The following is a 120,556-nucleotide window of genomic DNA, read 5'->3' as shown; positions in this document are numbered from 1 at the left end:
AGTTCACCACATATAAGAGAGCTTTGATTTTATTTTATTGAGGTGTGGTGATCGGGCGTGAACGGGAAGTACCATATAAAAGAATTAAATATTCACAGAAAGACCCTTTTAAAGTTAAGTTTTTTCGAGCTATACATATACAGTAATTTAATACTCAATTCTAGTGGCGCCTTTTTTGTATATTTTTGCAACTTTATACAAGGGTCAATGTATATACATTTTTGTACCTACGAAGCGTATTGCATACTCCATACAGTGAGGTCATACAGTATATTTTAATGTACTATTTCCCATCAGCTTCAACAAATTAGTTTCAGAGGGCTGTATACCAATTTGATGTACAAGTGGATCATGGGACCCACGACCATCCGATTGGTACTTTACAGCACATTGCTTGCTAGGAACTGCATCGATCATAGCCATCCGTTTTATAAGCATTCAATTCGGTGGACCGTAGCTGATATCGAGAATCAAGATCAGTGAATCAATTAGCTTGCAATAGTATTACGGAGGAATCCTCCCTACATGGTATAGTGTAGGTAAACTGAAGACCCTTGTACATTTTATTTATTTGAAGTTTGAAGGTCAGTTAATGGTGAGGCAAATAAACGGACAGAGACGGAGACGGCAGTAGTTTATAAGCTAAAGACAGAGGTAAGTGGGGTGTGAAATGTAAATAGTGTTATAGTGGGGAGAGAAGATGAAGGCGTGAGAGAGAAAGAGAGGATGACAGTGTGTCGACACGACAAATTCAGTTTAGGGGGTCTCACGGTCACGGGCGAGACCACGCGGGAGACAAAACATCTATTTCAGATGATCCATGTCCAATTATATATATATATATACACCAAGGTCTTTCCAACCATTATTAAAGTTGGCCCAATTCTAGCACGTGGTGATTACACTTGCTAGCGAGTTCAATCTCTACGGCCTAGCTAGTCACACTTGGTTTTAACCGGTTCAACCACTGGATTATAATTCTCTTGTATGGTGGTAAAGTTTTGGCCCGCCCACTACATATGGACCCAAATGCCACTAAACCACAGAGTAAACATGTGGAACGTGAGAAACAAAAATGAGTCCAAAAGCAATTCAAGAGTTTGGTAAGTGTTGCTATTTTAAGACCCAAAATTGAGGCTTCGCTCTTTCGGTCTTTGAAACACAAATCCTATCCAATACCGTTTATGCTTTTAAAACCCAAAAAGTACAAAGCTTACAGATCCCGATTTTAGTTTAGTGTTTGGGTCTTAAAAGAGCTTTGCCTTCAGATTTTTATGTTCAAAAGTAGCTTTTATCAAACATTTTATAGTTTATCAAAGCAGGGCCCCATTCTAGAGGCTTGCTCATTACATTCAATATCTTCATCAGCCTTCTCAGTCCTCGAGCTATTTATTTGTTTCGGTAAGCAAATACTTATACCAAAACATGATCCTTGAGATTACTATAGGTTAAACACCCCTTTCTAATGTGGATCTATGTAAGACAATCATATTCATTGTAAATTGCATGGTAAAAGTGCTTTGTGTAAATTAAAACAATACCGTTTATAAAATATTATTCAGAACAGCAAAAAAGCGATTTCCAAATTGAGGGCCCCAGCCGTGAGCCGGCCAGACCTTTGACCCCCAAATGTGCTCCGTGCTCGTCAACTCAGATTCTCTGACTTCCCAGACACCTCGAACAGTGTTTGTTGCACTAGCGCTGCGCTTAATGACTCTAATAATTACATTTTAAGTGCCCCGCTCTATGCTTATGTCGCTTTTATAATTAATAAATATAAGAGTGCGATTTTGTCTTTTATTTTTTTTTTCTGGTAATTAATAGTGATTTTTGTTTGTCTTAAGGAGTAAATACATGTGATCCCACCTGAAGATAAAACAATAATAAAACGGACAATGATAGCGTTATGGTTTATATGTCCCCTTCAAGATAATAATTCCAATTATAGCAATAATATATGAATAATAAATAAGAACAAATGAAGGTAAGAGAGTGTAACATTGAATAATTAGGACCATATTCCCTAGGTGTCATTAATTACAAATTAACATACATATCACCCAGCGTGTCCTAACTTGAATTATGACACCTGGAAAGATAATTAATAATGAAAAAAGAAATCCCAAGGTGTAGGTTGTATGTAGTGAATGATCGATACCACATGCATGATCCCATATTGTGAGTCTGTGACACATACACAAGCAAAACTTCCTAGTATATATATATATATATATAGGTGATGAATTGAAGTATGTAATACTATCTTTGTTTATTTGAAAAAAAAAATTAAAAAGATAGTCCACTTAATATTAAACTAATGACGATATCTTAATTAATTCTTAATACCGTGTCAAATTTAAGGCGTTCAGCTGGTAAGAGTAAGATGGTTTTATTAAGAGCAAGAGGAAGAAAGAAATTCAATTTATTTGCCCAAAAATGCTCTTAATTTGTAACAAAATACAGAAGGAAAACTTCCTGCTTTACAATACAAAAGGCATCTTTCTATGCGGCCGGGCTTATTCAGTTAATGGCGAGTAACTTGGCCTAAAACTCGGTCAGAAACAGTGATGATGAAGGCAACTGGGAGTCTGCTGCAACCAAAGATCGCTCTACACACCCACCCGACGGTCAGATGCTTTATGCTTAGACAAAACCCAAAAGCCAACCTTCAACGAATAAAATTTAAGTAAAACTGCTCCAATCCCAGCTCGAGCTATATATCAGGAATTTAGGTTATATTTGGTTTGGAGAAAAATAGTAGGGAAAGGAAGGGAAAAATAGGAAACCTATAAATTTTCTTATTTTCTCTTCCTTTCCCTACTTTTCCTTCAAGTCAAACACAACCTTATGTGAATCAATTTTTGGGAAAAGTTTCAATTTTATTGTCTTTTTCAATACCTAAGCATTTATTTATTGTCCACTTTATATGATGTTTAATGATATTTCATAACACCTACCTGTGAGACAACCACAAAATGTTTATCAATTATTTTTCTTATTTTTCAAAATAAATCTCATGTAAAACATTTCTTCAATAAACATCCATAATAACAAATATCGCCTAGATAAACAAGCAGCCTATGCCTTAGATAACAAAAAATGATCGACAGGCCTCTCCATATTCGGCCTTCAGTAGTGGAGATGCTAAGATGTGCGTGGCATGGTTTGAAAATCGGATCAGATCGGATGGTTGGACTGGTTGATCTGGGAATCGATCAGGTAATTGGTTCTTTGTTTTACCCTAAAGTCGTTTTTTGGCTAAAAAACGTTGATTTGGTCAGTGACCTGTTGACCCAGGCAATCAAATTATCAACCCATCGACCTGAATAATAATTTTTGGTCATTTTTATTTTATTTATTTATATTTTTTATTTCTTAAGTCAAAACAGGCTGTCCATTTGAATCGGACGATCAGATTGTTCGACCCGAGAATTGATCCCTAGAACAATTCTATGTCCAATTTTTAAAACCTTGATACATGGGATAATAAGGGTGGGGCAGGTAGCAATGCCTTCCATGGCATTGCAAATGATTTGAGTGTAAATCACTACTTATTTTTGTTTCAAATTTTAGCTTATTTTGTTTAATTGCAATGCAAATAAAGTGAATTAAGACATACAGCGGAATAAAGTAAAACCCTAGACAAAATTAAATGAGAATTTGCATTTTTTTCATTTGCACTCTCATGCATCTGTATTAATGCAAATAAAATTATATTACAACCAAACGCAGCCTAAAGATATCATGCATGTCTCATTTGGGATTTCTTATGGAGAAAGATTGGATATGATTTTAAAGTTTTGAAAGTAATGTCGACAACATACGGGTATAGTGGGCGTTCATCTCTATGCTGCTCTATTGAAATATTGGCTCTTATATACTATCTACAACCACCCAAACTATTCTCAACAAAAAAGTGGAATTAATAAGATGCAACCGACAATTATCCAACATTGGATATGCAGCAGAACACACGTCTGAATCCAACCTGGTTTCTCAATAACAAACCCTCTCATTTTTTTGTCACAAATATTTCTGAATCTATCTCAAAAATGAAGAGTTGAAGCCGGCACCGGTGACCAATCTAGCAACTGACGATCGACATCCGACACTAACACAGATGTCTGAATCCAACCCGGTTTATCAACACCAAACCCTCTCATTTTTTGGTCAAAAATCTTTATGAAGTTAAGTTATTTACAGTGATTATAGGACGGGGTTCTTGTAGACAATTTTTGTTGAAATTTAGGCCTACAATGGTAAATCTAATTGTTCTCTTAGGTTTGAACGAAAAAGTAGAAAAAGAAAGGAAAATGTAAGAAAATCTTTACAAACCTTGTAAACGGAAATCATTACAACAGAGAATAAAATTTGTATAGAGAAACCTAAAAGTGATTAAAAAATAAAATACGTTTCAGAAAGTAAACCATTAATCCTAAAAATTAAATCTGATTCAGCGAGCCAAGCCTTTAGAAAATAAAATTGGATGTTGATTGTCGGTTGTCGAAAATCAATCGTTGATCACCGGCACCAGCTTCAACTCTTTGTTTTTCTATTTACCAGGGGAAAGAAGTGGGATTATTTGTTTTTTTAATTAATTTAAAATAAAAAGTAAAAGTAACGGAGAGGGAAACTTCTCCTCCGTTAATTTCAAACATCAAATGGGTGCATGCGTATTACAACGCAATTGGGTGATCAGCCCTCGTTGTAAAATGTTGTCTTCAGCTTATCCAGACCCATCTTTTACAGTATTGAGAGAGCTAATAATTACCATTTTGTATTTGTTTTTCAAAGACTTCTGCCTGACGCTGACGGTCAACGTCCTTTTGCTTTTGAACATGGGCTATGGAAAATAGAATTGGGACAAAAATGTATTTTAGGCAGACCTGACATGATTCAATCCAAAAAAAATGGAGTTAGGGCCTCATATCTAACTATCGTTATTTGAGAATGACCCGACCCAATCCAATCCCCAAAAAAATGGGTTGGGTTGAATTGGGTCATGCGTCAACCCACCAACCTGATTATCAGATCTAATTGGGACTATTTATGTATTGTTAAAAGTTACATTCTTTAATCTTTATTATTTGTTGTTTACCCTTTGAATTTTTGAGTTTTCAAGTTTTTTTTATTTTATGTTCAGAATTTTAAGGTTAATTCCTTTAATTTTGATATTTTTTATGTATTTTTTTCTTATTTAAAAAACCTAATTATTTTTAGGATTAACCCAAATTGACCCATGAATCAATCCTAACCTTAATTTTTAATGTTAGAGTCTAGCATTTGCTGTCCCAACTCAAAATTCAACCCAAAGTGTTTTGATCCAACCTTGACCTGACCCACCCAACCCAATTGCCAGATCTAATTTTTGGCATTTGCAGTTGCTTTTAAAAACATTACAATATAAAGCCAAAACAGTTATAACTTCCAAGATACAAAACCTGAAATTTTAGTAATATCAATTCTAGTTGATTTAGCATTTTAGGGGGTGTTCAACAAAACATGATTGATTTTGTTTTTGAAACCAAAATCAACTACCACATCAACAAAATAGTTATATTGTTTTGCTTATGTGGCAGTTGTTTTTGTTTTCAAAAATAAAATCACATTGTGAACCCTTTAGAGTTTAGAGTTCTTAGAAATTTCAACTTGCTAGTAGTAGGAAGCTTATTCTTGCTCTAAATTTAAGGGTAAATATATATATATATATATATATATATATATTTTTTGGACATCTTCTTGTCTCTTTTTAGAAGATGTTATCAGAAGGGGTCTACTTGCAACTATGTCAGAAAGTTCCATGGAAATGATTGCAATTACCAAATTTCAGAAAAGGTTTACAAAGCTTCAGGGAGATTTTAGCAATTTACCCTAAATTTGATGTAATTGTAATTTCCTTTGAAGGTTAGAGAGATTAAGGCTATGTTTGGTTTGAAGGAAAAGGTAAGGAAAGGAAGAAAAAGATAAGAAGATCAATACAAGGGTTGTAAAGGTTTCCTTATGTTTCCCTTCCTTTCATTACATTTTCCTTCAAACCAAACATAACCTAAGAGAAGAATTATTTTTCAAGTGTTTCTGAAAAGCGTTTGATACTAATAGGATCAAACTCTTATTGCGCAATCTTATCTCTCCAAGGTAGCTTTTTCTTGATAAAATCATTACTGATAATAACCTCATAATAAATGAGTAAGTTCGCTCTTTCTCAAAAGGTTTGAGCTGAATACTTTGTGCTCAAGATTGATTTAAAAAAAAAAAAAAAAAAGCTTAAGACAAATTAGAGTGGCATTTTAGTTATGCTATTCTTAAGCATATCTCGGAATTATAAACAAGTGGATTGACCTAATCATGTCTTGTGTTAATGAATCATGCATCATTATCAACTATGCTTAATGGTTTTGTCCTTTTCCACATTAAACAATCTAAAGAGTAGAGATTATTAAAATAGGATAAATAACAATATTTGGTAAAAGGAAGAAGATCCATCGGGCCAACTGAACCCAACCCGAAGTAATGGTTGGGTATTAAACAGGTTAGATTGGGTTAGGGTTGATCTTAAACCGAGCTATTCAAACTCGACTTGCACCCCTAATGATCTAGCAATTTAAATTCTAAGTTTGATTATAATTTCTTAATAATAATTCAATTGGATTTTTAATTGAAAAGAGAGAGAGATGGGGGGGAAAGAAAAAAGAAGATATTGCTTTAATTTTTTAAGCAGAACTCTCATATGAGCCCGTTTGACAGGGCTTTCAACATTGATTGAGTTATATTAGCTGACCTGATTCCCAGAAGCTACCATAAATAGCTTCATCTAAAAAGTTGATTTCACAATTCATGTAAGCCTATTTTTGGGGTTTTTCTTAGGTTTTGTATCAAATACAGCTTCATAGCTTTCCATACAAAACCTATTTACAATGCCAGAAGTGGCTCTTAAGCTTGGATGTCTTGCAAGCAAAAACTCTGCACACATTACCTTTCCATTGCACACTTGCACTTGCACATTAGAAGTATCTCCCATATACGTATGTTAAATCCTTAGGAAGATGTTCTAAATGTGTATTCTTATGCTTTCAGAGTGTCCAAACTTTTTTTTAGTAGGGAATCCTATCACCTCCCAAATCGACCCTAAGTCATAACCGCCATATCTGTTGATGAAGGAAAAGAAATTCGATTGTGCCAAGAAGTCATCGATTCTGGGCAGAGTACTCTATACTAGCCAATCTATAAGGCCCAGCCAGGTCAACTATCCGGGTCAAACACAAATTCAACCTGTTATTTTTGGCCTCCCAAAACTGTTATTGTTCTTCCTCCACCCTCTGTTTCATCCTCTAGAATTGCTCTTTGCTCCAGAAATATTTATGGTTCATTGAGATTCATTGATAGGTAAAATCCAAACTTTTACCTTTTGGTTTAGTTTGGAAAGAATACAAATACAAATTTGTTGAGTGTAAAATTTTATATTTTATATTATTTTGCATGTATTTGTACTGTACATATTTGTATTTGTATTCCTTCTACAAGTACTCAGTTTGGAAAGAATACAAATGCAAATATGTATAATATATATATATATATAATATAATATAAAATATAAGATTTTACACTCTTTCCAAACTAAGCCTTACTTATTCTCCTCCATTTTAATGTATTTTTAGAGCGTTATGTAAAAGTAAAACAGTCTCCATTTACGTTAACATTTCGTCAGCATGTCTCTCCTTTTCCCCCTTTCCCAACTGAGAGTGTTCTCCTTCGTTGCCTCTCTCCTCTTTATACCATTCTAAGCTCTCGCAAGTTACCACCTCCGAATGCCTTGCAGCAAGCAGGATGAAATTGGACCGGAGCATGGCAATCAAAACCGAGGAGCACTGCAAACTGTACAATGATGCTAACAAACCCAGAATAAAGGTATCAGTTGAATCGAATTTGGTCCAATCCGACTTGGTCCATTATAAATCCATTACAGATGAACTGGGTTCAATCCAATCCAATAAATACTTTACTTTGGACTAATCCAATTCAATATGTCCTTCTGATTTATTCAATCTATCCAAATTGATTTTGTCCATGCATGGACAAAGTAATATGGAGAGGAGCTAGTAGATATATTATCGTTACTGTTATATATGGATGGCTATAAACGATGACAATTATCTATTTTCTTCTGAAATTTTCCTTCAACATTTACTTTTGAGCTTACGTGTGGTTTCGATATATCCATGGTGTGTTAAAAAAATGCAAGATATCTTCCAATCAAATTTTTATTTCTATATAAGAAGAGTGCCTTTTATTATTATTCTTTTTTTGGATATCTTTACCTTTTTTTTTGCTAACTTCTTTTGTCAATTTTTTTTTTTTTTTCATTTTGTGCTTCCTGCCTCATGTGCTCCTTGGCAATAGTTTCAACACTATTTGCGGAATAAAAAAAGGTACTTCAAAATTGGCTTCAGGTTTCTAGGTTTCTTGGAGGGCAAATGATAATTGATTTCCAATGTTATTTTTCCATCTGATTTTTTTCCAATTTCTTGCACAGTCCTGATTTGTCCCTTGGTTTTGTTTTTTGTTTTTTTTTTTTCTTTCATAATTGGTAGGCTGTAATGCAAGTTGTGGTGATACCTCAGCTAATTGAGGTCCCCCTTGCATGATTGCATGATGGGAACCTAATTTTTAAAGAGATTTTAGCTAAGGGTTTGTGGCTGCATTCCATGGACTTAATTATGGGGCTCTGTTTATATTTTATCTCAGGAGCTCAAGTGTTAAATATTTTAGGGGTAGTCATAAGGTTGTATAATTAACAGAAATTTAATTTTCAGTTTAATCATTTTACTAATTTAGTATTAACCGACTGATAAATTATTTGTGAGGTTTCCTAGTGAATTTGGTGTTAATTTATTTCCATTTTTTCCTAAATTTTGTGTTAACTTATTATAATTTTTCCTATTTTGTGTTAATTTTTACAAAAAGAAATTAAATATTTTACTTTTAATAACACAAAATGAACTTTACAGAAATTATTAGCAAAAAAGTGAACAAAATATAATAATAGAACGTTAACAGAAAAGTATCCTAACCTTTTTGTTAGTTAACCTAATTAGTTTTTTATATTTTTACTTTACTATTGTTTCCTCCTATCATCATATTTGATATGGGGTTCTCCCATTATGTTGTATTTGATTGCGATGTAAACGCAAATTTGTACCTTACATAAATACTCTCTTTCTAATTCAAGAATGCAAACTGGGTTTACAGTGTAATCCGGTTTTTAAATTATTCCTTTTTGTCTGAAATTGGTGCAAAGCATGAGCCCCATTATTAAATGCTTTAAACTTTTGGTTAAATGCACTATTATCAGAGTATAAATATGTATTAAAAAAATGGGTACAATAATACACTCTTTTCATACGGCACAAAGCAATTATAGAACATATTTTTGACCTCTTAATCATTACATTTTTATATGTCAAACAAATACTTATAAATCTAAACTTATATAAATACCTCGGTGGGGGTTCAGCATTTGTATCGCAAACAAAAAGAAAACGGAATGATATCCAAAATAAGGGTTTTTGTCTTGAATGAGGCTACATTTTGTGTGGTTTTTACCTTGATAAACAGTTAGCTACCTTCTACCGCTGCTGGCGCTTATGCTTATATTCGCCACATGCATGAACTTACATAATAATAAGTGTTTCAAATCAGAAAATAAATAAAAGAATAGAAAAAGTTTCTGAATTTGGTATTATGACACCCAGGAAATATTGGTGGTTCATGTTGAAATTTTAATGCTGTAATTAAAGAAATTGGAGAGGTTAGCTGTGTGAAGTAGAGTGTGTTATTTCAGTAGGTAATATGGGACGGAATGGAACAGAGAAGTCATAGTATATATGGTGATGATGCATCTCCTCTCCAGTCTCTAGTCTCCACCATCTCATCACCAACCATCACCACACCACATGCTCTATTTAAATGCAATTAAATAGATCATACCCCCACCCCCAAATCGCCTCTGAAACGTCTACCGATCGATCTCTCCTCTGAATCTCTGATTACTTTTGGTTGGTCAGTGTTGGGGTCATGGTTGAGCTAGTCCAAAGAGACATGTGGCCGCTCAATCATAGTTCAACAACATCGGCATATCTTGGCCATTGTTGGTTCCACTCAACTACGTCGGTGGAGTCCGATCGGGCTATATTACTACCATGGTCCCCAGCCACATCAACTACATGCCACACAGATAAGCCTGACTACAGATAAGGGTGGGAAGACAACTTCACTAAGGAGTAGGACTCTACCCCAGAAACCTCGGTGATGAGCTCTATCCCGATTATCCCGGAACCCTAATCCAACCAGGAGACAGACCCCCGGATATAAAAAGGTACTCCATGCTTGAGGTAAGGGCCCCCCAACTTCTAGCTCCTATATGGTTACTTTGCTCGGACCAACACCCTCATTGTTTGGCCTGACCATTCATCACCCTCTCACTAACTTGAGCATTGAAGTGTCTACTCAGGGACAACTCCTCGGGCCTCTAACTTCTCTTGATCGCAAGATACATAGCATGGAACCATTCTTGTAAGCTTGGCACCAACCAGTCAGCAAGGATTATCTGTTTGCTCTTCTCAGTTCATGCACCACCTTGGATTGAGCAGCATCAAATTGGCGCCGTCTGTGGGAATGCACAAAAAGCCTCCTCGAAAAATCTTTTGTCGTGCAGCCCCAAAACCAATCAAGATGCCTAAAAACTAGTCCGAACGATCAGCAAGTTGTTCCCCATCTCAAGATAACCGACATCACGTCTCCTCGCATCAGGAAGCCCCATAGCCCCCAGCCGCCATGGACCCAGTGTAGTTCTGAGCTATGCAAGAGAAGGTCGACAAGATCTTCGAGTTCATGCAAGCGCTGGGGTCTGCCACGCCGCCCAACCGGGTCGTCCCCCCTCACGCCTCGACGCGCATGAAGGATGATCCTCGAACCGATGACCCAAAGTATATCGGTCGTATGTGAGGGGAGCGCGGTCCAAGCGAGAGAGGCAAGACACGACCCAAAGGCCCGCTTCCACTTCCTATTCCCGTGAGCAGGATCACCACAGCCAGACACGCCAATCAGCCCGGATCCCTGCCAAAGAAAGGCTCAGCAAGAGGACATCGCCCTTCGTGGTCTCTATTGTCGAGTCAAGCTCAGTAAAGGATCACCCTACGTGACCTAAGAAGGAGAAGACCACACACACTATGGCCTCGGACAATAGAGATGTCGAGATCAAGGAGATTCGGCAATGTTTGGAAGAACTGGAACACACTCAAACTCACAAGAGCATGACGCCCGCCGTGGACCAGCCCGCGTGGACTACCGTGCATATCACCAAGGATCATGGACGAGATACCCCCTATTGGATGGCGAGCCCCCTAGTTCGACAAGTACGATGGGAACTCCGATCCTTTTGACCATGTCGCGGCACTCAAAGCTCAAATGATGTTGCACGGCGTGTCGAAAGGACTGATGTGCAAAGCCCTTGTAGCCACCCTACAAGGCCCAGCTCTGGCGTGGTACTCCCCCCTACAACCACGGTCCATAACATCATGGGACCAACTGAAGACTCAATTTCTAGCACAGTTCACCGCTAGCCAGAAGCACTAGAAAACTTCGGCCAGCCTCATGCAAATCCAACAGAAGAAAGCGGAGTCCCTCAGAGATTACCTAGCGAGGTTCAATAAGGAAGCACTCCAGGTCAGAGGCTTGAACCAATCGGTCGCAGTTATGACCATATAGCACAGGCTCCACCCTTTGCCGTTCAACTTATCCATCTCCAAAAATCCTTCTCAAACGCTAGCCACGCTAATGAGCCATGCGCAGAAGTATATCAATGCCGAGGAGGCTTAGGCGTAACTCAGAGACAAAGATGAGAAACTCGATAAGAAGAGGAGAGATACTGACAAGCAAAAATCTGAGAGGTCAGACAAAGATCACAAGAGATAGGATCACCGACCAGACCATAGACCTCAGACCCCTCCACCGAGCTATCGGAATTTCACGCCACTCAGTATTCCGCGGTCTGAAATTTTGATGCAAATCCGTGACCACAACTACGTCAGGTGGCCCAAGAAGATGAAGATGCAAAGTAACAAGAGGAATCGAGACAAATACTGCAAGTTCCACAAAGACCATAGCCATGATACAGAGAACTGTTTCGACCTGTGCAACCATATTGAAGATCTGATCAGGCGTGGGTACCTCAACGGCTTCATCGACAGAAGTGAAAAGCCAGCCAAAGAAGAGCGGAGAACGGATGAAGATCAACAACTGCCACCCCGAGGTCCCCCAACCGGCTTTATCCATGTCATATCAGGGGGACCTACCACTGGAGGAGAGAGCAACTTGAGTCGGAAGAGATATGCTCAGTTGTGCAAGATCGACGATCGAGGTCACAAGAAGAAACATAGCACATCTATCACCTTCACCGATGATGACCTCTAGGGGGTCCGGACACTGCATGACAACACCTTGGTCATCACGGCCGAGGTGGCAAACTTCAAGTTGTGGTGAATCCTAGTCGACATAGGGAGCTCTACCGATGTACTGTTCGAAGATGCATTCGAAAAAATCAGCATCAACAGAGAGCGGCTCATGCCGATTGGCACGCCCTTGATGAGATTTTTGGGAGAGTACATCCTGCCCACTTGGAAAATAATTCTTCCCCTCTTTATCGAGGATGGCGATATCACTGCCACAGCCATGGTAGACTTCATCGTGGTGCGTTGCCCCTCCTCTTACAACGTAATCCTCGGCAGGCCGACCCTCAATACCCTGTAGACCGTAGTCTTGACATACCACCTCGCCATGAAATTTCCAACTAAGTACGGCATAGGGGTAGCACGCAGAGACCAGAGAGTAGTGCAGCATTGCTATCAGCTCTCTTTCCGAGGGCCACGTCCAACCGCTGAGACACTGATGGCAGAGGCCTATGACCTATGCGACGAGGTAAAGGCACAGCATGACCAACCCGTGGAACACCTCATCCAAGTCCCCCTCTCTGAAGAAGATCCTAAGAAGACAGTCAAAGTCAGCTCCCTACTAGACAACCACCTCCGAGAAGAACTTGTGCAACTACTGAGGAAAAACGTCGATGTATTCGCTTGGTCGGCAGCGGATATGCCCAGGATCGATCCTGAAGTTATCACACATCGACTGAACGTCGACCCCCGTTACCAACCTATGCAGCAGAAAAAGAGGAACTTCGCCACAAAGTAGTGGCAAGTGATCGTTGATGAAGTATAGAAACTGCTCGACGCCAGCTTCATTCGGGAAGTCAAGTACCCCGATTGGCTGGCCAACGTAGTAATGGTGAAGAAGGCCAATAGAAAGTGAAGAATTTGTGTTGACTTCACCAACTTAAATAAGGCTTGCCCCAAAGACAACTTCCCCCTGCCGAAGATCGACCAACTCGTCGACGCAACGGCGATACATGAGCTGTTGAGCTTCATGGATGCCTTCGTAGGTTACAACCAAATCCGAATGCACCCAGATGACCAGGAGCGGACACCTTTTATCACCGACTACAGCATGTACTGCTACAAGGTAATGCCCTTCGGCCTCAAAAACGTTGGCGCCACTTATTAGCAGCTAGTGAATAAGGTGTTCAAAGAACAACTCGTACAAAATGTAGAGGCGTATGTCGACGATATGCTCATGAAGAGCAAGAAGACCGAGCATCACCTGGTCGACCTTCGCGAAGTCTTCGACACCCTCAGAAAATACAAGATGAAGATAAACCCAACCAAATGAGCCTTTGGGGTCAGCTCCGGCAAGTTCCTGGGGTTCATGGTAACATAGAGAGGGATCGAAGCAAATTTGGAGAAGACAAAGGCCATCCTTGACATGTCATCACCCCAGACCCATAAAAAGGTGCAGCGACTCACCGGGAGAATAGTTGCCCTTAGCAGATTCATGTCCAAATCTGCGGACCGGTGCCCCCCTTTCTTCAAAGCCCTTAAGCAGCCAAAAGATTTCCGCTAAACCGAAGAATGTGAGTAGTCTTTCCAGGAGCTGAAGCAGTACTTGAGCTCGCCACTCCTCCTGACTAAGCCGAACCCAGGGGACGAGCTATTACTCTACCTCTTGACTGGAGATGAGGTCGTCAGCTTGGTGCTGATTAAGGAGGAAGACCGGGTACAAAGGCCGATCTACTACACCAGCAAAGTCCTCAACGACGCAGAGACCCAGTACTCCAACCTAGAGAAGTTAGCCTTAGCTCTCGTTACAGCCGCCAGAAAACTCAAACCCTACTTCTAGGCCCACAGCATCTGAGTACTTACTAACCAGCCCCTTAAGCACATACTACAAAGGCTAGAAGTATCTGGCTTCCTAGTCAAGTGGAGCGTGGAACTAAGTGAAATCAACATCGAGTATGCACCCCGACCGGCAACCAAAGCCCAGTCCTTAGCAGATTTCATCGTAGAATGTACATTCACCACTAAGGAACTAGCCCCACTACCACTAGTATGGACTTTGTACGTAGATGACTCATCAAACCAGCAGGGCAGTGGCATCGGCCTCGTCCTCCTCAGCCCAGACGATGCGGTATTGTAACATGCCCTCAGGTTCGAGTTCAAGGCATCCAACAATGAGGTCGAGTATGAGGCCCTTATTGTTGGGCTCCACCTTGCCTTGGACCTCGAGGCCCGAAGAATCGTGGACTTCAGTGACTCGCAGCTAGTGGTCAACCAAATTCACGGCCAGTTCAAGGCTCGAACCCCCTCCATGGAGAGTTATCTACAAAAGGTGCAAGAGCTCATTCAGCAACTCGATCACTTCAATGTTCAACAGACCCCGCAAGCAGAGAACACTCGAGCCAATGCCCTTTCGAAGTTAGCCAGCTCGTCGTAGACCGACCTTGATTCAATTGTCTGACTAGACACACTAGCCCAATCGAGCATCACACCAACGGCCCTTCTCGTCCTCCCAGTATAGCACAACCCATCTTGGATGGACCCCATAACCGAGTATCTTCGAGAAGGTACTCTCCTAGAAGAACAAGCAGAAGCGAAGAAGCTCCAACACAAAGCAGCCCAGTACTGCCTAATGCAGGGCCAACTCTACCGCTGCTCTCACACTCAGCAGAAGCAGACTATGTCTTTAAGGAGATACATGAGGGCATTTGCGGAGGTCACCCCGGCGCGCGCACATTAGCCCATAAGGCACTCCGACAAGGCTACTTCTGGCCGACGATGAAGTAGGATGCCGCCCAATTAGTTCGAAAGTGTGACAGATTGCCAGTGGCACATCAATCTCTATCACCATCCCGTGGCCCCTTTGAAGTCGATCACTAGCCCGTGGTCATTCGCCCAATGGGGAATGGACATCCTTGGCCCTTTGAAGTCGATCACTAGCAGTGGACTACTTCACGAAGTGGGTGGAAGCCGAAGCTTTGGCACGCATTACCGCCCATAATGCCCAGAACTTCTTCTAGCAAGGTATTATCTACCGCTTCGGCATCCCTCACGTTCTTATCATGGATAATGGGACACAGTTTATCGATAAGAAGTTCGAAGCCCTCTGTGTCAACGTAAGAATCGATCATCAAACTACCGCAGTGCATCGACCCCAGAGTGACGGGCAGATCGGGGTAACCAGCCGCACCCTACTACATGGCCTTAAAATGTGCTTAGATCATGCCAAGGGAAGGTGGGTTAAGGAGCTGCCTAGCATTCTCTGGGCATACAAGACGACCTTGTGGACCGCCATTGGAGAAATCCCTTTTAGTCTAACCTACGGGACCGAAGTCGTAGTCCCCGTAGAGATAGGTTCCCCAACTATCCGAACTGAGCTATTCAACGAGGAACAAAATGACGAAGATCTACGCATGGAGTTGGACTTGGTAGAAGAAGCCAGGAGCCGAGCACATGTAAGAATGGCTGCATAATAGAAAAGGATGGCAAAGCACTACGATTTTGAAGTCAGAAGACGCGAATTCTAGATAGGCGACTTTGTCCTACGCAGAGTCATAGTCCCCGCACCTGGAGAAGGAAAGCTCAGACCAAACTGGGAAGGGTTGTACAGAATCACCAGGGTCCTAGAACCGAGTACTTATAAACTCGAAGACGTTGAAGGCCGACCGATATCGAGGAGTTGGAACTCGGAAAATCTCAGGATGTACTACCAGTAGATCTATAAGCAATGAAGGTTTCCTTTCTTTTAAGCTACATCTCCGACTCCTAGGCACACACACACTCACCGCACACACTACATATGCACAGGCCAAGCTGCACTACTGACCAAGTTGACTCCACCGATCCCAGAATGGTTGAGCCCATAACGCCCAGCTTGGCAGCGTATCACCAACTAAGCTACCCGACTCAGCTGACCATGGCTAAGCCTAAACGTAGAGAAAGAATGCCCCCGCCCACCGAGGCCTAAGGGCGGTTGTGGAACTCTGCACAACCGTTGCCTTAACGACTGAGCTAGCTAGGAAGCGACTAGCCGTAGAAGGGCCCCAAAGGCTCCCGAGACCAGAAACTGAGCATCCCATGGCTGAGAGCTCGGGAACCAAAAGATCTCGAACAACAATACCTTGGTCAAAAGAAGATTGGAGATGTCGAGGCATAGCCCGGCCGGCCATGCCTCAGTCAGCAAAAGAAATCGAAAGATCCCAGAACTACACTGAGGGCACCGAGGCATAGCCTGGTCGGCCATGCCTCGAACAACGAACTAAAATTGCACAAGTATGAAGAGGACGCCAAGGCATAGCCCGGCTCGGCACATGTAATAGCCCAACCAGAAAAAGGCACAAGTAAGAACAGCAACGGCAAGAGGCATACATATAGTTAATACAAAGAAGCACTAATATTCAACTCAAGATGGTCCATTACATCGTTTAAGGCTCGACATACTAAGCCAAGAAAAAAAAAAGAAGAAGAGCACAGCAAAAAACAGAAAAAGAATGGAAGAAATAGCCGCTCAATCCTCGGTGGCAGGGTCAACAGCTTCAACCTCGTCTCCAGCCTCCTTATCGGCTTCCTCGGCGGAACCCTGCGAAGTATCTGGATCGCAAGCACCCCAGCCCTGCGACTCCTCGGCCAGTTCTGAATGGCGGCAAAGGATCCTTCGCTGAAAGACGTTGAATCCAGCCACGAAGGAAGCTTTAGCGTACTCAGCCACGAAGGAAGCCTCAGCCTCCTCAGCAGCCTCCTGCCCCAACCTCTCCCGCTTTGCCTTAAGCTCGGCGATCTCTTGCTTCAGCCCCCGAACAATGCAGGCCTACTCGGCCACCTCCCTCACTAGCGCGGCCAACTGCTCCACGACAGTCTGAAGCTCGATCAGTTGGGCCTTCTGCTGCAGATACTCAGAGTGTTCCCACTCGTACGTTGATCGAAGGTCTTGGAGATTATCAACCAACGCGACCACCGCACAAGCATTTTGTAGAAAAAGATGATAAGTGTACGCGCAAAAAAAAACAAAAACAAAAACACAAGGGATAAGAAAGAAAGGAACTCACCTAGGTAGTAAACCGTAGAAGCGTGCACACTAAGGCTCCGTTGCCAACCTCGACTGACTCTCGAGACATCGACATGGTCATGATCCCCGCAGCAAGTTATCGTCGACACGAATCGACCACCGCGGAATGTGCAAACCTGAGTAGCTACCTTCAGCTTCAGTCGTCAACGCACTCATAGGACAACAACCCCTTCAGAGTCAACCATGAAAACATCATCCTCCTCGGCCTCCTGTTGCCAAACTCTCCTTTGTCAACGAGCCGCCCTATCCGCGGATCACGGCTGCTCCTCTGTCTTAGGCCAAGCCTCCAACTGCATACCAGCTCGCCCCTACCTCTACCGAAATGCCCTCATCCGACGAACAATCTCTTCTTCACTGGCCATCCTTATACCTACAACACAGAATACCCAAGATAAGTAGAAAGCAAACAAGGGAACAATGACTCGACAATCAAACAGTAAAAGAAATAGACCAGCCACCCTCTCCATCAACCTAATGAGCATTAGCATCTTCGAGCATGTATACGCGATCACATTTATTTCGTGGATCATGCTCAAGGCTGACTTCTCCTCCCAAGTGAGCACCATCCACTAGGGCTACGGAGCATTCGCCCTCGGCTTCTGTAGCTCAGCTCGAAAGGGGAGACCCCTTGGAAAGCACACAAAGAAGAATGACTCCTTCCAGTGCTTCATTGAAGGAGCCCCAACCAACAATCGAACATTCCACCTACTGGAGAAATAATAGTACCCTTGCGAGTGGTGCTTCAGCTGGAGCATAAACCTCACCATCCCCAAGGTTAATTCGATATCATGGACCGTGTAATAGGACATGAGGTCGAGCAAGAACCTAAAGGAGTTCGTCATCAACTACACTGGCAACACCCTATACCAGCCCAGCACATCGGTGACCCCTCACTCAACGGGAACCTCAGCCCAGCCTCCAAGCTATGCTCATAAATGCAAAGCTCACTGGGCTAAGCATTAGTGGCCATCTCGCCGAGCAGCGAACACCTCATTTGTATTCCGCAGGGATGACGTACGTAGCTTGCATCTGAGCCATATCCCCGGGCATCAAGACACAAGGTGTGGTGCCAAACCGGCAACCTACTCATAGAGGAAGCTCCTCCTCCGTCCCAGAGGGACCAGCCTCAACCTCCTCAACTTCGGCAACCACAAAATCTCTCAGCTCAAGCTCATAGTTAAAGACATGAGAAGAGCTAGAACCGGAACTACTAGAGGACCCGAAAGAGGAAGAGGACCGACGAGATGAAAGAGGGGATAGGAAATCCATCACAAGGACAACCAAAGATTGTAGAATAAGGGGGCGAATTTCAAAAAAAAATTCTCTCCCTTCAATTGGGAATCGAATTCCCCATTTAGAAAATCATATTTTCAATGATCATTCTTGAACCATAAATTGAACCAGATCTGAACCAAAAGGAGTAGGGAGAGATAATACCTGATACAGAGAAATAATATCTCTCAATGGAGGTGTTCACACCCAAGGAATGATCCAAAATCTGCTCCCACTGAAGATGGCGCAGTGCAGGGTGGAGCAGAATTAGCAGTGTTCTTCCAAAAGAACTTGATACTTCTCAAGAATCACCTGGACGGCTTGTGAATACAACTCCCACCAATCTTTTCTCCAAAAGATTGGAATCAAGATCCAATCTTGATTTCTCCCAAGAACTGGAGATCGAACTGCTATAGGCGGCGGCTGCAAGAAGGAAGCGGCAAGAGAGTATTTGCAGGGTGCAGAATTCTCTCTTCTATGATTTCAGCTCTGAAGACAAGACTATCTGTTGCTTGCTTGTGATGGGATGTCTAAAAGCTGCCACCCCCTCTTCCTTTTATAGACTTAAAGGGATCAGCTCCTAATCCCATTAGGAGTTGCTAACCCAAATCATATCTGGATTATAAGTCCCTTTAAGATAAGGGATAACCCTTATCTTATCTACAGATTAGATCAGCCATCTCCTAATCTAATTAGGAAGTTTCCCTATCTAAATCTTATTTAGATCTTGGACTCTCTAAGTGGATAGGGTGTGGGCCCAATTCTATCAGCTGATCCATCTCAGAATTCGCCCCTTAAGTGACTAATCAAATTAGCCCAGTTCGAAATGGGCTTAAGGCCCATTTAAGGTTATGTATTCATTTAGCCTTCCAAACTGCTACCCAGCTGGGCTTCCTTGTAGGACGTGGGACCCAAACATTGATCTACACACCAGCCACATGTGTTCAGCCCAGCCTTTGTTATAAGGCCTAGCCGAATACACTGTTATGGACAGTGCACCCCCTGAAACCCATCAGATGGGCTCTATGGGCCCAACAATTTACCCTAAGTGGTCCATGGGCCAAGCCACCTTGTAACACCTAGGGACTGTGGCCAGATGCAAAATTAGCCCATCAGGTATTATCCTCAATGGAATGATCATACACTGCCCGACAAGAGAGGACCTCTCCCTCGGCTACAAGGAACAGTGCTGCTCTCTCTCAAGTATGGATCCCGGGAATTAAAACCTTTTGCAAATCATTTCGAAACCATAATTTATATACTTTTATATCTCATATAAAATATATTTTGCAAAACAAATCTCAATGACTGAAATCGGTTGCCGGTAGTCTTGGTTTCCATTAGTGAGAATGCATCCCCGATCATTACCTTTGTCCGACAAAAGGGCTGATCATGTCACTATGATCACCCACTCAGATTAATTCTCAGACTATCCCAACATACCCTGGTTTTGACCCCCGCTAAGAATCTCACTAATTGGTACATCAAAGACAGCCCAATCCGACACCTAGTGCAGTATCATAATCGAGTCTAGGGGTCGGGTGTAACTTTTCAGTTTTGCCCATCAATCTCCAAGGTCCAGGGCAATACTGGAAATATGGTCCAGTTCAAAGATTCAATTAATCCTACACTGTATGTGCCTAGGGTCTCACCCCGGTAGCTGAGACAAGCCACCCCAACCGACTTTGTGGCACCACAGTGTCAGACTTGTCAGGATAGGTCTCCCCAGACCGACCCACTGGCTGTGAACATTCTAAACTAACACGAGTCTCATTAAGTGTCCAGTTTAAGGGTATTACACAGAAACATACCACGGGAACATGAATCAAATATGCACTTTTATTCATTTACAATAAACTCATAAAATACATCATTTTGATTGAAACTAAGGGCATACAAAACTGTTTAACAGCTCCCACTTGCACTTAGGTCCAATCAGGTACTAGCCGGAGTCCCATGCTTTCCACGTGTTTCTCAAACACTTTCTGTGTTAGTGGCTTAGTCAATGGGTCTATCACATTCTCCGCTGATGCTACCTCTTAAGATCATCATTCCGTAGGTCTAGAGTTTTCATACAATAGTGGAATGGGTGATGTACTGAATTCCAAATTTAGGAATGAACACCTTCATTCATAAGGCAGCCTCACTTACGGCAATGCGCTCGGCTTGGGTTGTGGACTATTAATTTGCTACTCAGGACCCTATTTGCTGACACTCAAGAAACAACACACGATCCTATCATGAAAACATATCCAGATGTAGACTTTCTATCATCTGGATCCAACTGGAAATCGGCATTTGTATACCCTTGGATCTGTAGTGAGCTACCATCGAATACTAGACAAAACTCTTTTGTCATTCGAAGGTACTTAAGTATGTTTTTTACAGTAGTCCAGTGCTCCTGCCCTGGGTTGGCCTAAAATCTGCTTACTACACTCACTGCCTGAGCAATGTCAGGATGAGTGCACAGCATGGCATACATGATGCTCCCTGTAGTAGAGCATAGGGAACGTCTTTCATGCCATCAATCTCCTCAAAAGTCTTGGGGACATCTTCTTGGAGAGAGTGACTTCGTGCCTGAAATGAACATTTCCTTTCTTGGAGTTTTCCATGCTGTATCTTTTGACTATTTTGCCAATGTAGGCAGATTAGGATAATCCTATTATCTACTTCGATCTATCTCTATAGAGTCAAAGACCCAGTATATAGGAGGTTTCTCCAAGATCTTTCATGGAGAATTGTTATGAAAGCCATACTTTCACCGTAGTCAACATTCCTACATCATTCCCAATGAGTAGAATGTCATCTACATACAGAACCAAGAAGGAAACCTTATCTCCATTGTACCTCCTGTAAACACAGGGTTCATCCGGATTCTGCTCGAAGTCAAACGATTTGACAGTAGAGTCAAAACGGATGTTCCAACTTCTAGAAGTTTGCTTAAGTCCATAAATGGATTTAAGCATGGCCACAGGCGAAAAGGTTTCCTCATAATCGATGCCCTCTTTCTGAGTGTACCCTTTCGCCACCAGACGAGCTTTGAAGGTCTCAATCCTACCATCGGGGCCCTTCTTCCTCTTGTAAATCCATTTGCAACCGATTGCTTTTACCCCGGAGGGTGGATCTACTAGAGTCCAGACTCCATTGGTCTCCATTGAGTCCATCTCTATCAAGGTTTCCACCAGGTAACTATCCTGATCATAACCATAACGGACTGGTGGCCTGGATACCCGAGTGGATCTTCTAGGTTGGTCACTACCTGGAACTTGTGGGACATCTCCCACTGCTCCTGAGCTCTCCTCATCAAGAACAATTTCCTAACGATGGGTGTCCAAGATGTAATCGGTCTCCAAGGATTGGGCATTTCAACTGCAGAACACTTTCTGCTCACTTGGATCATAGAATAGTAACCTATAGAGCCTTTTGGGTAGCCTGCAAATAGGCAATGGCTGGTCTTGGGTTCCAACTTGTCTGCACTCGTTCTTTTAACGTGTGCTGGACAACCCCAAATCTTCAAGTGTTTGACACTTGGTTTCTTTTCGGTCCAAAGTTCATATGGATTGTTCGGAACCGATTTGGTTGGAACCCGATTCAGCACGTAAATCGTAGTCTCTAATGCGTAACCCCAAAAGGATGTGGGTAAATCTGAGTGTATGAGAAGTGACCGGACCATATCCAATAAGGTCCTATTCCTCATCTCTGAAACACCGTTAAGTTGAGGTGTAGCAGGAGGATCTAACTGTAATACTATCCCATTGTCCTTTAAGTAGTCCCTGAATTCGTCAGAGAGATACTCGCCACCTCGATCAGATCAAAGGGCTTTAATTTCTCTCCCCAACTATTTCTCGACCTCTTGTCTAAACTCTTTGAACTTTTCAAAGGATTCAGACTTGTGTCTCATTAGGTACACATAACCATATCGTGAGAAATCATCTATAAATGTGATGAAATACACGCGTTGATTCCGTGTCCTTACACTCAAGGGACCACATACATCAGTATGTATTAGGTCAAGTGTGCATGTACATCTTTCAGGCTTACCGTCAAATGGTCATTTTGTCATCTTGCCTTGTAGGCAAGGCTCACAGGTGAGAAGATCTTCTATAGTTAGAAAATCCAAAGGACCATCCTTTACCAACCTTGTGATTCGGTCAACACTGATGTGGCCAAGTTGGTAATGCCACAGACATGTGGGATTAACTGTATCACGGGCTCTCTTCTTGGGGATTTCAGCCGACGTAGTTTCGATTATGTTAGTTTCTAGAGAATGATGTAGAACATAGAGACCGTTCTCCAGTTCCCCATATGCGATGAATCTGTTATTTCTTTTAATAGTAATTGTATTACTAAAGAAGACAGAATAACCATCTGCACACAGTTTTGAAACAGAAATCAAATTTCTTCTTAAATTTTTGTACATAAAGACAATCTTTTAGTACAATTTTTCCTTCTCTAAAAATTAACTCCATGGTTCCTATTACCGCGGCTGCAACAGTTGCAGTAGTCCTCAAGTAGAGAGTGACTTCTCCTTCACTCAGCCTTCTGCTTATCTTGAACCCCTACAGTGAGTTACACGCATGAGTTGAAGCCCCGGAGTCAATACACCAGAACACAGAAGCTACCAATAAATTGGTTTCTATAACACAAGTTTCAAAATTACCTTTCTTGGATTCCAGGTAGGCAGGACAATTCCTTTTCCAGTGGCCGGTCTTCTTGCAGAAGTGACAGGCATCCGATGCTTTGTCTTTCTTCTGCTTCTTGCCCTTAGTGGCTTTCTTCTTAGGCTTCTTTGCCTTCCTCTTTCTCTTGCCCGTCTTGCTAGCTTCAACAAGCATGGCTACAGGCTCATCCTTTCTAATCAGTTCTTCAGCTCTTTGCAACATATTCCTGAGCTCTTGCAAGCTAACATTCAGCTTGTTCACGTTATAATTTATGATGAGCGGATCAAAGGAAGGAGGCAAAGAATTAAGGATAGCATCTATCTGGGTCACAAGGTCTAGCCCAGATCCAAGAGCCTCCAATTCGTTGATGTAACCCCTCATCCGAAGACAATGGTTGTGAACTTGTTGGCCCTTGGACATTTGTGTGGTCATGAACTGTTTCAAGACCTTTTGTTGAGTAGAACGATTCTGCTCTTCATACATTGTCCTCAGACTGTCCAATATGTCTTTGGCAAGTTCGATCTGATCGAACTACCTCTGTATTGGGTTGTCCAAGGAGGCAATGATGTAACACCGGGCTAGGGAGTTTTTCTCCTCCCATTCCTAATAGTCTCTCCTTCGGGCCTCAGAAGCCCTGTCACCCGGGCGCTCCGGGGTAGGATTCTTTGCCACTTTGTCCAGCTTTTTAAAAGATAGGACCAGCATAAGGTTCCTGTATCAGTCGGCATAGTTTAGACCCTTAAGCTTGTTGTCATCAAGAAACTTTGCAAAAGATCCGTTTGCCATTTTCTGATAAAAGAGCAAACATCAGTCCACAACCTAATTTGATTCATGTTCATTTCATAGATATGGATTTTAATCTATGATCCATTTCCATTTATTCATCTCTGAGATTTTCCTCCTTTCTTAGTGACGGAGACTACGGGTTGTCTCTGGAAATGTGGGAAATCATATAGGGTGCATGGAGCCAACTGTTTTAGTTGCATAACCCCACCACCTTTCTGTGAAGGATCATATCCACTCATCATATGAGTTTTTCCTTTGGCCTCTGTCAGACAAGGTTCAGAGCCGTTTTCAAGTAAACTTTTCTGTCCAGTGAGTGCTTACCCATCATATTCGTGAACGCCAAGGTACCATGAGAGAGTTATCATTTTCTAGTGAAGCCCCTCCCACATCGGTCTATGACACCCCTATCATCTTATGAAACACTTAGACAAGCCCAACAGCAAATGGATAACCCATTTTCCGGTGCGTTTTCTCATTACTGAAAGACCCATCCTCATGCTAATGATGGAAGGCCTTTAGAGAGTTCATCATATGAATCTCCCTATCACTTGCACTCATATGAGCTAGAGGGAACAAATAATTACGCCCTGGTTTGATTTAGGTCAAACCAAAGTGGCTCCCACTGACTTTCATAAAGCCAAATTTCAGTGGGCCTCGAATCAACTGGGGTTCCGCATGTAACCTCTTGATGAGGTGTGGGCCCACCACTGAGGGAGGTCATGCAATGACCAGAAGGGACACCATGGCAATGATATGCATTCAGCCATGGTGTGCGCAAGAGCCACTGTGGAATGAGCATGGGCCAAGCACTTATGGACCATGTACGCAACACATCACACATCCAAACATCTCATATAGGGATAAATTGATCCAATCAATTAATTATCTATAAGGCCCATTGGAAGCCCGTTAAAAATCCATAATATTAACTCTTAATATTATCTAGGTATATGGGCTGAATTAGGGTTACCCAGTTCGGCCCATATAGTTTTATCCTTTAAAATGGGCTTTTAGCAGTTTTAACTATTTAAAACTGGGCCTTTACAGGTTGGGCCGAATTAACCATTTAATTAAACCCTAGATTTGCTCCAAACAGTTTGAACCAATCTTGGTTCGAATGGGTCTAGGCTTTGATCTTTAATTAAATCCTTAATTCAAGAAAATAATCTGAAATTAAATAACTGATAAAAGAAAAACAAGAATCAATTAATCAAGGTTGTTCGCACACTCCATCCTGCAAAATAGAGGTTAGATCACTGATTGCAGTTTCACAAACCACAAATAGCAGATAGCGAATGTCCCATCTGTGAAATCTCCTTCTCTGCGTCGCCATCTTCGATCCAAAAATAAAAACAAATAGAAATCATATTTCTATTAATAATTACATCAGATCAAATGCCTATACATTGAGTCTAAAAAATAAAAAAAAATTATTTACAAACCAAATGTAATAAATAAATTCAAGAAACTGCAAATCTTGCAGTTCTCCCTACGCAAATCAAGAATTCGATCTCCTCTTGTACGAACAGCCCATAAATCAAGAAAATCATATAGAACTATTCTAAACAATAATCAGATTTATATAAAATTAATTTCAGATTATTTGCCCATCAGTTTTGGGAAAAAATTTTCCAAAACCCATATCTGCACAAATTGGGTAGAACGCCTTCTCCCTATTTGCGCAGGTTCAAATCTGAAACAGAAGGGTTCAAGATTTGAACCATGGCTCTGATACCACTGAGGGGATAGGAAATCCATCACATGGACACCAAAGATTGCGGAATAAGGGGGTGAATTTCAAAAAAAAAATTCTCTCCCTTCAAATGGGAATCAAATTCCCCATTTAGAAAATCATATTTTCAATGATCATTTTTCAACCATAAATTGAATCAGATCTGAACCAAAAGGAGTAGGGAGAGATAATACCTGATACAGAGAAATAATATCTCTCAATGGAGGTGTTCACACCCAAAGAATGATCCAAAATCTGCTCCCACTGAAAATGGCGTAGTGCACAGTAGTGTTCTTCCAAAATAACTTGATCATTCTCAAGAATCACCTGGACGGCTTGTGAATACAACTCCCACCAATCTTTTCTCCAAAAGATTGGAATCAAGATCCAATCTTGATTTCTCCCAAGAACTGAAGATCGAACTGCAATAGGCGGTGGCTGCAGGAAGGAGGTGGCAAGAGAGTATTTGTAGGGTGTAGAATTCTCTCTTATGTGATTTCAGCTCTGAAGACAAGACTATCTGTTGCTTGCTTGTGATGGGATATCTAAAGGCTCCCGCCCCCTCTTCCTTTTATAGACTTAAAGGGATCAGCTCCTAATCCCATTAGGAGTTGCTAACCCAAATCATATCTGGATTATAAGTCCCTTTAAGATAAGGGATAACCCTTATCTTATCTGCAGATTAGATCAGCCATCTCCTAATCTAATTAGGAAGTTTCCATATATAAATCTTATTTAGATCTTGGACTCTCTAAGTGGATAGGGTGTGGGCCCAATCCTATTAGCTGATCCATCTCTAAGTGGATAGGGTGTGGGCCCAATTTAAGGTTATATATTCATTTAGCCTTCCAAACTGCTGCCCAATTGGGCTTCCTTGTATGGCGCGGGACCCAAACATTGATCTACACATCAGCCACATGGGTTCAGCCCAGCCTTTGTTATAAGGCCTGGCCGAATACATTGTTATGGACAGTGCACCCCCTAAAACCTATCAAATGGGCTCTATGGGCCCAACACTTACCCAAAGTGGTCTCTGGGCCAATCCACCTTGTAACACCCAGGGACTGTGGGCAGATGCAAAATTAGCCCATCAGGTATTATCCTCAATGGTCTTACACTTAACCTCTCAGCCCATAATGATCATACATTGCCCTCTCCCTCGGTTGCAAGGAACAGTGTTGCTCTCTCTCAAGTATGGATCCCGGGAATTAAAACCTTTTGCAAATCATTTCGAAACCATAATTTATATACTTTTATATCTCATATAAAATATATTTTGCAAAACAAATCTCAACGATTGAAATCAGTTGCCGGCAGTCTTGGTTTCCATCAGTGAGAGTGCATCCCCAATCATTACCTTTGTCCGACAAAGGGGTTAATCCTGTCACTATGATCCCCCACTCAGATGAATTCTCAGACTGTCCCAACATACCCAGGTTTTGACCCCCGCTAAGGATCTCATTGATTAGTACATCAAAGACAGCCCAATCCGACACCTAGTGCAGTATCATAATCGAGTCTAGGAGTCGGGTGTAAATTTCTAGTTTTGCCCATCAATCTCCAAGGTCCAGGACAATACTGGAAATCTGGTCCAGTTCAAAGATTCAATTAATCCTACACTGTATGTGCCTAGGGTCTCACCCCGATAGCTGAGACAAGCCACCCCAACTGACTTAGTGGCACCACAATGTCAGCCTTGTCAGGATAGGTCTCCCCAGACCGACCCACTAGCTGTGAACATTCTAAACTAACACGAGTCTCATTAAGTGTCCAGTTTAAGGGTATTACACAGAAACATACCACGGGAACATGAATCAAGTATGCACTTTTGTTCATTTACAATAAACTCATGAAGTACATCATTTTGATTGAAGCTAAGGGCATACAAAACTGTCTAACACAAAAACCACCGAGCAAGTTGCTAAGCTATCTGTCGAGCAACTTGCCGAATTACCTGCCGAACAACTTGTCGAGCTATAAGTCGAGCAACCCACCGATCAGTCTCCCGAGCAACCTGCCGAGCAATGATAGCTGAACAACACCAACCACCTTTTTGCAAATAATACAGAGGAGAGGGTCCCCCCCCCCTTTCTTTTATAGCCACCACGATCACGGACCGAGAAGAGATCAACGGTACAGATGAAGCACCACTGACAACACCTTGGAAGACCAATTGATGCGACCAATAATGCACTCGCAAAGTATCGGGAACTGAAGCGGTGCCCTCAACAGGCAGCGGTTACGACCATTAACTGTGTCGGTTCAACCCTTAGTGTCGGTCCAACCACCAACGTAGATCCTCGGCTAGGCTGCTCAAGGACTCCGGCCCATCGGAGTGCCCAGTATCGACCTCAACCGAACCCCGACATCAGATAAGGCTACACAGCCGCGCAACAGTCTATCCGAGCATTCATCCTCCTCGACAATAGAACTGGGGGGAGTGGTTCGAGAACCAAAACTTTGGTTCTTATTTAAGTTCTGCAGCCAACGATCGGAGGACTCCTCGGCAACGACCAACATGACACAGACAAAGCAACAACTCGAAACTCCCTCGACAATGACCGACATTGTGCAAACAATACACATGCCCGGAAGTTCCTCAACTGAGCAACAAACCAAGAGAACCTTGTCCCTCGACTTCGGAACTAGGGGAGTCGTGTTGGGGTCATGGCTGAGCTAGCCTAGAGAGACACGTGGCCGCCAAGTCATAGCTTGGCCTCGTCAACTCAGCTCGGCCACGTCGGCTCCGCTCGACCATGTCAGCGGAGCCCGACCAGGCTATATTACTACCATGGCCCCCCACCTTATCCCTCTAGCCACGTCAGCTACACGCCACACGGATAAGCCTAACTACAAATAAGGGTGGAAAGACAACTCCATCGAGGAGTAGGACTCTACCTCGGAAACCTCGACAGAGAGCTCTATCTAGATTAACCTAGAACCCTAATCCGACCCGGAGATGGACCCTCGACTATAAAAAGGTACTCCATGCTCGAGGTAAGGGCCCCCAACTTCTAACTCTCATACGATTACTTTGCTTGGACCAATACCCTCATTGCTCGCCCCGACCATTTGTCGCCCTCTCACTAACTTGAGCGTCAGAGTGTCTACCCAAGGACTATTCCTTGGGCCTCTGACTTCTCTTGATCGTAGGATACATAGCACAGTACTGTCCTTGTAAGCTCGGCACAGACCAGTCAATAAGGATTATCTATTTGCTATTCTCAGTTAGTACAACATCTCGGATTGAGCAGCATCAGTCAATACTACTGATTACTCAGTAACTAGCAGTTTGAATTAATCATGTATCCATTACAATTAATTTAGTGTATTCCGTTGACCTGAACTAACAAACACAAACTCGTGCATCAAACAAAGCAAAGCATAAGCACCCATACGTAGAGAAGAAGGCAGCTTAGGTTAGCATCAGAGAAGAAAACGGAGAAAGGTGATACCTGATGAGATGGTCCAACCGATCAGCATTAATCAAGTCTCCATACAGGCCCAGATGGCCGGTCCAACCAATCAGCATTAATCAAGTCTCTATACAGGCCCATGCCACTGAGAAGCCAGGTTGCAATTCCGTCTGTTGATTAGAGATGATGGATGTTGCACTTTGCTAGGGAGTAGTGCCTAGTTTCAAGTGTCAAGTGTCAAGTGTGAACTGAAATCTCTTTCCCGAAAATCTTTCACTTAATAACAATAATAATATCTTGTTCTTGCCCCCACAACCGCTTTGCACTTGATCAAGTATCCTTTGGCGATAGTGATGGTGGGCCTCGAACAAGATATAATAGAACATGGGGGGGTAATGGAATTTATCATTATTAGAGCAATGAACCAATCCCAGTACTTCACACCCATGCTTTTCATCTTCAAGGCCCATCTCGTTGCCTCAACTCTCTCAATTTTATTGTTCTTTGTACTCTCTCGTTGTTGTTTATTCGTCTGGTCGCCCGTCGCCCCACCAATAAAAAAAAAACAATAATTTTTTTATAATAAAATATCTTCGTTAAAAAAATCATAACCACTAACTAATAAATAAATTTCAAGTCCAATTCTTCAATTTGTGGTAGGATATTTGCAAAACAGCACCCTCATCCATCGGTAATCGGTTGCCCTAATTCCTCCTTGAAAGAGAAAGACCAACCAGTCTTTTGGCCCTTATAGGAATCTTGGCCTTGTGGTTGGTTCTATTTTGGATCAACATTCATGCAAGGGGTGGCCCATCATCATCAGTTGAATTTGATGGGCTAGCTCTAACAGACCATTTGTAACAGCTGAAGATACTGGACCGAAAAGCTTATTGTTTTTCTTTTAGTGCATCTCTGGGAGTGGGAGGGCTTTCTCCGATTAAGTTAATTTTAGTAGCTTCTTCAAAGCTACTCAGTGAAAGCAGCTCAATCAAAGTTGAAGCCCCCTCTCATACAGGCTCTTGGTGAATATAAATTTATGGAGGTTATGGGCTCCTTAATGGCTAAAACTGAAATTGGGTAAACCACTGTATCCTTGAAAATTTTATTATTGTGGATTTATATCTTTTACATATGTATATTTCATATTTTATGACAAATAATATGCATATGAAATTTATTTTATAGATATATAATATAAAATATGTATATAATTATATATAATAAGTGTCATAATATTATTATTATTATTATTATTATTATTATTATTATATAAATATGGATAGGCTGGACCAGGCTTAAAGTATTAGGACCATGTCCGGACCCTGAAGTTTTTGGGCCTCATAGGAATCTGGGCCTGAAAACAAAACCTAGGCCTACGTCTGGAATTTCCAAGCCAGAGTGAATCAAATGGACCCTAAGTTGATATATTCTAGCTCCTCTTCATCGTCAACATATAATGGCCACGGCACTAAGGAGATGAGTGGGGTCCACCGTCCACCATAGTGAGCGAAATTTCAGATCATCATATCACATCAAGGCAAAAAGTGACTCTTAAAATGGGTAATTATCAAAAAGAGGAGTAAAGTTCAGTTGGGGGAGAGGGTGAGTTACAGCAACAGTACTGCCTTTGTGCCAATTTCAGGTCCAATCAGTATCTCTCAATGAGTATATATAGGCTATAGAGAGAACTTTTTTTCCAACATTTCAGAAAACGAAATATTGTTAATAATTTGCCAAAGAAAAAGACTACTGAGTGAGTATAATTTGGTGACTAACTGTCTTTTGACAAATCAATAGAAAAAGACTATTGATTTGTTTAGATGCATGATAGTTGTATAGCTCCCGTTATATACTATCATGTTATTTTTAAGTTAATACTTAATGCTAATTGGAAAGACTAAAACCTTAATAATATATTTTATGGTTTTTGAATAGTTTATTCTTCATCTCCTCTCTATTGTTTGTCACCCAAAACTTGTTACCCACAAAAGATCTATTATAAGTCATAACTCATAATAAACTATAGTCATTACCACTAACCTTGTTAATTGGGTCTAGGTCTGTGGCACCCCACATTTATCAGGGCCAAAGCTGCATCAAATACAACTAGACCTGGCAAAAAGTTGACCCAACCTACGAACCTAACCCGAAAAAATAGGGTGAGGTCTCATATTTAGCAACCCGAATGTGAAAATGACCTGACCTGGGTTGGGTCATGGGTCAACCCGTTGACCCAATTGTCAAGCCTAATCGGGATTATTTATGCATTGTTAGAAGTTTCCACTCTTTAATTTTTATTATTTAGTCTTTACTTTTTATGGTTTACTCTTTAAATTGTTAAATGTTCAAGTTTTTATTTTATCTTTGGAATTTTAAGGTTAATTTTTTTTATTTTGACATTTTTCATGTAATTTTTCTTCATTTTTTAAATTTTGATTATTTTTTTAGATGACCCAAATTGACCCATGGGTCAACCCTAACCCGAACATTTAGGGTTAGGGTCTAGCATTTGACAACCCAACCCAAAATCAACCCGAAATACCTTGACCCAACCCATTGCCAGGTCTAAATACAACCAAAAAAAAGAAAAAAAATAGTAAGGGCCTGTTTGGTTTATGGGAATAAGGGTTTGGAATTGGAATCGGAATGGATCATTCCAATTCTAACTGTTTGGTTGGGCGGAATTAGAATCGCATTCCCCTTTCTAGTGGAATGGCATTCCCCCATTTGAGAGAATTGCCATTCCCTTCCCCTCATTGGGAATGAAATCCTAGTCTACCTGATTGCTATTTGAACCACAGACTATGGGAATAGACCATTTCAAATCCAATTCCAACAAATTCCTATTCCAACTCTAATTTTAATTCTAATTATGGACCAAATAAGGCTGCGACTTGGACTGGGTTGGCCCTAATCCAACACGAAAAAGATGGATTAGGTTGGGTCGGCTTGATGCTTGGGTGAGAAATATGATTGAAATTCATGAACCTGACTTTCTTTGGGTTGGGTTAGAGTTGATCCGTCGGGGAGCCCAGCCCAACTCTATAATACATATCATATCATACACTGATTTGTTTAGATGCATGATAATTGTATAGCCCCCACCACATACTATCATGTCTTTTTAAGATAATCACTTCACTTAATGCTAATTAGAAAGACCAAAATCTTAATACTATATTTATGTTTTTTGAATATTTTATTCTTCATCTCCTCTTAGATATTTTTCACCCATAACTTGCTACCTATAAAAGATAAACTATAGTCATTTCAAACACTTATTTTTCTGAATTTTGTACTAAAAGAACTAATAATAACATCAACAAATACTAGTAAAACACATGATTAATAAATGTAGTGAGTTGAGTTAAGATATGAGATTAAGAGGGTGTTTGGTTCTGTTTACATTTATTGAGTAAACGCTGCCACATAGGTGCCCCATCAGCAAAGGCCTCATTATACGCATCCGTATGCACCTCTCCTGTTTCAGGAAGCTTCATTTTAGAGTTTCCCCCAATAGGTAGGCGTTTATTGGCACCTTTGCTGATGTGGTGCCTAATGGCGCCTATGTGTCATAAACACCCTCATCAATTGCTTTTCTCAGTTTTACAACCACACAAGTACAAAACATTTACTCAATAAACGTAAACGGAACCAAACATGTACTAAGAAGTTCTATGAGACTTTAAGAGTTGGGAAGAAGGTTGGGTTGCAACCCAACCCGAAGTTGACTTTGGGTTGGGTTATGGTTGAAGAAACCTAGTTAGGGTTAGGGTTAGGGTTAGGTAGGTCGAGGTTGAAGATCAAGTTGGGTTAGGGTTAGGGTTAGGGTTAGAGGTTTAGAACTTAGGGTTAGGCTAGAATTGGCCTCAACCTGACCTAACCCGACCCAATTTGCAGGCCTAGAACCAAATGGGCCCTAATAGATTTGTTAATTAAAATTAGAAAATATTAGTTATACACAACAAAATTAAGTTGGATTTCAAAATATATTAATTATATAAAGGAGGGGAAGACATTGTGCATAGATATTAACAAAATGCTTATTGGCTTACTTTGCATGAATTTTGTGTTTAGAATATAATTAAATTGCATCAGAATTGAGACCTATGTTAAGGCACTTAATTTGATTTCAGTTGGCAAACTTCCAAATTCAGTCCATGTCTTATCTATTTTAACTTAGATCCAAGATCTTTGGATATATCCAGTTCCAAATTTGTACCAAAAACAAAAGATCTTAGAGGGTGTTTATCAATGTATATAGTTAATTTTCTAAAACAAAAACACCTGCCACATCAACAAAAATGCATTGTTTTTTTAGCATGGCAATTGTTTTTATTTTTGAGAATAAAATCATTCACATGGAAAACACCCTCTTAATCTAATGTGATACACCATATCTAGGTTGATCTATACTCCTTTGTTTATCAACTAAAAAGGGAAAAAAAAAGGTTCTATGGATAGGAGTGTTCACAGTCCGGTTTGGTGTGGTTTAGAGAATTTCTCAAACCAAACCAGTAAATTATGGTTTGGAAAATTCTCAGGCCAAACCAAACCGTTTTATTACAGTTTGGTGTGGATTCTAATACGATTGGGGACTTTACCATTCTATGCTTTACTTGGACTACAAAACTAGTATAGAAAAACAAATAATTAACAAAACAAGAATAAAATAGATATCAATATCAATAGGAGAATAACTGAATAACAACATAAACGATAGAGTTTGACAAATTCAAAGTTATACAACTTGAAAGTGTTTTCTTGAGTTCACAACTCTCAAGCATAGAGAATACATATCAAAAAGATAGTGTTTTGGTACTTCAAATCCAAAAGCATGAAGAATACTTACCTCAATCGTTGAACATCAATCACAATAGGGGCCAATGTGATAGTGTTAATATCTACGTAGCAAGAAAATTAAAGTAAATCAAGATACAAATAAAAGTATAAAATCATGAACATGAAATAATGAAGAAAACAAACTATTACCTTTATTTTTTCAAAATCATCCAATTTTTTTTCAACATTAAGTGGTTGTGGAGATAACCGAAGTCAATCTTGAGTGCAAATGAGTGCCTCCACTATCCTAGGACTCAATGAGCTCCTAAAAGAATCAAGAACACGACCTCCTATGCTGAAGTAGGAATTGCCAATAATCAATTAAATAAATCTAAACATTAATAAAAACATCTGCATTCTAAATTTGCAATGCTAAAAAACATGCATATATAAACATATAATTAAAAAATAAATAAATCATAAATTTCTTTTGTCCAAAATTCTAAAATTGGTTGATATTTTTACCTATCTCCCGAGCCCAAATTAGAATTTTGTTCTTGTTTCTAGAGTTCCAATTCCAATTATGCTCCTGGGTGTTCACAATTGAACATGTATCACTGCATCAGAGAAGAGATAAAGGGGTTAGGCCAATAGAGATTTTATTTTTCAAATAATAGAAGAGACTAGAGAGGAGATGGGAAGATGATAAAGAGATGCAGCAACCAGCAGGACTAAGGCGGATAGGGTTCGGTTGAACAGAGGAAGAGGGTTTCCTGGCCTCCTTGGTTAGGGCGTTTTGTTAGGGTTGGAAGAGAGATGACAAGATGAGAGGGAGATGGGAGTAGTGACAATGGTGGAGTGGCCAGTGATGAGTCGGTGAAAATGGTGGGGCGGCAACAATGGATAGGGTTTTGTTGTATCAGATAATGAGAATGAGAGAGAGAAAGAGAGAGAGAGTGTGTGTATGTGAGTGTTTACTTCGGAGCTGGACGATAAAGGTATGATTGGCAGTGATGACAACACTAAATCAACGGCAACGACAACACTAAATCGTCGGCATTCTTTGAGGAAGGGAGGATTGAAGTTGTCTCTTGAGTCTCAAGTCCCGTTCAGTGTTCTTTGAGAAGAAAACCAAAATGCTATCAGGTAGGGTATTGTGTATCAATTATCGAAGAGAAGAGAGAGAAAGTCAAAATTAAAATTTATAATTTAATTTATAAATTTACATATTATTCACAATTTAGCATAACTTAACTTATACTATTCGATTTATATTTATATATACATATATATATATATATATATTTATATTTATTTATATTAATATAGTTTACGATTTGGTTTGGTTTATGAATTTAATAAATCAAACCGTAAAGCATAAACCGTATTTTTCAAATTTGTGAAACCAAACCAAATCGTTATAATTATAGACCTAACAAATCAAAAGTTCGGTTTGGTTCGATTCGATTTTACAGTTTTAACCGTATAATGAACACCCCTATTTGTTGAGAGAAACAGTTGTAAATTTAATTGCCACTTATGCTAATGTACAGAGGAGTACAATTGTAAAAGGTGTTCCAATAATTTCTTACCTTTCTTTTTCTCTTCCATAAAAAATGCATAATAGCATCATTATCATTTTAATTAACCCATATAAAGGATTTTGGCATGCTGAAGCTATTATCCTCAAGATTGCTATTGTTTTTAGGGTAAATTTCTTAAACTACCCTTATGATTTAGTTAATTGACCAAGTGTATTCTTATTGTTTTAAAATTGACTAATGTTATCTTTATTGTTTCTGACTATTGACTAATACTTCCCTAGTCTACCTTTACTGTTTTAAAATTGACTAATGCTACCCCTATTATATCTGACAATTGACTAATACTTCCCTGATAGCACGCGCCGATTAACATGAGGATGAAAAAGACTATTTTGCCCATCATTCTTCTTTAAATTTTCAAAATGAAACTTTAGTTTTTGTTCTAAGGTTGAGAAGAAATTATTAAAATTTGTAAAAAAAAACTGAAATAGAGAGAGAGAGAGAGAGAGAGAGTTCAACCTCACCTTATTCACGTAATCGATGGCCTCGGCTTCTGCTTTATATACCGAATTAACCATATCTTTGAATGTAGGTTTTAGATTAACAGATTTTTCAGCCCAAATGCCGTTGATAAAAGAGAGATGGGGGCCTCCATTGGTGAGAGGTCCTTTGACGGAATCGACGAGTTGACGGCCAACCTGTTGGAGATGATCGATGTTCTGGGACTTGAGGAATGATAATATTTGTGCCAGTGTTCGACCGCTGGATCCGCAACCTACAAGGCTAGCTAAAACCAAGGTAGATAGAAAAGGGAGAGAAAACAAAATTGGAGTTGCTAGCCTCGTTTAAGGTGGAGCACTTGGCGAGTTGCAGACATAAATCGGTTTGTGCACTCAGCGGTAGCCTGAACTCCATTTGGAACCTCGGCTGATAAGAGTTCCTGAAGTTAGGAAGGATGAACACTAAAGACATGGAAGAACAATGAAGGCCCTTTCGATTTCCCAAGAGAAAGCGCGTAGGTGGTACTGTTTGTCGTACGAGCCTTACCCGTTGACCTCTGAAACTGCTCGCCGCCGAGCAAGATGCCTGGACCCCCTTTTTTTCCTCCCTTATGCTGGGTTCATTCTTTCATTTTTAATCACCTTTTTTTTAATCGTTTCTTCTTTTTCTGTTTTTTTCATGCTTCACCTGGAAATAAGAGAGAAAGATGAGCAGCATTGGGGTGAACCGGTGTAGACAGAGGTTAAAGGGTTTTATAGGAATGGAGGTGGGAAGGGTATTTTGGGAATTTTTTATAAATATATCAGTCATGTGATATCATATGTAACAGAAAGTTAATGATAAGGTCAGACTTAGTCAATTGTTGAAACAGTAGGGATAGCATTAGTCAATTTTAAAACAGTAAAAGTATATTTAGTCAATTAACTAAACTATAAGGGTAATTTAAAAAATTTACCCTTATTTTTATAGCTAGATTTAAATACAAATCACCTAAAAAGAAACTAAGGCTTAATTTGAAAAGAGTACAAATGCAAATATATACAACATAAATAATACAAAATATAAGGCTTAATCACCTCTACATATTTGTATTTGTACTCCTTCTAAACTCAGCCTAAGTTACACACTTAATCAAACAACCAATCTTTTTGTTGGTAAATGACAATTTTATATATGCAACTATTTTTTTCCCTACAGCCAAAGTGGGATTCACATGTCATACAGGACAAAGTCTCCTAGAGTTACATAATCATAAAGTTGTTTACTAGAATTCCTCCAACCTAAATTTTAAACGTTCGTTTATAAATAACAAAATGATGCTAACAATGATCATATAAGTATATCAAACAGTATTTTTGAGCCAATTTTAGCTTGATTTTGTTGTCATCAAAAGAAAGAATTTCAGAAATTTCACCCGTATTTGTTCTAAACATTTTTAAATTTAGGCCTTGTTTGGTATCGTTGCCGTTTTATCAAGACATCACATATGCAAGAAGGAGAAAACGTTTTTTTCATTGTAATAAACGTTAGCATGACGTTTTTTCCAGAAATTGCTTTTACAAACCCCAATGTATTAAAGTTGCTTGAAACAATTTCAAAATTCTTAAAAAACACTAAACCAAACAAAAAATTAAAAAAAAAAAGTAAAAAAAAAAGTGGAGGAGTTAGAGGACAAAACCCCTACATGGTGCTGATAAGGAGGAAATGCCTTGTAGAAACGATTATGATACTAAACAGTAATAAATTTAGATGATTTTGTTTATCTTATTAGTTTTATATCATTATATAATAAATGTTGATAAATCATAAATGAAATATTTATATGAAGTCCAAAAATTCAAGGAAAATAAGTGATAGAAATCTCAACATTTTGATACAGATTTGAAATTTTCAATCAGAACAAGTACACCAAAAATAAGTAGGCTTTCAAGAGAGTCATCCCTATTAACTATGGTTGCAAATAGATGAAATTGTATTGGTATAGAGGTATATTTCAATTAAATCCAAGACATTTTATCTAATTTAACTTTTGTCAAATCTCTGAAAACTGCATTCAAACTCAATTTGTTTAAATATTGGTAGGGATGCAACTTGGGTAGGTTGGAGTTGGGATTTTGTTAAAATTGCAACCGATCGGGCCTGGTGCAGTGTAAATTCTTCAAGTTGTTGGGTATTCTACATGTACCCCCGAATATTTGGATATCGATAATCAACTAACTTGCAAAATAAAGAAACTAATAAAACAATAAGATTATGCATAGAGCAGTAAAGTACCATCTCTACTATTACTTTTGATTAAAATTGTTCATGGGCCGGGCTTTGAATTGCTTATGCCAAAAAAATTAGACCAAGCCTGCTCTAAATTTTGTGGGCCTAATGCAGGCTCGGGCCGGGCCTTAACAAAAAACCTAGACCCAAGTCCAGATTTTTCTGGCCATGCTGAAATGATCACCCCTAGAGGGAAGTATTTACTGTTATTCATTGGAGTTCTACACAGGAATGTTCTAATCACTAACTGGCTCTGTACGCCGGTTGCTTGCCAGTAAGCTATGCACCAGTAGAAGGGCAAGGTAGGGCAAGGTGAAGGAGAGAAAATGAGAGTGATGAATTTTTGGCAAATTCACTAGTTTTTTTGAAAATATAAAATAAAATAAAAAATTGGTTTTATACAGTAATGAAGTTATTTTATTAATAAATTAAAAGAACATGTGTAATGTGGAGAGCGACTTTGGGCAAGAATTCCCTACAATACTTTAAGGCCTCAATTTTCATCAAGTGCCACAATCAAGTATTTTGAACTTTTAAAAATCAACACTCAAGTCCATCCATTAGAATTGCAGCATGTGATGTTATGTGTGCCTTAAAATATTTCAAAATCTCAAAAATAACCTTCACATATTTTATAAAACAATTCCACAAGGGGTTTTTTTTTAGTTTTACCAGACTGGCCTTGCATCAGAATTTGACAATTTGTTCAAAGAAGCTCAATAAATCCATTAATTAGGACTGCATAAAAGGAATTTAAAATGACTTGAATGTTGATTTTTAAAAGTTGAGAGTGTTATTGTAATTGAAAGTTGAGGCCTTTAAATGTCACTATCCCCAAGGCTGTATTTGGTTGCAATACAAATAAATTTGCACCGGTGTAAAACTATGGTAGTGCACATGATTTGAGTGTAAATTCTGACCTATTGTTGTTTTAAAGTTTAGCTTATTTTATTTAATTGCAGTATAAATATGGTAAATTAATACATGAAGAAGAATAATGTAAAACTCAAAATAAAACTAAACAAGAATTTGCATTTTTTTTCATTTGCACTCCCATGCATTTGTACTAATGCAAATAAAATTTTACTGCAACCAAACATAACCCAAAGTACAAAATACCTATCTGTAATTTTCCCTTTATAGTTTATATAATATTAAGTCAAGTTAGTTGGATCCAATTACTAAGGGGGAGTCAACAACATGGTTGGTTTTGTTTTTTGAAAACATAAACAACTACCACATCAGCAAAATTATAAACCAACTATGTCCTTGAACTCCCCAAATTAATTACAACTTTAATTCAATTAAATTCATTTAAGAATATTGGATATCCAAATCCAGCTTAGACATAGAGGATTTTTCTTGGTAAAACTTAAAACATGTTCGGTTTTGAAATGGAACAATAGTTCAATGGCTAATTCATTTGCACACTACCATCCATGAACTTAAGGATGGCAATTTCGTGGGAATTTTCTAGTATCCAACCCATCCTGGCCCTAATAGGACCCGCTTATCAAAACCCTATAGGGTTTGGGATTTTAGATAAAACCCTATAGGGTTTGGGACGGGTTTGGGTTTTGACTTTAGGGTATCTGATACTCGATACCCGGGATGCATAAATATGAACCTATTATATTATATATCATGCGCAAATTTATACATTTTTAAGTACTAAGATAAGTATTCTATTATTAATATTGTATTTGTATAAATTTCTTGTGATTAAAATCATCATTTGATGTAAATTTGGATTTGATAGATTGTTTATTTTCTTTAGTTATAAAGTGCTAATTTTAAATATTATTTATTTTATTTTTTAGTTGGAATTGTTAATCATATAAATGTATTGATTGTTCTCATGAATAAAGAAGTTAATCAAATCTATTTTATTTCATTAAATAACACAAAAGGCGAGATGGCTTAGTGGCTTAATGGGTAGGATGGGTCGGGACTGGTTTAATGGGTTTGGGAAATTGAGAGAAAAATTTAGATGGGTTTGGAATCAGGGATACATAGGCGGGTTCAAAAACAGGTAGGACAATTTTTCAGTGGGGTGCTTGCCAATGTGTATGTTTTTTCGTTTCAAAACAAAAACAACTCACATACTAGTAAAAATATTTGATTTTGCTATTGTGACATTTTTAGTCTTGAAAAAACAAAATAAGTCCAGTGAATGACCCACCCCATACTAAGTACGGGGAATCCGTAATGTTAAATTTACATTATGGAATCAATACTGTTAAATTTATATTTATTAATATTTTAAATAATTATTAAAATTTCAAAAAATAGCTTTTCAATAATTATTAGAATATAAATATTTTTTTTGTTATGATCCATAGAGGGTTAATGATTAAGTGAAATTGATAGAATGTAGGTAGAAGTGGTTTTGGATAATCACTTTTGCATTTTCTGCATTTTTTTAGGAATTGATTGAAAATGGTGGTAGTGGGTTGTGGGCTTAAGCAGCAATTTCTCAGAAAATGCCACGTGTCTAGCTTTTCAGAAAAATGAAAAAGGCCATGTGTCTAAATGGTGGGGAGTTGTGCGACTCTAGATCTCCTACCTACATCTACCTACAACACACTACCCCCTGTGAATTGGGAACATATCCCCCTATATAATACTATGTAGGAGGATGAGATGTTCTTTGTGTGTGGCTGAGATCTTATGTGGGTAGACATGAGCAGGAGATTTGGACTCAGCTGTAGCCTGGTAGTGGATTGTGACTTTTAGCAAGAATTTCTCAGAAATTGCCACATGTCTGAATGATGATAGTGCGCCCTGAGCTTTAACAACAATTTCTCAAAAATGCCATGTGTCTAAATTTGAAAAAAATCATGTGTATGAATGGTGAGGGTTGTAGCCTAAAAGCCTTCCTTGAATATATATATATATATATATATATATATATATATATATATAATATTAGATAATATTAAGGCTAAATTTATGAATGCTTATTCTAATAAGCACTTGAGAGCGTTTGATAAAAAAATAATTTATTTTAAACAAGGGTAGTATATATATATATATATAGAATAATGTGGCAGGTCAAGATAGGCCAAAAAATAAGCCAATAAATTGGTCTTCTCAAATAGGTGTTTATTCAAATAAGCACTTATTTTTAAGCACTCCCAAACTTAACCTAAGAAAAAATAAGGGTAAATTATAAAGCTATACTATGAGGTTAGTGACAATTACAACCTAAATTCTTGTTTCATTTCACTAATATAAATGTTTCTCTTCGTATTAAAATATAAAATTATCCACTCCTTTCTCCAACAAATTAAAAATGAACCAAATGAAACCTTAAATTTATATTAATCAAAAAGAAACCTCTACCATTTTAGTTGAATATTGAGTTCAACAGAAATTTTGTAAGGTTCTATTAGGGAAACTTAGAGGACTTCAATATTATGTTTAGAAAGCTAATCAAAATCAAATCATAAATTGTTTAAATAAATAAATAATGGTAGTTTAGAGATTTTAAAAAATTTTAAATAACCAATGATAATCTTTTTCGAAATTAACTGACATGACTCTAACAAAGAAGGGTACTTGTCACAAAGTGAAAGTTGAGGAGGTCTGTAAATAAAAGTTTGGGGTTAATTGTTGGGTGGGGGGTCTTTGTAATTTACCTTCTCCCATTGGCCCATAAAACTTGTAGTGGTTGATATGAGAACCAAGCTATATAAATCATATCACGACTTATGGTTTTGATCATCAATTCAGGTGGGATCTAGCCACCCAAGCCTTTAACTAGGCCTAACTTGAACTATGGTTACTTTCAAACATGGGCTTAGCCTTGGTCCAAGAACTCATGCTTAAGATGGATCCAAGCTTTGTTGAACTCAGAATAGACTTATTCATGGGATGGTGGCCCGGTGGCTTGGCTCGGCTTGATCTGTTATAAGTCAAGCTTGGTCATAATTTTAGGCCCATGGGCTTGAGCTCAGGCCTAAAGCACTGGGCCTGACTTTTTTTGGAATGGGCCCAGGCTTTTTCAAAAAAGCTTGGCTTGAGCGTGAACTCAATGTGATATTATATATTAAATAATGAAAAATATATTTTATTTAATAAAAAATATATACAATATTTTTTCTTTGTTCTTCTCTTTTTTTTTTTTTCAAGTAATAGTGAGATGTTTATTATTTTTGAGTTTGAAGGTATTTATTATAAATAAAACACTTTTTATTGAATAAAAAAATAAAAATTTTTGTTTTCAATTTTTTGGTCGAACTCAGACTCGGGCTCAGGATCAAGCTCATGACCTAGGCCCGACTGTTGGGCCGGGCTTGGGCTCAGGCCTGGCCCATGATGAACATGTCTAGCTTAGAATAATTCACCTCTACACCGAGTCATGGGTTGGTTGCTTAGCACCAAATAGTCTTCAAAAAAAAAAAAACATGAACCCATCTAGAATGCCATTTCTTTGTTTAGGTTTAGACATTAGTAGAAAATCAGAAAGTAGGCAAGACTCAAGAGGGAAGGCTTAAAATTCCTGGTATGGATTTAAAAGCGATGGAGGCCCATGCTGAGATCCACCATTTTTTGTGGAGTTCTAACATTCAAATCATCTTACTATGACAGAAATAACACTGGAAGAGAGTCAGAAACAAGTCTGGATTGGACTTTATATACTAGCAATCACATTGAAGTGAGTCCTAGTGATGGCAATTTATACCTTATTCAATGGGTACTTGCCCCTACCCTTCCCAATGGGGTGGGTTTTTTTGCTTGAATGAGAGGTTTTGAGGTAGGGATGGATTTTAAGATTCTATAATTCATACAGGGTATAGGTAGGGTACAATATTAGGCTAAACCCGACCCTTCCTAACTCGCATATTGTTGGAAGACATATAAACTTTATGTACCAAGTGTTAAATTTCATAATATTTTGAATTTCATGTAAAAGATAATTGATAGCTTATGTGTTTTTTACATGTTTTAATCAAATAATTGGAATTTTTGTTGTTTATTTGTGTTATTTTACTTATTTATTGCTTATATATGACAAGAAATAATAGAAAGTTATATACGGGTTCTAAATCCAGCCCGCTATCCTTGAATGTGGAGAGGGTAGGGTTAGGAAGGGCTTTTCATTTTCTTGTACAAGGAAAATTTGGATTCTCAAAATCCAACCTGCTACAGATTTTGGAGCGAGTACAGGTTGGGAGGCTTAAGGAGGTAGATAGGGTCTAGAATTTACAAAACCCTCCCTGAATCCACCCCATTGCCATCCCTAGTGAGGCCGCTTGCAATTGCAAGTTGTAAAGATAAAGATAAATAGTAAGAATGAACAACTTTTCCAATTTGACCGCCCCGGCTGGATTGGTAGCAAATATGGACTCCCAAGTTCCAATTTCCACACAACACACATGACAATAGGGCTGTAAAGGCATTCATTATATGGTTAAGACCATCAAACTAGACTGAACTAAATTAAAATCGATGATTTGGTCTAGGAAATTTTGAAGCTTTGGTTTATGACTTTGGTCTAGTTTCTTCAATTAAAAAATCAGACGAGATTGTGAACCAAATTACTATATAATATATAATTTGATATTTAAATTATATTTATTATTTAAGTAGCATCTTTGTGTGTTTATATACTAAGACGGTCCATGTTAGCATGTCTCTCCCCTTTCCACCATTCCCATTAAGCCACATCACCAATCCCAGTCCAACTACCTAAAAATATTCCTAAAACCTCTCTCCTAAGATATTTCCTCTAAGTGATTAGGAAGGTTTCATGTTACCCTACTCCCCAATCAATTTCTAAAATCTCTCCCCTCAATCTATAGAATTTGGATTAGATAAACGCTTTAGCTGTACAATGGGCTGTGGAACCAATGATGAGGTTCCACGCTAGTAATAAATTCATGGGCCCCACTGTAAAGATGCAATGGGGCCCCATGTATTTAAATACTGGCGTGGAACCTTATCATTGGTTCCACAACCCCCTCAACAACTAAAGCGTTCAGCTAAACCTTGCTCAAATCTATATCCATTCAGTCTCATTTAAAATATTCATATTAATTAATAAATAGTTAACTATAGTTAATATTTAACCCAACCCATATTCAATGAGTATAAATAGTGTCATTACCAAAAGTTAATAAATACGGTTAGTAAATTACACAAAATTAAATACTTATTAGTACGGTTAGTAAATTACCAAAAATTAATAAATACTATTATTAATTAACTCATCATGACTTTTTAAAGTATTTTGGGTAAATACTATTATATTCATGTTAATTAGCAACATTTAATAGAAATTGAAAACCCTTTAACTAAATTCTATAAATTTGAGAATTATATTTAATAATTATCAAAAAGTATAAAATTTTAGTTATTGTTGTTATTATAGTTAATTACCAAATGCAAATGGGGGAATAAAATATTATAATGTTGGTAAATGAAATTATTAATTAATTTATATTAGAAAATAAAAGATAAAATAGTGTAATATTATTAGTAAACTATTTAATAAAAATAGATATTTAAAATGATTTTCAAAAAATCTCCATAATTACATAGATGTAATAAAATTTTTCAAAATTTTTCATAAAACTACATTTTTCGTAAAATAACATTTTGGAAATTAAAAGATATATTATTTCACTTCTGAAAAAATTTTGAAAGTTTATTTTAAATGTATTAAATAATTATTGAAAATTATTGGAATATTTTGGAAATTTTAGGAAAATTTATTACATTTGATAGACTAAATTTATTACATTTGATAGACTATGGAAAACTATTGAAAAATTATGTATTTTTTGTTGTAAATTATTGAAAGTTATTAAAGATAAATGAGTATGGGTAAGGGAAAACTATAATTACACAAATTATTAATATAAATTAGTAAATATTGAAAAAAGGAATGTATTGAATAATTTATATTAGAAAATATAAGATAAATTGGTGTAATTTTGTAAGTAAACCATTTAGAAAATTAAATTATTTAATAACAATTTAAAATTAAATTTTAAAATTTTAAAAATTACACAAATGTAATAAATTTTACAAAAAAATCTATAAAATTATATTTTTGAAAATTAAAAACAATTTACCATGTGGCTGATACTCAATATATCCTTTTGGCCATTTTTGTCATCAAATTGAATATTGGGTTAATAGGAGTGGATGCATTGCCTTGAACTCGCCCAACACTAGGGATGGGGTAGGGAAGTTCAAGGATTCTCCATCCTTCATGAGGACTGGGTGCCTTGCCTTGAACTCACCCAATACTGAGGACAAGGCAAGGAAATTTGAGGATTCTCCATCCTTGATGAGGAGTGGGTGCCTTGCCTTGAACTCGCCTGACATTGAGGACGATGTTGGGAAATTTGAGAATTCCCCATCCCTAACAGGGAGTGGGTACCTTGCCTCGAACCTGCCTGACACTAGAGATAGGGCACGGATATTGATGGGATGCCCCGCCCTAAACCCGCCTCATTGCCATTTCCTTTATAATTGCTAATTATTAGTGAAATTAATAAAATGGTAGCTTTTGTAATTATTTGTATTTATTTAAAGTTAATCAGAATTTTATTTACAAATAATGAAAATAATTGTCAACATTAAATGAAAATTACAATTATTAAAATTTTAAATATTAACAATAAATTTGAATCTTTTTAGTCAATTAACAATAAATTTTGATTATTAATTTATCAATTAATTAATAGTAAATAAAATTATTCAATCTTTCAAATTTTCCCTTACATCGCATGAGTCCCTACTAGTATGTTATATGGGCTTTCTAATTAGGTTAAGCCCAATGGAATAACGTCAATCGCATTAAAAATTGGAAATGGTTTGGTTTGGTCTTTTATGTACCAAAATGATTTGATATGGTCTTATTTTGAATCAAAACGATTTGATCTAGTTCGTATAATTTTGGTCATAGATTTTCTCCAATCCACACCGGAGCTATGAAACACACACTGTTATTTTTTTGGAAAATTTGTTAAACTACCCTTATGGTTTAACTAATTGACTAAGTATACCCCTTACTATTTGACTATTGTCTAACATTACCCCTACTGTTTTTGACAATTCACTAGCTCTATCCTTACCTTTTTCATCCATAAATATTTGGTCAAAACCTGTGCACACACATGACACCACGTGACCTTTGATTTTTTTAAAACCCAAAGTTACCCTTGTCCCCTTCCTCTTGATCGGCCACCCCCCCTCTCTCTCTCTCTCTTCCCTCTATCTTCCTCCGTCCGTCTCCGTCAGCACTAGATAAGCAAGAATTCTTAGGCAGCCAAATCAGTGGCTCTTCAGCAACAGTTACTTCTTTCAAGGGGTCTTTGACATCCATTACTTCTCAACGATCCTCCAACATGGTTAGAAGCCTCTCAACGATTCCACTACTACCACCAACTACTTAGACTTTTTTTTTCATTCACCCATTACCTATTTCTTTATTTTTTTCTTTGAATTTCATAATAGAGAGGCTTCCAAAGATAAGTGGTTCTCTGAAAGCAATAATCTTTGGTCCAGAGATTAAGTGGACTAACCATGACAAGGGAGAAGGAGAGAGAGAGAGAGAGAGAGAGAGAGAGAGAGAGAGAGAGCACCGCTATGAGGTATTCCCCTGTTCTACCCAACTACCATCACCGTTAAGAGGAGAGCTCCACCACTACAACTCCCCTATTCTCATTGACAGAGAGGGGAGTTGCAGCTTTTGAACCTTACCCGAGTCCTCAACCTTGTAGAACTACAATATATCAAGCTTTTTTGCTCCTCCTCTATTAAGATGTTAGAAAGAATTGTACAACTGGTAATAGCTGGTGACAGCTAGCAATAATTGAGTTTATTAATTGTTTGTTATAGTAGGTAGTTGTCTTCGCTATAAATATTTAACCGAATGAAATAAACAAAACACTTTTGAGCTTCTCTACAACTTTAGATGGTATCAGAGCATGAAACCAGGTGAAGCAAAGAGATCTTTTTCTAGTTCTGTTCTCCCCGCTTGAATTCGCTTTCTGCGAAGAGATATTTTTCTAGTTTTGTTCTCCTTGCTTGAATTCGTTTTCCCAACAAAGAGATTTGTTCTGGTTTTGTTCTCCCTTATTGGATTTGTTTTCTCTTCTCCATGGCTAGATTAAGCAACGACAGCACGAGCTTTGTGAACGTAACATCATTGATCCTGCATCACCTTACTACTTGCATCCATTAGATAACCCCGGCGTTGTGCTTGTTTCTTGTCCACTTAATGGGGACAACTACGCAACATGGAAAAGAGCAATGAGAAATGCTCTCTGTGCGAAAAACAAGTTTGGTTTCGTGGATGGCTCAATCCAGAAACCCAGGAGATCTACCAATGAAGAACAAACGTGGATCAAGTGTAATTCAACGGTAGTATCATGGATTTTAACTCTCTTGCAAGAAATCTACATGAAAGTGTAGCATATGTGGATTTTGTCCGTGATATATGGCTAGATCTTGTAGAAAGATTTTTCATTGGGACATGCTCCATGAATCTTTCAACTTAAACCAGAATTAGCTCTTCTTCAGCAAGAAAACTTGTCCATGGCTATCTATTACACCAAGCTTAAAGGAATCTGGGATGAACTAGCGTTCTACTCTGTAATTCCGAGTTGCACCTGTGGAGCATGCACCTATGGGGTGGCAAGAAAGCTTGCTGGTGAAAGGGAGTGTGAATGCGTTTACCAGTTTCTGTTGGGGTTGAATGAAGTCTTCAATGCAGTCCGCTCTAGGATCCTAGCAATGGAACCTTTGCCATCGGTCAACAAAGTGTATTCCCTTGTGAGCCAAGAAGAGCGTCATCAAAATCTTGTTGCTCATCCTACCTAGAATCTTGATGCCGCCGCAATGCATGTTGTTGGACAAAATTCATCCTTAGTCTCCAAGAACTCTCGACCAAAGCTACGATGTGACCATTGCAAGCGCAACGGTCACACCAAATATCGGTGTTATGAACTCCTAGGTTACCCACCTAATTAGGAAGTGAGGGGGCGATCTGCTCCAAAACAGGGCAATTCTAGTTGTTAAAAAAACTATCAAAAACCATGAGCCAACTCCAACACCTCCCAAGATGACGATGCACCAACCTATGCACCAGTTTTAGCTCTTAATATGGATCAGTACAATCAATTGATTGAATTGCTCAATCTTGATAAGAAATCGGTCTTGTCTTCAGCTAACTTTTCTAGTAAGCTATCTTCTCTGTTTAATCCTCACATTGATACTTGGATTATAGACAATGGTGCATCTAACCATATGATGCCCACTAGCTATTCATTGGATGGGCTCTCCACAGATGCCACTACAATAAAAACTGTCCAACTCCCTAATGGTGCTTCATTGCCAGTGCAACAAGGCATAGTGATCTTGGGGCATGATCTCTCCTTACATGGTGTCTTACAATTGCTAGACTTTAAATGCAACTTACTATCAGTTAGTAAACTGACTACAGACTTGAATTATGCCATTATGTTTTTCCCTACCTTCTATGTAATGCAAGATCTACACTCGAAGAAACTGATTGGAGTGGGAAAAACGCGAAATGGACTGTATCACTTCATCAACCCCTCCTTCTCTTCTATTGCCTTACATACTACTGTCAACAAAGATCCAGAAGTCCAGCATTAGAGACTTGGACACGTAGTTCTAATAAGCTGGAGCTGATACATAGTTTGGATGTTCATTTAGATCATTCTTTCTGTTGTGATTCATGTAATCGAGCTAAACTCACTAGACTGCCTTTCCCTTTTAGCACTACCGAGACAACTGCCCCTTTTCATTAATTCATTGTGACATATGGGGTCCATATTGAACACGAACATGTTCAAGTGCAAGGTATTTTTTTAACAATAGAGGATGATTTTACACGGGCAACATGGGTAGTTTTGATGGAATTCAAATCAGAAGCATCACAATTTCTTATCATGTTCAGCAATATGGTGTGCACTCAATTTAGTGCACAGGTTAAGATCACTCGATCTGACAACGGAAAAGAGTTCTCCTCTCAGCCCATGCAGCAATATTATCATCTACACGGGATTGAACACCAAACTTCCTATGTTGGCATGCCACAACAAAATGGTGTGGTTGAGTGCAAACATAGGCATCTGCTCGAGATGGCACGAGCACTTCGTTTTCAAGCTGGTTTACCTAAGACTCCTTATGAGTTACTCTTTGGCAAAACTCCAAACTATGAACACCTTTGAGTATTGGGATGTTTGTGCTATGCCCGTTGCCATTCTGGTGACAAATTTACTTCCAGAGCAATTAAATGTATTTTTATGGGATGTCCACATGGGCAAAAAGGATACAAACTATTCAGTCCTGATTTCGGAGAGTACCTCATTTCTAGGGATGTGGTCTATGAATCTCAATTTCCTTTTCTTCATGATTCAAAATCTAAGGAAAGCATTTATGGGCCCGTGATTCCTTTGCCTGCTTTTGATGATTTGGGTTCAGAATTGATTCCTTTGCCAGCGCCCATTGAGCAAATGGACGACTCAACTTCTCTCATGGACACCAATCCAGAGCCTATTGCCTCTCATGATAGCATCAAGTTGCATGCTTATGTGCCCATTGAACCCACTTATTTGACTAAACCTACCACTACATGTCCAATAGAACCTCTCACACGTCCCCATAATTTTGTTAAGCCTCCATCACACTTACTTGACTACATTTGTCCTACTTTAAAACCCACTAAGTCCAGCACCAATCATCCCATATCACACTTCATTTCATCCAAACCTTTTCAATCATCCTATACTGCCTCCATTACTGCACAACAAGAACCCACATCCTATGTTGAGGCCATCTCCAGTCCTTATTGGTGTCATGCCATGAAATCTGAACTAAAAGCTCTTGACCGAAACTAGACTTGCAAACTCACAGACTTGCCAACTAGAAAAATCCCCAATAGGGTCTAAGTGGGTTTACAAATTGAAGTACAAACCTGATGGGACGATTGATAGGTACAAGGATCGTTTAGTCGCCAAAGGTTACACACAGACTAAGGGCATAGATTACAATGAAACTTTTTCCCCCGTTGCTAAATTGACTACAGTGCAGTGTTTACTTGCTCTAGCCTCAGTGCGCAAATGGCATCTTCATCAAATGGATGTTGACAACGCCTTTCTCCATGGTACGCTGCATGAAGAAGTGTACATGATTCCTTCTCAAGGTTTACTTCAGCCTAGTGACACTCGGGTTTGTCGCCTGAAAAAGTTCATTTATGGACTCAAACAAGCATTCCACAACTAGTTTGAGCACCTTGCCACAACACTTAAACACTATGGTCTTACTCGGTCCTTGGCTGATCATACCTTATTCACATCTTCCTCGTTAGGTAGCCTTTTAGCAGTCTTAGTCTATGTTGAGATCTCTCATTTGGAATCTGGCATATTCTTATGTCAAAGGAAGTACACCCTGTATATCCTTCGTGAAGTTAGTATGCTTGGATGCAGGCCTAGTAATTTTCCAATGGCCCAACAACACCAACAAGCCCTTTCTTTGGCTGATGGACCCATCATTGAAAACCCAAATCAGTATAGACAGTTAATGGGCCGCCTCATTTATTTGACTATTACAAGACCCGACATATCTTATTTGGTGCATATTCTCGGCCAATACATGGTTAAACCACAACAAGTCCACATGGATGCAGCCCTTCATGTGCTATGATACTTGAAATCCTCCCCTAGACAGGACATACTTCTTCCTTCCAACAGTGATCTAGGGATCCGTGCCTTTTGTGATTCAGATTGGGCCGGATGCCCACTAAGACGACACTCCACTATTGGATTTCTTACCATGCTTGGTGAAGCTCCCTTATCATGGAAAACGAAAAAGCAACCAACAATAGCTCGGGCATCAACAGAGACTGAATACCGTGCAATGGCCGCAACTACCACTGAATTATTATGGATTTGACAATTATTTCATGATCTTGGACTATCACATACACAGCCTATGCGGTTATAATGTGTTAACAGTGCCACACTCCATATAACCAATAACCTAGTTTTCCACGAACGCACAAAGCATGTGAAAATTGACTACCATTTTGTTCAAGAACATTTATAGGCGAGACGAATTGCTGCACACCATCTCGCATCCCATCTTTAACCAGCAGACTTGCTCACTAAAGCATTAGGAGCTCATCACTTTGCTTTCTTATTACCCAAGTTGGGCATGATCAATTCCCATGCTCTAACTTGAGGGGGCATATTAAGATGTTAGAAAGAATTGTACAACTGGTGACAGCTGGCATCAATTGAGTTTGTTAATTGTTTGTTATAGTAGGCAGATGTCTTCACTATAAATATTTAACCGAATGAAATAAACAAAACACTTTTGAGCTTTTCTACAATTTTAGATCCATTGAGTTGGAGAACCAAGTGGAGTGTAGGTAGATATTGTAATCGCCCAAAGTGCAGTTGTCCTCGAGTTGCTTGCTTGCGAAGATAAGGCGTTGATGATCAAGAGGTATGCCCTCTTTGTCTTGGATCTTCACCTTCACATTGTTGATGGTGTTTGAGGATTCAACCTCTAGGGTTATGCCCTCTTTGGGTAAGCATGAACAGCTTGAAGAAAGCCGAAACTTGATTTCCAAAGGCTTTCTTTCTTTGTTTGCTTTGCTCTGTTGTCGCCATAGTCGGATTTCCCTTGGTTTGCTATGCTCTTCGATTGGTAGCCACCACATTTACTCTCCGATTGGAGACCTCCTTGCCATCGTCGGCTGTCCCTGATGTCCCTTGGCCCTCATCACCGATCTGATCAGAAGGTTGCACCCATTTTTGTTGCAACAATGACGGGCTGATGGTGACAAGGGAGGAGAGAGAGAGATAGAGAGAGAGAGAGGAAAAATAATGAGATAAGAGAATTGTAGAGGAACCACCATTTCATCAACCCAATTTCAAAATCTTGGTCCGGTCAAAACACGTAGGAAACAAATCATATCCAAGCCTTTAGAGATCCTGCGTGCCAGTGGGGTTTAATGGAAGAGAGAATAAGAGAATTACTTTGAAAGGGATTTAAGGAAAGGGTAAAACTGACATTTTAATCCTTCCGTTAATATTTAACGATTATGATAATTTTTGAAATAATAGGATACCATAAGACAATTGTAAAAGAGTAAAGGTATTATTTAGTAAATTAAATAAGAATAAGGATAGTTTAAGAAATTTGTCCTATTTATTTTGGATTGTAGAGACGCGGTCAGTCTGTTATTAGATCGAATCCAGAGAGCCGGTCCAGCCAAGGCCCAAGGGCTGAAGCCTGAAGGCACCGCGAGGAGAGGACCGCGAGTCCGCGACCATGTTTGGCATCTCTCCCACGAGGCCCCGCCACAACCCACAACTGAAATCAATATCAGTCTAGGGCTTTTTCTCCGCCACCGTAGTACCGAACTCCACTTTGAGTTCAGAAGCGCTCTAAATACTGGCATATGTATATAGACACAAAGAGCAAGCGTGCGCTCCTTTGTTTTCATAATCTCATCATTTCTTTGCCTTCTTTATATTCGTCTAATTAGCTTCTTGAGCTATTCGGCCATTTTAGATTCTGGGTTTATGAAACATTTTGAATCCATTACCTGGGGCAGTTGCAGGAATGGTGGTTCCTGCCTTTGAGCCTCTGCGGCCTCTTCTGGGCATTACTAACCCAAGATGATTACGAAGTGGCCTCGTCCATGCCGCCTCTTCTCCTGCAGCAGCAACAACAACGAAAACTTAGCTTCACTTGTCACCAGACACCGAAGGACATTATCTACATGTCCTCTCCCAGTGGACGTCCCTATCTCGACCTTAACGACACTTTCCGACGAGCATAATGCACTCTGTCTGTCCTTAGTGGAGCAGCTCATAAGGCGAGGCCTGATATCTGCCGCACAGGGCGTCGTTGAGCGCATACTCAAGCAGTCGTCATCGATACCAGTCGTAGTTTCTACCATCGCTTTTGCTGCATCGAGGAGACTGGACCTTAATTCCCAGAGCTACCAAATTGCTATTTGGAAACTTGTGAGTCTGGGCCAGCCGCTTATGGCTGAAGGGTTGTACGTAGATGCCATCAAAAGAAGAGGTATTGCTTCCGACCCGTCCATATTAATTTCAATGATCATATGCTACTGTAAACTAGGAAAATTACGGGAAGCAAATGCCCATTTGGACCTACTTATTCAAATGGGGTCCTTTCCCTCTAAGGCGGCATGCAATATGCTGCTTGGCGAGTTTTGTGCACGGGAAAGAATTTTGGAAGCATTTGAGTTTTTTATCCAAATGGTTTCTTCTGGAGTTTTTCCGAGCTTTCGGTTCTATAATTTGCTGATCGATGGGCTCTGTTTCAAAGGGAACCTCGATGAAGCCCTCCAAGTGTTCAAAACAATGACAAGGGCTGGAACTCGGCCCACAATTCATTTGTACAAATCATTAGTGTATAACTTTTGTAAGAGAGGCCGGACAAAAGAGGCAGAATCCCTTTGCGGAGAAATGGAGTCCCATGGTCTTTTCCCAGATAGGGTGATTTACACTTCTCTTATCTACGGGTATTGCAAGGAAATGAAAATGGAAATGGCCAAGGCTGTGTTCAAAAGAATGCTTGAAACAGGCTGGGAGCCTGATTCTTATGCTTATAACACACTGATGTATGGCTATTTTAGGTCTGATGATTTTGAATCTGCTAGGAAGGTATACAAAGAGATGGCAGATCATGGACTTCAACCTAATGAGGTGAGTTGCAACATCATGATTAGTAAACATTATCGGGATGGGAAAGTGGATTTTGCCCTGAAGATTCTGAATGATATGCTTAGTCTCAAATTGCTACCTACTGTGCATTCTTACACAGTCTTGCTCTCTGCACTCTATAAGGAAAATAGGTTATTAGAGGCAGTTGAGTTGATCAATAAGATGCTTAACAATGGTGCTACTGTGGACCATGTAGAGAACTTATCCCTAATTGATAAGTATCGAGAGGGAGAAAAGATTTTGTATGCAGCAGCTGAACATGGATGCAATATAGATCTTCATTTGTTCTCAATCTTTGCCTCTTCTCATCCAACTGAAGCTTTGGAGCAAGATATTGAACATCTATTTAGTAAAATATTGAGAAACAACACGTTTTCTGCAAATGCAGCTTTCAATATTTTGACAAGTGTCTTGTGTGTAGGAGGTAAAATAGATTTTGCTTTGCTATTCTTGGAGAAAATGTTCGATTATGGGTGTAAGCCTTTTATTTCTACTTACAACTCTTTGATAAAGTGCCTCTGCCAAGAGGGATGGGTTCAGGGTACTGAGTTTGTCATGGGTCTTATGCAGAATCAGGGCATGGCTCCCAATCTAGCTACTTATTTGATAATGGTAAATGAACACTGCAAACGTGGAGACTTGGCTTTGGCCTTTGAGGTTTTGGAGCAAATGCATGAAAGGGGATTAAAACCAAGTGTTGCAATTTATGATTCAATTATAGGTTGTTTGTGCAAAGAGAGAAGATTGGTTGAAGCTAAGTCTCAGTTCATTGAGATGGTTGAATCGGGTATTGCACCGGATGAAGTAGTTTTCAGAACATTGATTAATGGATATTCCAAGAATGGAAGAGCCATTGATGCTTGTCGTTTGTTTGAGGAGATGAAAAATTTTGGCCTACGGCCAAGTTCTCACACCTATACTGCACTTATAAATGGTTTAATTAAGAAAAATATGACTGAAAAGGGATGCCTACATCTTGGTAGAATGCTGAATGATGGGATTGAGCCAGATACTGTGCTTTACACCACTCTAATCAATCAGTTTTGCAGAAAGGGAGAGTTTGGCTTTGTTGATGCTTTATTTGATCTCATGACTGTGAACAATATTAAACATGATCTGGTCACATACATTTCATTATTCAGTGGTGTTTGCAGAAGTACCTCACATGGCAGAAGATACTTTGTTTTAAATGAAAGGTCAGAAAAAGCAAGGGACAGACTTTTCAATATGCTCTATCACAAAACTTCAGGTCCAAGTCATACTTCATTTCCAAGGGAAAATATTCGAAGAAATTATTACAATTCGGCTGAAGGAATTAAAAGATATGCATCAATGATTATGGAAAAGATCAATAAAGCTGGGCTAATGCCGAACTTGTTTCTCCATAACTGCATTATCACTAAATTCTGCAGGGAGGGTAGGGTGCATGATGCTTATATTTATTTGGAAACACATGATGTTAGACCAAATCAGGTGACTTACACGATTCTCATTGATGGGCATATCAGATGTGGTGAAATCAATTATGCAATAGAGCTATTTAACAAGATGTGTGGAGCTGGTTGTACTCCAGACAAGGTTACATATAATACACTAATTATAGGTCTTTGTAATGTGGGAAGATTGTATGATGCCTTATCACTCTCGCATACAATGCACAAGAGGGGCTTTTTCCCAAGTAAAGCTTCATATGAGAAATTACTCAATTGTCTTTGTGCTAGCCGTTTAAGTGATCTTGCCATCAAGCTATTTGAAGAAATGCTCCTCCATGGCTTTGTACCTTGCAGTTATAACTATAATTGGTTGCTTTGCATTCTATGCAAAGAAAGAAAGCTACCTGAGGCTCACATTCTGTTAAGTATGATGCTCAAGAGAGGAAAGCTTATGGATGAAGTGACAAGGAGACATTTGGTGGATGCATCTTGAGCACAGATAGTTTTACTTGGCTTTTTATGCTACAGAAAATTTCTTTGTTCAAGAAGGCAGGTGCTAATTTATCACAAACAGTATAAAGCTTCCTGAAGGACTAATCTTGCTGGGTCGCCTCTAAGGTAATTTATCAACTCTTGACTTGCTATGTTCTTAACTTTTTCTTATTGTCATGCCTAGAGTTCCCATGGACATTGGTGATCTTGTTCACTCTCTTTGGTTATGGCTTTTGATGCAATTTAATTAGCCTTTTTCTGAAAATTTCTTATAGAACTGCTTATGAAATAGACAAAATCTTTGTTTCTGAAGAATTTAATGGGTTTTATGATTAATTATCTTTATTTGGCTATTGCTACAACAGTAGGTTTGATTTGATTTGCAACCTTTGTTAATGTTGACAATGTTATGGATTATTTATGCCTAGGGCTTGGTTGTTGCTCATATGTTGTCAACATCCACCTTTTCCTTCTCTTCCATATTTTTTTGTTCTGTTTTAAATATTCTATGAAATTAATGTCATTAGTTATAGACTGCTGAAGTAGATAAGAGTATGTGTCCTTTTATATTTTATTCCTGTTTCTTACAGCAATTCATAAATATAAGGGCAAAGTATAGGGATCTCTCCTGTTCTTTGGGGGGTTTGACACATAGCCCCCTTTACTATTTTTTGTGACACTTAAGCCTCTTGGTACTTTCATATTGTGACAAATGACTTCTTCCATCACCATTCAGTCAAAGGAGTTGATGGTATATACCCATATGCAAGTCACATGTATTGTTAGACATTTCTAAAATCCTAAAATGACCTTGCCTTTCTTTAGAGGACAACATTGCTCTTTACTCGTTCACATCCATTTAACATTAATATCTTCTAAAAGTTATATTTCTAGTCATGATCTTCTAACTAAAGATATAGACAGTTAAATTCATGCCTCAAGATCAGCCAACTAATATTGAAAATCCAATTAATGTGCAATGATTGCACCATTTACATGGTTGTGAGTGCTTTCACCATAGTCTTCGTAGTACTATGGGTCCCTGAGACCAAAGGGAGAACTTTGGAGGAAATCCAGTGGCCATTCAGATGAGTTTTTGTTGGAAGGTCTGGGTTTCGAATTTCTGTATTTCACATACTGATTATTGCTCTTATGCAGCTAGGTTATGGCAGTATTTCTTCTCATTGCTTGGGTGAATGACGAGGGAAAGATTGCTGACATTCCACAACAGTGCCAAAGAAGGATCTTCAGGTTTGGAGCAGACTATCTGCTATCAGTTTTTGTCTCTAATTCTGATTTGTTTTTGGGGGGATATGGAAGTAGTAGTGAATTCGAAAGGGGATGTTCTTGAAAGACTTAAGGCCTTGAACAGAAGTTTGGTTGGGCGATTTGTGAACTCTGATCCAGATGTAGAAAGTGTTGGTGATTGGGCGAGCACTATATGGAATCCAAGAGTGCCATTCCAGGTTAGGAAGTTGAATTCCAGATTTTTTCTTTTCACATTTGGTTGTGAAGCAGAGGCAAACGATATTTTGAGAAAAGAACAAAATCAGTTCTACTCTCCAAAGCTTAGAATCGGATGTTGGAATTTTGAGAAAAGGCGTAAGGCCTTGAACAAAAGTAGTGAATCCCACAAGCTTGGTATGGTTAAACATTTTTGGAATCTCTTTGCACACCTAGTGCTTCCATACCTTCAAAGATGTGGGGAATGTTTGTGAGAGATTTTGATTTGTGGATTCTCAAACGATTTCTTGGAGGAATCTTGCTGTCAAGGTTCAAAATATCAATATGCCCGATACGCCAGGCATAGAAGCATATCGGGCAGTATCGATAGCATTTTTTTAGTTTTTTTTTTTTTGTTCAAATCTGGTTCAAAAGGGCCAGTTTAAGGTTCGTCCACCCCTTGAATGGGTCGAAACCTTGACACGATACGTATTGGCCAACATGGTCCAATACGTGTTGATACTTTAAACCTTGCTTGCTGTCACTCGCATTCTAGTTGAAGTCGACAACATTCATTTGGTTCCATCTTCTCTTGTCCTCCAATTTGTTGGTGAATGCTACGATTTAAGACTTGTAGTAGAAGGCTCATATCCGTTGAGATGTGTTGAAAATTTAGACTTAAGAAGGGAGGAATTAAATAGGAATTCACAATATATATTGGAAATGGTGGGAAGATGGATAAACAGGTCAAAGGAGGACGCGAGGTTAAAGATAAAGGCATTTTCAGAATTAGAGAGTGATTGTACCACTGTAGGCGGTTTGATGGATTGCAATAATTATAATATTACTAAGTCTTTGGGAAATGGAGTAAGTGATAGGGCTCACTTAGTTTTGCTCGAGAAAAGTATTAAAGTAGGAGATCCTTTTGTGGTGGGAGGAGGTGGTGGTAGTGGGGGGGGGAGTATTTATTGGTGGGACACATGGAGGGCTAGAAGAAAGAAAGTATGGGGCAGGGAAAAGGAGTGACGAAGCTTCGAGCATTAGAAAAAGAAGGCATATTTCGAGAGGGAGGGGGGGGGGGTTGAAGCCTCAAATGGGGCCTACACCCTAAATGTACAAAAAGTAATGACGGAAAGGTTTCTAGAATCTCGTATCTAAAGGTTTGTATGAGATTTTCTATTTGCTTGAAACGTCAAAAGTATAGAGAGCCAAGGAGTAGAAAATTAAGGAACAAACGAGAAGGGAGGATTGAAATCTGGGTTTGGCAAATTTTCAAATGACTCTAATGGTAAGAAGGTTGTTTCGAACAAAGAACTGGAAGCTAATGTAGGAGAAGCTATACAAAGTGTTTCTGATGCTGGCTACGTTTCCTATCCTTGCGACTGACTGGTGGATGATTCCAGGGTGATCTTAGAAGTAGAGGAAGATAAAGGGGTGGAAGCCGTTTTAGCCTAGGAAGGTGATTGCGGCCCTAGCCAGAAGCATGTGAAGGTTGTTTGGGAAGGGTGTGATGAAGCGAGTTTTGGGTTGAAGGAGTAGGGAGAGGATGTTGCGAGGGGGTGCAGAGGATGGGGTGGGAAGAGTGGTGGAAGTAAGAGAAGAAGGGAGATCACCTTTTGTTGCGGGTGGTAGGGACTATAATCATTAACAACCAACTTTTCTAGTTTTGAAATGGTGATTGGGAGATTAGGGTGGATCTAGGACAAAGTGGGAAGATAGATGTAAAGACATCGAACAACATAGAGAATGTGATTGCCATGAAAACTCAGGGTTCAAAAAACACCCAAATTATTCATGTAACCAAAGTCTTCTCTCGTCTGAAACTTGATTTGGTGGGGGCAGGTCCTACTAAGAATTTCAAGAAGGTTTATAAGAGAAAAATGTGCGATGAAAGTTGGGTTGGTTATAGATGACAAAGGCGGGTTTGGGTTAATTGCGCCGAACCTCAGGTGATTAACTCTAAGCAAGGTGAGGAGATGGTTATCGTTGGGACCACATCTCCCAAGGAAGTGTTAAACCCGGTTTTTGAAGGGAAGTTGACAAGGGAAGGAGTTCGACCAATTAAGGAAAAAGTGGATAAAAATGTAGAGATTGGCAAAAAGATTGGTCTATTCTTGTGGGGAGGAGAGGGTTTTGCTAGGAAAGCTTTTGAGGAATTTGAATGGAAAAGGAAAGAAGAGAAAGTGAAGAAGGTGGGTATTAGGGGAGGGGGAGAGAAGTGGAACGAAGAAGACAAAGGTCAAGAGGAAAGGCCCAAGGAGGAGTTCGAGTAGAGGATAATCTTGTTAGAATTATGTTTCTCCTGAAGATAGAGGCATAAAGGTTTTCTGACCCAAGGGCAAAAGTTTTTTTGTGGTTCTCTATTCCGTTGTGTGTAGTCTGTTTTAAGATCTAGAATGTTTTTTATGTTTTTTTGTTTTTCTTTTGGTGGTTGTGTTGATGTCTTGGTGTCCGTCTTCTCTCAGGTGATTTCTTATCACCTTACTTATTGTACTTCTTTCTTTCTCTTTTGAATTTAATTCTTACTTTTCAAAAAAAAAAAAAAGATTTCACATAATCTAGTCCATGGAAGTGGTACTGTAAATCATGCAACAAATTTTGAAAACAAAAATGCAGACCATGTAAATGATGTGCACAAGTAACCCAAAGATCTTGGCCATCAAAATGTTCTCTTAATATTAGTGCATTATTCTCAACCATCCAAATGACGTAACAAGATTCAACTAATCTAGGACATCCAAAAAATGTCTCTGATCTACACAAAAATCTAGGTGGTGTTTAGTTGGGCTTTCTGAACAAACCTTTTAGGCTTCCAAAATGAAGATGAAGTTTGTAAAGTCTGTTTGGTAACCTTGATCTCCAATCCCTCAACTTTGATCTCACAACATTGAAAAATGATCAAGGGGCGTCTTCTAATTGCCTTATAAAAAACAATTGAATTAGAAAGATTTGCTGGTTTTAGAATAGACGTTCAAGACAAGCAATCGTCTAAAGCTTCAATTGAAGCTTTGTGTTTATGATCTTTTTTAAGCTTCAACTTCTACTAGGTTGTGGCTTTCAACATACATCTCATTCACACCACTGTCACCACATTGGCAAAACATGGCCAAGCATGACTTCTGCCATATTAATAGTTTTCAAGGTGCCAAGGCGAGGCTGGGTGTCAGGGGGGCGCCTTGTCGCTTAGTCGCCTAGGCGTCGCCTAGCCAAAGGATTTTTTTTTATATGGAAAACATAGATCCTAGGGTAGTTCCCTAGGTACCATAGCCATATTTCCTTAATAATTATTCATAATTTTCATAAGAAAAGTATAGAGTTCATGTTAAAGTACAGAAAATCAACATATTCATGAGAAGAAAAAAAAGAGGGAAAAGAAAATTCAAAAAATATAGGGGCTGAACCCTTATTTCTGTTATAGGAAAGTAGTAGTAGTAGTCCTTGCATTTTTTTTTTTTTTTAATGCCATGCGCTTTTAAAACACTGGTTTAGCCTTATATCAAGTACAAGGGGTTGTATGGTTTAGGGGCTAAACAGCCCCCAAACAGGGAAGGTCCCTGTAATTTATCCTAAATATGGTCATCTAGATCTTCATATCTTCCCTTGTAATGGAGGCATTCTGGAATTGTTTTTTCCTCTCTCTAATTTATGCCTGTGCATGTTTAAGATTCTTAAGTAATGGATTTGTGAATTTCAGTTGACCATGTGACTGCAAACACCATGTTTTGGAAGATGAAGATTGGTGATTAGTGGTGAATGATGGGCTAATGCCCTATCTGCAAGAAGCGTCACTTCGCTGGACAAATAGGTATTTTAACAGGATTTTATCTTGGCATTCTTTCTTCCTAATGTCTTTTTATCTTTACTTATTTTGTATGTTTCCTTGATTGAGATGATTTTATTAGGTTTTTTCCCTCTTTGAAGATCTTTTGTTGTATTTTATGTTGGCTATGCATATATGATTTTGCACTTCGAGCAGCTATTTAAAAAATCTGGACTATTTCTTGTTCTTTATTTTGGTATGACCTTAGAATTAGCAATTCAACTTGATGCTTTTTTGTGAAAACTGGATAGGGAAAAAAACAGATATTCTTGGCCCACACCGTCCCCTTGTTTTGCCAAACCATCTACTAGCCCATTAGCTGATCTTGCTACCAACTAAGTGCAGCTTTCAGTCTCACTATCATCTTCTTATGACTTGAAGGATTGCCAAACAATTCTGCCTCGGTTGAATCTCCATTCCTAATGGGTATTGAGTGCATTGTAATAATGTTTCGTTCCTCATTTTTGAATACTCCTCCAATGCCTTGCCTACCAAACCTGGATTTCCTAGTCTACAACCATCAAAGTTTAATTTTATGTAGCCTGGTCTGGGAGAAATCCATTTAACGATGAGGATTGCTTTAGATGAAGGCGAATTTGCCACCTGTTTCCAATTTTTGATGATATCATCTGTTGTGAAAGGCAAAAAAAATATCCAAAATTTTCACCCATTGAGAAACTTTGATGAAATATTTTCTATAATTTCCTCAACAGACCTCTCTTTGTTACTGAAAATATGGGCATTCTTTTCTTCCCATCCACATCATAACACAGCAGCTTTCATGCATCTTCATATACTCTTGCCTTGCTTCTTTGGTGGAGAGAAGTGAGAAGCAAAAGCAAAGAACATTGTCCTTAAATTCTCAGGCAAAGACCAGCTGCCACCAAATTGTGAGAGAAAGAAATTCCAAATAGCAGTCACAAATTGGCAGGAGATTAGCAAGTAAAATGTGCTTTCCCATTTGTTTTGTAGAGGATACAAGCATGTGGTTAGAGACACCAAAATAGTGTTTTCCTCTGTTAGTTCTCACAGGTATTAATTTTGCCAAGATACACCTGATACCTCCCAACAGAATGACCTCATTTTGGATGGTACAGGACCTCCCCAGATAGCTCCCACATGGAAAGATGGGATAATATTAGGTTCAACAAGGGTTTTGAAGAATGAGGCACAGGAGAAGAAGCCAAAGGTGGTTAGAATCTAAATCCTTGTATTAGATTTCCTAGGATCGATGAACCCCCTCCTAAGTAGTTCAAGGATATAATATCTGAGGTTTAACGATCCCTTACACTCTGTCTTAAATCTAAATCCCAGTTAATCCCATTAGAAGAAACTGAGAAGTAATTTCTAAACCAGGCAGTCCTTGTTACAAGATAAGGCCTATATTCTAGGGAATAGCAAATCCAGGAGCTGAAGAATCAAATTTGGAATTTTCTTAAATTTTCTGTATTTTTTGTATATTTGGACTATATGGGTATTTTCGTCATTTTAACTAGTCCTGTGTGGACCTGGGCTATAAAATCTTGTTACTCCAGTTTAGTAGGGCTTGTCTTTCAATTTTCAGTTTATTTGCATTAGTAGATAGAAAGTTATTGTGTTTATTGATGCACAAGACAAGGAGTGGCATTTTTGTAATTATGTGAACAGTATTCCGAGCCATACAAATCCTGTATGGAGTGATTCCCACAAACCCTAGAGTGATTCTAGGACCCCTTGGAGTCATTCTTTAGGATTTCTCTCTCTCTCTCTCTCTCTCTCTCTCCCCCCCCCCCCTCCCCCCCCACCCATTTCTGTCTTGTGATAACTTGTTCAAGCCCTACTGCATCAATAGCTCCATCAAGGACTGATCTCCCCACCATACATCCTTCCAGAACTGAGTTTTGGATCTTTGAGAACCTCATACCTGATAAAGGGCAGGAAGCATGGAAATAAAGAAAAAATGGCCTTTGTAGGGCCTGCCTCCTACCGTTGAGTTTTTGTCTGTGAATACTTACCATTTTTATTATGATTTAGTTATATAGGAAATCAACTAAGAACTTCACCTGAAGTTAAATCTAATAGATTTCACAAATTCCAACTAAAAATCCTCACTTTCCAAAATTTTCTATTTTAAGATTATTGTCCTTTTGTGCCAAACCATCTAAGAACCCTCAATATTCAACTCACATCTTTACTCTTTATTTACTATCCTAAACACTGGTCTGAAACAATTTGAAGCAATTCCATTGCAATATCAAGGTATTGATTTTTTATTAGAAATTTATGCATATTGCGTGATTTTGTGTAGTCAAATAGCTTGTTTTTTTGAAAGGTAAAATAGCCTTCTAATGAAGTTGATACTGTTTAATCAAGTCATACAGCACCATAACCGTAGATAAACTTTCATCCACCTTCAAAACAGCTAACCCTAATCCTATAAGCCCAATACTTAGACCCAAGCCTTGAAGAATCATTTCCTTCTTCTTCTTTGATACTGTTTAATCAAGTCATACAGCACCATAACCGTAGATAAACTTTCATCCACCTTCAAAACAGCTAACCCTAATCCTATAAGCCCATACTTAGACCCAAGCCTTGAAGAATCATTTCCTTCTTCTTCTTCTTCTTCAAAAATCACTTCTATTTAATTTCCCTCAATTATTACCAATCAAGAATTGGATCATATCAATCCTACATTAGTCTTACATCTTTTGGTATCAGAGCAGCCACTCTTACACCATAATCATATTTTGGGAGCTATGGGAAATGAACTACATGAGCTTGAACAGGACATTCAAAATTTTAAATAACTCGCAAGTTGTAGGTTGACCTATCTCCTCCTAAATAGACGTCCTTATCTCCAGCTTAACTCTTCTATTAGAATTTCTCGTGCCCTCTCCCCCGGAGCCAAATTCATCTATGGCATAGCCTTTGGTTCTATATCTCTCAGTTCTTGGTTGTCATCTTATGACCATGAAAGAAAGTTGAGTTTCAAGTAGAAGCATGGTTTTAACTCTTCAGCAGGAAAGGTGAAACTTAGCCATGGTCATGAGATATTTTGGAAGTGTTGATACCTGGAGATTTGAAATTTATTGTGGAGAGGGGTTCCTGCACATGATTTGCCAATATGAAGATCCCTCTGGTGAAGATAAGTTCCACTATTACTGTATCATCCAGGAGGATATTAGGCTTTGTTTGGTTTGTAGGAAGGAGCGGAAAAAAGGAATATTCTCGAATATTCTTCCCTTCTGGTGTTTGGTTTGTGGGGTGTAATGAGATGGGATGCGAAAAAGGTGGGATTACAGTTTTCAATTCTTGAGAAGTGGAATCACACCATTTTAGTGTGAAACAAGTGGGAAAGGAGGAGGAAACTTGTTTAACATCAGCTATTGATCATATGGAAATCTTGTAATGAATCTATATTTAGTGGTACACAACCAAATATAAGACTTGTTGCTGCCAGGATCAGGAGCCAAACTGAATATTTTATTTATGCTAATATGAGAAATCCTAGATTCCTTGTTGTGTTAATAGGCAAATCCAATGTATTCAATGATATAGACCTTCACCAGGATGGATCAAGCTCAATACTGATAGAGCGCTTAAGGGGCATAATGGAATTGCTGGAGCTGGGGGAGTGTTCAGAGATCACTACAGAGAGTGGCAAAGAGGTTTCACTACTGGAAAAACTTCTATTGATGTTGCAGAGGTATGGGCAATTATAGAAGGATTAAAACAAGCATGGCAAAGAGGGTACCCATCAAATCATCGTTGAGCAGACTCGTTATCAAGTGTCCAAAGCTTATAAGGGAAAAAATGTCCTAGTTAGCTATGCTTCAATATGCTCAGTTCCATCCTGAGGTTGTTAGGTTTGGACTGGCTGGTGTGGATTCAATACTGCTATATTTTATTGAGTAAATGTGCTGATCTGCTGGCTAATCAAGCCATTAGGCAGAATTATAGGTTCTAGTTTATTTTGAATCCTTCGTGTGATATAGTGTAAATTATGATGCACAGATAATATAGGTATAGGGTTGTCAATGGATTGGTTCTACCCAACTGACCAATCCAAACTGGAGCAATTATATCAATTTTGGCTATGAGATTTTGTCCCGATCAATAGTTGGGTCATTCTGGTTCTTGCTTGTTTCAAACTAGGGGTGTAACCGAGTCAAGTCGAGTTTGGATGGCTCGAGCCCGTCTAGAGCTTGACTCAAAAACTCGGAGCTCGATCAAGTTTTGAGTTTCATACTTGAATTCGATTTGAGTCAATACTTGCAAAATTGCTATTAAAAATTATAGATAAATTAATATTTAAAATATTATAAATAAAAATATATTAGAAAACTTGATTATATATTAAAAATTACAAAAAAGTTAATATTATGAAATAGTATAAATAAAAATGTATAATTTATCAAAAAAATATAAATAAAAATGTATTATTAAACTTGATTATAAATTTATTTATTTATATATTATAAATTTATAAATAAAAATATTAAAATTAATATTTTATTATAAGCTCAATTAAGCTCATGAGCTACTCGAGTCGGGTATTATGAAGCTCAAACTCGGATTGACTAACTACTTGACTCATCTCGATAATCTTCAAGCCAAATTCGAGTATTTAGTGAGCTGAGCCTAAGTAGCTCACAAGTTGGCTTAGCTCACCTACACCCTTATTCCAAAGTCCAAACCAATTCAGACCCGAATCAATTGTTTTGTTAATAATATATAAAGGTTTCTTAGTTTTCTTATAATTTTTATTATATTTTCTGTCTAAAAGGGTAAATTTGATATATAATATATAAGATAGTTTTAGTTAAAAACACTTGATTTATTAACATCACTATTTTACCATCATTTTTATTTAAGATTATATTATGACAAATCAAGTTTTAATTTGTTATTTATATAAATAATATCATATATCAGTATTATTGGGTCAGACCTGATTGTTAGTTGGGACGGTTCTGCATCTATGATTTTGCCCTGATTAATAATCGGTTTGGGACTAGGACACCCTGTCCCAATCCAGACCTGACCCATTATATAGGTATAAGTAGTCCTACATTGTTTTAATAGTTTGTAGGGTTGTAGTTGTTTTTCTTGTGGAATAAAAAGCACTGTCCTTTTGGTGCTTTTAAGAGTTAATACTAGCAAGGACCCATACGGTGCACGGGTTTTGTTAATCAAGGATGAAACGATCAAGAAATATTGTTAATTATTATTATTTTATTTTATATGCAAATAAATTGCAATAACAAATTGGAAATAGTGAAAGAAAATAACATAAATCACATAAATAACATAAATAATCAAAACATTTTCAAATAGACTGCAACATCAAAAACACAAAGAATGTACATCAAATGATAACAAAATTGCAACAACAAATTGGAAACACATCAATCACATAAATAACATAAATAAAGCAAACATTTTCAAATAGATGGCAACAACAAAAACACAAATCATCTGCATCAACTGACAAATTGGAAATGAGCTATGAGCTAACCCAATTATTTAATGGCTTAATAAAAAATATCATCTTTAATAAATACTGTTAATTAATTAATAATACTGTAAATAATAATATTTTTTTTTGATCAGTGAATATTCAGATTTATTAAATCAAAGTCAAAGATAGTACAACTTAGGGAGAGGCACGAGATGCTACCTCCCCTTTAAAGAGGGGAGATGGAAGAAACCATCAACCCTTTAGTTAAAGAACATAACAAAGGAAAAAGAAAATTACAATGAAACCCGAGTAGTCCCTTGTTTAGCAAGATAATCAGCCAAGGCATTGGCCAATCTACCCAGCCACTGAACTCTAACTGTCATACCCCTCAATAGCCATTTAACCTTTTTTAAAATATCCTTAATGTTTCAAGTGACAGTACCGGGGTCAGCTAACCATCCTACTACCACCTTGAAGTCTCCTTCAATTATTAGGTTTTGCACTCCGAGTTGATAGGCAATCTGTACCCCCTGTGCCGCAGCTAAGAGTTCATCCCTCACAGAGTCTCCTATTCCCACCGGTCCCGAAAAAAAGGCAATAATGTTGCTGTTCTCATCTCTCAGTACACCACCAATCCCAGACGGTCCTGGGTTACCCTGACTACTTCCGTCAAAGTTCAGCTTAATAAAACCCTCCATCGGCGGAGTCCAAGTTACTTGGACTCTAGGCTTCGTAGAGGAAGTGAGGACAATTGCAGACCAATTCCTCATTAAATCATCAAAGGAATAATCTTCAAAGAGCTTTAAGGATTTCAGCCACAAAATAGTCATTGTAACAGTACACTCTTTGACCTCAAGAATACTTCTTTCCTTCTGAAAAATTCGGGAATTTCTCTCTTCCCAAATAGTCCAAAGGAGAGCTGTTCTTATACACTTCAACATGACTCTCCCTCTTCTTGTGGTCCACACAAAGGTAGAAGGGGAAAACAGCAAATTTACCTCAGCTGGCAAGTTCCACCTACACTCAAACAAATCAAATACCCAATTCCAAAATGGCTGCAGCAAAAGGACAAGAAATCAATAAGTGGTAACAGTCCTCATTCTACGCTTTGCACAAAATACACTAGTTAGGAGATAAACACAAAAAAGGTCTTTTCTTCTGCAGGTTATCCATCATATTGATTTTACCCAAGTAAACTTCCCAACAAAATACAATAGGGGGAATAGGCCTAGACCAAACTTCCTTAACTGGAATAGCCCGAGAAGAAGAACTTGAGCAAAGGGAGTTAAAGAAAGAAGCACAAGTAAACAGCCCTTTCGGAGTCAAAGTCCAAATCCTCCTATCAGGATTTAGTGGGTCTAGGCAAGCAGAATCAAGTAACAATAGGAGCTCAGAAACTGATAAGGATTCCTCATCCCTCAACCCTCTATGGAATCCAAGGTCCCAATTTGTTGACAAAGGGGTATGCGGGGGCAAAATAAAGGAAGACACAGGTTCTTTTTATAAAGGGAAATAGAGAAGAGAGAAGGGAACAGATCCTTAAGGGGCAAATTTCCCACCCAAGTGTCTTCCCAGAAAAGAATACGAGTCCCAAAGCAAGTATCATACCTTACAAAGCATAGGAACTGTGGGAGGATGCCATGAATTGCTTTCCAAGGTGTTGCAAGAGTTGCCTGTCTGGATACCCCTGCATCCCAACCATTTCCAGAATAGCCATGGATACTTGCCACCACTTCATGCCATAACCTCTCCGTCTCTAAAGGCCACCTCCACAACCACTTACCTAGAAGCGCTACATTCTTGAAAGTGATATTCCCTATCCCTAATCCTCCTTCCTCCTTACTTCGACTGACTATCTCCCATCTAACCAGATGATCCTTCTTCTCTTGCCCCGACTCCCACAAGAAGTCCCTCATCATTTTCTCTAACCTCTTAGCTTCCCTAGCAGGAATCTTAAAGACAGACAAAAAGTAGATTGGCAGATTAGCAAGTGTGGATTTGATCAAAGTCACTCTACCATCCACAGAGATATAATTCTTTTTCCAGCTACCCCCCACTAGACATGTTCATGGGCCAGGCCGGGCCAGGCTTTTATTCTTCATAAACAAGATTTTGTTAGGCCCGAGCCCGGCCCTAATAAAAAGCCTGAAGCCCGAAGCCCGACCTAACGAAAAGATAGATCGGTGCTTGTATCTATGTTTTCCGCCGACCAAACAATAAGAGAGGAATAGAACAAAAGGGCAAAGAGAAAGGACTCGTGACCAGTGCCTGAGTTCACGTCTGATAAATGAACTGAGCTGAGATTCTGAGAGTGAGAAGGAGAAATGAGAAGAGGAACAACCGAACAATGAAGAGAGAGAGAGAGAGAGAGAGAGGGGTTGAGAAGAGAGGAGTTAATATTTAGGGTTAGGGGGCCCGAGGTCAAGCCCGCGAGCTAAAATACATGCTCAAGCCCGTCCGGGGTCCGGGTCGGCCCGTTAGGCTACCCGACTCATGAACAGGTCTACCCCCCACTCAAACAAATCAAAGTCACTTAATTGATAAATACTGTATTACTGTTAATTAATAAATACTGTATTTATTGAAAATAAAGTTAATTATTAAACACTGTTAATTATTTAAAATACTGTTAGTTAATAATGTTAATTAACTGTATTTATTGAATACAACTATTTAAATTACTGTATTGATTAAAATACTGTAATTATTAAAACACTAATTATTAAAATACAGTTGATTAATAATGTTAATTATTAAATACTGTCTTAAAATACTGTATTTATTGAAATTACAGTTAATTAAAAATACTGTATTGTGATTATTGAAATTACTGTATTTACTAAAAATATTTGATAATTAGCTGTATTTAATAATTAACATTATTAATTAATTGTATTTTAATAATTACAGTATTTTGAATAATTAATTAACTGTATTCAATAAACACAGTATTATTATTATTATTAGTATTATTATTGTCAATATTATTATAGTTATTATAATCATTATTATTATCCTTTCTTCTTTTTTTTCACGGGTTCGCCGGACCTGTACCGTACATGGATTGGTGGGTCTGTGATGACCCAACTTTTGAGTTCAAATCAGCCCCCCACAAGATTGCTCCCCACAACGTCCCACAGTACATCCCCATTGAGAACATCTCCCGATGATAATACCAAAAATGGTGATGTCATCATCAGGAGATGTTCCCAATACATGGCGGGGATGTGATGTGGGACGTTGTGGGGGACAATCTTGTTGCGGGCTGATTTGAACTCCCCGATTTTTTGCATTCGGTTTGTCGAAATCAGGTCGTCACAGACTCACTTTGATCATCTTCTTCACCCGGACAATCAAAACGGGTCCTGTGTCGACCTGACTGCTTTACAGCCTTTTTTTTCCGTTTTTGGGTATTTTTAAATCCCATTTTTGAGTACTTTACACCTCTGTCTAAAAAAGAGGAGGTTTCACTATTTCAGTAGCGTACTTGAGATGGTTTTGCTGAAACCTCTGTTAACAACCAAATCGTTTCCAAGTTGGAGGAGCTGCTGAAACCTCTGGTAAGAAAAAAACATGACTGTGTCCAAAAAAAATGTCTCTGTACCTGAGATGGTTTTGCTGTTAGTAAGATTGGCTGAGAAGATTGAGAAGAGTGAGAGGTTTGTGAGAGGTTCTTTGAGAAAAATAATCAAAAATTCTGTAGAGAAGATTGAGAAGTTGGTGAGACGTTTGTTATTGAGAGGCTGTTCTCTAAAGCAACCTGAGAGCAGGAAAGTGCCAGGTCAGCACATTGCCTTTTAGTATATATAGATTAGACCCATGACCTGTTAATAAATTATTAATTATTTAATAAAATAATAAAATACAATCTAATAAAATTAAAATATTAATTAATAAATAATTATTTAGTAACTATCAAACAGTATTAAATAACTAAATTATTTAACAATAATTAATTAATAATTGTTTTGGGGCTGATTTTCCCACTATTTTCCTTTTTGCAACTAAACAGTGAACCCGATAATTTTCCACACGTTTCCCTTCTCATTCCATTCCATCCCATTAAAATCTTCCCTCAAACCAAACACAGCCTAATAGTGATCCTGTCATAGCTGGCTAATGTGCAAGTTGATTCCATGAAGTCCTAAAGTTGTCTTCCACTCCCAAGCTGGGGAGCCAAGTTGTAGTGCTTAATCTAAGTTATGTGATTGGTTCATTGACTCTCCTGAGTCCTGCCCCAGTCACTTTGATACTTCTGAGTCAATTGATTGGCTAATCTTTGGATCATCTCTGCGTTGATACTTGAGTTGCTTCAGGCACTGTTTATAATGCTTCTTTGGCAACTTATTGAAACCTTTCTCCACTTTCCAATCAAATGAAATAAAATTGAATGGTTATAATCTTCTCTGGATGCTAATACTTGGCCCACATAATCTTCTAGGTAGGATCCATTCTGGGCCTCATGCTTTATACCATGTAACATATAGGTATTAGCATTCATCTTCATCTTTTGTTTTGGTGGCTTCACTAAATTATGATATTATTCTCATGTCTTAATGAGAATTATGTGTTTTTTGGGCAAATATAAGGTTCTTAATATTGTTGCAGATGGAAATATTACTTTGCGGATTTGCCTCTTGGTAAACCAGAATTTTAGAATTTTTTAAAGAAATTTCTGGCTACAGTTTTGATTTGGTTTTCGTCCTTGGGCATATGTTTGGATTGCTGCAATATGGTTACAGGTCATCTTGTTCATATGGAACCATTATGAAAAGCTTGTAAGTTGTCAAAGCTTCTTTGTATTTCCTATTTTTCTTTTCAGTCATTTGTTTTATCTCCAAGAACTAATTGATCATATGGTACTCCGGGATATTTGACAAGGACTCGTCGGAATGCCAAGACAAAAGGGTGTCAGGCCTCATATTGGCGTTATAACTCCTTGTACTCATGTTAAAGCAGCGTATTCCCTGGTATGCTGTATTCTCTATCCTTTTTACCTGCCCATATATTTTTCTATGGATATCTAAGAGATGACAACCATGTTGGCTCAAGTGACATGTTGCAACTTGCAATCTGTATCTAGGGTTTGCAGTAGGGAAGAAAAATAGGGTGGGAGAAAATGTTTTACTTTACTCATTCTCTTGGAGCATTATTAATGTGAATAAATAATAAATCAAGGTTGAGGAAATGTGGCCTGCCCATTCAAATTTCCCTGTGACAAATGAATGGATCAATTCCTAGTCTTCTAGAGATTACACAATTGTTCCAGATGAGTTATAGTTACGCTTCTTTTTTTTTTTCTGGATAAATCAGCTGACTTATAGTTGATTAATCAGCATTCTTTGGACTGTCTCTAAATCTAATTGCTCATTGTTGTCTTCATCAATGAGTTTTTGGATAGCCATTTAATAAGGTTTTCCTTTGAATTGACTAACCAGCACAGATGAAGAAAGGGGGGTAGAACAATCAGAATAGGTGTTGATATGGGATGTAGAGGGGCCAATATTTAAAGTTAGTAAATTACTTCATCCTCAACTTGAAGATTAAGAGAACCGTCTAAAATTCATCATCCCACACACGGTCTAAATTTAGGTTTCAAAATATGCCTGTTTGAATTGATCCAATCAATTCTACCCTTATGTATCTCCTTTCCATACTGTTCAAGGTCTAACCCATGATAGTCCTGTGCTGTTATTACCATTTTCAGACCTTAAACCCAATTCTCCCTACAAAATGCATACCTTTTTTTTTTTTTCCTTTGTGAAGAGTCAAAAGTATATCATTGTATTAAAAGGAGAGGATCCCTGAAAATAAAGCTTTACAAAAGATGAGTTGTCTCTTCCCAAAATATTGATCCTTTATGTACATAAAAAAGATTGGGGGGTACGGACGGCACATCTTTTCTTCTTTAAATCCCCTAACCTCTTGAAAGCTACCCATAACTATTAATACTTAAGACTCCAATAAGAGATTAAAGTTTAAAACCTCATTCCCATGGTTAAAATTCTGAGGACCAGTACAAGACACTGCCTGAAGAAGACCAGTTTGCTGTCACTTTTATACAAATTATACCCCAGGTCTGGGGGGCCCCAAACCTAAATAATACCACCCTTGCAAAGGAATCAGTAAGGTTATTTGCAGAACTAGGGATCCACTGACCAAGTAGTTCATGCTGGTTATATTATGTATGCTTCTGAGAGAAATCATTGTACTCACTAAATCTAGTCACATATGTAACCCCCTTCTCTTGATTTCTACCTTCGCAGCATCAAGCAGCACTAGAGCTTAGTATGCCTACTTGGACTGGTGGAAATCTAAGGAGAGCTCAAAGATCATCAGTGTGATGAAATCCTGACATGAGCACATAAGCTACTTGTGTAAAGATTTAGACAAGCTGGTTCTACTGCTTCTGCCACATATTCAGAACCTGTTAATGGCAAGAGGACTGTTAGGCTGCAGCCCAATGAGCTGGGTAATTCTGAACCCTAAATATCTTTAACCACCAATTGTCGTTGCGGTTAACCTACTTGTTAATGAAGAAGTTCGGGTGTAATGTGGAGGAAATCTGAAGATGTCATTGAATAATGACCATGCAGAAGATTTGAAATTTGTTGATAAGTTAAACTGAAAGCATTTCATCACTGGCTTACTGCTACAGAGATGACTATTTTTGAATGGCTTCATATGTCTGATGAGGAGTGGCAACAGTGGACCAGTTATAGAATTGCCATTAGGAGGGATTATGAGAAATTTGATTTACTCTTGCATGGTTTCTTTCCCCTTCTCACATGTGCATCAGGTGAGTTGGATTTACCAAGATGAAACTTGTAGCTGTAGGCATGACAGAATCTGGTGAAGCATTGAGGATAATCTCGGGTGATTAGGACACATGGTGTCTTTTCTACAGCTATGATTTAATTCCCATTATAATTACTTTCAGCATCTACCAATTGTGAGTGATGAAGCATTGAGCTGATGACCCGAGTACATGCAACAATGATCTTCAAAAACAGGTCTATGATTGTACAGTCACTTTTCTATTTACCAAAATCTATGAAGCTTGTATCCAAGGTTCATTCATTATGCACAATATTGCGTGATTTAAAGGGGGTGATACTCCTATATTGAAATACTTTTAGGTTTCAATAATTGAGCCAAGACATCTGTAGGAAGGGTATTTAGCGTATTGGTGGTTCAAAATACCAATATGTACTTTGAGCCTTGCTTTTGGATCTTATTTCATTATAGTGGATTACGACCACTGTTTAGTGTGGATCTTATTCTCTTTTTACTGTCCATCATCTTCCTTGATGGATTTTGTTTGTGTTATTTTCTTTGCTATTGTTCTAGTAAAGTTTATTTGTCATCCTGAGTTCCGTTTTTTTTTTTTTTTTTTTTGTTAAATGGCCCATAAAACCAGATATATGAATGCGGCGAGTGTAACCAAATATTAACTTGACTAATGGAATTTTTTTAATCCATGTCTAACCCAATCTAATTGTGATGATGTGGATGGGAAGATTTGTTTTTTTTCTCTTGGTGTACTATTACCATTACACATTACAGGGGATTAAGGGGTGGGGACAGAGGTGCACGTGAGGTCTACTGACCTTACCATTGAGAGCCTGCAGGTTTTGAATTTTTTATCCCACACCTCTATATTCAGAAGATGCTGAGTGACCGTCTCGGCCACAAGGGACACCGTTTGCCTCTGAAAGATGTGAAAAAAGTTGTTTTTTCAATTATAATACACATACACACTCTCTCTATTGGAAGTATGTAACATTGAGAACATTCCTTTCCCCTTCTCATATGGACTGACGCCATATACTTTCCTGCTAAGGTATCAAACATTTCAAGTAATGTTGTGTATGAAGCTTCTCTTCTCTTCTCTTCTCTATTCGATATATAAAGTCCACACCCATCCAAAATCATATGGAACTCTTGTCCACTTGTCACCGCCTGGCTAAGCCACACTAAGTCATTTCTCGGAAACATCCCACCACGAGCTTCAGAATTCATGTCTAAGTATTGGAAGAAGTTTTTTCTCCTTCCTACCACCTACCACCTACCAACTTGATGCAAACATTGCAACCTTCCTCCTTTATCGGGTACACACTTCAGAAGAGTCAAGCCATTATTGATAAAAAATAGGTGGGTCCAAAGTTGGACATCGCGCCAATTGCCTTATAGACATGCAGATTTGTCAAAATGAACAAGGGCGTTCACTTACCAAAGGCAAAAGTCTCATCTCATCTATTTTTTCATTTGAATGTTTAAAACATGGAAGGAAATCGGAACCTGAATGATTGAAATAAAACTGATATCATCGTGGTGCTAAGTAGGTTGGTGGTTGTGGCTGTTGAAACTAAAGTTCATATTTCTTAAACTTTCTACTTGATGATTGGAATAATTTAATGACTCTTCTCTTGATCTGACGGCCAGAATTGCTGTTGCGCTTTGAAATTTGGAAATTGTTTCAGGGGATGGTGTAAGTGTTGGCCAATTTGGAAATTTGGCCCCCACCTCACTCATCTTCTAGAAACTGTGTTAAATAATTCATTAGAAATGAAGGTTCAGGAAGGAACCGAAGAATGATAGAAATATGCAGAGATTATATAAGCTGATGAAAGAAAATAGAATAACAAATCAATATAATCATAGAAGAGTTATCTATTTACCGAAAAAGAAAACAAAAAAGAAAGCATACGAACAAGTATGCATACAGTATATGTATATATACTTATTTATTATTAAAAGAAGTATAGACCATCCTCTTCTATATATCCATTGATCCAAAAGGAGAAGCGTGTCGTTACTTCTGTTCTGTGAAGTCTATTTGTTCACACTTGTGTTTGTTTATTAAATGATAGTGCCACAATTTACTGTTTGAAAACAAAAAAGGATGTCGTACGTTGCTTTGATATCCCATAAGGTCCATATTTATTATCCCGTTTTTTATTTATTTGATATAGTATACTGTTTGTTTGGATAGACTAAGACTAGCTTAACCCGTGTTCACATTTGGAGATTAGAACAGACCAATCAGTTGTCTTATCTATTCTGAGAGGGTTTAAATTTATTTCTATCAACTCTTACGTGAGAATCGATTTAAATTTAGCAAAACTTTGATAAAAAACAAAAAATAGAGTATTGTGTTTCTTCAGCTTCATTCTTAATGACAATTGGCCTATTTAGAGGATTCGCATCATTGCATTACAAAGCAATATTGCTTTGCTTCATGTTCATGTGTAGAGAATCCAACGTTGGACTTCCATGGAGGTTAATTTTGATTATTCGTTTGAAATTAACAATGGATCAAGATGATACAAGTGTGGCCACGGCCCATGGGCTCTCTCTATCACTACTAATGGACAATATGTGTAGGGGACCCTAATGAAATTTTGGGGGTTTTTAAATTTATTTTTAAACTAGTGCCTCATCTTCTAAATACTAATTAAATAATTTCCGGCCGGGAAGGATATGATTATATGAACTAAATAATTTCAGTTTGCTTTTTCTTTTGTATTGTGTCAATTCTTGTAACAGAAAGGGTCAACCCCAGTACAATTGAACGTACTGCCCATCCTATGATCCTAACACTAACAAACAAACACTGATTAATATTATAAATGCAGAGAGAGAGAGGGAGGCCTGAACGTCTTGATTCTAGTCTTCAACTGCCACATACAAGAGAGACCAATCAGTTGTCCTGCTATATATAGATAGATAGATGATCACATTTACGTTCTACATGCTTCTTCCAACATCACATTTACCAATTAGGGCATGGCCCCTAATTAAGCTTATCGTAGTCATTGTTCATTGACGCCAGAAACGTTCCCAATTTAATAGTATTGAATTTTTGTGATGCCAGTGAAAAAGATTAAAAGTTGAGCATGCACATGCAAGAGGATAGACGATTATATAGCGTGCGGCGAGAGAAAAATAAATAATAGGTTAAAATTTGTGTATGGTGATGTGGACATGAAGCTAAGTCCAGCATCAACATTATATAATAATAATAATAATAATAATAATAAAAATAAGTCGATAACAGTTGAGTAGTGTGCAGCAAGTAGGGGTGGCCACAAGCCAAGCCTTTCATAAACTATTCAAGCTCGGCTCGGTTCGGTTTAAATCGAGTTTCAAGTCAAATTCAAGTCCAATATATAGGTTGGTTTGCTAATCGAGCTGAGCTCGAGTGTAGTGAAACTGATATATTATGTATAATAATAAATATTTTTTTTGTCTGAAAAATAAAAAATGATTTTATACATTTATTTTTATTTTTCAAAAAAACTTGACTTATAATCGAGTCGAATCAAACTTGAACATACGAATTATGAATCAAGTCGAATATAAGCTCAAATCTCTAATTCAAATCAAACTCGAATAACCAAATATACAACTTGACTCGACTCGAATCCACCTCTAGCAGCAAGCACAACTCTACTCGAGAAGATAAAAGCTACTGCTAGTGGTATGGATCCATTCGTCGATTTTGTTGGATGTATAAAGCGTAGGGACTAGGGAGCAGTGGGCAAGGCATTTTAATTCATGGACAATGTGCTTCCACATCTTTTGGGTATATAAACGGTTCATTTGTCATTCACCGACTACTTTGTTTGCCCTCACTCATCATTTATCAGTTGGCTTGGACTTTGGTTCATCAATTAATTTCACATTTGCAGAGACGCCTTGGATTCCCTCATTATCCTCCTTGGTAATATCATTCCCACTTGCCACTGACAAGCCTTTTTTTATGTCCTTCAAAACGGAATTTTCCCTTGTTAATTACCTTAATTACCCCTATTACTCTTGTCAATATCCTTTCTCCTTAATATTTATTTATAATTTAATTTGTTTTCACATCAACGATTAACCTAACATTTACATTAATTAATTTTAAATTAATAATACAGTCTCATTCCCATAACCTCTGCCCTCACCAGTCACACCACCCATGGGCCATGGAGGAAATGCTATTTGCCACCTAGGTTTACAAGTCTTCAAATCTTTTTCCTACACGTATCGTTTTGGTTTTGGAATTGATGCCGGTGAAGGTGGACTTACCAGCTCTAGACTGGAGCAGTTAATAAACATGGGAGCGTCCTTATTCAAAGCACGTTCATGGAAATGCGCTACTAGACTATCCAGTCTCCAGTTCTCCACTCTACCTCTTCTTCAAATTTCAAAAATCAAAAGGGAATGGAACGCCAGCCACTTTCAAATCTGGAAACTTGGGTACACCTACATGTCGTTATTGGGCCACGTGGCAAAAGTGGAACCCTAAACATTTATCGTTTATTCATTTATAAGTAATACGTTTATCCTGTTCGTCAAGACTGCGGCGTCTAGCATTAGCACCCCCCCCCCCCCCCCCACACCAAAAGTCCCCCCACGTTTTTCATCAGCAAGCAACAATGGTGGTTGGTAAACGTACGACTTTGTACGAACTATTTGACCTTTTGCTTCAGCTGGGGATCAGTCTAGCAGCAACCGATCTCTACCTTTGGCGTTTTGCCTTTGGTCAGCCGAACAGATAGAGATATTCATATTATTGGACCAACATAACCATCTATAAATGATCGATCTACCCTACAGATCAACAATATATATATATATGCACCAATTCAAAACATGTTAAATCGGCTTTATAATTATTTGGACTGCCGAAAACTTTTAAATCGGCTTGCTTCTGATGATAAGCGGTGTCTGGTATGTAGACAATCGTATATATGGTCTAGAAAATCGGGAGAAAAGTTGATTCCGCCATAAATTTTCAAATTTTATTATTTATTTTTATTTAACCCATTTTAAGCAACACATAAAATGATAAAATAAGAGAAAAACATGAAAAAAAAAAAGATTCTAGAGAAGTAACTTTCATAGAATCAAGGTAAAAATTACAATCTAATTAAAACTAATAAATCAAATGAGAATCACCTTGAAATACCCAACACCATCGTAGTATATCAATCTGCTGTAGGTTTTTCTTTTTTTCGAAACGCTAGATCAACGTTTCTAGCGTGAGGTTTTTATTTTTTCTTCAGGCGTTTTTAGTTTGTGATATCTGAGTTAAGAAAATTCAGCAGGGGCGATCAGGACCAATGGACCATCCAACCGTCGCGTTAAAGGCAAAATAAGTTATCTAGACAAAAGGACAGTGACGAGTCAATTTATTAAATAAATGAACATTTGGTTGGGATCATCTGAATTCTGATCGTGATCGGTCGCGTCGGGCAGGGTGGTAAATGGACAATCCGGGCTGAGCTCCTGATGTGCGCCACGTATATACTGGATAGATAACTCGCGGTTAGTTGGAGGTATGGTCTAGCTAGTCAATAAGATAGATTTAGAAATTAGAATGCTCTATTCAAGTTCAAGTACTCATCCCAATCCCAGATTCCCAGTAATCTGACGCTTGCGGGACCTCAGACGAAATGACACTCATATAGAAAAAACTTCCCCTCCTTTAAACGGTGGACAATATAGCCACGTGGCTCAGTTTGAGAGATTCTTCAACCTCTTCATGATGTCGATTAAAATAGTATTAATTCAACGGCTGGGATAATCCAAAAGTAGAGGAAAACCATCTTAACAGCGATGTATACGTGGCTAAATCTGTACATGTCTTATAAATTATTAGATGGGAGTGTGAACGGTTTAGGATTAGGAGTAGGAGGTTCAGGATATTGTTTGTTGTGTCTATCCTTTGCCCACTTCGAAGGTGAAGAAGGGACAGACCAATTCCAATTTCATTGATTATCATCTTTAAATAATAGGGCAGGAGGGGAGACGCGCGAGGCCCGCGAAGGATCCCAACCCTCAAAGCATTCATTGTCTGTCTGACGGTTGACCCTTTCTCCTCTAGAATAAAAAGTCCATTCTCCATTTTCGATCTCTCCACTCTCCAGCCGACCAACCATCAAAGCTTCATCGCTCTCCCTCTCCTCGTTTTTCTAATTCTAATTCGTCGCTCATGGTTTTGACTGGTTCGGCATCTATAAAAAAAGCTCTGTAATCCTCTTTCGGAGGAACCTTATTCTTCTGTTCCAATCGAAGAATCTCGCCGTACCACCGCAACCGCTATCTCCTCCACCTCTACAAGCCCCATAAAATTGGAGGTTAAAAGCAAGTGAACGCCAGCGAAGGAATTCCCAGAGAGAAGAAGAGGAGGAGAAAGCCGCAGAAGCCACGGTCGATTCCTTATAAGTAATTGATTGTTGAAGATTTGAATGAAACTTTCCTTCTCTAACACACTTCATTCTTCCTACCATGTCAAATATCCCCACTTCTCTCTCTGAAGTCTGTCTCACTCTCTTCCGTCTAACCATGTCGATCGCAGACCCATGGCCTTTCTCCTAAACAAAGCCAATTACAACAATATCCGTAGATAGTCTACCTCCCATTCTCTCTCGCTGTCTGTCTCATCCTTCTCTTCACTCACTGCACACATTATGAGGAAGACGAGAGGTTTCAAGTTGGGCCGCAAACTGGTTAAGGTGTTTAGATGGGTAGCCAGGCCGAATCGAAAGCCAGCTGGCTACAGCCGATTGGAGTTGGATCCTCCGAGCTGCAAAAGCAAGGCCATATCCAAAATTTGCGACTGGGGTAATTGCCTGAAGCGAGGGGCGAAGGGACTCTGCTCTTCCAACAAGTCATCAGCCTCCGGCTACAGTCGCTGTGATCGGGAGGCATTGGAAGATAAAGCGATGCAAGTGCCGAAAGGACACATGGCGGTATACGTGGGTCAGAAAGACGACGGTCTTCATCGGTTCTTGGTGCCGGTTATCTACTTCAATCACCCCTTATTCGCAGACTTGTTGAGGGAGGCCGAGGAGGAGTATGGGTTCCACCACCCAGGTGGGATTACGATACCATGCCGGATAACTGAGTTCGAGAGCGTACAAACGAAGATCGCCGCCGGCGTGAAACCGACGTGGAAACGTCGCTTGTGAATTGTCACCGATTACAGTGTTGATGATGATGATGAAAAGTGAAAACCATGATTAAAGATAAATGATTAGATATACCCCTTTTTTTTCCATTTCTTTTGTTTCAATTTTTGTTAATACTGGGTGTAATGGAGGATTTAGTTGTGAAATCAAAAGGATGTGCCTGTTCACTTTTCCTATATTTTTGTGGTTGAATTGAATGGGGAAGACTTTCGTCATTGTGTTCGTCACAAAGGCGTACGTCGTTATCAGGGATTGGCTTTGGTAGGCTTTCTACTACACGGAGCGCCCAGGCCCCCGCCAAAGACCAACGCTTAAGGGTCGACATCGACTATCTGATGGCCGATTACTTAACACGGCAAGAGATTACCAAATTATATATATATATATAATATATATATATATATCAGAAAGTTTTTCTTTTTTGAATAATTTATTTTTTAAACAATAAATGAGATGTATTTTATCAATAACTTAAATAATCTCTTCTCCTAAAATTTATTCTAAACTATTTTCTCCACTTTCTTAGAATTATCTCTAACTTTTATTTATAATTATCTCTAATTTCTATTTATCCTCTCCCCTACTTTTTATTTATATCTATCTAAAGAAAGTCTGGACTAAAAAATTTAAGAATTATTTAAATATTATAATAAAATTATATAATAACTTTAAAATATTTATTAAAAATGCAAAAAATAATTTTATATTTTTACAAAATATATCACGAAATTATGTACTAACTGATGAATTTATTTTTGGTCATGTATCAATCTTTTGGCTAAGTACCTCGTCATTTGGTCTACTTCCAAGTGGCCAATGACTCAGAGGCCGAAGTAGAGAACTTTTGTTGGATGAGGACCTGAATGTCGAGCTGACTAGGTCGAGCTGCCTGTGAGGCGCCGGAATGACCAGGTGCAGGGTTGCTTGTGAGGTGCCGAGCTGACTAGGTGTAGGGTTGCTTGTGAGGTGCCGAGTTGCCTAGCTGCCAAGTTGCTTGTGAGGTGCTGGGCTGGATTGATGAGCTTCGTTGCTCTTTAGAGATCTACAAGGAACCAAATGTCAGAGGACCTGGGGTGGCTAAACCGGCGAGGTTGCTCCAATGCTTAAGTCAGTACTCTCATAGTAGACTGCGAGCTAAAAATCACAAAGTATGAGAGCTAGAATTTCCCTACTTGCTTACTTTTTTTTACTCACCCCCTTGCCATTGGGGTTGGTGCCTTTATATAGGCATTGTTTGGCGTGGGCTTCATACTCCATATTTGAGATTTTTGTGAGGTCATCTAAGTGGTTCGAGATTCCTAGAGGTAACCACCATGCACGTTGACCACCGTTCGGATCGTTCGGCATGTAGGCCAACTTCAAAGGATCGTGGGAGTGTTTGGATATGCATGCCGAATTCGTCGGCAAGCACGTCTTGCAAGTCACCAGGTCAGCGCATGTGCTAGGTCGCCGGGTCGCGCCTGTGCCGAGCTACTAGGTCGCGCTAGGGCCAGGCCGCCAGGTGGGACATCATCAACTTGGTTAAGGCAAGTTGTTGCCAAAGTGGTTCCGGGTGTCACCTAGTTGTTTCGAGGTGCCATGTGTCGCAATATCATTGGAGGGCCAAATCCACCCTCATCATACAATTTAAATTATGTTTTTCCGGATGATCAATTTAAATACATTTCAAATACTTAATAATATGCAATAGCTTTAAATAAATAAAATTCAAATAACAAAGATTTTAAATATATTATAGATTATTTAAATATTTAAATAACCAAATATTTATCATAACTATATTTTAAATAACAAAATTATCTAATAAATAATTTTATATTTTTACAAAATATATCATGAAATTGTGTACTAGCAATTTAAATTATGTTTTTCTGAATCATCAATTTAAATATTTTTCAAACATTTAATAATATGTAATAGCTTTAAATAAATGAAACTCAAATAACAAAAATTTTGAATATTTTATAGATTATTTAAATATTTAAATAACTAGATTTTAAATCGTTAAAATAATGAAATTATGTAATAAATAAATAAAAAATCTTTAAATTAGAAAAATAATTATAACATAATATTGAAATTAATAATGAAATTATGTAATAATAGTATAATTTATGATTTTATGGATAATTAAATTTCATAAATAACTAATATTTTAAAATTTAAATATTTTACATATTATTTAAGTATTTAAATAACAAAATATTTAACGTAACTAGATTTTAAATAGTTAAAATGAAGAAATTATGTAATAAATTTAAAAAAATTCTGAAAAGTAGAAAAATAATTATAACATGATATTGAAAATAATAATAATTTGATATTTTTACATAATATTGTGAATAACTAATTTTACTTATATCAAGTAATAATTTGAGAAAATAAATTTCAATAAAAATAATATTTATTAATAATAATTTTAAAATCTTAATGTACACTAAAATTAATATTTATTGTATTTCGGTCATTATTTATTGTTTTTGTGATAATGCATTTTCAATGATTATGTATAAATTTATTTTGGTCATTAATAATTTTAAACTACTATTAGTGAAGTTTTTAAATTTAATTTATTGTACTTTTGTTATAACTCATTTATTAATATTTATTAGAGATTAAAGTATTACTTGAGATTATACTATTTATTGACTAAGTTAATATATTTTTAGTACTTATTGTATTTTTGTAATTATTATATTTTTTTCATTATCAATATATTTTTAATAATTGTGTATTTTTGCTATAAATTTTCAATAATTATTGGAGATTAAACTATTGTTGTTTATTAGAGATGAGATTACTAATTTAGTTGAAATTATGAGTGTTCATGAGTTGGTTCAGTTAAGTAGTAGGCTATTTGTCCAACTAAATTGACCTCGTCAGGTTGGGGAGTTGGTCAGCTAAGACCGATTGACTTTTTCGTGAAAAATCGACCCATTCGAGTCGTATCGGTTTGGGTCAATTTTTTGGTTTGGTCAGTTGGTTCAAAAGATTTAAACTTAAAATTTGACTTATGATATAAAACATTTTAGACTCAGAAATATGAGAAATTTCTGACTTTTCCCTATTAAAATTTATATTTAAAATATAAAATATTAATATATATCCATGGTTAGGTTATTAGATTTTGGTTGGTTTACAAATGATTAAAGTGAAATTGATTCAATTTAATCGAATTGGAAAATTTTTGAACCAAAGCCGACCTAAAATACTAGAATCAAGTTGGTCGGTTTCATCAGTTTGATGAATAAATCTAATTGAAATTAATTATTGTTATTTTTGTATTATAAAAAAATTATTAAAAGTAGTATATAAAATATGAATAATTATTAATTATTTAAAAAATTAAAAAATATAACGCAATCGTATACTCTTATGTGATTCTATTAGGGTCATTTACTAAAACGCATCTTATAGTTTTACATATTTAATTAAACATACCTCATAATTTTTATTTTATTAGAACATCCCATATATTTTACAACTTATTTACTTAATCAACCATTCATTAAAGAGTGCTTGTTTTGCCATTAGGCCCATGATTTTTTATTCCAAAAAGACCATTAACATTTTTTTTTGTACAAAAAACAAAATTAACCAAATATTTTAGTAAATGACCCTTTCCATTATTTAGATTTCGCTTAATAAATCCCATACATCACATAAGTCCCCGCTAATATAAAGATTAAGAAACGTGGAGTGCTGAAAATGGATAGTGGACGACCTTATCTAGTTTCAAATCAGAGAGGGTACTGATTGGAAATCGACGTCTTGCGTGTTGTATATACAAAAATAAAAAGGATAAAAAACCTTCCCTAAAATATTTGGCAATCATAAAAATCTTCCATATAGTTTGATTTTAATAAAAATCTCTCCGTTATTTAAAAAAAATGACAGAAACCTCCCTTCCGTCAATAATCTTGACGGAAAGCGTTAAACAAATGATAGTTTTTTTCAAAATACCTACTTTACCCTTTTTACGACTTGATGTGTATCTAATCCTCGAACATTATTCATCATCTTCGACTGCTTCGTTGGGTGTTGCCCTTCTTCCACGGACGTAAATCTGTTGCACCCGCAGGCTCAACCTCAGCCTCAGTCTCAGTCACAAGTCTTCATCGATGTATGGTTCTCACTCCTGTCAGACGGAATTCCAATGAACTGCAAAATTTGGACGATGGACACTAGTAAGTTTCTGATGAAACTAGAACACAGGTTTTGTTTCTTTATGCTTCCTCTCTAACCCCTTTTCGTTTTTCTTTTAACAGATGCAGAGATTTCGAGGAAGATGGGCGTCAACTGTGGTCAGCTGGGCAACAACCTCCCTTCACCGTCTCAATCCATTGTTCTCATCAAATCACTGAAAGTAGGTCGCGTCAAACATGCAAACCCAGATATTCTGAAGGCCCTCGAAAGGACCAACATCCAAGTATCAATCATGGTTCCCAATCAATTAATCTCCAACATTTCTTCAAGCCAATCCCTCGCAAACGAATGGGTTCGAAATAATGTCGTTCCTTTCTACCCCAAAACCTTGATTTATTACTTCCTTGTCGGAAATGAAATCTTCAGCTTCTCCTCCGACCAAGATCGACAAACATGGTACGATCTCGTCCAAGCAATGCGCCGACTCAAGTATTCCCTCAAAATCCACAACATCAGAAACATCAAAATTGGGACTACAACTGCCATGGATGTCCTTCAATCGTCCTTCCCACCGTCGAACGGAATGTTTCGGTCCGATATCTCCATACCGGTGATGAAGCATCTGTTACAGTTCTTGAATCGAACCAAATCCTATTTCTTCCTCGACGCCTACCCTGACTTCCCCTGATTCGGCGATCCAACGAACATTAATCTCGACTATGCGCTTTTCAAAGGGAAACAAACCTACACCGACCCACGAAGCGGCTTAACCTACACCAACCTCCTTGACCAGATGCTCAACTCGGTTATCTTCGCCATGACCAAACTTGGGTTCCCGAATGTTCGGCTGGTAATCGCCGAAACAGGGTGGCCCAATGCCAGAGACGTCGACCAAATCGGAGCGAACACCTTCAATGCAGCTACATATAACCGAAATCTAATCCGGAGAATGACGTCCAAACTAGCAATCGGAACTCCTGCCCGTCCAAATGTAGTAATACCGACATTCATTTTCGCGTTGTACAACGAGAACCAGAAGGGTGGACCGGGAACTGAACGGCATTGGGGATTGCTAAATCCGGACGGAACCTCGGTTTATGAAGTCGATTTGACTGAAAAACGGCCAAAATTCGACTAATAGAACATGGCTTCGAGTTTCGACCAGTGGGAAAAGGATCCATCGTTCTCCGCCGTAAAGGAAGTTCAACGCGCGTCTCAATGAAGCGGCAAGTGTAGCTAGCTGCTACGGGCTCGAGCAAGGGATCGTTCCTGGATGCTAACAGCATGAACCTTGCCGTCACCATTGAATAAATGGTGACCGGCGACGGGCTCAAACAAGGGATCGGCGTGAACCATCCAAGGTTTCGGTTTCGTCGAGAGAGGGTGCCTTTCGCTGCAGGAAGGGTAAAACAGGTATTTGAAAGAGTAAAATAGGTATTTGAAAAGATTGGATCATGGTTTTAACGTTTTCCGTCATGATTATCGACGGAAGGGAGGTTTTCGTCAAATTTTCTAAAAGTAACGAAGAGGTTTTTGTATTTTACCCAAATAAAAATGGAAACTGCTATACGGTGGATACTCATAAATAAACTTACGAAATGTGCAAAATGCAATAGGGTAAGATATTAGTTTAGGTATTGACAAGTGAAAATATTAAATGGCCTATTAGCTCAGTTGATTAGAGCGTCGTGCTAATAACGCGAAGGTCGCAGGTTGGAGACCTGCATGGGCCAGGCGTATGGAGATAATTCTTATACTGAGCCTTTTCCCTTGTCGTTGATTTTTATCCCTCTCAATTTATTACGTCTTCTTCTCTGTCTCTATCATGTTCTCTCTCTCACAAGTCACAACAAGTTTCCTCGACGTTGCTTGATGATTTGTGCTTGGTAGGCGGGGTTGCTTAATTTGAATCATTCATTTAAACAAGAGATATGACGTCTGTGATATTTATCCATATTTTCATTTTCTTTTTCTTTTTTGGTATATTGGTAATTTGGTACATCCATTTTCAGGTACAAAGAAAAAAGAGTAACAGACAGATACTTCAAAATTAATCAAGAGTGAACAACGGCCACTTGAATTGCACACACATCTTATTCATCCTTTTCTCCTACAAATGCCTGTGCTGTCATTATATTTCATATTCGAAATCATAAAGGAGGAGATGGTTGCGTGCCTTCTCATTCAATGAAAGACGATATTATGGTGGTATAACTCTAATTACTTTTGTATCTTTTCCCCTCCTAATCAGAATTAGCTGAACTTGATGGCTGTATCAACTATAACGGAAACGAACGGTGTCTATACCCCACCCCACAATTCACATACACTCAATCTCCTGCAGAGGTTGGTGGGGGAATGGAGAAGTGGCCAGTGGGGATCGAATAGATGATCACCCCCAAATCCCAATTTATATATATCCATAAAAGAAAATTGATATTAGCAACACCTAAGCCAGTTGTTACAAGAGTAGCGATCCCAGTTCGCAGTTAGGAATTAATACTTGGGCTGCAGAGTGTTGAATAGTCGCGGGTCGCGGCCCACCCATTTGGACTGTTTCTCTAAGCACCCTTATGTTTTAGAAGTTTAGAAAGTAAAAAATCTATGCTGCCAGTCACAGTCAGACATAATATCGCAACGGTTTTGACCAATCAAAACCCTCCTGTTTCTGGTTCTGTTCTATTGCCAATTGGTGGTGGTTGTCACTTTTAATTTATGACCTCCAGACGCGGTTCATTGGTTACAAGTTTTTTCTGGTATCAGTATCATAATCGAACCTACCTGTTCAGTCGGTTCTCTGTTGAGTTGAGGCGAACAACGAAAAGTAGTCAATATGTCAGTAATGATAATGTGATGCACGTCTCACATGTACTGGTGAGGGTGTGTTATTGGACTTGAACAAGTGCTAAGATGGGAAGCAACCGTGGTTGGACTGGACGAGGATGATCATCAGATGAAAAGTGGGTCCCAGAAAGATCGGTGGCGTGAACGTCCTGGAAACCAAATGATTTCTTTGTTGATTGTGGTGGTGGAGGTGGTGTTTGATCAATTGATCTTCACACCCCCAATACGCAATAACTAATTAGCTAGCCAATACCCAAATAGTTTTGGCAGTGGTGTTAGAGTTAAGACACAGAGTGCGTGACCGGAGAGACGGAGAGAAACAGAAAGAGCCATTTCAAACTCTGTCTGGTCTCTGGTTAGGTCACGACACAACACAGTGATCTGCTGCACTTGTTGCTACAATCCTATTCAGATCGATAGAAAACGCATGAATAGAGAGAGATTATTAGCGAAAAAGTTGTCCCGTGATGTTTATTTGTGGGCATTCTTTTAGGAAACAGCAGCAGCAATGAGGCCCACTAACGCCTGAGTCCTGACCTAGCTCAATGTCTGATGAGCACTGTTGTTGAGTCACCAGGAGGAATAATGATACATTGTGAAACCCATCCCCATGGCTTCGGTTATTGAGTTGGGTATCCAATCCAACTAGGGAATATGTCCTCCCAAGGAGGTCCACTTTCAGTCAAAACTAAAGCCGTAAACAACCCAAGTACAACCAACCGTACAAGGATTGGGTTATTTAGTTACAGCCTTACAGGCCAGACTGGCCCATTTAACAAGCCCATAAACGAGCTGCTGGATTACCTAATTTACTCTCTCTCTCTCTCCTATTCTTGGATGGCTAATTCCCCAATGGGGCATTGTTATTTATTTGTTCAGTCACTGTCGCGCATGGAAAATCTGTTCCTTAGGATTCCTTAGGCCTTAGCAATGCTTATGTTAATGTCACCTATTGACTGTTTCTCTTAGCGCGCGTACGTATGCATTAAAATCAAGTTTCAAATGCCTTTAATGAAGGGAATATGATTGTCTGGGCCCATCTCCTAAAGATAGACCTGACCCAAATATTCCACTCATGGGATTCCTCTCATTCCCTATTACACAGGCTTCATTTATCAACAATCAATTCTATACCATATTTTTAAGCAAATACAAAGTGCTTGTATTATTTTTGGATAGGGTTACATGTATTTTGGATCATCTGCCAACACACGGCCCTAACAATGTCCCAACAAACCATTGCAGCGATATATTGGGAACATCTTCCCATGATTAACAACGGAGGTTTTCCCAATCTATGATTGTAGTGACTTGTTGGGACAGAATTGGGAGCATTTTATTATGGCAGATCCCTACCCAGTAGTTATATGTGTGTATGGATGTGTTTGTAAAAGTTATAAAAATATCTTTTTCCAGTTTTGGGTGTTATATGTGTGTGTATGTGTTTTAATTTATAATAAATTATTATGTATTATGCAAAAATTGAGTCTTGAAACTTTTTCTTTTGGTTAATCTATATATGATGGATCTCAGTCTCATGGTGAGATGTGCGGTGTTAGATGAAGTTGATAGGGGTTGGAATTAGACTTATTCATGGGCCAGGTATGGGCCTGCGGGCTTAACCTCGGGCCAAAAAGCCCGGCTTACAATAAATTCGACCCGGGCTCGGGATTTGCCAAAATAGCCCGGCCCGACCTATAATTAAACCTAAAAACCCTAGTCGAATACCCCTCTTTTTTTTCACCTCTTTCCCTTCTTTTTCCACCCAAACCCTTCTTCTCCACATCCTCTTTCTCTTTTTTATATTCTTTTTTTAATGTAAATAAATTCTGATTTATATTGATTATTGAATTCAGAATTTATATTCTTTTTTAATGTAAATAAATTCTGATTTATATTGATTATTGAAAAGGGAAAAATTCTAATTTTTTTTATTAGGTCAGGCTTCGGATTCGAACTCGGGCTTCAGGCTTTTTATCAGGGCCGGGCTCGGGCCCAAGTTGTAGGCCCGTTGGTCGGACCACCAGGCTTGAGCTCGGACCTAACATATTTCCATTAACGAAAAATAAAAATCTGGCTCGAGCCCAGCCCAACCTAGCCCGGCCCATGAACAGGTCTAGTTGGAACGTCTTTAATTTGTTGGCAAAAAATCCCAACTCACCACAGAGATTAACCCATAACCTCTTGGTGACAACAGAATTTAATTCCCAAGTCTCCCCTACGGTGAGATGATGCAAAACATTCCCTCTCCTCAAACCCAATGCAATTAAACGCCCGAGGGAAAATCCATTCATCATTACAGGGTTACATTCTTCAATCAATCTCTCTTTGATTGAATCCGTAGTCCGTTGTACACCAACACGCAGCTCATCCCGTTGGACCCGTTCCCATATTCTTCAAAAATAAAAGAACATCGGAGGGTGATATTCTTTAAGACCATTGACTGAACTTTGCTTTTTGTTCCCACGACAAAAAAAAAAAAAAAGTCAATCTAACGGACTCAGAACGCTAAATAACAGATGGGAACGGCTCTGATCAGACAGTTTGTGGCCCGCAACGTACGACAACAGATGAGGTTCAATTCAATCAAAAACCTTTCGTTCATCCCACAACATATGACAACTTTCCTTGTACTAGATTGGGTACTGTACTGGTAATCTCATCTTTATGACCATTGACTGGATTGGACGAGCTGTAGTATCGAGTGCATATAACATGCAACTTCGATATGACCACAACGATCACAATTAGGGTTTTTGGAACATGATTTCGTTCTTTTCATCTCTTCTGGAGGAAGCCTCTACTCGAGAAAAATTCTAAAAAGCATCTTCTCCTTCCAGCTATCTAAAGACAAGCACAAAACAAAATCAAAAGCAAAACCAAAATTTTAAAGCAGGAATGTGGAAGAGCCTTCATCAGCACTCTTCTCGCAATCCCATCTCGCAGTTGGCTCTGAAAAAAATCTCTTTTTTGTTATTGTTCCTCTCTTCCCTCGCTAACCATTCTCACCATATCAATGCTCATACTTTCATCTACGGGGGCTGCTCTCCAGACAAATACCAACCCAGCTCGCCCTTTGAAGCCAACCTCAACTCCCTACTGTCTTCCATTGCAGTGTCGGCCTCTCAGTCTGCTTATAACAGCTTTACTGTGGCAAATGACACCTCAATGCCGGCGGATGCAGCAGTCTATGGGCTATACCAATGCAGAGGTGATTTGAAGACAAGCGACTGTTCGTGGTGTGTCCAAAACGCCGTTAGCCAGATGAGTTTGGTGTGCCCTTACTCAATAGCAGCTAGTTTACAGTTAGAAGGGTGCTTTCTAAGATACGACAATGCCAACTTCCTGGGGAAACTCGACATGGCGCTGGTATACAAAAAATGCAGTCGCGATACTAGTAATGATGTTGAGTTCTTTAAGCGCAGGGACGATGTTCTTGCTGACTTGCAGGGAGCAAATGGTTTTCGAGTTAGTAGCCTGGGGTCTGTGGAGGGTTTTGCTCAATGTTTGGGGGATCTCAGTTCTGCCGATTGTTCTTCATGTCTTTCGGAAGCCGTCGGGAAGCTGAAGAATGCATGCGGCTCGGCGTCAGCAACCGATGTCTACTTGGCCCAGTGCTATGCTCGATACTGGGCCTCTGGCTACTATGATTCCCCTTCAGGTGCAATTCATAATTTCGTATTACTTCTTTTGCGTTTTTCCTTGTATTTCCTTGCTTGTGACTTGTGAGTGTGTTAAGCAGAAATCTCAGAAAATTTTCACAGAGAAAGAGAGAGAGAAAGAGAGATTAATACCACTAGACGTGGAAGCGGCTAAGCTTCAGTTGATGATCAATTATAAGGTCGTATCCACTACGTAAATAGTTCAACAATCTTAAGCTACTAAGTCTAACTACCAAGGTCGTATCCACTATGTTTGAAGGGTTACCACTGACTTCCTTTTATAAAGTTCAAGGCACTGCGTTTTTTTGTTGATCCTTTTTCTTTTCTTTTCCTCTTTTTCTCTTTCCTATATTTTGGCAATAGTGCTGTGCTAGCACTCGGAATTTTTTACTCAACCGATGTTGTTTAATGTTTACGGTTTCTTTCTTCCCCTTCTTTTTTTGTCAATATATACATACTTGTTAATCACTGCTGCTAACGTCAAAAGGGATCGAGGGGTCAGGGATGTTTGATCCTCGCTTTGCTCCCTCATTAGACATAGTACTTAGCTCTTCCACTTTCATTCAAATATCGAAATAATTAAATAGTGTTTCTTAAAGATACCTATATGCGTCTGCATTTCCTTTTCTCTGATGAAGATGTTTTTTTGGCTTTCTCATCGCACCCCAACAACCAATGGATGAGAGAGAAAGGCATCGAGTAGACTTGTTTAATTGTAGAAAAATTCCCCTTACTACTTTTGCTTTTTATGGCTGCCTGCAGATTCCTCCACCGATGACCAAATCGGAAAGACGGTGGCAATAATCGTTGGAGTACTGGCAGCGCTCGCTCTGCTCATCGTCCTCCTTTCCTTTATGCAAAAAGCATGTGGTCAGTAGTTGCACTTTTCCCTTTTATTTCCTCTCAAATTCTTCTTTCTTTATTCCAACCAACAATGTTCTCCACAGCATTTTTTTTTTATTAATTTCAGTTCTTTCTTATTCCTCCTAATAACCCAGGTCCCAGCCTTCAATACCATAGCTAGATGTCGTTCGTCCTTGCATTCAGGCTGAGAGGATAAAGATGAAGATGATGCAGGTCCCTACAAGAATGAAATGAAGATATCTAATTCATCTTTGTAGAAAGGATCATATGCTTGTTTAATTTAGATCTTCTTTGGGTTCATTCATTTAATAATTTGTGACAGTGCAACCAATTTAAAGTTAGAACTATGAACTATCTCTGGCATTGAGTCTCTAAACTCCACACTTTTCGAGAAAAAAAAAACAAAGCATACTGATTTCTTAAAAAGAGCCGCAAGAAGCTTGAAATTCCCCTTCATGAATACTCACTTTACTGTTTTGTTTTGGAAAATGTTAGTATGTGGAAACCAGAGCATGAACTGTCACCACACAACCCCCCTTTTTGATATGCGTTTCCCTTGATTCCAGTTCCCATCGGATTCCACCAGGTACCACCAAGTTAGAGACTGATTTCCTATGTTTTAAAAAGCGGCCTGCAAATAGAACCGTTTTTGTCTCTGATAGTTGGGTCACCGGTTCAACCATCCGGGTTGAACAGGTGAACCTATGACATCATATATAAATTAATAAGAATATAAATCATTGAGAAATATAAGGGTTAGCCGTAGAGCCGTAAACCGAGCCATGCTGCTAGAGGCCTGGCGTGACATGGGCCAAGCTCGGCACATCCCATCACTAGGGCCACGCCAGACATGGCATGGAGGTATGGGTCATGACGGGCTTAGCTTTTCAGGTCCACGTAATATAGCATTTGGCGACTTGTTTCTGTTTTTTGAGTCTTTTTTTGCATAAATACCCCCAACTATAAATATAAACAACTAGTTAGAGGGTATTTATGTATTTTGACTTGGGGAATGACAATAGTGCCCCCAACAACTATATAATAGATAATTTGAGGGACATTTTGATAAATTGATAATCAATTTTATAATGACCAAAATACCCCTCTTGACAATTAAAAATGGTTAATCTGTTGGTATTTTGGGCAACTGATTTAATTTCAACTCCTATAAATACATTTATCCTCCACCATTCTCATGACACCAATTCTCATACACTCATACTCCCATACTCTTAAATACTCTCTTATACACTCTCCTACTCTCTCTACTTTTTAATTCTCAATTTTATTCAAATTTCAATAAGAATAAGACTTGCTTAAGTATCTCAACTTAACAATTTGGGAGGCTTGGTGGTTTCAACCGTTTAAATCAAGTTGAGATTTCGAATCAGAAGATCGAGTAAGCTGCAATTAAATTAATTTTATTTTTTTTAGAGCTTTAATACTAAGTGGTTGGATTCACTCAAAACCAATTTCCCAACCTATTCAACTTTGATGATGTTTAGTCACAATATGATAGTGTTAGCACCAATATGGATGCTACTAATGTTGCAGGAGTTCCCACTCTTACTACTACTATTAGGGGAAAGAAAAAGCACAATATGTTGACTAGCTCGGTCTGGAAATTATTACATAAAAGAGGTTGAGGGGAAGGGAAAAAGAGTTGTTTGTCGTAAATGTAGGAGTGGTTTTAGTTATAGCAACAAAAGGTGGTAACTAGCCATTTGAGCAAACATATGGCCACTCATCAAAAAAATGAAGAAGAAGAAGGTAACAATCATCACAAACACAAATTGTGTGTGAATTTTTTTGGTAAATTTAGATGCTCTCAAGAAAAAATGAGACAAAAAATAACAAAATATATTATACATGTTAAACAACCATTTTTATTAGCTGAAGACTAAGTTTGAAAGATTTTTACAACATTCTATAAATCCCCAACTTAAAAAAGTTTTTAGAAATAATATTAGATAAGATGATTTAAAATTTTTCATTTATTTTCTACTTTATCAACACTTAATTCTAAAGTTGCAATTACTTCTGATATTTGGACTTCTAAGTACAATATAAATTATATTTGTCTTATTAGACATTTTATTGATAAAAATTAGCTTTTATAAAAACAATTTTAAGTTTTACTAGGCTTGAATGACCACATATTGGCCTAGCAGTTGCTATAAGTATTTTAAATACTTTACATAAAAATGAAATTGAAAATATTTTTTTTCTATTAGTTTTGATAATTGTAGTAATAATGATTTAACAATGATATTTTAAAAATTCAATTAAAACCATGTTTAAATGATAAGTTATTTCATATTAGATGTGCATGTTGCATCTTAAATTAATGTGATCAAGATGCCTTAAATATTGTTTCACATCATATTTCTAAAGTTAAAAATTGTATTATATATATATATATATATATTAGATATTCTGGAATAAGAAAACAAGAATTTAAATATTTATGACAAAAATATGGTTTAGAATATAAAAATTATGTATTAGATGTTCAACATATGTTAAATTCCACCTATTCGATGTTAGAAAGTTTTATTTCATACAAAGATATTCTTACTAATTTTTATAATGAAAAATGCAAAATGATTTTATAAGTGGAGATGATTGGGGAATGACAGTTTGTATAAATGCTTTTTATAATTTTTTATGATATGACTAATTAATTTTTGAGTGTTTATTACCAAAGTAGTTGATGAAGGAAGATTTGACCCGACCTCACAGTTATGCGACACGAGGCAAAGACAACAGCTCGGCACAAAAACAAGCCTAAAGCGCGAACACCAAGGGGACACCAGCGGACCGAACTCCCTACTGGGGGCCCGAAATCACCCTTGGCCCCAAACCAGAAAGTAATCCGAGCTGGCCTACCTTGTAACAGTTCGGGATACACCTCGCCAAACTAGCCGATCTTGTAACAATTCGGAATTCACCTCGTCGAACTAGCCAACCTTGTAACAGTTCGGGATACACCTCGCCGAACTGGCCAACCTTGTAACAGTTCAGGATACACCTCGCCGAACTGGCCTACCTTATCAGTTCGAGACATACCTCTCCGAACTGGCCGACCTTGTAGCAGTTCGGGATACACCTCGCCGAACTGGCCCGCCCTATACATACCTCCGAACTCAAGACTTCGCCTCGTTCACCACTCCGCATCACCTTCTGGGCACCAAAACCAAACAAGTCGTACCGTGCCTGACACTGAGGAAGTCCGTACCCGAGGGCGCCGCACCCGACTGACTTGGGATCTGACGCTTGACGGCTGCACTCTAAAACGGCCACCTGCCACCACCACCTGACACTGCCATCTCTAGTTAGAGAGACGGTTAGGCAACGACGGTTCTGTCCCAGCAGAAAGGACGACGGCCGAATTGACGGACGCAAGAGTAATCATACCCAACCTGACAAGGACCTCGGAGCAATTGCGCAAAGTGATTATAAGAACCCCCTGCCCCCAACAAACAAGGTATGTGAACTTTGCGCTATCTGGTCTACACTCTGCCTCTGAGAGATTACTGACTTGAGCTTTGGAGTTATCACACCGGGTTCCCCCCGGAGCTCTCTTCTTTCCCGTTTCAGGCTCCCCGACGCTCCAGCTCAGAGGCGAGTTCGTTGACAGCTAAGACCGGCCGGATTTGCTCTCCATCAGTAGTTATATTTTAGTTAATAATTTATTTATGATAAATGAATGTTTTGCAAAATATAATAATAAATCAAATTTTAAATGTATTGTTGAAATAATGGAAGCTAAATTTTAAAAAATATTGGGAAAAAAATTCTCATCTTTATTGCTTATCTACAATATTAGATCCTAGGATTAGGAAAGATCATTTAGATGCTTTACTTGAATCGTATTGTGAAAATACAAATATTAAAATTGAAACTAAAAAAGAAAGAAATTATTTTATTGCTTAGATACAATATTAGATCCAATGATTAGGAAAGATCATTTAGATGTTTTACTTGAATCATATTGTGAAAATATGAATATTAAAATTGAAAATAAAAAAGAATAAATTATTTTGTTGCTTAGCTACAATATTAGATCCTTAGATTATGAAATATCATTTAGATGCTTTACTTGAATCATATTGTGAAAATACGAATATTAAAATTGGAAATAGAAAAAGAAGAAATTAATAATTTATTATTTAAAATGTACATTTTATATGAATCTCAATTATTAGGCATAAGAAAACTTATACAGGTGCAACTTTCATTTACGAAACATCTAAATTTAATAGTGGAAGAAAAAATTTTGTCTTCAATAAATAAAAGGCAGAAATTTACTACCACTTCACCATTAAGTTCATTTAATAAACTTAATTTTTATTTACAAGCTTTTTTTTCTAATTTAAATGATTCATGATTTGAAGTAAATAAATAATTTTGATATTTTAACATATTGTAGTAAACATGGATAAAATTATCCAATTTTTGCCACCATGGCATGTGGTCTACAAACCCCTCTGGTGTTTATAGTTCCACCGTAGTCTTGTTTTAATGCAGGTATTAAGGTACTAATTAAATGACAAAAGAAGCTATATGAATGACGAAAGGCCTAAGATGTGTATATGTTCGAAAGATTGGCCGGATGCTGAGGATGGGCTGTAAGTTAAAGGAGGGCATGACACTTCACTTAGGTCGTGTTTGGAAATGATGCAAATGGAGTGTAAATCCCGTTTCATAGTAAATTTGCCTGTATTTGGCAACATTACATTTATGCATTAACAAATGACAGAAAACACATTATCTAATGCATATTTACATTGATAATAAAAATGTAAAAATACATCAATAAAACACATTTTCTAATGCACATTTTCTGATGCATATTTACTATTAATTTCAACAACAACAAGCATTTTTTCTTTCTGTAAAGCTTTCAACCACATACAACCTATAGGAAGGTATTTACAAAAGGCATAAGAATGAACACATATTTTACATTGACCTGTTACTCATATGAGGCAAGCCTTGGCACTTGCACCATGATCAAGCACTATAACCTAGGTTTGATGGATTCAATGACCCCGATGGACGTCCCCTACAAGCAGCCATACAAGCTTCCTTCATTGCATCCTGTGAGATACCACTGTTGCAAATGTTTGCAAGTGCACGCATGTGTTTCATCCCATATTGAGTCAAAGACCCACAATGTGATTCTAACAGCCGGACCTGTGAACCAGTTTTTTATTGTTAGGTCAAGACAAAAATAATTCTTTCAGGAATGGACAAATCAAAGATCATGCATATCAAGTATTCTGATGAAGGAAGATTTGGCCCGATCTCGTAATTACGCAACACGTGGCAAAGGCAACAGCTTGGCACAATAGCGCGCCTAAGGCGAGAGCACCAAAGGGAGGAACCAGCAGTCCGAACTCCCTATTAGGAGCCCAAACTCTCCCTTAGGCCCCGAGCCACTCAAAGGACAATAACCCGAACTGGCCTGCCCTATGGCAGTTCGAGACACTCCTCTCCGAACTGGCCTGCCTTATGGCAGTTCGAGACGCACCTCCGAACTGGCCTGCCCTATGGCAGCTCGGGACACACCTTCGAAATCAAGACTTCACCTCGCTCACCACTCCAGCACTTCACCTCCAGGATGCCAAACTGAACAACCGTACCATTCCTGACACCGAGGAAGTTCGTATCCAAGAGCGGCGCACCTGACTGACTTGGGATCTGACGCGTGATAGCCGCACTCCAAACGGCCACCTGCCACCGCCACCTGCTACTACCATCTCCAGTTACAGAGACGGCTCCGACAAGGAGCAGTGGCGGTTCTATCTCAGTAGAAGGGATGACACCCGAACTGGCAGAAACACAGAAGTAATCATACCCGACCTGACAGAAGCCTCGGAGTGAGTGCGCAAAGTGGTTATAAAAGGCCCCCTACCCCCAGCAACGAGGTATGCAAAACTTTGCGCCATCTGATGTTATCTTGCCTTTGAGAGAATACTAACTTGAGCTTCGGAGCAATCTCACCGGGTTCCCCCCGGAGTTCCCTCATCTTCTCCGTTTCAGGCTTCCCGTTACTCCAGCCAGAGGCAAGGTCGTTGACAGCTAGGACCGGCCAGATTGCGCACCATCATATTCCAACATTGAGCTATTTGGGTTGTCATGGCTACCCAAATTCAATAAAGGAAACGAACATGGCTACCCAGATCATAAATTCATTTCTTCAGAAAATTCCTTAGATAAAGATAAACCCATTTCATTTCCAATCGAAAATCACTAGGTCGATCGCTCTACCCATTAAAAATTTATATTCAAACTACCCTGTGTCAGAATTGCCTTCTACTATACTTTGCTGACATTCTCACGAGGCATTATAATTTCTTTGCCTATAATTTTGATAGGCACCTTAAATATTAGGAGCAAAATAACCTCACCCCCCAAAAGCAACAAACCAAATAGAAAGAAAGAAAAAGAACAAAGATACATTACCAATGCTTTCAGACAATCCCAGTTATCAACCAAGGGCCACCCAGATGGCCTCACGGCACTGAGGATAGAAGCAGCTCTTTCAGGTCCAAAGAGAAGATTGCCGATCAACTCAACACTACCATCCAGATGAATTCTATGCTTTATTGTCTCTACTATTTGCTTGAAAATTTCTTTTTTCTTTTTGGATCCTTCCTCTGACTTCTTGTACTGGAAAAGTGGAAAGCAAACAACTCATTGAGAAGAGCAAACGGTAGGAAAGAAATAGGGTATGTGAAAAATATGAGAAAGCTAGCCACTGATGATAAACCTCCAAATAGCTCTCAAATGCTAATCTAAGAAAAGTTGAGCAGTCCTAATCTTACATATTCACATCGAACCTGGCCATAAGGATTTTATTTTGAAAATTTCTAAAAGAGCATAATCAGTCAACTTAATGACATCAATATTATTTGGGTTAGCTATCTAAACGTTATATTCACTAGGAAGTTCCTGCTTTTCAAATAAAACGATGGGCACTTCAACTCACCCTTTGCCACAAGAAGAGGAGATCTGCATCCCTTTGGTTAACAACATCCATATGGAATTGAAGGGAGTTTCGATTGATTTTCTCAGTATCCTGGCTAAAACCTTGATATAGATAAAGCTTCTCAAATTTGATGCTTTTGTTCCCATATTCCATCACATGAGATCCAACATCATAAGTGTTGTAATTGGAAGCCCGATATTTTACCTGCACAAATGAAGGAAAAAATTCAGCTTTGTCTACATTTATTGAAAAACAATTCCATTCTTAGAGAACTAAAGTCCAGAAAATTGTGTTATCTATATCTTACATTTTGATACTGTTGTTGTATTGTTTCTTCCTTCAGACTGTGGATTTCACTGCAATAGAAATAAGCAAAGGTAAGTCAAATAAAAATGCAAGTGATGTTTTTATTTGATTGCCCAACTATTCTTACAACTTTTACTTGAGAGATTGTTATTTATGATTGTTAATTTGAAGCTATGTTGGTTCCTACCCCTGAGTTATGTTTATGCATAAAGTTGTCCTGAACAATTAAAATCATTACCTGAAGTTGTAACTCTTCTTTACCTCTAGGAAATAACCAAAGACATGAATACAAGAACTGCCAAATCTGAAGACAACTAGATACCTTAGTGAAGTATTTCTTTAAGCATTATACTTAATCCCTACTTTTTGATAGGCAAACACTAAAGACTAGGACCGAATGTTGGTCCTAGCCATCCAGAATTTGGAAGAGATGCACTGGATACAGACCTATCCTCTAGCATTTTTAGCATGAAATGGCCACTCTCTAAAGCAAACCATTGTCTTGACACTTGTCATCCTGAGATTTTACCATCACAGCAACCAGCGGCTCTTAGCTATGCAAAAGCTATATTTTAAATAGCAGAAGTGTCTCTATCTCTGCTTTGATCAGTTTCTCTGCAAATTTGTCTTTTAAGATATGTTTCCTGAAGCTCAGTTTGGAAAGAGTGCAAATACAAATATGTAGAGTGCAAAACCTTATATTTTGTATTATTTTGTATGCATTTGCACTGTACATATTTGTATTTGTACTCCTTCCAAACTAAGCTTGAATGATTTCTGACATTTTTGTCACCTTGATGACAAACATTATCAAGACAGGGATGTAATTGATGCTAATTCCAGATATGTCAAGGAAGGCACTAGTATTCCAAAATGTCATATTTCTGAATTTATGAATGGAGGTTTCTGCAATTTACTCATACATGGATAAGATCATAAGAACCCTGAGACTGGACCAAAAGCTATGCCACGAGATTAAGATTCAATTAAAAGAATTTCCTATATAAGACTGTTGGATGGAAGACATGAGAAGCTATATTCACACAATATTTAGCCATACAGTTACAAAGTAGGTTTACAGAAGTGGGTAAAACAAACCTCGATACTTTGATGAATGCCAGACAATGTTTAAAGCCCATTGTAATACTAATCAATGGTAGGGTTACATGAAAAGGTGAAGTTTAGCTATCTTCATATTCATAGGTCCACACACTACTATCAACTCTTAAAAAGTAGCAGCAATTTTACCTATCTTCCATCCAGGCAACGCTGTACAAGTCCCCCAAGCAAGTTAAGAATTCTGGAGGTGGAGAAGGTACCATCCCAGGACAATAAGTTCCCCAACTGAGCTCCTGAGCATTTGATGCTGTTGTAACATAAATATCCAAGTCTTCAGTCATTAGACCTTCAAAAATACTCCCACTCTCACAGGCCTCAACATATATAACCTGCCAAATACATAAGAACAATGTAACAGTGACAAATATCATTCTAACCTAGAACTTCTGTTGTATCGTTGGCCTTTTTATTGGATGTGGGGAAGGGGGGAAGGGGAGGAATGTTTCTCTCACCATCTCTTTGTAACCTCTAGCTGCATGTTTCTTCTTTAAGACCTCAATGAAATTAACAGCATAGATGAAAGGCAAATTGGGCATTCCTAAAAACAAAAGTGAAAAGTTAGTTATTACACTGCTAAATCCACCCTTATTGTTAGAGGTGTAAATACATCTACTAAAATTCAGATCAAATTCAATTTGATATCTAATGGATCCTAACAGATTGGATCAAGCAATATCCAAATTCAATCAAATAAATGGAAGACATTTGCAAATCCAACCCGAGCTAATTATGGTTTAAAGTATCTGTTGATGGAGAAAGGAAAGGCTTATCATACTAACCAAGCACACCTGGGCCTCCATGGTCAGAGTAATACAAGAAGATTCTGTCATTTGGTTTGCTACCAATGACCTTACCACTTCCACCCCGTACAGCTCTCTTATCACCAAGAAGTACTGCATACAGGTTCTTAGCAGTGACATTCTCCCCTGTGTAGTCCTGCCATGTGAAAATTTTAACAATGTTTTAAGAAAGGAACTGAAATCAAAGGGGGGCAGGGGAAACAGTTTCACTATGTAAAATTATTGAATCAACTATTCAACAATGTTGCATAGGTGTAGAGACGAGAAGAAGAATCTGGCGCATGTCCAGGAGTCTAATTCAACAAGAAGAAAAAGAACAAACAAGGATTCATAAACACCTCTTTTGCTTTTCAAGAAGTTATTTACCCGGGTAAATACACTTACCCATGTTCTTTTATTTTCCAGGTAAATAAGATAATGACTGTTTTAGCCATAAAAAACCATTATTAAAGGGGCAATGTTCTTCCATCCAAGTGTAGGCAACTTTCCTCATAGATGAAAAAGTTATTTACCCATCTAGAAGATGAGCTTTGGGAAAATAAGGCCCCGTTCACTTTTCAATAAGTTGCTTACCCGAGTAAATGCAATTACTTGGATAAGTTTTTCCTAGGAAACACTTACCTAGGTAAGTGCATTTACCCATGTTCTTTTTATTTTTCAAGTAAAAAAGGAAATGATCATTTTAGGGCATTTTTGTCTCATTCAAGTGTTGGAAACTTTCCCCCCAAGTGGGAAAGTTATTTACCCACCTAGGAGATGGGTATCACTTACCCGGGTAAATGGTACCTAGGAAAATAAACTTTCCCTAATCCCCACATTAATCTGAAAAAAGAATATGGGATTCTTGGTCAATGGAAACGAAAATCCCATTGACCAACTTTCCCCCCTCTCAAAATCCTAAAAAAGAACACCCCCTAAATTTTCTATGAATTTCACATAAACGTGAAAAAAAGAACATGGGTATCTTGGTCAATAAAATCAAAATCCCATTGACCAATTTTCCCTTCTCTCAAAATCCAAAAATCAAACAGGCCCAAAGTATTAAAATGGATTCCCATAGTTTCACAGTGCGTGAAGAGCTTTTGCTTGCAGAGAATCCCCTTTTTGATAATGAGGATTCTACTCCCCATAAAGTAGCTGAGGGTTGCCCTGTCAATGGACCAGATTTGGTTCAATTCAATCTGAACCCAATGGTAATCCGATCCATGATGTTCAAATCCAATCCAATCCAATCCTATGTAGGCATTTATCCAAGTGGCTATAACCCAATCAAATCAATCCACTGGATTGGATTTTGATGGTTTTAATAAATCCAAATCCAAGAAGACCCACTAAATTGATAAAAGATGCTATTGAATGTTATTATAAGAAAATCACTTGTCTTTTTCATGGGACAACTGAGAAATCTCATCCACAAACTACGTGGGACCCGATGTTGGCATACCGATACAAGCAAGGAAATGATAAGTTTAGCATCTATAAGAAAAAACCGAAATTAGTATAGAGATATCAGATATAGGCCTTGGCCGACAGCTCCGGCATACCAGAATCCGCTGATCACAAGACCATACAGCCGCATATCTGAAACATTATGTTGTCATTTCACGGGTTGTTGGCTTGTTGCTGCTCTGTGGCTGACTTGTGTCTCTCGTACCTAAGCCTAATATATGGAAATGGCCCGCCGCTACAAACGACGATACGATTACAAGCTGAACAGGTCGGCTGATTATAACCGACAGCCGGGGTAACAGCCCCGCCTTCATCCTCTTGCCATCTTGGCTAGTTGGCTCTAGGCTTTCTACGACTAGGAGCAATACTACCGTTGTCAAACGAGAAAAGGTTCCAACTCAACGGTTCTGCAGCCTACTACTACTACTACTACCGGAAATAATAAATAGAGAAAAGGGTGTACCATTGTACCGTACCTTAGGGACTCCAGCGTAGACATCTTGACCTTGTGGATGGTTGATGATGATTCCTGGCCTGGGATTGAATTCACTGTAGGCGATGTCATCGTACATAAACACCACTATGTTCTCCTCCTTCAATCCTCCTTTTCTCAGCAGCTGATAAGCGTGGCATACGTCCGCCTGCATCCATCCGCCACACACACAAAAAGTCAGAACGAGATTATTTTCGTTCGTCTATTCTCTCTAAAGTCTAATCTATCACCCTGGCCATCGATTCTATTTTGTGTATCATCACTTGGTTTTCACGCTAGCTACCTACCAATAACCAACTCGCCAAATCCTTCCTTACCTGATGCCGGTAATTGCCGAAACCCGAAGAACCGGCAACGAGAACAGCCCATCTCGTGCCGATTTCCTCCCCGTTCTCTTCCCGTTCTTCCTTCTCCGTCGGCATTCTGATCCCCGCTTCCCACCTCTCCAGCTGAGCCCGAGCTGCCTCACCGTCGCCGATGGCTTCCAAGAGTAAAAGTAACACCACAACTGCCGACTTAATTACAAATATAGCAAAGCCATCCATTGCCCATGAATTGGCCATCCAAAAACAGCGGAGTAGGAACTGTACAGTAACACGGGCTGTCAGATAATCAGAGGGGGATGTAAACAGGATTATATTTGATAGCGCAGAATACATGCATCCAAGAGACTATGAATTGAAGTGTGTATGAAAGTAAAAGAACTGGACTAAAAAGCGTGTCCGTAGCTGGGGTGGTTTCGATCGAAGCTGGGTTGGGTTGGGACTTGAGAATTGGAATTATTTGTTTAGGGTCTGGACTCTGGAGAAGAGATTGATTAGAGATGGATGTTGCACAAAGTAAGCCACAAACCGAAAGGAAGTGCAGTGAACGTGGTATTTGTAGTGGGGGAGAAAAAGTTAAACAGTTGGAATTTTCTACATGACATGAACACTTCTTCTGCAAGTGGGTATCTGACAATTACGTCAGAAATCAGAAATCGGAATTACTTTGAGAATCGTCCTCGAATTGGAGAAAGCCGTTTTGTACAGTTTCAAAAATACTCTTAATCAACACAAAGTTAATTAAGAGTGATCTTTTCGCAAGTTGTGATTGGATCTTCTGCTCATCAGATGTTTTTAAGAAATTAAAATATAGACTTATCAAATGTAATATCGGTTGATTAATTTGATTAAGGGAAGTAGTCCAAAACCCAACATCAGTTTTTCGGAATTCTCTTAAACCCATCAAAACTTTTTAAAACGTCAAAAATTCACCATATTAGCGAGATTTTATTTTCCAAAACTCACTATCTGTTACGCCACCGTTAAAGCTGAATGATCCAAATTGTTCACGTCAGCCTAAATGAATATTTTATGACTAAACTGCCCCTAAACGGTGACTCAGCCTGTTAAACAATTTTTTTGACCGAAATGCCAAAATGGCACAGCAAGCCGAATGAGCGAGCGAGAGAGAGAGAGAGAGAGAGGAGAAATCATGTCTGGTTCTCTTTCCTTCCTTCACAGTGCGTTCGCTTCTTCATAACAACTCACTCTTGGACCCAAATTCGTAGCAGCGAAAGCAAGTCCATCTCTGGTTATTGAAGCAAAGGCCACAGAAAAAGCAGCTGTAGTTGGACAGGGGTTCGTCGCTATAAATATTACGGTTCGCAACACTGCAGGAGAAATCAAGCACCAGGCAGTGGCGGTTCGGAATGGAGCAGACAAGTCGATGCCGACCTTCTACAGTTGCAGCTTCGAAGGCTACCAGGATACCTTATGCACCCATTCCCTCAGGCAGTTCTACAGGGAATGTGATATATATGGAAGTGTGGACTTCATATTCAGAAATGCTGCCGCTGTTTTCCAAGACTGCAACATATATGCTCGGCTGCCGATGCAAGGCCAGTTCAATGCTCTCACGGCCAAAGGCAGAACAGACCCAAATCAGAACACCGGAATTTCCATTCACAACTATAAAATTATGGCAGCTCCAGACTTGGCTTCTAGCAATGGCACCACAAGATCTTATCAGGGGCGGCCATGGAAAGAATACTCCAAGACTGTGTATATGCAATCTTTCATTGATAGTTTTATAGATCCTACTTGATAAGGGGTGATTTGGCCCGACCTCATAAGTGGGTGACACATGTACTTGACTCGACATAAACAACAATTCGATATGAGCAGATCGGCACGTGGACATGGCTCAACACGGGTGACAACTCAGCAAGTATCAACTCGCCACAGAGCAAGCTCGGATACACTAATGTCCTGAGCTGAAGGTACTTCGGGTTGAGTCCCTCCCAGTTCACGAACTAAAACAACAGCACCAAGTTCTTAGTAGTCCGAACCCAAGCAAGTGGGCCACCTCAAAGACGACTTGCCTCGGGCAGAATCACCTCAGCACGCCACTAGTAGCTCGTCGTCAGGTAACCTGGCGTCTCGCGAGAAGCTTCCTGCCTGATAGGACCGTTCCTGCCAACCTTGAAGACTGCATCCACGTCCCTTGTCCAGTAGTGCAATATCTACCAACCTTGAAGACTGCACTCATGTCTCTCACTTGGCAGCGTTGTGCCTGCCAACCCCAAAGGTTGTCTCCTGCCTGGTGGGACCGTACCCTACAACGGTCGCATTATCCCACCTGTTCCTCAGTCCTGACGACAACAGCCAATCACTCTGAAGCGTTACTTGACAACAGATTGTCGTGGTAAAGATTCGGGATCAATCCCACCAAACCTGTCAGGATGCCAGTATATAAAGACTTGAACCCCCCAGGGGCCAAGGTATCGCGTATTCACCACTCTCTAGCTTTCTCATCTTCCTGCAAACTCATTCTCTTCTAGCTCGCAACCGAATACTAACTTAAGCATCGGAGTGTTCCCACCGGATGAATAACCCCGAGTTCCTTCATCTCTCTTCATGCAGGTATCACTTGACCGTCGCCAGCTAGGAGCCCAGTCACTTCCAACTAGGAGTGGCTGGATTGTGCATCATCACCACTGGTTGGAGAGAATGGTGTAGTGACTTTGCAGTGAGCACGCTCTACTACGCAGAATACAGCAATACAGGACCCGAAGCAGTGACAACAGGCAGTTACCATGAGATAGATGACACAAACGCAGCCGATTTCACCGTCTCTAATTTTGTAGTAGGTGGCTATTGGTTACCTGCCACAGGATTGCTTTATAGTGGAGGCTTGCTGTGAAAAACACTTTTGAGTCTAAGATGGGTTTTACTTCTATTGTTCATCCTTTTGCCTCTTGTTTTGTATCGATGGTTTTAGTTAATTAAATAGAGATGCTAATCCTTCAATTCATAATAGCTGAATGAAGAATACGTTCTAATGACTGATCTTTTAAAGCCTTAACCACTAATTAAGCACAAGAGTTCATAACCCTATGCCTTATCTTGATTGTTGATGGCAGACGGACACACCTGTCAAATTTGTGTTAATGGATACTGATAAACAGGATAAGATCACGTTGAGAAAATTTATTAGGTGGCTAGCTAGCTAGGGTTCCCATGGAGTAACTAGTTCAAGGGTGTTCTTATCAAATGTGTTGTCTGGATTCTCAACATGGATAAATGAACATTCAAAATTGAAATTGCATTCTCAACTCATTGCACCGTGGAGCTTCATAAGAAATATATTTGTGGGGAGACTTGCTCCAATGAACTTCCATATGGTCTCCTTTCTTCCTACATCAATCATTGATAAATGCATAGTCATAGCACTAATGGCTTATGGTTCCACCCAAAAGTAGCATTCAATTCTCCAATTCACTGAGCTCAAGATAAATTCCTCCTTAAGACCTCAACTTTTAGTTTCTTGATTTATGACACAGGGGTAGGGATGCAAATTGGAAGTTTCAGATGTCCATAGATAGTGAACTCCAAGGGAGCACAGCAAGCAGTCCTTGTGATTGGACACGGAGTACTGGGGCAAATAATGTTGCCCAAGGAAGAGGTCCACTTCCTCTTTTTCCCATGGCTCTAGCTGTGCAGGTTCAGAATCCAGTACTCCAGAGTCAGAGTAGTGATCAGCAGACAAGAGTGATCAGGGTGGTGCCTCACAATCGTAGGTCTGCAACTGAGTCAGCAGCGCGGATTTTCCAGTCCATACGAAAAGAGAGGCAAAAATATGATTCACATTTCATTTCAGAGACGCATCCTGTTCTTCAATCTCAAACAAGGGCAAGCAGCGGCCGAAAGAGGAAGAAAGCAGCGGTTAATGCTTGGGTTTTCGGTTGAATAACGACGGGGGTAATTTTAGTATTGCAAAATGGACCGAAAATAATAAAGGGTAAAATGGTAAAATAATGATATCCGTTAGTGAAGCAGTTGTTATCTTACTGAGATGGTGAGTTTTTTGACGTTTTGAAAAGTTGTGATGGATTTAAGAGATTTCGGAAAAACTGATGATGGGGTTTGAACAATTTCCCTTTGATAAAATGAGAAAGATGTGACCCTGAATTTTGGCTCCTTTTACCAGATACCCACTCCAAGTTGCCAAGTGTTCACATATCAACAGACATAATACCATCCACCATGGAGTGATGGAGTGGATGGACAGGTTCCTTCCGCCTATTATAAGCAAATGTGAAAACGTTAGCAGATTGCCCATTCTCCACGGCGTCCACGTCGGCTTGACAAGTGGGGAGACCCACGTGCAAAAAGCTGACGTGGTATGTGGTGATTGGTCCTCTGCAGAGAGCTGATATTCCGCATGTTTTATATTCGTCTCCGCTAGGGGAACTGATTGACAAGAAAATCTTAGTCCTGTAGTCCACCGAACGAGACAAGAAGCCCGCATTGTTTTATGGGCCCAGGCCGGACCTCAGCTCTATTCTTGGCCTCCTCAGCTTCAATTATTTGGTGGTAACTGTTTGTTAGCAGCCTTCTCCTATAAATCGCATTATGCCCGTAAATTTGGTATCAATTCATGGGCAAGATTCATTCTACCTCTATGATAGAGTTAAGATTTTTAAAGGTGGGTTGAACAGTTAAAATCTCTTATTTTGTAAGAATTGTTTATTAACAGCTGAAATGGCTGAATTGAATAATTTATTATTTTATATTTTATTAAATAAATTATCAAGGGGTAATGATCTTTTTCATTTCTTCAATGACTTTGGATAAAGGTGAAATGATTATTATATTTTTTATTATTTTATTATTTAAATATTTTATTCTATTTTTTAAAAATCAATTCAGAACTAAAATTGTTTTGGCCACCAGTTTTGAAGTCAGAGGTTCAACCTTCTAGTCCAAACAAACAGTCTATTGCAATTTTAATAAAAGAAGTCATTGTCTGGATCAAATAGATCAAGGTTCAATCACCCGAATCAGTATATTATTCACTAAATCAACATTCAACAGTTTCTTGACAAAAACAAAAAACGGTTCAGAGCTGAAATAGAACCAGATGCCTAGAAGCCCAACGGTTTCAACCATTAGAGTCAACAATGAAATTTATCAGCTTGAAAATTCAAAATAAGTCCACCCTTGGATTCAGCCAATAATATCATAAATAAGTTTGGTGAGCAGACCCACTCAAAAAAGTTAGGCTGTGGGTTTTTTAAATTATTCGTCAACAGTTTTCTAAACATACTCATAATAATGAATGCTATTAAATGCATGCATCAAGCCAATAAAAGCTGAAGAGATGAGACATGACTTGACACCAAGCATGGAATCCCACTCTCTTTTCATCTTTTTTTTCTTTTCCTGGCCCAATGAGCAAGCTCTTAAACTCTCCACCAATGTCATATCAACAACACGCATAATAACCTTTACTAATATTTTAGGCTATAAATTATAATTATCCTTGGAATGCTTCATTGCTTTAAGTAGTAGGGGTTCAACAAAGTCTGATCCTGATCATGCCGCTATAACTGAAGATGGAACCAGTTTCAAATTAATGAAAAGAACCAGGCTAAGGTTCAACTTGCCAAGTCTGAAATATCGCCATTTATTTACCAAAATTGCAGCTAGATGAGTGGCTATCTAATTCTTCTTTTTCATGTGTTGGATTGTATCTCTTACAACTATTCATATTCTTGTGCATCTCCCCCTCAGACCCTGTGATCCTTCAAAACTTTTGGTCTTTTTCGTTTTTTGATAAATTATTTATTCGAGTAAATGTAATTATTTAGATAGATTTTTTTTTTAAAATACTTATCTGGATAAGTGCATTTATCTATATTTTTTTATTTCTCATGTAAATAAGATAATGATCATTTTAGTCATAAAAATTTATTATTAAAATAGACATTTTGTCTCATTCAAGTGTTAGCAACTTTCCTTCTACATGAAAAAGTTATTTACCTATCTACGAGATGGATACCTAAGAAAATAAACTTTTTTAGCCCCCATATTAATCTGAAAAATGAACATGGGATTCTTGATCAATGGGAACCAAAATCCCATTGATCAACTTTATCCCCTCTCAAAATCCAAAAAAAAAGAATTCTCCCCTTATGTAAGAATGTCAAGAAAGTGTAACAATCACCCTGATAAATAATATTCCTATTTGATAGTCTAATCAAATTTTGTACGAAAACTGTTTAGACAGAAAAAACAAATAAGGTTTAATAAAATCTAATTAAATTTCAGAGACTATCAGACTTCAAACTTTAAAACGCCACCAAAAGACTGAAGTCCTTGCTGAGGCTCTTGGGGCAAGCATTTGAAATCCCATGTTAAATAAAGAAGATGCTCCGAGTGCGAAAAATCACAACTCATAATCACAAAGTGTTTTATATTTGCAAAAAGACACCTTCTAAAGTTATAGAGGAACAAAGCGAGTAAGTTGAACAAAAAGTTGAGTTCTGCTTAGTGATTAAGCTAGGGATTTGTTAGTAATCGATTATAGACTAGAGAGAGAGGTAAAAGTAAAAGCAAAAGGAGAGGTGCATTTTAATAGTAAGGATTAAGGAACACACATGTGGGCTAGCCCCCTCCCCCCCCGCCCCTTCACCCATTTTCCCCCAGCCAAAAGCTCCAAAACAATTACGTACATGAGGAAGCATCACTTCATCAGTTGGGTGGAGATGGTTTGGGGGGACCCATATTTGGCACGAGGTCAGCATTCAGCAATCTGATTTGCTTCTCCGTAACTATATGGAACTCTACCTCTTATCTACAGGTAATGATATAGATACGTTTGAATAGTACAGAGATTTTTTTTTTTTAATTGAATATAAGACACGTCAACCGTGACTTACAATAGTGTCTGTTTAATCATGGAATTATAGTTTCTGTTGCCGATTGGTTCTAACTGGCTCCATAGCTAGAGCTGTCATGGGTGGGGTCTGATTAGGCACAGTGTTGACCGGTCACACTTCGATAGTTCGATTATTAATCGGTTCTATAGTAAGGACTCAAAGCCAAACCAATTAGTAGTTGGGATAATTAGGCCTGACTCAATTATACTTGATAAGTTGATATAATAACAACTTAGAACATCCGAGCTCTTTCCCAAGCCTTTGAGCAATAGTATTGCACTTTGGGAAATTCTCTCTCACACACAAAGAAGATAAATAGAAACAGGCAGACACATCACCCGGCAATTGGGTTGGGTGGGTTGGGTTCGGGTTGGGTCAAAGTGCTTTGAATTGATTTTGGGTTGGGTTGAATTTTGGGTTGCGTTGTCAAATATTCGGGTTAGGGTTGATTCATGGGTTAATTCGGGTTATCTCAAAAAATAATTAAAAGTTAAGAAAATAAATAAAAATTACATAAAAATGTCAAAATTAAAAGAATTAATCTTAAAATTCTAAATATGAAATAAAACACTTGAACATTTAACAATTTAAAGAGTAAACAATAAAAAGTAAAGACTAAATAGAAAAATTAAAGAGTGGAAACTTCTAACAATGCATAAATAATCCCAATTAGACTTGACAATCGGGTCAGCGGGTTGACCAATGACCCAACCCAATTTTTTTTCGGGTTGGGCCGATCGTTTTTACATTCGGATAGCTAACTATGAGACCCTAACCCTGTTTTTTCGGGTTGAGTTGGGTTGGGTTCACGGGTTGGGTAAACTTTTTGCCAGGTCTAGACACATCTATGACCGATTATGATGCTAGACATGATACCAAAAAAACTTACAACCCATCAACAGATATCATAAAAATGGTAATCAATCAAGTGGGTTATCATCAAAACTCACGGGGTTTTAATCAGTCAAAACCTTTCCGGCATCATAATTTTTTCTGCATTTAAATACAAATTTTTCTTAAATATAAACTTTTAGATGTAATTAATAATTGGTTTAAATGAATAGTTTGAATGTGGTAAAACCATTGTTTTAAAAGGCCTAAGCCTCAAGGCAAATCTAGGAAAAAAGGCCTAGCCTCAATAACTAGATCTCAATAGCAAGGCTTAAGCATTGAATTGTTTGAGGCTTATGCCTTTGGGCCATTGGCCTCAAAATGTCCAACGCTTAGCCTCAACTATTTGGCATGCTAAATCTTGAATATGAAGGTTTATATAGGGGTAAAAGAGAAATTTAAGACAAAAGAAAAAGTATGTCTTGTTTTGTATAAATTAGTGTATTTAACAAATAAAGGCATATAAATGTGTAATAAAATAGATTGCTTTATTTTTCATACTTGATTCTTACCCACTTTCCCATTTACCCTATACTTGAAAATATTTTTCTTCTACAGCATATAAATTAAATAGATGGTTTAATCACTCTCTAATGCATACAAATGCAAAAAAATAATATGATTTTATTCTTACTTATGCAAGGTTTAAAATATTGATTGATATAATACGCCCCATATCAAGCACATCATACTGTACCTTTGGGATATTTCTACCCCTTTTAAGGTGTTTTTTTTTTAACTTTCTTTAATAATTAAATAATATAAACCTAATCTTGCTGTAAAATTTTGAAAAAAAAAAAAACAGAAAAGATGTGGATGGGTCAAAGTGTTGATACTCATACCCCTTTCAGCATATTAGGGTGCATCAATAATTTGAGTAATGAACCCATATCTAATATATCAAACAAGTCAAATAAGAACTTAATTTTATATTTTTCATGTCTTTTTTATTTATGAATTATATCATTTTTTTTTTTTTTGCTCAAGGCTTACACCTCACCCCTATAAGACCCAATCGCCTTGTCCCTGCCTTTAGCCTTTCAAAACCTTGGGTTAAACCTTAATTATTTTTTTAGATCTTGGGTAGAATCCATGGTTTTAGAAACTATCAGAATTTCCGCTTCTTGGCTTGGCGGGTAGGCGGTAGGCGGGTAGGCCTGGTTCTGAATTCTGGTAGATTGTTAACCACAAAAGCCCAAGAGGTGTTCTACCTCGTCTGATCATTTGCAGCCCAAAAAGCTATTGAGGCCAGGTCTGGGCCAACTGAACTCCTAATATGCTGGGACTGGTCCACCAAAGGCAATTTGCCATCCCATAGGCCTAATCCCAATAGATGTTTTACCGCCTACATCTGTTTGCAGCCCAAAGAGTAAGGCAGGCCAGGTCTGGTACCCTGGGCCTACTGAACTTTTTAAAATATGTTATGATTGGTCTAGCAGATTCAAATTGGCAGCCCTGAGGCTCAAGCCCAAGAGATGTACAACCATGTTTTAGTATTTTCGAGTTCAACCCAAAGGGCAAGGTAGGCCAGGTGTGGGCCTAATGAAGAATTAATATACGGTGATTGGTCCACCAGAGAAATATTACTTTTCCCGAGGTCCAAGCCCAAATGTTCTACCGTGTTTCATTATGTGCCGACCAAAGAGCAAGGCAGGCCAGGTCTCGGCCTACAGAAGATTCCCAATATATTGCGTTGGTTCACCAAAGGCAAATTGCCATCCCCCGGAGCCTTGCCATGAGCCCATTACTTAACCTTTTATAAGTTGGGCCACCGACTTGGGCCAAAATGCCCAAGGCAAGAGCTATGTAAAGAGAGTTCTTTTGTAAGCAGCTTTATATGCCATCATTAACCATATCTACCAACTGCTTGGTTGTTCATTCAGTAATCAGTATGGCCGCTAGCTCGTTCCAGCAGAACTGGGATTGAATTCTGCTGCCATCAGGGTTGGGCGAGGGGTTATTATCAGTCCCGATGAGCAGGGGAGAAAATTGTACACACCGGGCTGGATTATCACGAATGAATACGCCGGTGCTCAATACGGATGGGCCCACAGTAAACACTGGCGTGTTCACTCGTGATAGGTAACTCAGCCCAATGTGTACAATTTTTTCTCCAGCCGATTCGGGCTCAGGGATTATGGGTATGTTGATGGAATACCCACACATCCGTCGGTTGTGTAGTCCAATAAACCAAAGTAAAATAAACATATATAGCTATATACCAACGTGTCCGATTGGTAGGATCTCGTGAGTGGAAGTTAGTTGATTTTAACTGCAAAACTGAAAAACTCAAACGACAAACCTATAGTAGTAAATAATGAAAATTGATAGTATGTTGAAAAGTGTTAATATAAGTTTTAAGGTAAAATATAAATACGTATTTTGAAGTTTCTGACATCATAAAAACATTTCCTATAGTTTTATTTTAACAAATACCTCCTCTGAATTTTTCAGAAACTCGACAAAAGCTTTTCTTCTGCCACCTTCCCAGATGAAAAATGTTAGACTGATGCACCAGTTTTTTTTCTAAATATCCATTCTACCCTTTTATAAATTATTTTACATACAAAATTACTGAAATAATCTCATTTTAACTCAACAAATAAACATATTTCAGTAATTTTGTATGTAAAATTACCGAGATGATCGTTAAAAGAGGTTTTTGTTGAGTTAAAATGGGGTTATTTCAGTAATTTTGTATGTAAAATAATTTATAAAAGGGTATAATGTGTGTTTGAAAATAACCGGTGCATCAATCTAACGTTTTCCGTTTGGGATAGTAATGGAAAGGAGGTTTTTGTTGAGTTTCTCAAAAGTTTAGGGGAGGTATTTGTTAAAATGAAACCATAGGGGAGGTTTTTATGATTATTAGAAACTTCAGGGGAGTTTTTTTTTTTTATTTTACCCTAAGTTTTAAAACTGAAAAATGTTTGTACATCAACTTATGATATACTACTAAAAGACGCCCAGCCAAAGCCTGTACCCAAACATTACTATCAAGGAAAAGTTTTAGGGCCTGTTTGGTGCATCTTTTTGGGAAGATCTTCTGGTAGCTCTGACAGTCAAAAGACGCATTGAGTTTTGGCATGAAAATCTGAGCAGCCCGAAGTATGCTTGGCAGATACACGTCTTTTCGTGCATCTTTTCATGTCTTTCCGTGCAAAAGTAAAATGCAAAATATGTGAAAAGTTTTATTTGGAGCTTTCCATGTCTTTTCGATGCTCTAGGTTTTGATGGTTAAATCTTCTATGAACCAAATGGAAATAGACCAAAAATTGATATACTCAGAATTATAAACAACCGAAAGATCGCACGGAAAAATATGCCTAACACGCCCTTAATTTCCTTGCCGATAGAGCTTTGGTCTGGACATAATGAAACACGGTAGAACATCTCTTGGGCTTGGACCTCGGTAATGGTAATATTTCTCTGGACCAAAGATCAGAAATCCTTTTTTGCTGTCAAGAGAAGCTAATGGTGCAGTTTATACAGTTGCAAACCTTGGTAGACTTTGTAGCTTTATGTCCAGTACTGACTCAGTTCCTATCAGTCTTTCTAGTGTCTTAAGCTTGGATTTCTTTTCCTGCTGTCAGTTCTTTTTTTCCTTTGTTTTGTTGTTTCTTTCTGTTTTCCTTTTATCCTTGTTGTTTCTATTGTAACTGTTTTCTGTTGGTTAATGGAAATGCTTTTCAAATATATATCCATCACGTCAAAAAGTTCAAACTTCAAACCTGAATTTAGGGAAAAAGATAAAATAAATCACGCTGTGTAAAAGGTTAGCTCAAAAGGCACCTAATATAAATCTCAAGTTTAAGAAGGACGACTGCACATTCATGTCCTGAATAGAAACCATTGCGTGAAATTTTTGGAGCCTAACCAGTCCATATACTCTTTTAGACTTAGGCCATAGGTCTTAGGTGAGGTTTCAAGAACCATTATTGTCAAGTTGAGATTTGAAAAACCAGAACTGCCATTTTGATAGAGTAGCACTAGCATTAGGTGGGGAGGTCTATGAAAAGAAGACGTCGGAGTCGGAGAGGAGAGAGCCCCCTTTCTGGGTGATACACATTATCAACATTAAGATTTCCATGTTGGACCCAATCAAAGTCTTCCTACCTAATCTAAGCACATGGGCTTTCTGGTATAGAATTGAAGTGGCCAAAAGAATTGCGAATAACTAAGGGCAATTCCTAAGTCATCTCACTTTATAATTCATATTTGGTACAGAACCAACAACTTCCATGCCATTCCATGTTTTTGCAATTATTTCAAAATTGCAAACTGTCAATCTCTTGCTGCCACAATCCTATCATTGCCTTCAAAAAAATATATATATATATACATTAAGGGTATGTTTCATTTGGAAATTGAAATCTATCAAAATTGGAATCAGAATGGTTTATTCATCCAGTCTGTTTGATTCAAACTAGAATCGGAATCAGCTGGAATGGATTCGCATTCCCTCAAATGGAGGAATGTCATTCCACCATGAGTGAAAATGGGATACGGATTTCATCCAACCAAACAATTGAAATTCCGGTTTCGATTCTAGACTTTTATTCTCGTAAACCAAACGGATCATAAAACCCTAATTTGAACCCAAACCTAGCTTAGCAAACACTGCATTAGTGCTTTTCTCTACATCCACTCCATGTCTAGCTATGAGATGAGGGCTATGCCTGTTCTATCTTGCATCCTTCGCAAGTTTTTTTTCTTATTCTAAATAATTTGAATTTTGAAACTAGCCAAGTATTGAGAGAGGTAGGTTTATGGCTTGGACAAGTATGCAGTTTCTTCTAGTAGAAACATGCTAGAGCCTGGAGTGCATTTGGATTGATTTCTCTCTCCCTCTAGAATTTAAACAAATATCCAATACGGATTAGATAGGTACACATGCACACTGATTAAGTAGTTAAGTAGTTACAAAATTTTTTGACACCCATCCTTTAAAGTACCCCCAACCTACTCTTGAAAAAAAAAAACAAATTTTATTATTGTCAGAACATTTATTTAATGCTCATTTAACATGCTGTGCCTGACTCCAACTTATGGTTGAACTGAGTTGAGACCTCTTTCCATAAAAAACCATCCCAACACTCTTTCAACATGATCTGTGTCCACAAATCTCATCATAAAACTGGAACCCACCATTTATGAGATGTGTAGACACAAATGATGTTAAAATGTGTTGGATTGCATTTTTATTGGGAGGAGATCCGGACTCAGTTTAACCACTGACCAGTCGATCAATCTCCTAACCAAGTTTCAAGGTCCATTTTAGTTCCCTGGACTATTTATTTGCATAAATAATTAATTTGGTCAATGACCTGACTACCCAATTTGTATTAAACTGTTTAACCCAGTTAGTGGCTCATATGTTAGATATTAATCTTGTTTTTGTGTTTTTTAGCTATTTCGTGATTAATAAGTTCATAACAATTAAATTCTCATCTATCACTTTTCCTTGCAACCCCACGATGAAACATGAATACAATAATGATAGAAGTAAAGAAACAACTTATGATTTTTTAAATTTATTTCCCTAACTGGTGTATATAGGGGTGTCAATTGGACTGGATTTGGTCCAATTCGGTTCAGTTTAATGTGAGTTCATTACAAATGGACCTGATCCAATCCAGTCCAATGAATATTTTGGACTATTTTGTACTGGTCCAAAGATTGTTTAATCTTTTCAAATTCCTGTTAATTTAGATTGGTTTCAATTCAAACCTGGTCCATTGACACCTATATTCTTATTTTTTATAAATGAACTAGATATTGACTCGATCTAATATAAATTCATTATGGATGGACCAGGTCCAATTCAATATGTCATATTAGTCTGTCCAATCCGTCCAAACTCAATGTCTTATTGGTCCGTTCAAATGGATTTTGATTTGAACGGAGTCCTACCCCGGTCCATTGACACCCCTAAGTGTATATATGTTAAAGTGGGGCTCAGAAGGGGGAGACAAATAGGAGTGATCATGGGCTGGGCCCGGCTTTGCACCTAAGATTAGGACTATATCCTTGGCCTGGGGGTGGCCTGGCCCAGGTTACAGGCCTGAAACATAAGCCCAGGTTGTGCCTGATTGCGGGCCTAGAGTTATTATGAATAAAATATTAAATATATATCATTTATACATTAGATAGTATATGTAATATATATAATTAGGGTTGGGGTCGGGTGTGGACTTCACTTCCTATCCCCAATCAGGTATACCTATTAATTCCATCCCCATCCTATTCCTGCTAAGGCAATTTCCATCCCATTCTCGCTTGATCAGGGAGATTGGGTACTTGGCAGGGATGAGAAAATTTCCATCCTTACCCTCAGATATATAGTTCCATAGAATAATCAATTTTAAGTCCAATTCTGTGCATCACTCAAGAGCCTGCTAGTGTATATGTATGTATATATATATGGCTCAAGCCCGGACTTGAAAGCCAAAGCCCAAGTTATGTCTATATACAAAACTAGACCAAGCCCAGGCTGCGCTGAAAATGGTCGCCCCTGTATCAAATATGACATCCCTTATAAGTGTCCCCTTACACATTTCATGGAAATGGGACACCTTTTACAAACAAAATGGAAGTGTAAAAGGTCCAAACCCAATAAAACTTTTGACTGTCCACATTGGATATCGTGGATTGTCTTTTTTCTTTTTTTTCTTTTCAAAGGTAGGCTCTTCCCTATGAACAGGAAAACTTTGGCTGTTCAGAAAAACAACATACCGTTTGGGTCGGTGTAGAATCAGTCCTCAATCGATTATTAATCAGGACACATTCACAATTTTACAGACCCAGAACCGTTCCCGTTAATAGTTGGGTCTATTAGGTTCAGACCGCAATTATACCAAAGCTATATTTATTTATTTAAATAATAATTTAAATTTTAAAATTGATAATATAACATTAATAAAAATGATAGAAAATACTAAAAATTAATATTTTTAATTAATATTATCTTATTTATTATCTATCAAATTTATTATTTCAAACATAAAATATATAAAAAATATTATATATTTAATAAAATATTCAGTTTCAGGTCTGAGTCAGTATGGGACAAACAAGATTTGGAACTGACCCAATTATTAATCAATACAAAATCATAGGACCAGAACTATTATAATCCGTTCGATCATGACAGGCCTGTCAGGTAGACTCCACCCATTGACAGCCCTACAGACATCTATTAAAAAGCGTTAGTGCCAGCTTTTTGCAAGCAGCTCCAACAACTCTCTTTCAATCCTCCTTCCAACCCCCATTCCATGATTTGGGATCTCCTACCAATAAAATACATTCCGACACCCTACCAACATCAAACTAAGACCAGCCATATGAGATGTACATTGTGGAAACATGTTAGTAAAGAATGGGAATTTGCTTCTCACACCAAATTTACAATACATCCCATTATGTATAGGGAGCATCTCCCAATGAATAACAACATACAAGTATGGGAGTCTCATTGTGCAGATGGAACTTGCTGTGGGGTTGGTTTGAGGAGCAGATCCGGAATTATTGGTAGGGTCTTGGAGTCCGCCTTGTGACTACTCGGGATCTGCTACCCACATTCATACCCACAAGCACCACTACCATGTATAGAGAACATCTCCCCATGAATGACAAGGGAGATATTCCCAATGCACAATTGTCATGTCCCATGGGTAGAGATGTGAGAACATCTCATGGATAGCAGATCCGAGCTACCTTGTGATTGATGAGTCCAGAAGTCCTATCCACGAGAATTCTGCCCATGTCATGGAGAATATCTCATCCTCTGCATAGTATTATGCAGGGGGCATGTTCCCAATTCACGGGAAATAGTGTATTATGGGTAGGCGTGGGTAACGTTTTAGTGGGCAGGAGATCCGGAGTCGTGACTGACGACCAATAGTCTTTGTCAAGATCACATTGGCACCCCACATGCACATCTCACCGTGCATTGGGAACATCTCCCATACTTATCATTGGGAGATGTTCGGTGCTGTGGGGGCGTCCACAAGCGCCCTCCGTGGGACGCCGATGTGATATGTTTTTCATCGGCATTGTGGGACCCACATCACACCAGAGAGAACCACTCCCCTTTTCCTATGAGCTATGACTTTTGAAAAGTTAGGTTAATGGGAAAAAAAAAAGTGAAAGGGGGGGCTTCTTTTAATTAAAAAGAGGGACATATAAGAACTTGGTAGGGTAACGTAAGCATGTGCGGTTCAAAACAGCCAAGCGTGGAGAGAGAGATGTTGAAACTCCAAACTGTCAAATTTAGACAGCCAAACTTTTTCCTTCAGACGTTATTAATATGGAGAACTAATGGATATGGCTAGTGACTTTCCATTATTGGTCAACAACTTCCGGTAAAATTATCCATGCATAATTTTATTTTGCCTGAGTTAAAGAATTTTTGTATGTGATGATTGAAATCAATAAATTTTTTAATGGAATTCCAATTTCCAAGGCCATGCAATATAAACAAAGAAACATACGGCACTATATCCTGTTTAGAGCCTTAATTAATATTCTCAACCTCTGTTTTTAATTAAACTATTTGATTTATCATTTATATCAAGAGGATTAACATATATAAAAATATAATTATGATACTAAGCATTATTTCAAATCTGTTGCAAGTTACATTAATAATTCATAAAGAATGAAATTTCTCTTTCGGAGAGAATTTTATTTATGTTACAGGTCAATACTACTCGACGCACCATGAAAATAGGCCGCAGAAGTTCTTTTCTAATTGCTTCTGTGGTGAGACTTCTCACTTATTGTAATTGGCTGAATTTCCACGCTACGTTAGAGCAATTCAAAGGCCGGAAGTGAAAGGAACGTTGGTGGCTGGTAGCCATGCACCGCCAACGATGAAGCTTCCTACGGTGAACTTGGATGCTTCGGTTACACTGGTGATGACATGATAGCCACCCCATTTCACTCGGTTCGCCGTCGACGAAC

At 38.4% G+C, this 120,556-nt stretch overlaps 4 protein-coding genes, 1 long non-coding RNA gene, 1 other non-coding gene and 2 pseudogenes across 10 annotated transcripts in view; 5 read left to right on the top strand and 3 right to left on the bottom strand.

Moving 5' to 3' along the window:
* Positions 1-16,813: 16,813 nt before the first annotated feature.
* On the bottom strand, positions 16,814-35,305 carry LOC148880320 (uncharacterized). 2 transcript variants are annotated; one of them, XR_016105944.1, is made up of 7 exons: positions 35,133-35,305; positions 34,680-34,771; positions 34,365-34,509; positions 34,225-34,276; positions 29,412-29,589; positions 17,486-17,875; positions 16,814-17,366 (listed from the first exon to the last, which is right to left on the bottom strand). It is a non-coding gene; the product is annotated as an uncharacterized LOC148880320 (long non-coding RNA). The 2 variants fall into 2 exon arrangements; XR_016105943.1 differs by lacking the exons at positions 16,814-17,366; positions 17,486-17,875; positions 29,412-29,589 and having other exon boundaries at positions 34,026-34,276.
* A 17,493-nt stretch (positions 35,306-52,798) lies between these two features.
* On the top strand, positions 52,799-74,130 carry LOC148880319 (Tetratricopeptide repeat (TPR)-like superfamily protein). Of its 2 annotated transcripts, none has more exons than XM_088962179.1 (5): positions 52,799-56,270; positions 61,282-61,392; positions 71,459-71,628; positions 71,732-71,820; positions 73,117-74,130. In XM_088962179.1, exon 1 carries the CDS (start codon positions 53,143-53,145, stop codon positions 56,143-56,145), a length of 3,003 nt encoding a protein of 1,000 aa, XP_088818305.1. In that variant the 5' UTR covers positions 52,799-53,142; the 3' UTR covers positions 56,146-56,270; positions 61,282-61,392; positions 71,459-71,628; positions 71,732-71,820; positions 73,117-74,130. The 2 variants fall into 2 exon arrangements, with proteins under 2 accessions (XP_088818305.1, XP_088818304.1); XM_088962178.1 differs by having other exon boundaries at positions 52,826-56,270; positions 71,593-71,628.
* Positions 74,131-79,627: 5,497 nt separating this feature from the next.
* LOC148880318 (auxin-responsive protein SAUR36 pseudogene) lies at positions 79,628-80,990 on the top strand (annotated as a pseudogene).
* Positions 80,991-84,821: 3,831 nt separating this feature from the next.
* On the top strand, positions 84,822-86,904 carry LOC148880316 (putative glucan endo-1,3-beta-glucosidase A6; annotated as a pseudogene). The gene is made up of 2 exons (XR_016104520.1): positions 84,822-85,001; positions 85,083-86,904. The product of XR_016104520.1 is annotated as a putative glucan endo-1,3-beta-glucosidase A6 (transcript).
* On the top strand, positions 86,620-86,693 carry TRNAI-AAU (transfer RNA isoleucine (anticodon AAU)). Its single transcript has one exon. It is a non-coding gene; the product is annotated as a tRNA-Ile (tRNA).
* Positions 86,905-90,419: 3,515 nt separating the features above from the next.
* LOC148880315 (plasmodesmata-located protein 8-like) lies at positions 90,420-92,691 on the top strand. The gene is made up of 3 exons (XM_088962177.1): positions 90,420-91,465; positions 92,229-92,336; positions 92,465-92,691. The coding sequence occupies exons 1-3, from the start codon at positions 90,703-90,705 to the stop codon at positions 92,488-92,490; spliced, it is 897 nt and encodes a 298-aa protein (XP_088818303.1). The 5' UTR covers positions 90,420-90,702; the 3' UTR covers positions 92,491-92,691.
* On the bottom strand, positions 92,003-105,536 carry BETA-VPE (beta vacuolar processing enzyme). Of its 2 annotated transcripts, none has more exons than XM_088962176.1 (9): positions 103,812-105,536; positions 103,478-103,642; positions 101,532-101,688; positions 101,205-101,290; positions 100,882-101,081; positions 99,635-99,683; positions 99,328-99,531; positions 98,802-99,008; positions 92,003-92,547 (listed from the first exon to the last, which is right to left on the bottom strand). In XM_088962176.1, exons 1-9 carry the CDS (start codon positions 104,151-104,153, stop codon positions 92,386-92,388), a joined length of 1,572 nt encoding a protein of 523 aa, XP_088818302.1. In that variant the 5' UTR covers positions 104,154-105,536; the 3' UTR covers positions 92,003-92,385. The 2 variants fall into 2 exon arrangements, with proteins under 2 accessions (XP_088818302.1, XP_088818301.1); XM_088962175.1 differs by lacking the exon at positions 92,003-92,547 and adding an exon at positions 97,101-97,529.
* A 14,644-nt stretch (positions 105,537-120,180) lies between these two features.
* LOC148880313 (pectinesterase 2-like) overlaps positions 120,181-120,556 on the bottom strand; it is a 3,191-nt gene continuing 2,815 nt past the window's right edge. Inside the window, exon 2 of the mRNA XM_088962174.1 lies at positions 120,181-120,556. This exon is cut by the window's right edge and continues 543 nt beyond it. Coding sequence (XP_088818300.1) covers positions 120,411-120,556 — 146 coding nt within the window. The 3' untranslated portion in view covers positions 120,181-120,410.

This window comes from Nelumbo lutea, chromosome 1 (assembly GCF_056320005.1).
Source record: "Nelumbo lutea isolate HS-2025 chromosome 1, American lotus-T2T, whole genome shotgun sequence".
Lineage (NCBI taxonomy): Eukaryota > Viridiplantae > Streptophyta > Magnoliopsida > Proteales > Nelumbonaceae > Nelumbo > Nelumbo lutea.
This window is presented reverse-complemented; position numbering and strand designations above follow the sequence as displayed.

Coding starts and splice junctions, on each gene's coding strand:
- LOC148880319 (XM_088962179.1), top strand. CDS start 53,143: ATGATTACGAAGTGGCCTCGTCCATGCCGCCTCTTCTCCTGCAGCAGC.
- LOC148880315 (XM_088962177.1), top strand. CDS start 90,703: ATGTGGAAGAGCCTTCATCAGCACTCTTCTCGCAATCCCATCTCGCAG. Junction 91,466..92,228: donor CTACTATGATTCCCCTTCAG/GTGCAATTCATA, acceptor GGCTGCCTGCAG/ATTCCTCCACCGATGACCAA. Junction 92,337..92,464: donor CTTTATGCAAAAAGCATGTG/GTCAGTAGTTGC, acceptor CTAATAACCCAG/GTCCCAGCCTTCAATACCAT.
- BETA-VPE (XM_088962175.1), bottom strand. CDS start 104,153: ATGTATTCTGCGCTATCAAATATAATCCTGTTTACATCCCCCTCTGAT. Junction 103,643..103,811: donor TCGGCAATTACCGGCATCAG/GTAAGGAAGGAT, acceptor GGATGGATGCAG/GCGGACGTATGCCACGCTTA. Junction 97,530..98,801: donor GGGATTGTCTGAAAGCATTG/GTAATGTATCTT, acceptor ACTGGTTCACAG/GTCCGGCTGTTAGAATCACA.